This window comes from Pinus tabuliformis, chromosome 3_2 (assembly GCF_031772625.1).
Source record: "Pinus tabuliformis cultivar Carrire ecotype Pingquan chromosome 3_2, CPIR1, whole genome shotgun sequence".
NCBI lineage: Eukaryota > Viridiplantae > Streptophyta > Pinopsida > Pinales > Pinaceae > Pinus > Pinus tabuliformis.
Window position 1 is genome coordinate 709,263,301 of NC_142302.1, and position 144,179 is coordinate 709,407,479.

General features: G+C 36.8%; 1 protein-coding gene, 2 long non-coding RNA genes and 1 pseudogene across 7 annotated transcripts; 1 reads left to right on the top strand and 3 right to left on the bottom strand.

The window, feature by feature from the left end:
• Positions 1–41,853: 41,853 nt before the first annotated feature.
• Positions 41,854–104,545, bottom strand: LOC149182616 (uncharacterized). 5 transcript variants are annotated; one of them, XR_016257147.1, is made up of 3 exons: positions 103,572–104,545; positions 101,490–101,587; positions 59,266–59,673 (listed from the first exon to the last, which is right to left on the bottom strand). It is a non-coding gene; the product is annotated as an uncharacterized LOC149182616 (long non-coding RNA). The 5 variants fall into 5 exon arrangements; XR_016257150.1 differs by lacking the exons at positions 59,266–59,673; positions 101,490–101,587 and adding an exon at positions 41,854–43,925; XR_016257151.1 differs by lacking the exons at positions 59,266–59,673; positions 101,490–101,587 and adding an exon at positions 57,978–58,018.
• Positions 43,936–48,597, bottom strand: LOC149182617 (uncharacterized). The gene is made up of 2 exons (XM_089416897.1): positions 46,649–48,597; positions 43,936–46,552 (listed from the first exon to the last, which is right to left on the bottom strand). Exons 1-2 carry the CDS (start codon positions 46,774–46,776, stop codon positions 46,312–46,314), a joined length of 369 nt encoding a protein of 122 aa, XP_089273023.1. The 5' UTR covers positions 46,777–48,597; the 3' UTR covers positions 43,936–46,311.
• Positions 104,546–125,873: 21,328 nt separating the features above from the next.
• LOC149182618 (xanthohumol 4-O-methyltransferase pseudogene) lies at positions 125,874–126,363 on the bottom strand (annotated as a pseudogene).
• Positions 126,364–138,264: 11,901 nt separating this feature from the next.
• Positions 138,265–140,212, top strand: LOC149182619 (uncharacterized). Its single transcript, XR_016257632.1, has 3 exons — positions 138,265–139,513; positions 139,601–139,687; positions 139,885–140,212. It is a non-coding gene; the product is annotated as an uncharacterized LOC149182619 (long non-coding RNA).
• The last annotated feature ends 3,967 nt before the right edge of the window (positions 140,213–144,179 follow it).

The window sequence follows — 144,179 nt, forward strand, 5'->3', positions numbered from 1 at the left end:
GTATTGTGTCAAAATGAAGGTAAAAATTGGAAACCAGTATGAATTCTGGAAGGTTCTTATGGATACTGGTTCCAGGTTAAATATTGTAAGTGATACAGTGGTTGGTATGCATCACCGAAGGCCAACAACATGTCCAAGGGTAATCACTGCAAGTGGTGATATCCCCACAAAGCATGAAGCAGAAATTGATGTTCTGCTTACAGAAAAAATCGGAGTTCATTTGGTTTGTCCTATTGTTCCAGGATTGGATTGTGCAATGTATCTCGGGACACCATTTTTTCATAATTTTATCATGCATGGAGCAAAATTTGATATGAAGACCCAGAGGTATGGATACTTTGTCAATTTTGATAATAAATAAGTCTTTTTTCTATTTATCAATTCTAATTCTCCAATTAGAATTAAGAGAGTAGAAAGAATGGAAAACCTGCTGACAAAGATGGAAGTAAAGAGAGAAATACTAAAAACAGAAGAACATTTCGATAATGGAAAATTTACTTCTGAGATAGCAAATCTCACTGCTCAATTTAAAGAATGTTGTTTGGATGATCCAAATGCTTTCTGGCATATTAAGAAACAGGGAGTAGAACTTCCTCTCAAAAAAGATTTCAGTGGAAAATTAAGGAGATCCAAAGCAGTGGCAATGAATGAAGAACAGATGAAGCTTTGCAAAGAAGAAATAAAGGATCTTTTAAAGAAAGGGCTTATCAGGAAAAGTAAAAGCCCCATAGCATGTTTTGCATTCTATGTTAATAAGCATGATGAAATTGCCAGAGGAAAACCAAGGTTAGTCGTGAATTATAAACATCTGAATAATATTCTGGATTATGATGCCTATCCTTTGCCAAAGCCATCTTCCATACTTACTCAGATATCAAAGTCCAAGATATTTTCCAAGTTTGATCCCAAATCTGGTTTTTGGCAAGTAAGAATCAAAGAAGAAGATAAATGGAAGACAGCATTCTCTGTACCGGAAGGACATTATGAGTGGAATATCATGCCATTTGGCCTGATCAATGCTCCTTCAGCCTTTCAGAGAATAATGGATGAGACATTTGAAGGAATGGAAGATTTCCTAAAAAAATATATTGATGATTTATTAATTCATTCTGATAATATTGCTGACCACATTAAACATTTGAAAATCTTTGTTCGCAGGGTCAAAGAAATGGGTATAGTATTATCAGAATCCAAGATGAAATTATTTCGGCCAATAATAGACTTCTTGGGTTACAATATTCAGTATGGATCATATACTGTAATTCAAAGAAGCTTGAATTTCATTGATCACTTCCCTGATGAAATCAAGGATAAAACAAAATTACGAAGGTTTTTCGGAAGTTTGAATCACATTTCTAAGTTTCTGAAGCATTGTGCACAAGAAAGGAAATTGTTAAACAAAAGACTTCAGAAGGATCCAATTCCGTGGAATAGTGACTGCACACAAGCAGTCAAGGCAATAAAAGAAAAAGTCAGAAATATTCAGCCACTTTCCTCTATCAGAGAAGAATGGGAAAAAATCATTATGACAGATGCCAGTTATGAGGGTTGGGGAGCAGTCATGTGTCAAAAGAATCCCAGCAGCAAAAATGATATTGAAATATGTCAGTATGCATCAGGACCATGGGCCAAGAACCAATTAAACTGGTCAAGCTTAAAGAAAGAACTTAGAGCAGTCTGTCTGGGGATAGAAAAATTCGGGGATTTTGTTATCTACACCAAATTCACCATTAAAACAGATTGTCAAGCATTAAAATATGCTATTCATAAATGTGATTTTGAAGACGCTGCAATAGTAAGACGGATCATGCACCTCAGCCAATATAATTTTGATATTGAATTCATCAAAGGAGATAAGAACAGTTTTGCAGATATGTTAAGCAGAGAATTTTTATCTGAACATTCAATAATGAGTCTGCAATGTAATTTCATCAGAAGACATGAAAACATGTGGAAATTGAAACCTCATCTGGATGGATTTCATATAATCTAGATACACTCCTTTTAGATCATGATGAAGATTGGCGGCCAATAAAAGAAGTCAGGTACAGAACAGGGATTGATTTTCTTTGGACAGATCCTCATCAAGATGAAGCAAATGACGAGGCCCTTGAAGCCCTGGATTATTTAAGACAAATCGGGAGCATTGCTTATGTGATAGAGAGAGATCATGAAGATGATAACCGAATCACCAGTTGTCATATAACATTTAGAAGATTTGACAATCATCTTCACAGAGAGAATTATGATTCAGACAGGCAGCAAGAAGCTTTCTACTCAGCAATGAATATGCAGAATTTTTCCACTAATATGTTTTCTTCTTTGCAATTTTCTTTTCTGTTTGAGGATACTCCGGTAGAAGACATGGAAGAAGATGATCCTGTGTCAGAATGGTTCATGGATTGGTGGGAGAAATATGGCTTATCTCCATTAATCATGAAACTCTACTCCATGGGCATGATGAAGATACCTAATTTTAGTCCGAATAGCACAATGATGGTTTTAGTACTGGATAAGACAATAAGAGAATTAGTAAATATCAGCAGTACAGACTTTCTGAATGGAGTCAGAAGATGTGGCCATGTGAGGTGGTTTGTAATGAATCACTACAAGTGCAGAAAAATAATCCCAAGTACTAATTACGAAGATTTTCATCAACAAGCAGATCCGGAACTAAATCCTTTCTTGAATCTTAATGAATTAGATCTTCCTGATCCTCAGGACAATTCAACTTGGGAAACTGAAAAGGAAGTGTGGGTACAATATTATTCTAATTATTTGATTGAAAGATGGAATTACCAGTACTACACTTACCCACAGATTGATTACTACACCTTTGATTGATGTCTTTTCAGCCGACTATGGTGCTGGACGAGCTTTCGTGGATTCCCTCGCTCTGGAATCTCCACTTTGTACAATCTTGAGATTTGCAAATCTCATCCTTTATGTCATTTCAGTCTTTCGAGGGTTCACTTATGAATTTCCTCTGTGTAAATTTTTGTTTGTACTAAGATTCGGTCCCCACATGCCTCAGGCTCTCTGATAAAGAGTAGGGACGAGATAACATAGGACGATATTGTCCTATGCCCGAATCTTGCTTTCGGCGATCCGCCCAGATTTGTCTAAGTACTTTTGCTTTTGAGTCATCAGTCTGTACAAAGCCCATTCATGAATGTTTGTTCCCTTCCAGCTTATAAATAAGAGTTAGCTGTGAAGTAAGACTCATTCGGGTTGGGATAGAGTTTGAGAATTAGAGTCATAAACTTTTCCTGCTCTGCATCTACGGACAATTGTGTCTGATCTGCTTGCATCACGAAAGGTTTATTCAAGTCCTAGAGTTTGGTTTGGAAGCCTGCGCATCAGTGTGTTCGGCACTGGTGAGAACCTAAAGTGGCTGAACCATTAGGTAAAGTATGAGAGTTTGTTTATCTGTAATTTCTTAGGCAGAGTCTGTCTATTGCCAAGTAGCCTCCAGTAATACTTGTTCCTTGCGAACGGTATAAAGTCCGGTAAAAGTGTAGACAGTCGATCTCTGTAAGGAAATATCTCATATGTAATTTCTGCATCCATATAATAAAATTCCAGTTCAAATTTCCGCAATCTTGTTGTGTTCATTTGCTTGTTAAAAGGTCTGGTAATTTGAACTGGAAATTTATTATATGGATGCAGAAATTACATATGAGATATTTCCTTACAGAGGTCGACTGTCTACGCTTTTACCGGACTTTATACCGTTCGCAAGGAACAAGTATTACCGGAGGCTACCTGGCAATAGACAGACTCTGCCTTAAGAAATTACAGATAAACAAACTCTCAGACTTTACCTAATGGTTCAGCCACTTTAGGTTCTCACCAGTGCCGAACACACTGATGTGCAGGCTTCCAAACCAAACTCTAGGACTTGAATAAACCTTTCGTGATGCAAGCAGATCAGACACAATTGTCCACAGATGCAGAGCAGGAAAAGTTTATGACTCTGATTCTCAGACTCTATCTCAACCCGAATGAGTCTTACTTCACAGCTAGCTCTTATTTATAAGCTGGAAGGGAACAAGCATTCGTGAATGGACTTTGTATAGACTGATGACTCAAAAGTAAAAGTACTAGACAAATCTGTGCGGATCGCCGAAAGCAAGATTCGGGCATAGAACAATATCGTCCTATGTTATCTCGTCCCTACTCTTTATCAGAGAGCCTGAGGCATGTGGGGACCGAATTTTAGTACAAAATGACTATTTACACAGAGGAAATTCATAAGTGAACCCTCGAAAGACTGAAATGACATAAAGGAAAATATTTGCAAATCTCAAGATTGTACAAAGTGGAGATTCCAGAGCAAGGGAACCCACGAAAGCTCGTCCAACACCATAGTCGGTTGAAAAGACATCAATCAAATGTGCAGTAATCAATTTGCAGGTAAGTATAGTACTGGTAATTCCATCTTTCAATCAAGTAGTTGGAATAGTATAGTACCCATACTTCTTTTTTAGTTTCCCAGGATGAATTATCATGAGGATCTGGAAGATCTAACTCGTTAAGATTTAGGAAAGAGTTTAGTTCCGGATCAGCTTGTTGATGAAAATCTTCATAGCTGGTACTTGGGATTATTCTTCTGCACTTGTAGTGATTCATTACAAACCACCTCACATGGCCACATCTTCTAACACCATTCAGAAAATATGTACTGCTGATATTCACCAAATCTCTTAATTTTTTATCCAGTACCAAAACCATCATCGTGCTATTAGGACTGAAATTTGGTATTTTCATCATGCCCATGGAGTATGGTTTCATGATTAGTGGTGATAAGCCATATTTCTCCCACCAATCCATGAACCATTCTGGTACAGGGTCATCTTCTTCCATATCTTCTACTGGAGTATCTTCAAATAGGAAAGAGAACTGCAAAGAATAAAACATATTAGTGGAAAAATTCTGCATATTCATTGCTGTGTAGAAAGCTTCTTGCTGCATGTCTGAATCATAATTTTCTCTGTGAAGATGATTGTCAAATCTTCTGAATGTTATATGACAACTGGTGATTCTGTTATCATCTTCATGATCTCTTTCAATCACATAAGCAATGCTCCCGATTTGTCTTAAATAATCCAGGGCTTCAAGGGCCTCATTATTTGCTTCATCTTGATGAAGATCTATCCAAAGAAAATCAATCCCTGTTCTGTACCTGACTTCTTTTATTGGCCGTCAATCTTCATCATGATCTAGAAGGAGCGTATCTAGATTATATGAAAACCATCTAGATGAAGTTTCAATTTCCACAGTATTTTCATGTCTTCTGACGAAATTACATTGCAGACTCATTATTGAATGTTCAGATAAAAATTCTCTGCTTAACATATCTGCAAAACTGTTCTTATTTCCTTTGACAAATTCAATATCAAAATTATATTGGCTGAGGTGCATGATCCATCTTATTATAGCAGCATCTTCAAAATCACATTTATGAATAGCATATTTTAATGCTTGACAATCTGTTTTAATGGTGAATTTGGTGTAGATAACAAAATCTTTGAATTTTTCTATTCCCAAACAGACTGCTCTAAGCTCTTTCTTTAGGCTCGACCAATTCAGTTGATTTTTGGCCCATAATCCTGATGCATACTGACATATTTCAACCTCAATTTTGCTGCTGGGATTCTTTTGACATAATACTGCTCCCCATCCTTCATAACTAGCATCTGTCATGATTATCTTCTCCCATTCTTCTCTGATAGGGGAGAGAGGCTGAATTTTCCTGACTTTTTCTTTTATTGTTCTGACTGCCTAGGTGCAGTCATTATTCCATGGTATTGGATCCTTCTGAAGTCTTTTATTCAGCAATTTCCTTTCCTGTGCACAGTGTTTTAGGAACTTGGAAATGTAGTTCAGACTTCCCAAAAATCTCTGCAATTGTGTTTTATCCTTAATTTCATCAGGGAAATGATCAATGAAATTCAAACTTCTTTGAATTACAGTATAGGATCCATATTGTATATTATAACCCAAAAAGTCTATTACTGGCCAAAACAATTTCATCTTAGATTCTGATAATACTATACCCATTTCTTTGACCCTGCGAAGAAAAATTTTCAGATGCTTAATGTGGTCAGCAATATTGTCAAAATGAATCAATAAATCATCAATATACTTTTTCAGGAATTCTTCCATTCCTTCGAAAGTTTCATCCATTATTCTCTGAAATGCTGAAGGAGCATTGATTAAACCAAATGGCATGATATTCCATTCGTAATGCCCTTCAGGTACAGAAAATGTCGTCTTCCATTTGTCTTCTTCTTTGATTCCTACTTGCCAAAACCCAGATTTAAGATCAAATTTGGAAAATATTTTAGACTTAGATATCTGGGCAAGTATGAGGATGGCTTTGACAGAGGATATGCATCATAGTCCAAAATATTATTCAAAGGTTTATAATTCACAACCAACCTAGGTTTTCCTCTGGCAATTTCAGCATGCTTATTTACATAAAATGCAAAACAAGCTATGGGGCCCTTACTTTTCCTGATAAGCCCTTTCTTTAAAAGATCCTTTATTTCTTCTCTACAAAGCTTCATCTGTTCTTCATTCATTGCCACTGCTTTGGATCTCCTTAATTTTCCACTGAAGTCTTTTTTGATAAGAAGCTCTACCTCCTGTTTTTTAATATGCCAAAAGGCATTTGGATCATTTGAACAACATTCTTTGAATTTAGCAGTAAGACTTGCTATTTCAGAAGCATACTTTCCATTATCCAAATGTTCTTCTGTTTTTAATACTTCCCTTTTTACTTCCATTTTTGCCAACAGGTTTTCCATTCTTTTTACTCTCTTAATTCTAATTGGAGAATTAGAATTGATAAATGGAAAAAAGACTTCTTTATTATCAAAATTGACAAAGTATCCATACCTCTGGGTCTTCATATCAAATTTTGCTCCATGCATGTTAAAATTCTGAAAAAATGGTGTCCCGAGATACATTGCACAATCCAATCTTGGAACAACAAGACAAACCAAATGAACTCCGATTATTTCTGTAAGCAGAACATCAATTTCTGCTTCATGCTTTGTGGGGATATCACCACTTGCAGTGATTACCCTTGGACATGTTGTTGGCCTTCAGTGATGCATACTAACCACTGTATCACTTACAATATTTAACCTGGAACCAGTATCCATAAGAACTTTCCAGAGTTCATACTGGTTTCCGATTTTTACCTTCATTTTGACACAATACATGAAATCTCTATTCATGCTATTGCATCCGAAATATGTTCTTGCTTTCTCTTCTTCTTCTCCTTCTTCTTTGCTATACTATTGTTGAACTGGTCATGAATGATAAGTCCAATTTTTTGTCTTTCCTGAAACAGGACCTTGTGATGAAGAGGTAGAAGGTGCTTGTGCATTTAATATCTTTAGACATAGCTCATTGTGTCTTTCAACACACAGTCTTCTATTTTCCTTTATTGTTTTTCTCAACTCCTTAATTGCTTGGTGAACTACAGGCAAAGTCTGTGGCAAATCTTCTCCAAAATCTTCATTTCTAAATTGTCTGGTTAAAGCCTCTACAGAGAAAAGAGTGGCAGGAGGTACATACCCTTTATTTGGAGAGTTCTTTGGATTAGACGGTGATTTCTTCAAATGGTCTGTCAGCAAAGATCTGTCCATTTCTTTCATTTGCGGATCTGTGGAAGCCATCATTTGTGCAAAAATATTTTTACTGATTTCATCATAATCAGTTTTCATCATCCTGACTGCATTACATGTACAAATAGCAGGGTCATCGCAATCACAGTATTTACATTCTGTACAATGGAGATTATTACAGAATTCTTCATCAGATGATTCTTTTGAATCAACAAAATTAAAGTCATTTTCAGATCCTGAATCAGAAGATACCAACTCATCACAGCTACTAGGAAGATCAAAAGAATTTATCTTTCCTTTCTTATTTCTATACTGGACTTTCTTCTTAGAAGAGTCTTTCTTTTTATTTGGACAATTTGGAGCTGTGTGACATTTTTTGTTACAGTTGTAACAAATTATTTCTTTGTCCTTAGAAAACATCTTTGTATGTTTGTAAGGTTTAGCTTTGTAATGTTTTCTTTTTTATTTTTCTTGGGAAATCTGGGAATTCTTTTTGAAATGTCTTTTCTTCCTCTTCTGCCCCTCAGAATTTCCAGCTTTACCAAGATGCCATTGTTTGCAGAGCTGTTGATATCCATGTGGCTTTTTAGGATTGGTAGTTGCTCTTGCAATGTTCATCTGTGAGCATAATTCCACAATGATTGCTTTTACTGCTTGTCTGATTATGCCAAATTTATAGTCACCAACCTTCCCTGGTAATTTATTAACAATAGTTGAAGAAACCCATTGGGGAAGGGATGCAACAAAAATTTCCTTCCATTTTGGCTCAAGAATGAGATCTGGAGTCAATGTATGCAATCTATGAAGGAATTCATTAAAGTATTCATCAAAGTGTTGCATATTAAGCCCTTTCTTTAAAAGATCTTTTATTTCTTCTCTACAAAGCTTCATCTGTTCTTCATTCATTGCCACTGCTTTGGATCTCCTTAATTTTCCACTGAAGTCTTTTTTGATAGGAAGCTCTACCTCTTGTTTTTTAATATGCCAAAAGGCATTTGGATCATCTGAACAACATTCTTTGAATTTAACAGTAAGACTTGCTATTTCATAAGCATACTTTCCATTATCCAGATGTTCTTCTGTTTTTAATACTTCCCTTTTTACTTCCATTTTTGCCAACAGGTTTTCCATTCTTTCTACTCTCTTGATTCTAATTGGAGAATTAGAATTGATAAATGGGAAAAAGAGTTCTTTATTATCAAAATTGACAAAGTATCCATACCTCTGGGTCTTCATATCAAATTTTGCTCCATGTATGTTAAAATTCTGAAAAAATGGTGTCCCGAGGTACATTGCACAATCCAATCCTGGAACAACAGGACAAACCAAATGAACTCCGATTTTTTCTGTAAGCAGGACATCAATTTCTGCTTCATGCTTTGTGGCGATATCACCACTTGCAGTGATTACCCTTGGACATGTTGTTGGCCTTCGGTGATGCATACTAACCACTGTATCACTTACAATATTTAACCTGAAACCAGTATCCATAAGAACCTTCCAGAATTCATACTGGTTTCCAATTTTTACCTTCATTTTTACACAATACATGACATCTCTATTCATGTTATTGCATCTGAAATCTGTTCTGGGTTTCTCTTCTTCTTCTCCTTCTCCTTTGCTATAACGCTGTTGAACTGGTCCTGAATGATAAGTCCAATTTTCTGTCTTTCTTGAAACAGGACCTTGTGATGAAGAGGCAGAAGGTGCTTGTGCATTTAATATCTTTAGACTTAGCTCATTGTGTCTTTCAACACACAGTCTTCTATTTTCTTTGATCGTTTTTCTCAACTCCTTAATTGCTTGGTGAACTGCAGGCAAAGTCTGTGGCAAATCTTCTCCAAAATCTTCATTTATGAATTGTCTGGTTAAAGCCTCTACAGAGAAAAGAGTGGAAGGAGGCACATACCCTTTATTTGGAGAGTTTTTTGGACTAGAGGGTGATTTCTTCAAATGATCTGTCAGCGAGGATCTGTACATTTCTTTCATTTGCGGATCTGTGGAAGCCATCATTTGTGCAAAAATATTTTTACTGATCTCATCATAATCAGTTTTCATCATCCTGACTGCATTACATGTACAAATATCAGGGTCATCACAATCACAGTATTTACATTCTGTACAATGGGGATCATTACAGAATTCTTCATCAAATGATTCTTCTGAATCAACAAAGTTAAAGTCATTTTCGGATCTAGAATCAGAAGATACAAACTCATCACAGCTGCTAGGAAGATCGAAAGAATTTATCTTTCCTTTCTTGTTTCTATATTGGACTTTCTTTTTAGAAGAGTCTTTCTTTCTGTTTGGACAGTTTGGAGCTGTGTGACCTTTTTTGTTACAGTTATAACAGATTATTTCTTTGTCCTTAGAAAACATTTTTGTATGTTTGTAAGGCTTAGCTTTGTAATGTTTTCTTTTTTATTTTTCTTGAGAAATCTGGGAATTCTTCCTGAAATGTCTTTTCTTCTTCTTATGCCCCTCAGAATTTCCAGCTTTACCAAGGTGCCATTGTTTGCAGAGTTGTTGATATCCATGTGGCTTTTTAGGATTGGTCGTTGCTCTTGCATTCTTCATCTGTGAGCATAATTCCACAATGATTGCTTTTACTGCTTGTCTGATTATGCCAAATTTATAGTCACCAACCTTCCCTGGTAATTTATTAACAATAGCTGAAGAAACCCATTGGAGAAGGGATGCAACAAAAATTTCCTTCCATTTTGGCTCAAGAATGAGATCTGGAGTCAAAGTATGCAATCTGTGAAGGAATTCATTAAAGTACTCATCAAAGTGTTGCATATTATGCAATTTCATGGCCAGCAAAGTAATGGTTGTAATATCATTGGTTATCTGGGGGAAACCAATGAAGTTGACAGTAATAGCATAGAGAAGTTTTCCTATCATATTGCTGACAGGCAAATTAGTAACAGGATCTATGTGAGTAGATCCATCTTCATTTAGGACAACAGCTTGTTCCCATCCTGCAAGGAAACTACAAGTGCAGAAGAATAATCCCAAGTACAAGCTATGAAGATTTTCATCAACAATCTGATCCGGAACTAAACCCTTTCCTAAATCTTAACGAGTTAGATCTTCCAGATCCTCATGATAATTCAACCTGGGAAACTGAAAAAGAAGTATGGGTACAATACTATTCCAACTACTTGATTGAAAGATGGAATTACCAGTACTATACTTACCCGCAAATTGATTACTACACATTTGATTGATGTCTTTTCAGCCGACTATGGTGTTGGACGAGCTTTCGTGGGTTCCCTTGCTCTGGAATCTCCACTTTGTACAATCTTGAGATTTGCAAATCCTTTCATTTATGTCATTTCAGTCTTTCGAGGGTTCACTTATGAATTTTCTCTGTGTAAATAGTCATTTTGTACTAAGATTCGGTCCCCACATGCCTCAGGCTCTCTGATAAAGAGTAGGGACGAGATAACATAGGACGATATTGTTCTATGCTCGAATCTTGCTTTCGGCGATCCGCACAGATTTGTCTAGTACTTTTACTTTTGAGTGATCAGTCTGTACAAATCCATTCACGAATGCTTGTTCCCTTCCAGCTTATAAATAAGAGCTAGCTGTGAAGTAAGATTCATTCGGGTTGAGATAGAGTCTGAAAATCAGAGTCATAAACTTTTCCTGCTCTGCATCTGCGGACAATTATGTCTGATCTGCTTGCATCACGAAAGGTTTATTCAAGTCCTAGAGTTTGGTTTGGAAGCCTGCGCATCAGTGTGTTCGGCACTGGTGAGAACCTAAAGTGGCTGAACCATTAGGTAAGGTCTGAGAGTTTGTTTATCTGTAATTTCTTAGGCAGAGTCTGTCTATTGCCAGGTAGCCTCCGGTAATACTTGTTCCTTGCGAACGGTATAAAGTCCGGTAAAAGCGTAGACAGTCGATCTCTGTAAGGAAATATCTCATATGTAATATCTGCATCCATATAATAAAATTCCAGTTCAAATTTCCGCAATCTTGCTGTGTTCATTTGCTTGTTAAAAGGTCCTGTAAGAGATGGTATCAGAGCCAAGTATTGTTTGAGTTGATATTTTGTTGTGAGATATTGTTTGAGTGAAAAAATTCGTTTGAGTCCTGAATAGCGTTTGAGCTCGTTGTTGCCGGTGTTGGCGTTGGAGAGCGTTGAAGACGTTGGACGAGAATTTGCCGCAATTTCTCCTTCAGAAGAAGACCGCAATTCTTCTCATCATTTTCTGCAAGACTTTTGAACGGGTATTTATCTACTCTAAAATGGATGCTTCTAGAAATTCTTCAGCTGAATCTTCTGAATCTATTTTTGGATCTAAGCACTTTAGAACTATGAAGGATGAAGAAAAATTAAAATCTGGATTGGAAGGGTTATGTAGATCTGAATCTACTTCTGGTAACTCAGCTATCATAGAACAAGAAGAAACAGATCCCTCTGTTAATTGGAAACTTCCACCAGTTTCGCCGCATGATGTATATAGAAATTTATCCTCTTTTAATTTCCGTGCCCTTAGTCAAATCAAAATCAAAGAGAAATCCATCAAAGCAGATTTAACTTTGAATGCTATGTTAACCTTATCTCTCCTAGAAGGCAAACATATCAAAGCAGCCATTAAAGCAGGTTATCAGTATGTCCATCTGGGGATGGTGAGGATAGGACTGAATGCACTACATAGAAAAGGACAAAAAGCCTATGTATTCTCAGCCCTATTTGATAATCGATGGACCACATTTACACAAGCTATGATAGGTGGCATTGAAACAAGCCTTGCTGAAGGCCCTGTACAGTATGATGTTTTTCCAGATTTCTCTGTTGCACTTGACGACCCAAATGTCTTGCAATGCCTAACCTTAGGTATCCAGACCGCTGGGTATGAAAATTTCAAAACAAAATCAAAAAATTTGGCCATTTTCTATATTACTTGTGTCCGATTTTATAATACAACAATCCCTGCTGTATTACATACCCCTGATAAAGATGAAGGCCGAGTCACTCTTATCCAGTATGATTCATCTTGTAATCCTGTAGCACCAGTCTATGTTTCCCGAAATGACTTATGTCCTCCTGATGACTGGGTAACCAATTGGGGAAAACCCACAAAGAAACCTGTTGCTGCTGCACAGTCAATAATAACAGAGATAGATGGAAAGGTTACCACAAGATTTCCCAGAGTTAACACAGTTCAGCATGGTGGACCTTCTACTTCTGTCTCTACAGTTCCTACTACAATTAGTCAGTTACATCCTGGTCAGACTCCTGCACCTCCACAATTTGTAATTGACCAAGCAGTGTATGATTCTATCAGAAGATTGTTTTCACAGCCAAGCCCATCTCAGCCTTTCAGCTCAGTCTGTGATCATCCACACTGCTCCAAGACTTTTTGTCAATTTTCTTCAGAACCACCAACTCCACATGGGGAGTCATCAGACCGTCATAGAATAAACATGATCAGATTTACTCCTCCGTCTGATTCCTCTGAAGAAAGATACAAAAAGGTTGTATTTTTCAATCCACAAGAAGAACTACTTGTACATACTGTATCTAGTTCTTCTACTTATGGTCTAGGTTATGTTGATTCTTCACCTATTCCTGAATACAGAGGAAATCATATTGATAAAATTCCAAAGCATGTAGAAATCCCTTCTGATTCAGAGATAGTTGCCTTTTTAAAGATTTTTAAAGGAATAAGTTCATATGATCCTGATGATCAATGGAAAAAGAAAATGTTCAGCTGGGACATGTTTACACATGAAAAGGAACATTTATATTTTGAAGAAGTAATGCTTCTTCCAAGAGATGATCGTCCTGCCTTCAACAGACAGAATGTCGAAAAATGGAAAGAATGGATGAAGGCAGAAAATCAGTGGATATCATTCTATGAATGGTATTATCCTTCTGCAAATATAATAGAACAATCCTTGATGAAACAATTCAGAAACCAGGCTAAGCAGAAAAGAATCAAGGATCCAGAAAGATTTGTAGAAGAAAAGTTGAAGGAAAATCCAGTAGTAATTCCTCCTCCTTTGAAAGCACATGTCTTTCAGCCAAAAATTCAGAGCATGTTAAATAAGCCAAACATTCCCAGATCTCTGATTGTTGTTCAGATCGAAGGAGAAAAACTACTAAGGAAAATTTGTTCTCAGTTCCAAGTAAACATGATGCGGACTGGGACCCCAAATAAACACAAGTGGGAACTCCTTGATGGAAGTCTTTTAGAAACAGACACAGAGTTTCCCCCTTGGAAAAATTTTGTGATAAGAAGCCAAGATGGAAAGCTGTATCAATTACTTCCATCTCATGTTTAGGATCCTAATCTAGTAGCAAGAGACGCCGTCGTTGCTACTAATTGGACAAATTTAGCTTTGTCAAGTCTTGAAAAATTTGTCAGCTGTAAGTTTGAAACTATTGAAACTTCTAATTCTAAAATGAAGACCATGCTTGAAAGTATTCTGAGAAAACAAGATTACAATACAGTCTGTTTGAATAGCAGTGTGACTACTTTGGCAGAAAATGATAAGGCTCTTGCTAAGAGTCTTGATAGGTTATCTTTACAAACAGGACAGATAGATAAAAAGACCCATGAAGCTACTTTGACTCATGGAAAAGAAATTGTAAAGATCAGTAATTCCCTGGATATTGTAAAAAAACAATTCTAGGAAGTATCTCAAGGGATAGAATCCCTGAAAAAGAAGCCTAGGGTTGAAGCATATAAATCTGCAACTATATTTTCAGAACCTAAAACTTCTGTCCCATACTCTATTACTCCTTCTGTGGAAAGTCTTATCAGAACACCCAGTTCTATAACTTTTCCACCTCCTACCTCCTCTCATCCATATTCTCTGTTTGCAAATCCCAATTTCTTTAGCCCACATCCTGCCATAAAGCAATCTAAAGAAATTGAAGAATCAAGCAAACCAGAATCTTCTAATCTCATAGCTGAAAATGAAGAAGAAAGTTATGATACAAGTTTTCACAAGATAGAAACATCATTATCTGACATGACTCTTCACAAAATAGAAGTAGAACCACAAATTGAAGATCTTGAGAACTGTATCAATAACTTTTCTATGACAGACCAAGGTCAATCTGATAATGATCAAGATCAAGTCAATGCTACATCATCCAGGTCAAGATGGGAGACTACTTGGAATCCTGCTCCTGATAGAAGAGATCTTATGAAGTCTGAATACCATAAGGATTGGTCTGCAAATTCTACTTACTCATGGAATATTGATAATTGCACAGAGGCTGAAATTATGTCTGTTTTACATTCCATGCTTGTATGTTATAGGACTTATCTTGCAGATGATATAGGTCCTATTAATGCTACAAGAAGAATAATAGGAGGATTTGAAGGAACACTAGATTCTTGGTTAAAAGCGGAGACATTAAAAGATCCTAGTTTCCTTGCAGGATGGGAACAAGCTGTTGTCCTAAATGAAGATGGATCTACTCACATAGATCCTGTTACTAATTTGCATGTCAGCAATATGATAGGGAAACTTCTCTATGCTATTACTGTCAACTTCATTGGTTTCCCCCAGATAACCAATGATATTACAACCATTACTTTGCTGGCCATGAAATTGCATAATATGCAACACTTTGATGAGTACTTTAATGAATTCCTTCACAGATTGCATACTTTGACTCCAGATCTCATTCTTGAGCCAAAACGGAAGGAAATTTTTGTTGCATCCCTTCCCCAATGGGTTTCTTCAGCTATTGTTAATAAATTACCAGGGAAGGTTGGTGACTATAAATTTGGCATAATCAGACAAGCAGTAAAAGCAATCATTGTGGAATTATGCTCACAGATGAAGATTGCAAGAGCAGCTACCAATCCTAAAAAGCCACATGGATATCAAAAGCTCTGCAAACAATGGCACCTTGCTAAAGCTGGAAATTCTGAGGGGCATAAGAAGAAGAAAAGACATTTCAGGAAGAATTCCCAGATTTCTCAAGAAAAATCGGGAGCATTGCTTATGTGATTGAAAGAGATCATGAAGATGATAACAGAATCACCAGTTGTCATATAACATTCAGAAGATTTGACAATCATCTTCACAGAGAAAATTATGATTCAGACCCAAATGTCTTGCAATGCCTAACCTTAGGTATCCAGACCGTTGGGTATGAAAATTTCAAAACAAAATCAAAAAATTTGGCCATTTTCTATATTACTTGTGTCCGGTTTTATAATACAACAATCCCTGTTGTATTACATGCCCCTGATAAAGATGAAGGCCGAGTCACTCTTATCCAGTATGATTCATCTTGTAATCCTGTAGCACCAGTCTATGTTTCCCGAAATGATTTATGTCCTCCTGATGACTGGGTAACCAATTGGGGAAAACCCACAAAGAAACCTGTTGCTGCTGCACAGTCAATAATAACAGAGATAGATGGAAAGGTTACCACACGATTTCCCAGAGTTAACACAGTTCAGCATGGTGGACCCTCTACTTCTGTCTCTGCAATCCCTACTACAATTAGTCAGTTACATCCTGGTCAGACTTCTGCACCTCCACAATTTGTAATTGACCAAGCAGTGTATGATTCTATCAGAAGATTGTTTTCACAGCCAAGCCCATCTCAGCCTTTCAGCTCAGTCTGTGATCATCCACACTGCTCCAAGACTTTTTGTCAATTTTCTTCAGAACCACCAACTCCACATGGGGAGTCATCAGACCGTCATAGAATAAACATGATCAGATTTACTCCTCCGTCTGATTCGTCTGAAGATAGATACAAAAAGGTTGTATTTTTCAATCCACAAGAAGAACTACTTGTACATACTGTATCTAGTTCTTCTACTTATGGTCTAGGTTATGTTGATTCTTCACCTATTCCTGAATACAAAAGAAATCCTATTGATAAAATTCCAAAGCATGTAGAAATCCCTTCTGATTCAGAGATAGTTGCCTTTTTAAAGATTTTTAAAGGAATCAGTCCATATGATCCTGACGATCAATGGAAAAAGAAAATGTTCAACTGGGACATGTTTACACATGAAAATGAACATTTATATTTTGAAGAAGTAATGCTTCTTCCAAGAGATGATCGTCCTGCCTTCAACAGACAGAATGTCGAAAAATGGAAAGAATGGATGAAGGCAGAAAATCAGTGGATATTATTCTATGAATGGTATTATCCTTCTGGAAATATAATAGAACAATCCTTGTTGAAACAATTCAGAAACCAGGCTAAGCAGAAAAGAATCAAGGATCCAGTAAGATTTGTAGAAGAAAAGTTGAAGGAAAATCCAGTAGTAATTCCTCCTCCTTTGAAAGCACATGTCTTTCAGCCAAAAATTCAGAGCATGTTAAATAAGCCAAACATTCCCAGATCTCTGATTGCTGTTCAGATTTAAGGAGAAAAACTACTAAGGAAAATTTGTTCTCAGTTCCAACTAAACATGATGCGGACTGGGACCCCAAATAAACACAAGTGGGAACTCCTTGATGGAAGTCTTTTAGAAACAGACACAGAGTTTCCCCCTTGGAAAAATTTTGTGATAAGAAGCCAAGATGGAAAGCTGTATAAATTACTTCCATCTCATGTTGATGATCCTAATCTAGTAGCAAGAGATGTTGTGGCTGCTACTAATTGGACAAATTTAGCTCTGTCTAGTCTTGAGAAATTTGTCAGCTCTAAGTTTGAAACTATTGAAACTGCTAATTCTGAAATGAAGACCATGCTTGAAAGTATTCTGAGAAAACAAGATTACAATACAGTTTGTTTGAATAGCAGTGTGACTACTTTCGCAGAAAATGATAAGGCTCTTGCTAAGTGTCTTGACAGGTTATCTTTACAAAAAGGACAGATAGATAAAAAGACCCATGAAGTTACTTTGACTCATGGAAAAGAAATTGTAAAGATCAGTAATTCCCTGGATATTGTAAAAAAACAAGTCTGGGAAGTATCTCAAGGGATAGAATCCCTGAAAAAGAAGCCTAGAGTTGAAGCATATAAATCTGCAACTATTTTTTCAGAACCCAAAACTTCTGTCCCATACTCGATTACTCCCTCTGTGGAAAGTCTTACCAGAACAACCAGTTCCATAACCTTTCCACCTCCTACCTCTCATCCATACTCTCTATTTTCGAATCCCAGTTTCTTTAGCCCACATCCTGCCATAAAGCAATCTAAAGCAACTGAAGAATCAAGCAAATCAGAGTCTTCTAATCTCATAGCTGAAGAAGAAGAAAGTTATGATACAAGTTTTCACAAGATAGAAACATCATTATCTGACATGACTCTTCATAAAATTGAAGCAGAACCACGAATTGAAGATCTTGAGAACTGTATCAATAACTTTTCTATGACAGACCAAGATCAATCTGATAATGATCAAGATCAAGTCAATGCTACATCATCCAGGTCAAGATGGGAGACTACTTGGAATCCTGCTCCTGATATAAGAGATCTTATGAAGTCTGAATACCATAAGGATTGGTCTGCAAATTCTACTTATTCATGGAATATTGATAATTGCACAGAGGCTGAAATTATGTCTGTTTTACATTCCATGCTTGTATGTTATAGGACTTATCTCGCAGATGATATAGGTCCTATTAATGCTACAAGAAGAATAATAGGAGGATTTGAAGGAACACTAGATTCTTGGTTAAAAGCTGAGACATTAAAAGATCCTAGTCTCCTTGCAGGATGGGAACAAGCTGTTGTCCTAAATGAAGATGGATCTACTCACATAGATCCTGTTACTAATTTGCCTGTCAGCAATATGATAGGAAAACTTCTCTATGATATTACTGTCAACTTCATTGATTTCCCCCAAATAACCAATGATATTACAACCATTACTTTGCTGGCCATGAAATTGCATAATATGCAACACTTTGATGAGTACTTTAATGAATTCCTTCGCAGATTGCATACTTTGACTCCAGATCTCATTCTTGAGCCAAAATGGAAGGAAATTTTTGTTGCATCCCTTCCCCAATGGGTTTCTTCAGCTATTGTTAATAAATTACCAGGGAAGGTTGGTGACTATAAATTTGGCATAATCAGACAAGCAATAAAAGCAATCATTGTGGAATTATGCTCACAGATGAAGATTGCAAGAGCAGCTACCAATCCTAAAAAGCCACATGGATATCAACAGCTCTGCAAACAATGGAACCTTGGTAAAGCTGGAAATTCTGAGGGGCATAAGAAGAAGAAAAGACATTTCAGGAAGAATTCCCAGATTTCTCAAACATAAAAAAATGTTTTCTAAGGACAAAGAAATAATCTGTTATAACTGTAACAAAAAAGGTCACACAGCTCCAAACTGTCCAAACAGAAAGAAAGACTCTTCTAAAAAGAAAGTCCAATATAGAAACAAGAAAGGAAAGATAAATTCTTTCGATCTTCCTAGCAGCTGTGATGAGTTTGTATCTTCTGATTCTAGATCCGAAAATGACTTTAACTTTGTTGATTCAGAAGAATCATCTGAAGAATAATTCTGTAATGATCCCCATTGCACGGAATGTAAATACTGTGATTGTGATGACCCTGATATTTGTACATGTAATGCAGTCAGGATGATGAAAACTGATGATGATGAGATCAATAAAAATATTTTTTCACAAATGATGGCTTCCACAGATCCGCAAATGAAAGAAATGTACAAATCATTGCTGACAGATCATTTGAAGAAATCACCGTCTAGTCCAAAAAACTCTCCAAATAAAGGGTATGTGCCTCCTGCCACTCTTTTCTCTATAGAGGCTTTAACCAGACAATTCAGAAATGAAGATTTTGGAGAAGATTTTCCACAGACTTTGCCTGCAGTTCACCAAGCAATTAAGGAGTTGAGAAAAACAATCAAAGAAAATAGAAGACTGTGTGTTGAAAGACACAATGAGCTAAGTCTAAAGATATTAAATGCACAAGCACCTTCTGCCTCTTCATCACAAGGCCCTGTTTCAGGAAGACAGAAAATTGGACTTATCATGCAGGACCAGTTCAACAACAGTATAGCAAAGGAGAAGGAGAAGAAGAAGAGAAAGCCAGAACAGATTTCGGATGCAATAGCATGAATAGAGATGTCATGTATTGTGTAAAAATGAAGGTAAAAATTGGAAACCAGTATGAATTTTGGAAGGTTCTTATGGATACTGGTTCCAGGTTAAATATTGTAAGTGATACAGTGGTTAGTATGCATCACCAAAGGCCAACAACATGTCCAAGGGTAATCACTGCAAGTGGTGATATCCCCACAAAGCATGAAGCAGAAATTGATGTTCTGCTTACAGAAAAAAACGGAGTTCATTTGGTTTGTCCTGTTGTTCCAGGATTGGATTGTGCAATGTACCTCGGGACACCGTTTTTTCAGAATTTTAACATACATGGAGCAAAATTTGATATGAAGACCCAGAGGTATGGATACTTTGTCAATTTTGATAATAAAGAAGTCTTTTTCCCATTTATCAATTCTAATTCTCCAATTAGAATTAAGAGAGTAGAAAGAATGGAAAACTTGTTGGCAAAAATGGAAGTAAAAAGGGAAGTATTAAAAACAGAAAAACATCTGGATAATGGAAAGTATGCTTCTGAAATAGCAAGTCTTACTGCTAAATTCAAAGAATGTTGTTCAGATGATCCAAATGCCTTTTGGCATATTAAAAAACAGGAGGTAGAGCTTCCTATCAAAAAAAACTTCAGTGGAAAATTAAGGAGATCCAAAGCAGTGGCAATGAATGAAGAACAGATGAAGCTTTGTAGAGAAGAAATAAATGATCTTTTAAAGAAAGGGCTTATCAGGAAAAGTAAGAGCCCCATAGCTTGTTTTGCATTTTATGTAAATAAGCATGCTGAAATTGCCAGAGGAAAACCCAGGTTGGTTGTGAATTATAAACCTTTGAATAATATTTTGGACTATGATGCATATCCTCTGCGAAAGCTATCCTCCATACTTGCCCAAATATCTAAGTCTAAAATATTTTCCAAATTTGATCTTAAATCTGGTTTTTGGCAAGTAGGAATCAAAGAAGAAGACAAATGGAAGACGGCATTTTCTGTACCTGAAGGGCATTATGAATGGAATATCATGCCATTTGGTTTAATCAATGATCCTTCAGCATTTCAGAGAATAATGGATGAAACTTTCGAAGGAATGGAAGAATTCCTGAAAAAGTATATTGATGATTTATTGATTCATTCTGATAATATTGCTGACCACATTAAGCATCTGAAAATCTTTCTTCGCAGGGTCAAAGAAATGGGTATAGTATTATCAGAATCCAAGATGAAATTATTTCGGCCAGTAATAGACTTTTTGGGTTATAATATACAGTATGGATCCTATACTGTAATTCAAAGAAGTTTGAATTTCATTGATCATTTCCCTGATGAAATTAGGGATAAAACACAATTGCAAAGAATTTTGGGAAGTCTGAACTACATTTCCAAGTTCTTAAAACACTGTGCACAGGAAAGGAAATTGCTGAATAAAAGACTTCAGAAGGATCCAATACCATGGAATAATGACTGCACCCAGGCAGTCAGAACAATAAAAGAAAAAGTCAGGAAAATTCAGCCCCTCTCCCCTATCAGAGAAGAATGGGAGAAGATAATCATGACAGATGCTAGTTATGAAGGATGGGGAGCAGTATTATGTCAAAAGAATCCCAACAGCAAAATCGAGGTTGAAATATGTCAGTATGCATCAGGATTATGGGCCAAAAATCAACAGAATTGGTCGAGCCTAAAGAAAGAGCTTAGAGCAGTCTGTTTGGGAATAGAAAAATTCAAAGATTTTGTTATCTACACCAAATTCACCATTAAAACAAATTGTCAAGTATTAAAATATGCTATTCATAAATGTGATTTTGAAGATGCTGCTATAATAAGATGGATCATGCACCTCAACCAATATAATTTTGATATTGAATTTGTCAAAGGAAATAAGAACAGTTTTGCAGATATGTTAAGCAGAGAATTTTTATCTGAACATTCAATAATGAGTCTGCAATGTAATTTCATCAGAAGACATGAAAATACTGTGGAAATTGAAACTTCATCTGGATGGTTTTCATATAATCTAGATACACTCCTTCTAGATCATGATGAAGATTGGCGGCCAATAAAAGAAGTCAGGTACAGAACAGGGATTGATTTTCTTTGGACAGATCCTCATCAAGATGAAGCAAATAATGAGGCCCTTGAAGCCCTGGATTATTTAAGACAAATCAGGAGCATTGCTTATGTGATTGAAAGAGATCATGAAGTTGATAACAGAATCACCAATTGTCATATAACATTCAGAAGATTTGACAATCATCTTCACAGAGAAAATTATGATTCAGACACGTAGCAAGAAGCTTTCTACACAGCAATGAATATGCAGAATTTTTCCACTAATATGTTTTATTCTTTGCAGTTCTCTTTCCTATTTGAAGATACTCCAGTAGAAGATATGGAAAAATATGACCATGTACCAGAATGGTTCATGGATTGGTGGAAGAAATATGGCTTATCACCACTAATCATGAAACCATACTCCATGGGCATGATGAAAATACCAAATCTCAGTCCTAATAGCACGACAATGGTTTTGGTACTGGATAAAACATTAAGAGATTTGGTGAATATCAGCAGTACAGATTTTCTGAATGGTGTTAAAAGATGTGGCCATGTGAGGTGGTTTGGAATGAATCACTAGGTGTACAGAAGAATAATCCCAAGTACCAGCTATGAAGATTTTCATCAACAAGCTGATCCAGAACTAAACCCTTTCCTAAATCTTAACGAGTTAGATCTTCCAGATCCTCATGATAATTCAACCTAGGAAACTGAAAAAGAAGTATGGGTACAATACTATTCCAATTACTTGATTGAAAGTTGGAATTACTAGTACTATACTTACCCGCAAATTGATTACTACACATTTGATTGATGTCTTTTCAGCCGACTATGGAGTTGGACGAGCTTTCGTGGGTTCCCTTGCTCTGGAATCTCCACTTTGTACAATCTTAAGATTTGCAAATCTTTTCCTTTGTCATTTCAGTCTTTCGAGGGTTCACTTATAAATTTCCTCTGTGTAAATAGTCATTTTGTACTAAGATTCGGTCCCCACATGCCTCAGGCTCTCTGATAAAGAGTAGGGACGAGATAACATAGGACGATATTGTTCTATGCCCGAATCTTGCTTTCGGCGATCCGCACAGATTTGTCTAGTACTTTTACTTTTGAGTCATCAGTCTGTACAAACTCCATTCACGAATGCTTGTTCCCTTCCAGCTTATAAATAAGAGCTAGCTGTGAAGTAAGATTCATTCGGGGGGAGATAGAGTCTGAGAATCAGAGTCATAAACTTTTCCTGCTCTACATCTGCGGACAATTGTGTCTGATCTGCTTGCATCACGAAAGGTTTATTCAAGTCCTAGAGTTTGGTTTGGAAGCCTGCGCATCAGTGTGTTCGGCACTGGTGAGAACCTAAAGTGGCTGAACCATTAGGTAAAGTCTGAGAGTTTGTTTATCTGTAATTTCTTAGGCAGAGTCTGTCTATTGCCAGGTAGCCTCCTGTAATACTTGTTCCTTGCGAACGGTATAAAGTCCGGTAAATGCGTAGACAGTCGACCTCTGTAAGAAAATATCTCATGTAATTTCTGCATCCATATAATAAAATTCCAGTTCAAATTTCCGCAATCTTGCTGTGTTCATTTGCTTGTTAAAAGGTCCTGTAAGAGACGGTATCAGAGCCAAGTATTGTTTGAGTTGATATTTTGTTGTGAGATATTATTTGAGTGAAAAAATTTGTTTGAGTCCTGAATAGCGTTTGAGCTCGTTGTTGCCGGTGTTGGCGTTGGAGAGCGTTGAAGACGTTGGACGAGAATTTGCCGCAATTTCTCCTTCAGAAGAAGACCGCAATTCTTCTCATCATTTTCTGCAAGACTTTTGAACGGGTATTTATCTACTCTAAAATGGATGCTTCTAGAAATTCTTCAGCTGAATCTTCTGAATCTTTTTTTGGATGTAAGCAATTTAGAACTATGAAGGATGAAGAAAAATTAAAATCTGGATTAGAAGGATTATGTAGATCTGAATCTACTTCTGGTAACTCAGCTACCATAGAACAAGAAGAAACAGATCCCTCTGTTAACTGGAAACTTCCACCAGTTTCTCTGCATGATGTATATAGAAATTTATCCTCTTTTAATTTCCGTGCCCTTAGTCAAATTAAAATCAAAGAGAAATCCATCAAAGCAGATTTAACTTTGAATGCTATGTTAACCTTATCTCTCCTAGAAGGCAAACATATCATTCAAAGTTAACCTGCTTTAATGGCTGCTTTGATATGTTTGCCTTCTAGGAGAGATAAGGTTAACATAGCATTCAAAGTTAAATCTGCTTTGATGGATTTCTCTTTGATTTTGATTTGACTAAGGGCACGGATATCAAAGTAGCCATTAAAGCAGGTTAACTTTGAATGATATGTTTGCCTTCTAGGAGAGATAAGGTTAACATAGCATTCAAAGTTAAATCTGCTTTGATGGATTTCTCTTTGATTTTGATTTGACTAAGGGCACGGAAATTAAAAGAGGATAAATTTTTATATACATCATGCGGAGAAACTGGTGGAAGTTTCCAGTTAACAGAGGGATCTGTTTCTTCTTGTTCTATGATAGCTGAGTTACCAGAAGTAGATTCAGATCTACATAACCCTTCTAATCCAGATTTTAATTTTTCTTCATCCTTCATAGTTCTAAAGTGCTTAGATCCAAAAAAAGATTCAGAAGATTCAGCTGAAGAATTTCTAGAAGCATCCATTTTAGAGTAGATAAATACCCGTTCAAAAGTCTTGTAGAAAATGATGAGAAGAATTGCGGTGTTCTTCTGAAGGAGAAATTGCGGCAAATTCTCGTCCAACGTCTCCAACGCCAACACCGGCAACAACGAGCTCAAACGCTATTCAGGACTCAAACGAATTTTTTCACTCAAACAATATCTTACAACAAAATATCAACTCAAACAATACTTGGCTCTGATACCATCTCTTACAGGACCTTTTAACAAGCAAATGAACACAGCAAGATTGCGGAAATTTGAACTGGAATTTTATTATATGGATGCAGAAATTACATATGAAATATTTTCTTACAAAAGTCGACTGTCTACGCTTTTACCGGACTTTATACCGTTCGCAAGGAACAAGTATTACCGGAGGCTACCTGGCAATAGACAGACTCTGCCTAAGAAATTACAGATAAACAAACTCTCAGACTTTACCTAATGGTTCAGCCACTTTAGGTTCTCACCAGTGCCGAACACACTGATGCGCAGGCTTCCAAACCAAACTCTAGGACTTGAATAAACCTTTCGTGATGCAAGCAGATCAGACACAATTGTCCGCAGATGCAGAGCAGGAAAAGTTTATGACTCTAATTCTCAGACTCTATCTCAACCCGAATGAATCTTACTTCACAGCTAGCTCTTATTTATAAGCTGGAAGGGAACAAGCATTCGTGAATGGACTTTGTACAGACTGATCACTCAAAAGTAAAAGTACTAGACAAAACTGTGCGGATCGCCGAAAGCAAGATTCAGGCATAGAACAATATCGTCCTATGTTATCTCGTCCCTACTCTTTATCAGAGAGCCTGAGGCATGTGGGGACCGAATCTTAGTACAAAATGACTATTTACACAGAGGAAATTCATAAGTGAACCCTCGAAAGACTGAAATGACATAAAGGAAAATATTTGCAAATCTCAAGATTGTACAAAGTGGAGATTCCAGAGCAAGGGAACCCACGAAAGCTCGTCCAGCACCATAGTCGCCTGAAAAGACATCAATCAAATGTGTAGTAATCAATTTGCGGGTAAGTATAGTACTGGTAATTCCATCTTTCAATCAAGTAATTAGAATAATATTGTACCCACACTTCCTTTTCAGTTTCCCAAGTTGAATTATCATGAGGATCTGGAAGATCTAATTCATTAAGATTCAAGAAAGGATTTAGTTCCGGATCAGCTTGTTGATGAAAATCTTCGTAACTGGTACTTGGGATTATTTTTCTGCACTTGTAGTGATTCATTACAAACCATCTCACATGGCCACATCTTCTGACTCCATTCAGAAAATCTGTACTGCTGATATTTACTAAATCTCTTATTGTTTTATCCAGTACTAAAACCATCATTGTGCTATTCGGACTAAAATTAGGTATTTTCATCATGCCCATGGAGTATGGTTTCATGATTAATGGGGATAAGCCATATTTCTCCCACCAATCCATGAACCATTCTGGTACAGGATCATCTTCTTCCATGTCTTCTACTGGAGTGTCTTCAAACAGAAAAGAAAATTGCAAAGAATAAAACATATTAGTGGAAAAATTCTGCATATTCATTGCTGTGTAGAAAGCTTCTTGCTGCCTGTCTGAATCATAATTTTCTCTGTGAAGATGATTGTCAAACCTTCTGAATGTTATATGACAACTGGTGATTCGGTTATCATCTTCATGATCTCTCTCAATCACATAAGCAATGCTCCCGATTTGCCTTAAATAATCCAGGGCTTCAAGGGCCTCATTATTTGCTTCATCTTGATGAGGATCTGTCCAAAGAAAATCAATCCCTGTTCTGTACCTGACTTCTTTTATTGGCCGCCAATCTTCATCATGATCTAAAAGGAGTGTATCTAGATTATATGAAATCCATCCAGATGAGGTCTCAATTTCCACAGTATTTTCATGTCTTCTGATGAAATTACATTGCAGACTCATTATTGAATGTTCAGATAAAAATTCTCTGCTTAACATATCTGCAAAACTGTTCTTATCTCCTTTGATGAATTCAATATCAAAATTATATTGGCTGAGGTGCATGATCCATCTTACTATTGCAGCGTCTTCAAAATCACATTTATGAATAGCATATTTTAATGCTTGACAATCTGTTTTGATAGTGAATTTGGTGTAAATAACAAAATCCCTGAATTTTTCTGTCCCCAGACAGACTGCTCTAAGTTCTTTCTTTAAGCTTGACCAGTTTAATTGGTTCTTGGCCCATAGTCCTAATGCATATTGACATATTTCAATCTCATTTTTGCTGTTGGGATTCTTTTGACACAAGACTGCTCCCCAAACCTCATAACTGGCATCTGTCATAATGATTTTTTCCCATTCTTCTCTGATAGGGGAAAGCGGCTGAATATTTCTGACTTTTTCTTTTATTGCCTTGACTGCTTGTGTGCAGTCACTATTCCACGGAATTGGATCCTTCTGAAGTCTTTTGTTTAACAATTTCCTTTCTTGTGCACAATGCTTCAGAAACTTAGAAATGTCATTCAAACTTCCCAAAAACCTTTGTAATTGTGTTTTATCATTGATTTCATCAGGGAAGTGATCAATGAAATTCAAGCTTCTTTGAATTACAGTATATGATCCATACTGAATATTGTAACCCAAAAAGTCTATTATTGGCCAAAATAATTTCATCTTGGATTCTGATAATACTATACCCATTTCTTTGACCCTGCGAAGAAAGATTTTCAGATGTTTAATGTGGTCAGCAATATTATCAGAATGAATCAATAAATCATCAATATATTTTTTTAGGAAATCTTCCATTCCTTCAAATGTTTCATCCATTATTCTCTGAAAGGCTGAAGGAGCATTGATCAGGCCAAATGGCATGATATTCCACTCATAATGTCCTTCCGGTACAGAGAATGTTGTCTTCCATTTATCTTCTTCTTTGATTCCTACTTGCCAAAAACCAGATTTGAGATCAAACTTGGAAAATATCTTGGACTTTGATATCTGAGCAAGTATGGAAGATGGCTTTGGCAAAGGATATGCATCATAATCCAGAATATTATTCAGAGGTTTATAATTCACGACTAACCTTGGTTTTCCTCTGGCAATTTCAGCATGCTTATTAACATAGAATGCAAAACATGCTATGGGGCTTTTACTTTTCCTGATAAGCCCTTTCTTTAGAAGATCTTTTATTTCTTCTTTGCAAAGCTTCATCTGTTCTTCTTCTAGGACATCCTATTATGTTGAAGAATATCATATTTTCTCGCATCCCACCCATATCATCTTCCATGTGATTGTGTCCACATTCACTTTGGGATTTGCTACATGAGCAATCATATAGGCAGGCATGTTTATATTGATCTAATGATATGTTGGTTGAACTGGATTTATGATTACACTTAGCATTAGCTTTGTATCATATGCATGTTAGGGTAAGATGCATTGCATACTGATTTGCACAGAACTAACATCATATGATATTATCATGTTAGATTAACTGCATTTAGATTAAATTTGAATGGAAAATGATTTTACTTTCTTCTTGTTTTTATGGCCTAATACTAAGCATGGGTGGTCATAAGACACCACGAAAACATGTTGCCATGTGTGCTTGGTATTTGATATGTGCAGGTAACAGGTGTGTGGTGCCAAGAAATTGATGGTGTTCTCATGATATCTCGTTCAAGTAGCTTTGTACACACCATTCTGAGAGCTCATGTTCCAGTTGGAGCCAAATGTTACCCACCACCTGTGGGTAGTATGTATAGAAGAAAAATTTTCTCCTAGATGGTCCTCAGCTGGCAGCCAGTTTGCAGCCCCTTACAGCCACCAGATAGCTTGATGTGCCATTATCTCTGCCACTTGAGCCAGCCATGCGGTCCCTCACCCATCTGTTATGATTGTACATTTGAAGGTGGGCCTCCTGAACTCGAAGGTATGGTTTTTAATTGGTATAGTTGAGTAACTTTCCTTATTTATCATGGACACTTTTGGGCATGGATTGGTAGGGGGTTCAGCAGAAAGAGTTGGCTAGGTCTATACTCTTGTCTCCTCCACTCGATTTGGTGGCTACCCTTGTATCCTAGCCTCGTGGGATCTCCTTTACTAGCCATTAGCTTTGCAATTGGCACTACATGGGAAATCTTGATTTTGGTTGTGTGGTCTCATTTCCCAACACCATATGCATCTCTCTCTCTCTTCTACTCATTCTAGCATCATTCATCATTTTTCTCATCCGGGTCCACATGTGTCCAATGGTTCCACATAGGGCCAGCGTCCCCCTCCCCTTGTCCACACTTTGAACAGAGCCTGGAACGATGCCTCGGAGGTTGATCCAACGAAAAAGAAAAAGAAAAGCATAATTTGGCCACTCTTAACAGGAAATGTACCACAAAAATGCAAAACATGGACGAGACATACAAATTTAGCACGTGGGCAAAAGCCAAGCATGAGCCCCACCCCTTATTTATGGCCATCACCCTAGATCCTATGGGCCCTATATGAGCCCCCACCACATTAAGGAACCCATGGTAGGCAATAAAATGCCCCACCTTAAAAGGGGGTACCTATTGTTATATCTTACACATCATGCTCTCATCCCTTGGAGCCCAGAGCAGTTATAAAGAAAAATCAAACAAAAGGCAAAATGCATATGAAGAAGGGTGGAAAAACAAAGGTCGATGTAATTCATGTACCATGATTTGTTCCCTCCTACACTCATGAACCCAAGTGTGGGCTTCCCTCATTAAAGCTACCCTTGGCCTGGATCCTTCCCCTGATCCCCACTTGGTTCCATCACTATATCACATGCCACCTACAACCTAATGGATGTACCATGGACATGTCACCCCATTTAAAGGTTGAAACCACCCAATAGGGTCGTTGGTTAATGTGAAAATTCCTTAAACCTGGGAATTCCTACTGCAACACTAACGATATTTCTTCTACTTGTTGGATTTACATGAACAAGTTATTTGCAGTTTCCTACGGCAAAGATCGAAATACATACACTGCAGCCAACACCATTTAAATAATATGCCGAAACAAGAAACTGAACAATAGAGAAAGATACACACAAATGACACAGTTGTTTTTGGACAAACATCCCCGAAAAAACCCAATGTGGGAAAACCGGTGCAGCAGATCTAAGGGTTTTATTATTACGCTGAAGTATTTCTTAATACAACTATTGGATGCCTTCTTAGCAATCTAGTTACAGAGAAAATCACTTAGCAAAAGAAACTGGTGAGATTACTTCACTCTACACTACAAGTCCTGGCTAATCCAGCAGCGCAACCAACGAGTTCCCCGACTACTTTTGTGTTGCCCTTGCGTCAGCCTCTAAAGCCCTGAGTCAGCTCAACTGAGAATCAATTTGCTCTCAAAAGCCTTTTCCAGTCCGCCCGGCTCATAAACGTGAGCCTCCTCAGCAAACTCGGACTTCTGCGTTGGAGGCCTCTACGCTGCTCTGCATGAGCCCTTCATGGCTCTGCGTCACCCTCTCTGCCCTCTGCGTTGCCTCCTTTGTGTGTCTCTCTGCTGAGTTTTCTTGGCTCTGGAGAAGATCCTCTAGCCAAAACTCCCTTTTCCCGTCTACGTGATCACTACAAATCACTACGTTGCTTCTAGCTTCAGCAATTCGATCTGACTAATCAACTCTCTCTGTGTCTTCCAAATGACCCTCAAGCCTCCTTAAATAATCTTCTCGTTGACATTCAACGGCCCAAATTAGAAGCTAATCAATGGCTAAGATCATTTTTGCTTGATCCTCGTCTTCTTCTAGAAGTTACACCCACAGTTAGATTAATACCCATTAATTATTTTATTTTCCTAAGTTTAGACTTAGGGTCCCATTAAAAATAATTAATTATTTTAATAAAACTGTTTCTGGGTGGAATTTCCCAAAACGCTTTTCTGGTTTCTTTAGAATACATGTGCCTAAGCCTCCCTGCAAAATTTGAGACTTAGATCACATCTGATGCTACCAGAAATCAACACTCCCTCTTAGCGTGGAATGTGCTCTAGCAATGCCTCTCACTGAAGCATCACCCTGACTTCATAACATCATCCTCTGCGCTACTTACGTTTGACCTGTTGTCCACCAACCACTACACAAATGTTGCATCTGTACTGATGTTGACCCTGCCACTATCAACACTACAACTCCCTCTGAATTTCTACATACGTGTTGTTGTTGGCACTGCCCCTGCACTGTAAACTAATGTTGGTACTGCATCAACAACAGAAAAACATCCCACATTACTGAACAAGTGTTCAACATAGATGCATCTCGATGTTGAAGATCTGACTGTTGCTAGTCCCACATCCCTCTGAAGCCACTACATTGTTGTTGTTGATACTGCATTATGCCTTCTACGCTACTCAGACTTAGCATTCTAGCCACCGCATCTCCTGCTCTATCACTCCTCTGCATCATCTGACACTTTGTTCATCCTGCTACTACTGATGTGTGCTCTCGTAGCAAGGTATTGATCTGAGGCGTGAACTCCTCAAGGATCCTACCCATCTGTAACTCTTTCGAACTATAGCTCCAAATCAGCCCACCTCCCTCCTGGCAGTATCTCATCTGTCATGGCGAACTCCCCCTCTTCGATCTCCGCAGGTGCAGCCTTCAAATTGTGCTTCTCATCTTTGTCCTTCTTCCTAAGAGGAAATTGTGTTGCGTAGTGACCCATTTCACCACACCTGAAACATTTGATCTTCAAGACGTCCTTCTTCCGCCTCCACTGCTCCTACTACCCCTTGGATGCAAGGGTTGCATTCTCATCCTCCTCCTTAGGCTTCGACCCACTTTTGTTGCTTCCCTCAAGTTTACACTTGAACAAGTCTCTCCTTAGCTCCTCTTGCTTGAGAGTTGCCCACATATTATCCCAATTTGGCAAATTTTCCCTACCTAGGACGCTCTGGACAAAGACTTGCCACTCTTCTGAGAAAGAATTTAGGGCTAGTCTAACCATTTCAAAACCTTGAGGTGTAGACCCGACAGTTGCTAATTCGTCTCGAGTCTCCTGAAGCTTCGTGAGGAACGGATTTATGCGCTCCCCCTTCTGCATCTGTGCAAATCTTAGTTTTTTCTCTAAGTATATCTTCCGCTGCTCGAAAGATCCCTGATATAGCGTAGACAACACATCCCACATCTCCTTAGTAGTCCCTCTGCTAGCGATGCGGCAAACTACATCATCCTTCACTCCATCGAGGATCATTCTCTTTGCCTTTGCCATTTCTGCCTTGTATTTCTTCAGCACATCTGGATCTGCAAGCTCAGCCACCATGCTGTCAACATATGTCTTGAGGGAATGCTCATCTATAAGGAATGACATCTTTGCCTTCTAGATGACATAGTTAGATGCTCCATCCAATCTATCATGATCCCTCAAACCACGAAAATTGTCGAACTACTCCTCTCTACTCCTTATTGTCGCTACTCATCCAATAAGAAAATGGACTTCTTGGCGAGAAGTCTACTGAGGAAAAATTCCCTCATTGTGCTTCTCTTCTCCCTTCTGACGTCTATCGGCCCAATAAAACGCCCTGCAGAAAAACTATGCCCCACCAGTTATTCCTTACGCTGAGGCCCTTCCTCTTTGTCAACTCACTCAAAGAGACCACCTCAAAATTCACCCTCTGACATGGACTACGCAAAACCCTCTTGGGATTTGAACTGCTGCCTCCTGCAGCGATTTCGATCTCCTTCTCTGCTCAGCATTGAGTTCTCTGGAACTGTTCTTCTCGCTTCACCTGCAATGCTTTGATACCATGTGAAAATTCCTTAAACGCGACAATTCCTACTGCAGCAATGATGATATTTCTTCTACTTGTTAGATTTACATGAACAAGTTATTTGTAGTTTCCTACGGCAAACACCGAAATACATACACTGCAACCAATGCCATTAAAATAATATGTCGAAACAAGAAACTAAACAATAGAGAAAAACACACAAAAATGACAGAGTTGTTTTTCGACAAACGTCCCTGGAAAAACTCAATGTGGGAAAACCGGTGCAGCAGATCTGAGGGTTTTATTATTAAGCTGAAGTATTTCTGAATACAACTATTAGATGCCTTCCTAGTAATCCAATTACAGAGAAAATCACATAGCAGAAGAAACTGGTGAGATTACCTCACTCTACACTACAAGTCCCAGCTGATTGGGCAGCTGAACCAGCGAGTTCCCTAGCTACTTCTAGGTGGGCCCTGCGTCAGCCTCTAAAGCCTTGAGCTAGCTCAACTGAGAATTGATTTGCCCTCAAAAGCCTTTTCTAGCCCTCCCGGCTCAAAAACGTCAGCCTCCCCAGCAAACTCTGAATTTTGCACTGGAGGCCTATGTGTTGATCTGCGTGGGGCCTGCGCGAACCCTTCCTGGCTCTGTGTCACCCTCTATGTGTCTCTCTACCTCTCTGTTGAGTATTCTTGGCTCCGGAGAAGATCCACCCGCCAAAACTCCCTTTGCCCCTCTCTATGTGATCACTACAAATCATTACGTTGCTTCTAGCTTCAGCAATTCGATCTGACTGATCAACTCTCTCTGTGTCTTCCAAATGACCCTCAAGCCTCCTTAAATAATCCTCTTATTGACATTCAACGGCCCCGATTAGAAGCTAATCAATGGCTGAGATGATTTTTGCTTGATCCTCGTCTTCTTCTAAAAGTTACACCCATAGTTAAATTAACACTCATTAATTATTTTATTTTCCTAAGTTTAGAATGAAGGTCGAATTAAAATTAATTAATTATTTTAAAAAATTGTTTCTGTGTAGAATTTCCCAAAACGCTTTCTAGGTTCTTTAGAATACATGTGCCTAAGCCTCCTTGCAAAATTTGAGACTTAGAGCACATCTGATGCTACCAGAAATCAACAGTTAACCCCTTATTAAGTTTGGAGACACTTATACATGCCAAAGCCCACTATGGAAGGGCATGCCACCATGAAGTGCCCCATTGATTTCATGACGTGTAAGCTCACTTACTTGATTATTCTAATGATTTGTTGTATTGTAGGGCAAGGGGACGCATTGGATCGTATTCAGGATTGCAAGTGGGTCTCCATTTTGGGTTTGGTCTCCCTATACGGGGTCCAAGCCCTCCAGAGTCCAGAGGGCCACATTGGCACTTGTAGAGCAAGCATTGAGAGCCATGGGACTCTACCACAACAGAGATTACTTCATAGATCCACAACACCTTCAGTGATTACTCATGTTCCACCTTTTCGATAAGGATGATGCACCTAGACCACCATGCCTAGTCAGCTTCAACTTGTACCACACACTTGGTAGAGGTTCCAAGATCCAAATGAGAATGTGTCTCACTACAGCAGGCAAAGCAAGGGCTTATGTCATCATCCTAGCCCATACAAATGGTTTATAGGCATTATCGATCCACTTGGAGACCCATAAGGTTGTCCTTGTGCCCCCACACCCACTTGGGAACACCACAGTGACTTGTTTGCAAAACAAGGGCCCAACCCCTTGTCCACTATGTTTGGAGTCCATTCTCTCACCATGACACACTTTTGACTTCATTAGGCCTTCTGAATGGCCCAACGACTCATTATGTTGATCATTTTGCCCTCTTGAGAGACTTATTTTTATGTTATTGAGCTATCTTGGTGGGCTTGTCACCAAGGGATGTTATCATTGCACATTATTTTATTAGTTGGGGCTTAATTCGGCCTAATTAGGAAAATCGAACTCTTTAGAGATCATATAAATTGATGAGAGGTGATTCACTTGTCATCATCACTTGGATTGGATTAGTATCTCTTACGAAATTTTCGCACACTTTTTGTTGGGATGAATTTTTGGAGCTTTTCTTGATGCACTATGATGTCTGGATTTTCGCTATTGTCTTTGGAGCTTCTTTAATGCGAAGTTGATGAATGGATATACTCTCTCTCTCTCTCTCATGTAAGTTGAAAATTTTGACGTTATTCTTGTTATCTTACTTGTCAAATGGATGTCTCGTGTTATCATTGTTCTTGTATGGGTTAATGTAATGCGAAATTCTTCTGGGACCTCGAATGATTGATTAAATACATGTAGTGTTGAAAATATCGGTATCAGCAAAATATCGGCGAGGGTCCAAAAAACATCTTATCGGCAATATCGACGAAAATATCGGCAAAATATCAGCAAATATCAGCAAGCATAAAAAATGCATAATATATTTATTTTTTCACATTTCTAAACAGATAAAGCAATAACAACATGAACGAAACACATTGACACATAAATATGAAGAAAGCACTGATATATATGATGTCAAATAGAAATGATACATCAAACTTCAAAGGCAATACCAAATCCTGTTGATTCCTGATAATTGTCCAATCAAGGACTCAAACAAAATAACATCACATATCCTGCCGATCCCTATTAATTGTCCAATAAAGGACTCAAACAAAATAACATCACATATATAAAACTTTAAAAGTATTTCGTCATCATAAGTCATTAACTTATATGTAGCAAAACAAATAAAACTAGCAGCTATCTATCTGAGACCATTGGCCTCTCCCTAGCAGCTTTCTTTTTGTCTTGTTCAGCGATTGCTTCAAAAGCTTTTTGTATAACCTCTGCACTAGAAACCATACAAGGCATTACATTTGCATCATGTGCAAAGAGTCTAACCAAATGGTATTTCAATCGTGTAACCCCTCCTGACGTCTTGGTCCCACACAATTTGCATGACATATTTGCCCCACCAACATCCTCCCCATACTCCCAAAATGGGTCCAAGGCTTTTGGCATATTTGACATTTGTAGTGAACTAATTCAAACCTAAGGCACAAAAAACAAAAACAAAAAATTGGCATTAAACCCTCCAACACAAAAAAAAAAAAAAAAAAAAAGTAATAACCACCTCATTTAAAAAAAATTACTACATTATTTTCATTTTGCAATGTGAATGAAAAATGGCAATAAGAGGGTGCATAAGAAAGTTGTAAAAAAAAATGAAGCTTGTTGTCCAAATATGGAGAAAACCCTTGCATTGGCTCATGGGCATGAAAATCATAGCAAATGGAAAAAAACAAAGAAACAAAATGTCGGTAGGCAAAGAGGCAAGCAAGCATAACCCTAAATCTATGAAAAAATCATTAACATAGGAGTTTTTAAGAACATACATGTTAATGGAAGAAATGAAGTTTGTCTCACTATTCTTCAATCTTTGATCCACAAAAAAATCTTAGTTGGTGGTGATGATCGTTGTTTGATCCTCAAACCCTCCTTGACAACCACCACGAAACTCTTCCCCTTCTCCAACACTCAGAAACAAAAATGAAAAAAAAAAACGATTTTCCCTTTTTCTAGCTGCGGCAAAACACGCCCTGCGATATTTTACATCGTCTCGCAATATTTTGCCGAGATATCGGCGATATCTCGGAAATATCACGATATTTTTGAGAGCCAAAAATATCGCGATATTTTCTCGGCGATATTTCGGCTCGCTGAAAATATTACGATATTTTCGATATTCGGCGATATATCGTCGATATTATCATCACTAAATACATGCGTTGAGCTTTGGTGGATTGGGTGAATGTTCCTAGAGGCACCTCTTAGGTTGAAGACCTCGAAACTTTGTCTCCCTCTTTGAAGTATAAATCCTTATTAACCTACTTGTTGCCCTTGAATAGGTTAGAGAAGATCAATTAGGGCTCCTTAGCTCACGAAAAATTTCAATCTATGTGTATATTGAATACATTAAGTCCAAGCAATAAGGCATTGATTCTCATTTCCCTTTGGTGGTCAAATTTCCCTCTCTTTTCTTCACTTTACCAAATTTTAAGCCTAACCCTAGCGGGTCAACTAGGGCATCAATCGAATTATTTTCTAGCCATCCAACACCTCGACTTTTGGTCCACTACTATAATGGGTTATCTCTAGAGGTCCTCCAAGTTTCAAGCAAATCTGACAATGGAATCCGAGATATAGCAAGCCCTAGCCACAAGACCAATCCTTGCCGTAGCTTGATTTGGGTTAGTGCCCTGATTAGGATCATTGCATTCAAATCTCGAAAGAAAATTAGTCCTTTGATCCTATTTTTTACCATAATTAGGTAAGCCCCTCGTTGGTTGATCAACTCCATACTCTTGACCTCATTTTGGGTCCACTTAGTTTTGTGTGTTCCTACAGCTTTGTAACTCTATTCCCACAAGGATTGAATAGAAGCCTCTTGTCCATAAGCATCCTTAGGTCTAGGAAGTCCCTTGTTAAGGCATATCCTCAAAACCTAGGCTCAAGAATCCTCTTAGCCCTTCCTAGAGAACCCATCATCTTTCTTTTCAAGTAAACAAGTTATCTAATTGAGCCTCTCTTGTGAATAAACCTTAGGAATCACTCTTTATCCTTTCATTGATCCATCCTTCCTAGTGATTTCCCTTACAGCAGGTCTCCTCCCATCGATGAAAAATTCGTAAAGAACAGGGAGCCTTAGCTAAGGTGATAGTGTGCTATCGCTCCATTGTTGCCCCTTGACCTAGTAGTTTCTCTATAAGATCCCCTCCTAGGACCCCTACTAGTTTGAACGATAACAAGTAGTGTCAAAGATTCTAAGACTCTAACCTAGATTCTCTAATGTAGTGGAAAAAGAACATGGTATCAGAGCTACTTTGAAGGGCCAGTGAATCAAAGTGTGCATTCTCTAATATAGTGGAAAAATAACATGGTATCAGAGCTACTTTGAAGGGCTAGTGAATCAAAGTGTGCATAGCGAAGCAGCTGAGAGGAAGTTGAGATTGTCTCGATCATGGAGCAGAGGATTCAACTGAAGACATGGAGATGTGGTCTTGACTGGCTTGCCAATGAGATAGGATGGGAGTTTTGGTGGATAGGTAATGAACCTAGTGAACAACAATTTGTTGTATGGCAAGTTGTTGATCATGGACTTCCTTTGACTTCTCATGAATCGTTGGGACAACTCGAGGATTGCTTTGGCATGGATGAGATTGGTATGATTGAGATTGCTTCATCTAATGGACAGGATGTTGGCAAGCTAATTTCTTCATTGGATCATGATGTTGCATATTTCAGATTGGAGGGACGTGCACGAGTTGTGTTTGATCGAGAAGGATGTGTGCTTGCATGACTAGGTTGGTGTGATGATGGCCCATGCTCGACTGTCGCTCAGACTGACCCTGTAGGACATGAGATCAGTAGCAGGTTAAGCTAGTGGAGATCGTGTAGACTCAGAGGGAGTCTAGCTTTAGAAGGAGAAACCTTATGGAAGTATTGAGGCTTTCAAGTTCATAAGAGATGAGGCAAAGGCACTACCGAGATAGCATGGTTCATTCTACAGAGTATGTTGCAATGGTGTACACCAAATGTGTTGGTGTCGTCGATGGCGAGTTACTTCTTAGTGTTGGAAGTACCTCCCTCCATAAGAGGGAGTGTTGAGATTTGTAGTTTAGGAGGTACTCCAAACCCTAGGGTACAATGTTGTGGAGGAATTAGCATCACAAAGTCACTTGTGGGTTAAGAACCCAAGAGTGGGGGTTTTGCACCCAAAGGAATGGGCCCAAAACCAAGAAGAGATTTGATGATTTGACCCTTGGAGATGAAAGAGCACCCTTAGAGGAGCAAGAGGCAGCGTCAAGCACCAAGAGAGGAGGTCTACACGTTGAGATGATATTTTTTTAATGTTTTGTGTGGACTTGTGGCACAAAAAGAAATTCATCCTTGACTTAGGACATGCCCTTAAGGTCTAGATATTGCCATAAGAAGATTGATATAAATAGGGGTGAGCAGGAAACTCAATCCTCGTCCAATCAAGTCACTTATCTCTCATTCGAAGCCAAAACAGGGAGGTCGAGTACACCTCAAGGAGCCACAACCCTAGATGACCAAGGGAAGGAGAAAATAGTGTATTATTGAGACTGTTTTGGTATGGTTTTGGGCAGATACATCAGCACAAAAGGGAGGCTAGACCAAGACTGGAAGGACAAAATCTGGGCACAAAATAGGAGTATAACTTCTTCAACAGACCAAGAATCTTGGAGGTGTTGCAAGTGAACAAGATAGAGGTTTTTGGAAGGCCGGGTAGCTTACTAGCCTTCCTATGCTAGGTCGCATTCATCAAGAGCAACAAGAAGTGGATATAGGCATGTTAGAGTGGGTTTGAAGGTGGTTTTAACTTGCTTCATATTGCCCTAAACAGGGTCAAGTTCCTCACAATAGTCCTGCACAGATCTGAGATATTTTGGGAGAGCTGGAAGGACATCTTCTAGGAGAATAAGCGTAGGATTGGGGTCCAAGTATTGGACAATTGTTGGGAAATTCAAAAGAATAGTTTTAGGAAGGCTATAATGACTTGTTCCAAGCCCTAAGTACATTCACTTGAGAAGGAATTGACGACTGTTAGAATGGAAGAATCTGTTTGAAGCTCAAGGTTTGTCTCTCGAAGGAATGAAAACATCTAAGAGGGCTTATGAATCAAGCCCTAGTCTACTATTGAAGAAGGACTTTCTACAGTTAAAGTAGGCAGCCATCCATGCCCTATGTTTGCCTCGTTCGAGCAACACGGGTAGGCAATAGAGGGAAGAAGTCCATAAGAGTTGTGTTCTTGAAGGACTACCGAGCAACTAGTGGGCAAGACGTCCCAAAGAGCTGAGAAGCAGCAATGCGCAGTCTTGGAGTTGTGAAAAACTCACCAAAAGTCCCTATGTGTTGATTCGTTGAAGGACTAATGATTGGCTAGAGGGCAAATTGGAGTCGTGTTCAATGACCTAAAGGAGCAGGATCATTGATAGAGATGGCTTGGTGATGTTGCAGATTAGGAGCAGACGAACCAATAGATGTGTTCAGGATACGATCAATGAAGTTGTGAAGTGCACTAGATCAGCTAGTAGGTCAATTGTATCTTGTTCAGGGCAGATTGGTTTTCATAGTTTCTAACATCAAATCCTAGTTGTATTCCTCGTATCAGTGATTGTACGAGGGCCATGATCCCTAGTACGGGAGCCCTAGATTGTTGTATTATAGATTGATAATATAACAAAGTTGGGTTATTGAAAATTGTAAAAATTTGTATATTTGTGCACATGTTCATTTACTGTTGTTTATATTCCACCGCATTTGTTGTGGCATTTGAGTTGGTGGTGTCGGAGATTCTAAGACCCTAACCTAGATTTTCCAGTACAGTGGAAAAACAACACCAAACCCATTCCACCATGGCATGGCAGGAACAGTAGACGATATATTGGGCTACCCATCAGATCTCTATGCTCTTTAGGGTCAACACCTTGCATGATGAATTTAGAACCTTCAGAAACACTCAATGTTGTTTATATTGAACCTTCTCTTTGCAAAATTCCTGAAAACTAATCCACTAGCCAGGCTAGATCAAGCCCTGCCTATAACTCCATGCACCATTTTTCAGTGCAGACACCTTACAATATCAGTTCTACTCTAACCTCACCTAAACCACACTGCCCGTGTCACATAAATAATTCAAAATACTGACACTGAAAAAATGAGAAAACATTAACTGTTAAAAAAAAAAAAAAAACTTCTTTAGTGCAAATAATATATTGAAAACACCAATTAGGGAGAACTACAATTTGTTCAGTTGTAAGATATACTAGCTTCTCTTTGCAAAATTCATGAACACTAATCCACTAGTCGGGCTAGATCAAGCCCCGCCTATAACTCCATGCACTTTTTTCAGTGCAGACACCTTACAATATCAGTTCTACTCTAACCTCCCCTAACCCACATTGTCCCTGTCGGTGATGATAATATCGGCGATATATCGCCGAATATTGAAAATATTGCGATATTTTCGGCGAGCCAAAATATCGCCAGAAAATATCGCGATATTTTTGGCTCCCGAAAATATCGCGATATTTCCGAGATATCGCCAATATCTCGGCAAAATATCGCGAGACGACGTAAAATATCGTCGGGCGTGTTTTGCCGCAGCTAGAAAAAGGGAAAATCATTTTTTTTTCTTTATTTTTGTCTCTGAGTGTTGAAGAAGGGGAAGAGTTTCGTGGTGGTTGTCAATGAGGGTTTGAGGATCAAACAACGATAATCACCACCAACTAAGATTTTTTTGTGGCTCAAAGATTGAAGAATAGTGAAACAAACTTCATTTCTTCCATTAACAGGTATGTTCTTAAAAACCCCTATGTTAATGATTTTTTCCTAGATTTAGGGTTATGCGTGCTTGCCTCTTTGCCTACCAACATTTTGTTTCTTTGTTTTTTTCCATTTGCTATGATTTTCATGTCCATGAGCCAATGCAAGGGTTTTCTCCATATTTGGACAGCAAGCTTCATTTTTTTTTCAACTTTCTTATGCACCCTCTTATTGCCATTTTTCATTCACATTCCAAAATGCAAATAATATAGTATTTTTTTTTAATGAGGTAGTTATTACTTTTTTTTTGTGTTGGGGTGTTTAATGCCAATTTTTTGTTTTTTTTTGTGCCCTTGGTTTGAATTAGTTCACTACAAATGTCAAATATGCCAAAAGCCTTGGACCCATTTTGGGAGTATGGGGAGGCTATTGGTGGGGCAAATCAGGCATATATATCATGCAAATTGTGTGGGACCAAGATGTCAAGAGGGGTTACACAATTGAAATACCATCTGGCTAGACTCTCTGCACATGATGCGGATGTAATGCCTTGTATGGTTTCTAGTGCAGAGGTTATACAAAAGGCTTTTGAAGCAATTGCTGAACAAGACAGAAAGAAAGCTGCTAGGGAGAGGCCAATGGTCTCAGATAGATAGCTGCTAGTTTTATTTGTTTTGCTACATATAAGTTTATAACTCATGATGATGAAATACTTTTAAAGTTTTATATATGTGATGTTATTTTGTTTGAGTCCTTGATTGGACAATTATCAGGGATCAGCAGGATATGTGATGTTATTTTGTTTGGGTCCTTGATTGGACAATTATCAGGAATCAGCAGGATATGTGATGTTATTTTGTTTGGGTCCTTGATTGGACAATTACCAGGAATCAACAGGATTTGGTATCGCCTTTGAAGTTTGATGTATCATTTCTATTTGACATCATATATATCAGTGCTTTTTTCATATTTATGCCGATATTTTGCCGATACCAATATTTTCAACACTAGTCCCTGTGTCACAGAAATAATTCAAAAGACTGAAACTGATAAAATGAGAATACCTTAGCTATTAAAAAACAAAAACTTCTTTAGTGCAAACAATATATTGAAAACACCCATTAGGGAGAACTGCAATTTGTTTAGTTGTAAGATATTCTAGCATGCAGCTATGTAGCTGATGTCTTGAAACACAAAAAAGTTGTGAACTCAAACTAAATAAGAAAATCTAGCATGACTAACTTAGCAAACACAATGAGAACAAACAGTAGTAAAAAAGGAAAATATTTTAAGCTTTTTATCAATAAATCTGCTGAGAGACAGCCTGGAAAAACAAAAATCATTCAAGGGTGGGTAATTCAGCACCTTGACATCTGCGATTTTGTTATTCAGAAAATTCTCCATTATTCTTAATAATCATTTGAAATGATGTATTTCATGCAATAGAGAAAGGAGTAAGACTGTTAAGCCTTATTTCTCAAGAAGCGAGATACCCATGCTAAATAGCCACCCCTTTGGCAAGCTAACCTTCTAAACCCTGCGTATATTGTCATGTTGAGTCTGATATTCATGATATATCTGTGACTGAAGTTAAAGCAGCATAAGGAAACCTTTGAATGAATGCTAGTTCATCATTAAAAAGCACTGTAATGGAAATCAATTGCACACTGTGGGCTCCACCATAATTGTACACAATACTTGCACATGCCCAAAAGTATTCAAGATACATCACATGATTTATTGTAAAGTAAATATAACATAGCAACATGAAAAACAAAACCCAAATCAAGGACTGTTACTGAACTAACAGCAAACAAGCTTTAGCATGTACACCAGAAGGAGGTTAAGATAGACAAAGAATGAAAATTCACTGCTTGTAAATCACGGTCCCAACATTATGCTCACTAAATATACCATGGGATCAACCCAGATAGTAGCTTTTTTTATAAAGCTAGATACCTTAGCTTGACCTTCCACTGGAAGAGAACAGATGACTTCCTGCATCTATTTAGTTTCTGTTCACAATTTTAAATCAAACATCAACATATCTATTCTATTTTAACAAGACAATAAATAATCCTAAACATTCCTTAGCAATGTATACCTGCTGCCAGAATAGTAGTATGTGACCAGGTGAAAACTTAGAGAATTATGGGGCAGCTGTGAACTCTTTTGAGGCCAACTTTTGCTAAACAGAGCCAAGACATAATTTCTGAAACTGTCCTAGAGCTGTTATGGTCCATCAGTTTAGGATTCTTTGCATTTTTCTGTAAAATCTTTTTCACAAAAATTTTAATACGACAATAATACAGTGTTGGGAACCTAGAGATCATAAACTTTATGTTGTCAAGACAACAAATAAATCTTAAACATTCTTTATAACGTAGAACTACACTATCAATGTTGGTGTGTTGGCGAGGTGAAAACTTAAGAGTTATGACCTATTTAAAGTTGTTCATCACCTTAAGAAACAACTTTGTATCGTTTCAAGGCCAAAATTGGTTTTTACCTATCAGAATTGAGATGGAATTTTTGGGACTGTTCCGGGATTTTTGTCAGTCATAGTACACAACAATGGTTACAGCCAGTTTAGAAAATTTTCTTCAGACTTTGTAGATATGCATGTTTCTACCAAAAATAATTCAAATATATTGCACTAGTAAAGACTACATCTGCAGAAGTTCCCAGTTCCAGCAACTACAATCCCCAATCAGAAACTAAGAAACCTCCACCTAGATTTTCTGGTATGTTCTTCTATTCCTAATAATAAACCCCACTAACCCTCTTTTCTCCCACGTGGGCTTTGAACTGCAAATACCATTATAATTTATATGAAAACAATCAACCACCTCGAACAGACATTAAATACAATCATACGAGTTATCAAATTTTCACCTTAATTTCTATTATACAGCCTATTTTTACAATAGCATTGCTAAGGACCCTGCCTCCCTTACCAACACAACATTCAAGTGAAAGTCCCATTATAGCATGGATAAGGCACCACTACGTCTTGAAACATTTCAGGACAGCAAGCACAGCAGATGTTTCTGCTTTACATCTCAAATTTCATTATAACGCTTATGTTCAAATAAATAATTAAATATAAAAATAATAATAAAAAAATAAAAAAACACACCAACCTTGGACAGTCATTTTTTAGTAAACAGCCTATATTAAAGCTTTAATCCAGCAGTGCAGTTAATGAAAACATTTCACCTTGTATGCAAATATTTACCTGAATCCAGCAGTACAGTTAAAGAAAACATTTCACCTTGTATGCAAATATTTACCTATACATGATGTTGTTGATATTCAATGGCCAAGATTCGCATTTCTTTGAATCCTATAATAGGATCTTTCTTTCCTTCAATGATCTCAACTTTCGGCTGGGAAGTGATCATAAGCTTATTTTTCCTGACACAGTTTATGATTTTGCAGGATATAAGAAGCTATGGTGGGATATGCTAAATGTTGATGGAAAAGACAAAACCCATTACACTAAATTAAAATTTGGGACAACTGGGATCATGTAGAGAAATCAACAGTGTGAATGGTTACAAAAGTGGTGGACAGATTACGGGGTGAATAAAACAGATATTGATCCAATGTACCATGAGGCATACAGCAGGTTGGGTTGCAACACATGTTTTGAACATAATATTCCTGCTTGCTTTCACTCTCCTTATGACACTGTTAAAGATATAATGCCACTCTCTGATAATGAAATCTTGAGAGAATATATGGTCAGGCATTATGAATGGCTTGTCTTGACAAAAATAAAACATCACGTTATTTTAAATAAACCCATGATTGTCAAGAGAATTTTTACTAAAGCATGGGATGAAAATCTACATAAAAGATTTTGGTTCCCCGAAATCACAGTCTTTTGAAGGTTCACATGGGCCTGTCCTTAAAAGGCTCCACTTTGTAATAATGATGTTTAGTCACGAGGACTATTCGTGACCAGCTTTCTTGTGAGCTTTGTTGTACAAAAGCATCCACTATGTAAATACTTTTCAGTACGAAGATTCTTCAGTCACGAGACTCGGAGCACTTCTCCGACTTCTGGTGCGCTTTGAGCCACATGTCAATGACTGACAAAATATTAGGACAAAGTTTATCGGCCTGATGCATGGATGTTTGTCCCCTCTTCCTCCTATATATGGGAAGGGTAAGGCTCATTCAAGGCATTCGAGGTCGGAGAGAGTCTAAGGAGTCTTAGAGTGTCATAGGTGATCTAAGAAGCTTGCGTATCAGTGTGCTCGGCACTAGTAAGAACCTGAAGGGGCCAGATCAAGCCTATGTAGGAGTCTGTAAGTCTGATATATTCTTAGACAGAGTTTGTGCTTTGCCATGAAGCTTTCGGTAGCGCTCTCTCATATCTGAGAAGCCAAAGCCCGATAAATGCAAACACAGTCTATCTCTGGAAAGGATACATTATCAAGTTCTGTAATCTAAATCCATTTTGAAATAATATGAGAAGAGTGTTATTCCGCATCTGAGTACTGCATTACGCATTGAAAATTGTCTGTTGTGTAGTAGTTGTTTTTGTTATCTTTGCCTTGAAGTTCGCCGGAAGTTCGCCAGAGGTTCGCCAAAGGATAGAAGGGATGCCAGACCGTAAAAGGCGAGAGAAGCCGTGTGAAAGGTCGACAGAGGGTGAAATATCCAAGTAGGTTCGTGTATGGGTTCACCTCGGGTTCGTGTAAAGGAAGATAATTAAAAGCATACGAAGATCCAGCAAGGCCAAGGGTCGAGCAAGCTTCTGTCATTTGGAGGCAAGTAATTCGGTGATGAAGAACCTACAATCATAAGTGCGAAGAAGGACTAGAAAAGAGAAGCGAAGGACTAAGGAAGGATAGCGAAGGAAGGGATACTTTTGGGAAATCTGATTTGGGCTCGTATACTCTCCCACGTGCGAAGCTAGTAGATCTGAAGGCATATAGAGAAGGTCGAAGAACTTGTTGTTGGATTGAACTGACATTGTTTTGGGTAAAGGATCTCGCAAGAGTAAGCAGAGTAGAAGTGCTATAGGTCTCTCTCTCTTGATGAGACTAATGAAGGAGCTAAGATTGTGCTAGGGTTTCTGGAATAGGGTTAACCTAAGAGACCGAAAATCTCCAGGAAAGTTGAGAAGAGCAATGTGAAAAAGAAGAGACCGAAATTCTTTAGGAAGCGGAGAGGAGCAGTTCGAGATTCTAGAAGGAAGTCGAGAAAGGGAAGAAGAAAAGCATCAAGAAAGCTAGTGACTTGGTCTTGGAAGGACTCTAGTGCAATGTTGCAGTAATCATTATCGGGATATTATCGGCGCGGAGAAAAAATGGGGAAAAATTGTAACATACAAAAATATTCTTTTTTTTTCACTATTTTTAATATCTAAAGCATTTACAACATAAAATAAATACATTGACATATAAATATGATAAAAGAACTAATATATAAGATGTTTAATATCATTTCTAGTGCTACATCACACATAACAGTGAATCATGTCCTGAATAGTAAGTCCTGACTCATGACTCCCAACTCAGCCTCAAAATATCAACAAAAAATATAATAATGTATCTCGTGAGTCATAATGTCATATACAATGAAATAAGCCGAATAACTAAAGTCTAATACTATTGATTTCCTCTACCCCTCTTCCGAGAAAATGCAATAGCTTTCCCTTTCCCTCTAGATGTAGATGTCGGTGGAGTTGGCAGTGGACTCTGTTGTGCTCTAAAAGCTGAAGAACTAGGAGCTATAGGAGGTAGACCACGTCCTCTATTAGATGCAGGGGTAACCCGGGTAGGTGGTGTCACCTCCTCCTCCTGTTGCTCCGCCTCCTCCTCCTCCTCCCCCCCTCCACTACCTCTTGCACTAACCAATCATCAGCAGACTCCATGAGAGGCCTCTCGGCCTCAACCCTCCATGCAGCAATGGTGTCAATCCCATCCAATGAGATGGCCTCCATATCAGGTGTCCTCTCAAGTTGCCTCACCCACAATCGAAGATTGTAGTAGACATAGACCATGTCATTAAGTCGCTGGGACTCCAACCTATACAAAGATCATGAAATAATAATTATAAAAAAAATATATTGTTTAATGAATTCAAAAACTTATTTGGAAATTTGCAATATTTTCAGTGTTAACCTGTTGTTCTTCTTGTTGTGTATTTTTTCAAATACTCTCCAGTTGCGCTCACATCCTGAGGAGCTACATGTTTGGCTGAGGATTCGAATGGAAAGCTTTTGCAGAAGGCGTACCCTGACACCATACATTCTCCACCATGCATATACAACAAAATTACAAATAAAATTTTAAATAAACATAAGAAAAAAATGAAATTTGAAAGTTGAATCAAAGTAAAGTTATGAACTTGAAGAAACAATGAAATTTGAAACAAACTAAAAAATTCCTGGCAGTTTAGTCGTCCTATTAGTCACAGCCATGTCAAAGCCAAATGTGCCACCTGCCATCTTGTATGTCTCAATTTCTTTGGAGATTTCTATACGTTCTGCTAGAGATCGCACCATCCTCTAAACACAGGTTAAGAATCCATCCATGATCTCAACATCAAATACGAACCCACATGGGTAGGAAAATGCGAGGTTCAAGTAGATCTTTGCAACATGAATGGGACGATGAAGTGTATTGTTCCATCGTTCATTAATCACTTCCCGTAGGAGGAGTTGTCTTTGAAACCCCTATCTCCCTTATCATCATAGTAGGCCCGAATAGATTCTTTCGCCCTGTCCATGGCCTCATACAAATAGCCCATTGCGGGCTTCTCACCATCAACTAATCGAAGAACCTTTACCAAAGGTTCAGTAACGATGCACACCTCCTACACTCCCGCCCAGAAGTCTTCCTGGTATGAAACTAGTATTCACATCCCACATAGAATTCAAGAGGGATAGAAGAGATATGAAACTGGTGGCAAACCGTGTAATGGCGAGGCGCACCAACTCTTTGTTGTTGGTGAATTTTCTCATCAAGCTAAGCACAGATGTATGATTATATATAAATTTTGTAATGTTTTTTTATGACTCAACAATATCTTTGACAAAGGAAATCTTCCCTATGTCCTCCAACATCAAATCAATACAATGTGCAGCACAAGGTGTCCAAAATAAAGTAAGATGCCTCTCCATAAGCATCCTACCAGCAGCAACATAATTTACAGCACTGTCCATTATGACTTGGACAACATGTTCTGCACCCACCTCCAAAATAAACACATCCAGCAAATCACATAAAGTTTTTGCATCTTTGATATGTGCAAATGCATCAACAGATTTCATAAACATAGTCCCCTTCGGACAACTAACCAAGAAGTTTATAAGGGTTCTCCCCTTTTGATCAGTCCAACCATCTGACATCACAGTGCATCCTGTTTGTGCCCATGATTCCCTAAACTCCTCCAATCTTTTGATGCAGTCAACATTTTCATTTTGAAGAAACTGGCCTCTAAAGTCACCATAAGAAGGGATTTTGTACCCTGGGCCAACAGTTGCAATAGCATCAACAGCAGGCTAGAAAAATGGATTATTCCTTACAACGCTAAAAGGAATATCACTCCAAAGGAGAAATTTGGCCAACAACTTGTCAACTTGTTCTTTCTCAGTTTTTTTAAGCATTGAAGTGATTGATGGCTGTGAACCAGGCGTGGTTCTAGGAACAGAAAATGATGAGGCAGCTACCGGGTTGGTTGTTGTTGAAGTAAAACCAGTGCCACTTCCTTGTTCACCTGAGCCTAACACAGACTTTGTTAGTTGCTTCTTCATTTCTGCTTTGGCCTCTCTATTGTGCTCTAAGTTTTCCAATGATCTCATAGCTTTTCATATGATTTCAGGATTTGTATTTGTGCAAGGCCCTACATCAAATCCAAGGATTTGTGCAAGGTGATACTTCAATTTGTAAACCCCCCGACATATGCTGCCCACACAACTTGCAAGACAAGTTTATTCTATCAATCCCTCCATCAAGTTCACCAAATTCCCACAGAGGGTCCAATTTCCTTGGCATGTTTGATTTTGAATTTTGAACTTTGAACTTTGATGTTGAATGGTGATTCGATGAACCTATGGCAAAATAAGGATTACAATTTACAAGTTACAAACTTACAATTTACAAAAACTAAAAAACAAATTACAAACATGAGTAACATAACAAAACACATGGAATTTTTGACAATTTAAGAAATTTTAATTTTTAACAAACAAAATGAAAAAACAAATAACAAAAACCCCATCAAGATTCAAATCAATTCAAAAATATTTGATAACCCATTGAATTTTTTTGATAAACAATGGGTTATCCAAATTCCAAATCCAACCAAAAACATAAAAAAAAACCAAAACAAAATTACAAAACACAAAATTTTGCTGCCCATACCGGTTTGATGGAGAAAATTCGTCCCCTCCTTAGCTCTCACTCCGTTTTTCTCCTCCAATCAGCGGATTCAGCTCCCAAACGACCAAGAGGTCACTCCAAAACCCTATCACTGTCGGCGTGCCGCTGTCTGTGCAAATGAATGTCAAAAAATCATGATTTTTGTTTTATAAACGCGCTGTTGTAATGGCACACGATTTTTTTCTATCGAATCGCAATTTTTTCAAAAAAATCACCGAAAAAAAGTGTATTTATCGGGTGATTTTATCATCAGATTTAAAAAACCGCGATTTTGCAGTAAAATCGTGATTTTATCACGAGTACTGCAACACTGCTCTAGTGTCAAGGGTCTTTGTCATAGTCTTGGTATTTGTCAATTGAAGATCTATAAGAAGAATTTCTGATTGGGTTTTCCTGTCAAAGAGTGAGAGATTTTGGCCCTCGCTGACAAGCCTACATATTGTGTCTCTTGTCTTCTATTGTTTATGTGGTAATTGTCTTGATGAAAAGAACACAATAATAACATAACAAAGAGAAGATCATAATCCAAGAAGTAAAAGTATATCACAAGCAATTATCAAGAAGAGAAATCTCCTAAATAATGATGTTCTAGATTTCTCAACACTTACTCTAGTGTCAAGGGTCTTTGTCATGGTCTTGGTATTTGTCAATTGAAGATCTATAAAAAGAATTTCTGATTGGATTTTCCTATCAACGAGTGAGAGATTTTGGCCCAGGCTAACAAGCCTACATATTGTGTCTCTAGTCTTCTATTGTTTATGTGGCAATTTTCTTGATGAAAAGAACACAATAATAACATAACAAAGAAAAGATTATAATCCAAGAAGTAAAAGTATATCACAAGCAATTATCAAGAAGAGAAATCTCCTAACTGATGATGTCCTAGATTTCTTAACACTTACCACTGGTAACTATGCATATTTTTCCCTAGATTACAGCAGGCCTAGTGCGCAAGGATTTAGGAGGCTTCTACTGTGCAAAGATCAAGGAGAAGAGAGCAGGGTTTACAAAGCAAGTCAAGGAGGCAACAGAGGAATAGTTGCGGGCTAGAGGGTCAAGATCTAACAGTGATCAAGGTAAGCTAAGATCAATTGTATCAATTGATATTTGTGAGAACAAGCAAAACGCTTTCTCAAAAATAGATTGCTTTGTAATAGATCCAATTGCTCAAGAACAATCAATAAAATACCACAACAAAGAAGCAAAATTTCTGTGTTGGGTTTCCTAAGAAAACAAGTGTGTCAATTTGTGTGAAGTGTTTTTATATCTCTGGTGTTTTTATTCCGCTGCTTATGAATTGTTACTTTGTATCTTGGTGAAAGTAAACTAGTTTTCAGATTTCAGTTATTCATCTAAGTAGTTTCAGAGTATCATGGAAATTTAAAACTTCAATGTGACCAAAGCCCATTTCAAATCTATGAGCACTTTAGCTGTTGTTGGAATCATCATGGATCAATCGTTGTTGTATTCATTTCCAATTCTTTGTTAATTGGGTGCTAATATAGGTTCAGTATAGGTGACACTCACATGTCTTTGTCTTCGTTTGCCCCTTCAAAGAAGGATAAGGAAGAAGGCATAGGCAATGAGAATGGGAAACAAATAAATTTCCAAGGAGGTGAGCATTTGATTGTTGATGTTGTTCTTAGTGCAACAAGAGAAGCCTTGGGCAAATCCAACGACAGATTTGTTTACAAGGCCAGGTTAAGTAGTAGTTGTATGTAAACACTACAGCTTTTCTGAGATGGGTGTCGAAGAAGCACAGACCAATTGATGCCTTCCATTCAAGAGTTCGGTACTATCAAGCATAAGCATCTCATTTATCTAAGAGTATTTTATTCAAGTGCAAGAGGTGAGAAATTACATGTGTTAAAATGGCAACTAGGGCCAAACTCCATGTGGGTCACCTCATTTATGGCAGCGGATATTTTTCCTAGATTCCTCTTGTCGAGAGGTGTAGGATTGATCTAAAGATCATCCAATTCCGACAAGTATTTATGGAGATATGAATTTATTAGTAATTACTTGACAAATTGTCAAGGTCGACTAGCAGTTAAGTGTGTGGCACTCTTACCCAGTGTTGCATACAAATAGAGGAGAGGTTGAGTCATTATCTCAACTCATCTTACCTCTCATCTCTTCCATTTTCTCTTGGGTATACGAAGGAGAGAGGACGCAGTTAGGGCAACATGTAAAGAGAAGGACGAAGCTAGGGCGGCGTGGGAAAGAGGACGGTTGACACCTAATCATCAGGATTGGATGAATAAATGTAATTGATGTAAATAAATAATAAGAAATATGAACAGTCATCGGGAGATGAAGTAAACAGTCTCTCCCTCATGTATATAATAAAGACCAACCTGAAGGAATGAGATATGAATTGATTTGGTGGAGTTACTGCCTGGCCTGACATGGTATCAGAGCCAACTCCATTTTTGGCATCTCCTTCTAGTCCTGTAACTCCCTTCTGCCATTTTTTTGCACTCTGTCCACTGCCCCCTCCAAAGTCGCTGCCCATCAAATGTTGTCACTATTTAAACGCTGCAAATCTCTGACATTATTCTCTGCCTTCTGTTGTAACTCCTCTCCCATGACAGGGTCTTTGATTCCCGATGTGCACTGATTTCTTTGTATTTCCTTGCTCGCTCTCCCTCTTCAGATTTTTTGTCATTTTCTACATATCTGGTGCCAATCGTCTTCTTTCCTCATAGCGTCCTTTGAATCAGTGGCACTTAGAAATTCCACAAAGGCTTTGCCTATGGTTCTCCCATTGAAATGAGTTACAATGTGTACATTTTTTCTCTTTCAAATCATATTCCTAAAAAAAACTCAACGATGTCCCTCTTCGACACCAAGAAAGGAAGGCCTTTGAGCTTCAAAAAGCCAATATGCTCCATATGATCCTTCTCTGAAGAGCCCTTCGAGCGGTTGGTTAAAGCCAAAATTCATTGGGTGGCAGTTCCAAGTTCAAACCTCCCACGCGCCCTGGTTCGAGTAGCTACGCGAAGGAGTAGCATCATTTTGGCTTCACCAACTTCAACTGCAACAACATTATAGTAGTCCTACTTTTTACAGCGAAAGACCTCATTGTGGTGTCGCTAATGCAATTAGAATACTCTTGTTAAGTTACAAACTTGGTGCGGAGGTGCTCACTATCTTGCGCAGCGGAAGCATTGGTGGAAGCCATCCCGTTTTGGTGCGGTTCCTCCATTCTTGACATGTTGGCGCCACAGTATTTCTGATATATATAACACTGATATATATTTAAAGTTTTTCTCCAAAAGGCAGTGTTTCATATACATATATGCACACGAGGTATTTGAATAAGTTTGTGGCTTTTGGATGGTTTTAATACACCCTTTTTACATCATTTTAATACATGCGCGCCAGTAACCATACTGTTTTCCCACACCGCCTCACTGGTTGTGTGTGTTTTTTGGAAAATGTTGAATGCTACTGCAATAACCATATGGGTTGAGCTCTTGTAAAAAAATCGATTAATGTGTTGCTTGGGATATAAAAGATTATTTATATTTTGATGATCGTGTGCACAAGAACTTGACCTATGATTTTTTTTTACATTAAAAACACATTTTTCCAGCATAAGTAATTTTTTTTGCCAACAGAAGTTTTTTTTTTACAGTATGCAGTCAATCATATCTATTGTGGGAATAGTTCTTACTAGCAAGAACTATCCTGAGTGGTCCCTCATGATAAAACACACCCTCATTTTCAATGAGTTGTGGAAAGGAGTGTGTATTGGATACGGAGACAAAGAGCCAGAACAGCCTAACTCAGACAAAGAGCTCGCCATTTGGGAAAATAAGAACAGCAAAGCTTATGCATTAATCGCAGCATCTGTAAGTGTAGAGGTGAGTCGCCATATTTCGCCATTTTCTAATGCTTTCGAAGCCTTACAAAAGTTGAAAGAACTCTATGACTCACATTTTGCACTTGAAGTTGTTCAATTGATGATTAAACTCTTCACTCTTGAATTACAAAATAATGATCCTCTTGCTCTTGCATCCGAAGTAAAATCTATAATGCATGATATCAAATCCACTAAGGTTGAATTGGATATTCCTCTTATTGCTTTTCTCAAGGCACTTTATCATACTTACTCCAATTATCTTGAGTCATTGCAAGCAAATGGAAATCTCAAAGATATTACCTTTGACTCTCTTGTGAAAAAATTTGCTGAAAGAGAAAAAGCTTTTGGAAAGAAGACAGCCCCTGAATCTTTTGAAGAAGTTGTGTGCCTTGCTCATAAAGAAAAGAATCTTGCTCAAGATTCTTTGAGAGGAAGAGGTGGTCGAAGAGGAAGAGGAAGATATTTCAGAGGCGGGGAGGCAAACACTCTCAAAGAAAAAAGGCAGATTTGCACTGCATACGCTGCAAAAGAAATGGATCACATGATGCCTCTACATGCAAAATACCTTGGGACAAAATTGAGCAGCAAAGAAATCAACCCAAATGTAAAACTAATGACACAAAGGTAAAGCACCTGAATCTGCACATTATGTGGTGGCACAATGTAATATTGGAGTAAATGAAGATTTATTTAATGTTTCAATTGCTTCTTGGAAAAATGATCGGTTGTTTGATTCAGGAGCAACTTGCCACGACTCATAGAAAATATTTTTTTGAAGAATTTACTGACAATGTTGATGGAGCAATATAGTTTGCAGACGAATCAAAAATCAAGCCATCAAGGCTTGGCACAATCAGGCTTAAATTGCATGGTCTTCTAGACTTTCTTCTGCATCATGTTCTATATCTCCCATAGCTGAAGAGAAACTTGTTGTCCTTGGTCCACATCCGCCAGCAAGGTCACTCCATTCATATGTTTGATGGCAAGCTTGAGGTGAAAAAAGCATCTAACCACTCACTTGTCATGAGGAGAATAGAAGAAGAAAGGCTTCTCAAGCTGCAAGGTACCTCTGCTCGTGCACAACATTTCTCATACAATTCTCATTATGAAAAAGGTACACTTCCATCAAGTTTATTATGGCATGCTAAATTTGGACATTTGAACTATGACAACCTCCACTTGTTGAAAAAAATGGTGTTGCTGGTTTGCCTACAATTCCTAGGAAATTTAAGCAATGTGATGATTGCATTCTAGGAAAGCATAGCAAACAGTGTTTTCATGATTCACATTCAAGAGCACATAGAAAACTTGAACGCATTCATTTAGATTTATGTGGTCCAATGCCTGTTCCTTCTGCAAATGGAAATAAATATATGATGACATTTATTGATGACTACACCAGAATGTGTTGGGCTTATTTATTGAAGAACAAATCTGATGTTTTTCAAACATTCAGGAACTTTCATAAATGGATTGAAAATGATGCACAATCTCATATTGGATCTATTCGCACTGATAATGGAAAAGAATACACATCAAATGAATTTGAAAACTATCTTCACCAACATGGGATCAAACATTAAACGACTGTACCTTATAATCCCCAACAGAATGGTGTAGCTGAAAGAATGAATAGGACAATTTTAAATATGGTACACTCCATGCTCTTCTTCAAAAATGTAAAAATAATGTTTTGGGTTGATGCTGTTCTATGTGCTGCATATATAAAGAATAGATGTCCATCTAATGCTATCAAAAATAAGACTCTTTATGAAATGTGATATGGGCACATTCCTTCGGTAAAGCATTTCAGGGTCTTTGGTTCCACCTATTATGCCTTGATACCAAAGGTACATAGAAATAAACTTGGTGCAAGAAGTCGTAAGCGTATCTTCTTGGGGTATTCAATCCAAAGCATATTGTCTCTATGATGAAGTCAATAAAAAGTTTGTTGTATCTAGAGATGTAATCTTTCTTGAATCATCCAAAACTGACAATGTTGTTGAGCGACAACTTGATCGCTTGGATAGATTCACAAATGCAAAATCATTTCAAGAATTCGATAATAAAATTCCACATCTTGAAGGGGGGATTCCTATTCTAGATCAACATATGGAATCTTCTTCTGAAGAACTCTCTCCCCCGCATGAAACTCCAACAACGGATGATGCTTTAAGTGATGTGATTGATAAAATTGGGAGACTCAATCTTGATTCAGTTCCAACTCAATCAACGGAGCAACCTGGACCATCTGAGAAAGGTTCCCCAAAGTGGCTAACAAATACACTTGAAAGTATTCATCCTGATGAGGTTGGAAAGACAGGAACTAGAAATTCAAACCGGCAAAATGGAAGTGAAGTAGATGACTCTAGTTCCCCTGTTGATATGGATGTTTCTTATGATTGTGAATTGAACTTGTCTACATATTTTGAACCAAATTCCTTTAAGGAAGCTGCTTCTCATGATGAATTGAAAAAAGCGATGCAAAAAATGTATGATGCCCTCATAAAGAATGGCACTTGGAAGCTGGTTGATCCTCCATTAGGAACCAAACCAATTCGCTGCAAGTGGGTCTACAAGAACAAGTATAAAGCTGATGGCTCACTTGACAAGCACAAAGCCAGGCTTGTGGCAAAAAGTTTTGCATAGAAGGAAGGGGTCGACTATGAGGAGACTTTTGCCCCCACAGCAAAATGGGCTACCATCCGGACACTTTTTGCCCTAGCAGCTCAGAACGGTTGGAAAGTCCTTCAAATGGATGTAAAAACTGCTTTCTTGAATGGATATCTAAAAGAGAACGTTTTTATGTCCCAGCCTGAAGGATTTGTTGTAAAAGGACACGAACATAAAATATGAAAACTTGTGAAATCCTTGTATGGCCTCAAACAAGCACCGCAAGCCTGGTATGAGAAACTAACTGAGCATCTTCTGAAACTCAATTTCAAACATTATGATCTTGATGATGCAACTTTATTTGTCAAGGAAGTTGGCAAAACAGTTGTATATCTTGTGGTATATGTAAATGATCTTTTGATGACATGAAACAATGAAAGCTACATTTCATCCATAAAGAAGGAATTGGGGAAAAGTTTTGAAATGACTGATTTGGGCTATGTTCATTACTATCTTGGTATTGAAGTAACTCAACATCCGAAGTCCATATTTCTTTCTCAAAAGAAGTACAATGGAGATCTATTGAACAGGATTGGCATGACAAAATACAATCATCTTACTACTCCAATGAAACAAAACTTAAAGCTCACATCTATTGAAGGATGCAACAAAGTATAGACAGCTTGTAGGAAGTCTCAACTACCTAAGTACTACCAGACCAGACATTTCGTTTGTTGTTGGAATCCTCTCCAGGTTTAAGCAAAAGCCTTGTGAAGGACATTGGTCTGCTGCAAAAAGAGTTCTAAGGTACTTGAAGGGAACTCAAGACTTTGGAATCAAGTATACACAAGCGGACGACTTCAGTTTGATTGGATACTCCGATTCACACTTCGATGGAGACAAAGAAACTAGGGTATCTACTTCAAGATATGCTATGAGTCTTGGATCAAGAGCTGTCTCCTGGAGATCATGCAAACAATCAGTTCCAGCAGATTCCACAACAGAAGCAAAATACATGGTAGCAGCTGAGGCAACAAAAAAAATTGTGTGGCTTAGGAAAATTCTTGAAGATTTGCAACTAAAACAAGTACAATCAACTCCACTCATGATTGACAATACCTCTGCAATAAATTTGGCCAAGAACCCAAAGTTCCATGATCGAACGAAGCACATCAATACTAAATATCATCTGATCCGACATCATGTTGAGGCCAAAACAATCTATTTCCGTCATTGTTCCACTAATGAACAAATTGCAGACATCTTCACCAAAGCGCTTGGAAGAGAAAAGCTTGAACGATTCAGAATAATGCTTGGACTCACCAACATCCCTTCAAATTAAGGGGGGAAATGTTGACACCTAATCATCAGGATTGGGTGAATAAATGTAATTGATATAAATAAATAATAAGAAATATGAACAGTCATTGGGAGATGAAGTGAACAGTCTCTCCCTTATATACATAATAAAGACCAACCTGAAGGAATGAGATATGAATTGATTTGGAGTTACTGCCTAGCCTGACAAGGACGTAGCTAGGGCAACATTGGAGGAGGACGCAGCAAGGACGCAGGGAGGTGCAGCAAATGATTTAGGCCTGCGTTGACCAGCACATTACCTCCATTGACTGCGGCCTTGTGTGGGCAGCCTCTCCTAGGCTGGCCAAAGTGCTGAACAGGTCTGCGTTGACTGTTTAAGGGCATATTTATAATTGCGTTATCTGATTAGGGCTGGCTGTAGTATGTTGTAGCATGCATTGTTGTTTTGACCATCTTACCTTCATTGTTTTGGGTTGCCACTACCTCTGTTGGAGACCGAGTTCTCCTAGGTTGTCTTGAAGACATCTTGGGAGTTGATTGATCACTTTTACTATAGTTGTCCAAAGGTTTTATTACCGCTATTGTAAATCACTGATTAGTGTTATTGTACTATCTCTCTCTCTGCTAAACTATTGAAGATAAAAGAAGATTTGATCAAAGGGTTTCCTCACATTGGGGTTTGTCCCTGGCTAGCTGCCACATCTTGTTTCTTTTGTCTTGGCTTATTTTTTGTCGACAGTTTAATGTTCTATCTGCACTTTACTTTATGTTGTGATTGCTAATCAGTGGCTAATAAGAAGAAAAGAAGTAAATTGCTCTAAGCATAAAACATACCATAATTTAACAACATGCCTATGACTACCTTCCCAAAGGAACCCTGACAAAATTGCTACACAGTGACTTTCAATATTGTCTTGCTTCCTGTTACTTGCCGCCCATCACTCGCACCTAACAGTTAGTGAGAAAAGCCATTAAACCCACAAGGCATTGTTGGTGGAAAAACTAAGAGATAGGTTGTCACCTATTCCCAACTCTCTTTGTTAAAGCTCTCTGTAGTCCCTAAGAGATAAGGTGTAGTCCCTGAATGGAAAACTAAGTTAGAAGATTTCTAGGAGATGTCAAATTTGGACTATTTGAAATTGTGAGCAAATAAAATGAGCAATATGAAATTAAATAAACTTTAATAACCATCAACACGTGAGAGAAAGAATAGCATATATAAAACCAGTGTCTTCAATTTCACTTTAAAAATAAAATGATACTTACTCAAAAGAAATGAAGTGTTTCAAATTGAAACACAAGTAACCCTATAAATCAAACAAAATATGTTAGCAAGATATGACATCAATGCAAAATACAAAATATGCTTTCAAGAAATGCTTTCAAATATATAATCATTCACAAATTTCAAAATATGAAAGAAAGCAAGATAGAAATAACTTACAAAGGAAACAAGTTAGAATTTCACTTGCAAAAGAAACAAACAAGATTATACTTGCTTAAATAAGATATTCAACTCAAAACATATTCATCAATGAGAAGTACATAGATGATTGGAAGTAAAATAGTAAAATGTATTAGCATGAAATGCACTTAAACTAAGAATAAATGCAATTATCTTGGTTACTTTTAATCTAAATGCCTAATCTAGGTGAGAGATCTTCCTCTTGAACTATTTCTAAAGGGTGAAAATTGGGATGACTATAAGAAAGAGGAGTTGAGGACACGATAGTGTTGTTAACAATAACCTTCCCCCAAGTCTCACTCTCTATCATGTGTTTTTGTTCCTACAAGGAGACAAGCCACCTCCATCACTGCAGGGTCACAAGGGCTTTAGCTTACTTCATACCCAATGATATAATTTCCAAGAAGGATTTTTCCCTAAGATTTTTATCAACCAAGCGTATGCTTGTAAGTAAATTGAATTAAAATGCAACTATGCTAGAATACTTAATATGTTATGCAAGTAAGATTATTATTGCTTTGCATAAAAGGAAATACTTCAATTAAATGGAAATATGTTCAACAAAATAACTTGGATAATTGTTCAAGACAGTGCAAAATACAATAACACAAGTGTCACAAATACATAAGATAGTAAGTTGTTCAAAGCAAAATGCTTTGACAAATGATATATCAATAACTAACTAAAGCATTAAAAAAAATGAAGCTTTCAATGTATGATATGCTTGCAAAATGAGCAAATAAATAAGCATGTAACCAATGAGCTTATAGTGAGACAAACATGAAACAAATTGTCAAATTAACTAAATCAAACTTTTCCACATGAATTGAGATGCTTTCATATAATTAAATAAGTTTCTCCAAAGTGAAATCTCAAATAGTACTCAAAAGCGAAATTTAAAATGCAAAGCATAAATTGGAAATTAGTAACAAAATCAAATTTAGAAAATTAGATTATGATGGTGAGATTGTATTAATTCTTAAAGTATAAAAAATGAAAACTAAGAAAACCATGCAAGATCAATCCACCCACATGTTTATCGTTTTAAATAAGGAGAAAAATATGTTTTTGGTGAAACCCAAGCTCCCACGAAAAAAACTAAGTTTTTTTATTAGATTGTTACAAAGATGATAATCATTCCAAAGAATCTTAACTAAAACTTCAAAATGAATCTTTTACAACATATGAGGTTTTTTAAGCACTAGATTTCCTTCTTGAAAATCAAAATTAGAAACTAAAGTAAATACAACAAAAATGTTCTCAAAATTGGAGATTTTAGGTCTCTTAGTATCCCAAATATTAGTCTTCAATGGTAGATGAAATCTTGCACAAGTAAGAGATAGTTTTCTTTGTCCACAGCCTTGCCAAGTGAGAGATCCTCCTCAAATACCCACAACCTCCTAGAAGATGAATTTGAAGGCTTGAGAGGTCCTACAAGAAAATAATTTATTTGAGTGATTTTTCTTCAATGCTCGTCACCAACACTCCAACTATGGACTGCAAAATCAAAAGACAATAAGTGTAGAAAGAACATGTGAAACAAATAAATAACATATAAATAGTATACAAGAAACCAAATCAAATAATGAGAGTGAACCTCATCACTTGCTTAGTTTAGGAAATGCTCTCAAATAACTAATATAAAATCAATTAAGCATTATTTGAAAAAAATTTAAATGAAATATATTTATTTGTATACAAATTATGTTCAAATGAATCCCTACAAGACACTTCTTCGTAAGATAAACTACGAAATGTCCAAATAACAAATGAGAGTTTCTATAAAGGCGCTTCAAGAGCGAGTTGGTCTCCCAAAGACTTCTCCTCACGCTTAATCTAAAAATTATTCCTCCACAATAATCCATGCAGATTTAGATAAGCAAACAATAAATTGAAACTTCTTGAAATTTATTTGAATATAAACTAAAGCTTTCAATATCTAGAGCCTACTTCCAAAATCAAATGTTAATACAAGATAGCTTTGCACTCGCGAGGTTACAAGAGTATATGGAAAATAAAATAACTCAAAACATAAATAGAAGAGATTATATCAATAGCTCACAATACACCATGCTCCAAAAGAAGAACACCCATGAATGAATCCCCAAAGTCTTTTTATTGGAATTCTTAAAAAGTGTATAAAGTGGCAGCATTTCTACAAGCACAGTAGCTAGCAAACAATGGATACAATATAAGAACTCAAGACTCTATTATATAGAGACTCGAGAGATGGAAGCAAATCCCAAGGTAGCAACCAGGTGACAAATGGAAATAAATACATGGCCCACTCAGAGAAATTGAATTTCTTGGCATTAATGCAACAGCTGGTGACTTGGAAAATCGAATTTTTTGGGAGTTAATGCACATGTGAAATATTTGAAAGATATTGGTTGAGATATTCTTGGGAGTTTGACTCCACTTACATTCCCTCTACTTCACACTTGGCATTCAACATGGCACATCGAAATATCCTCAAGAAAGGAGCATGCAATTCCCCGAGGGATCTACACTAAGCTCATTCTAAGCATCTACATGAGGTGGCATAACATGGTTTGTTCTTGGAGTTTAACTTGAGTTAGCTCCTTGATTGGATCACCTTTGGATTTGCTCATTTTCACACTTGAAGGATTCGATTTTGCTTGAGGATTTCATGGTTCCACATATGGAATTCAATTTCATTTCTTGGGATCTTCTCCATGGCCATTTGTCACTTGGTTGCTACATTGAGATTTGCTCTCATCTCTCTATATAATAGAGTCTTGAACTCTCATATTGTATCCATTGTTATTAGCTATTGTACTTGCGAAAATGTTGCTACTTTGTATACTTTCAAGAATTTCAATAAAGACTTTGGGGATTCATTCATAGGTGTTATTTCTTTGAAGCATGGTGCATTGTAAGCTATTGGTATAATATTTTTTATGCTTTGAATTATTTCATTTTTCATATGTTATTGTAAACTTGTTAGTGGAAAGTTATATTGTATTAGCGTTTGATTAGAAAGTAGATTCTAGATATTGAAAATTTTAGTTTATTTTCAAATAAATTTCTAGAAGTTTCAATTAATTGTTTGCTTATCTAAATTTATATCGACTAATGTGTAATTTGAATATTGTAGAAAAATTATTTTTGGATCAAGCATGAGGAGAAGTCTTTGGAAGACCAACCCACTCTTAAAACACCTTCAAAGAAATTCTCATTTGTTATTTGGATTCTCATAACTTATCTTACGAATAAGCGTCTTGTAAGGATTCGTTTGGGCATAGCTTGTATATAAACAATCATTTTAAAATTTAAATCTTTTGAAATAGTGTTTCTTTGATTTTATATTAACTACTTGAGAGTTTTTTCTAAACTAAATCAAGTGATAAGATTCACTACCATCACTTGATTTGGATCTTGTATACTATTTGTATTTTATTTAGTTGTTTACATAATCTCTCTACACTAATTTCTCCTTTGATTTTGCAGCTCATAGATAAAGCATTGATGACAAGAACATTGAAGGAAAAATCACTCAAACTCTAGCCCTTTCCTTGTAGGCTCTCTCAACCCCTTTCGAAGTTGATGTTTTGAGAAGGTTGTGGACAAAGAGAAGGGCTACTATTTGGTTAGCTCATGGACACTTGAGGAGAATCTCTCACCTTTCAAGGTCGTAGATACTTGAAGACTAGTTCCTCTCCTTTGCAAGAATTCACCATCCATTAATGTTGGAAATAATACTGAGAGGGGGGCTGAATCAGTATTATCAAGCAATTTACCAAATCTTTCCTTATTTGATCTTTTGAATTATTCTTGCATATCAGTACCATAAAATAATGAGCATGAATAAAGAAAATAGACAGTCACACCAAAGAACACAAGATGTAAGGTGGAAACCCAATGCGGGAGAAAACCACCTGCTGCAATATGTCTCTATCTTCTTTCAAGAAATTCTTTTTACAATGATTTTGTACTGGTGCAGTCCTTTACCAGCATGCAGGCTGCAACCTGCAGAGAGCTACAACTCTCTCTCGTTTTCCAGTCTCTCCTGGAAGAGAGCTACAACCCCCTACTTCTTTTCATGAAGAATCAAATGATCAACAAGTATACAACAGATACAGTCCACTACAGATATCAGATCAGTGATTACATAAATAACCCAGAACACCTTATGAACAGAAATATACAGTCAACAGATCATCTTAAGACAGGGACGCATATTTTCTTTCTGTGACCTGCGACTGGACGCAGTCTACCTTCCACTGTTCTGCGTGCCGACGCACTGTTCCTGTATGCTTTGCTGCGACCGGCGCACCCAGAAACACTATCGCGCCGCGTCTTTTGCTTCAGAGACGCACCCAATAACACAGTCGCGCCGCGTCCTTTGCCTCAGAGACGCACCTGAGCCTTTACTGTACTGCGTCCCGGCGCACTTGCCCTTCACTGAACCTGCGTCCCTTCAGATATAAAAGATATGAGGACTTCAGAACCAACCCAAACACTCAGATCCACAGATCTGATCATGCGCCATAGAGATCACAGTCCATTAGAAGATTCGCCCTCATAGATCTAGACTAGATCTCACCAAAAGATATTCAACCAAGATGATTCAAAATCCAAATGAACTCCTTTGCTTTATATAGGCAAGCTTCTCCCCAAAACATGGAACAATACCACGAGCCGACACCATAGAAACACAAAAACGTCGGCTAGATACCACACAAGAAACCCCCACGTGCTTTTCTCTGCCTTGAAATGTGTGCACTGGGCGGACGCACCTCCTGAACGGCTGGCCTGCGTCCCTGGACGCGGTTTCTGTATGGTATACCTGCGGGGACGCACTTGCTGAACATATTTCCTGCGTCCTTCTTGATTTATCACCTGAATGGGTTTGCCATCAAGGACAACACCTGAATCATAATGCCAACAATCTCCCCCTTTGGACTTGATGGCAACCACATAATCTTCAGCTTCATTCTCCCCCTTTGACATCAAGGGCAAAGGGTATGCTCCCCCTATGCTCATGCATCTCCAGAAATCCATCATGAAGGAGATAGAGACATATTGCAGCTATTTCCAAGATCTCCTTCTCCATAATGCCAACAATGCATTATGTGCTCCCCCTGAGCCTATACCACCAATAGGAAGATGATCAACAGTAAGATGATGCATCAACAACCCCCAGCTTTTGCCTGAGGTATTCAAAAGTGTCCCTGGGCAACGGTTTGGTGAAAATATCAGCAACTTGTTCCTTTGAAGGAACATACTCCAACTTGACTTTCTGTTCAAGCACTTGTTCCCGGAGAAAATGGTACTTGATTGGTATGTGCTTGGTTTTTGAATGCATAACCGGATTCTTTGAGATGCTGATTGCACTTGTGTTATCACATAAGATGGGTATAGGTGGTGTACAAGTGATTTGAAAATCCTGCAAAGTCTGCATCATCCAAAGAAGTTGAGTGCAACAAGATGCAGCAGCAACATATTCTGCTTCAGCTGTAGACAAGGCAATCGAACTCTGTTTCTTGCTGAACCAAGATACCAGTCTGGAACCCATAAAGAACGCACCACCACTTGTGCTTTTCCTGTCATCCACGCTTCCGGCCCAATCTGCATCTGTATAAGCATGAAGAGTAAGATCTGTATCTCTAGGATACCATAAGCCAAAATTTTGAGTTCCTTGAAGATATTTGAAAATTCTCTTTACTGCCTGAAGATGAGTCTCCTTCGGATTTGCCTGAAATCTTCCAACTATTCCAACTGCATGCATGATGTCTGGTCGGGTACCTGTCAAATATAGTAAACTTCCAATCATAGATCTGTAGGTTGGTTGATGTACTGCTGCAGATTCATCATTTGCACTGAGACTACATCCTGTGACCATGGGTGTACATACTGGTTTTGCATCTTCCATGCCATATTTCTTCAAAATCTGCTTGAGATACTTGGTTTGAGATAAAAAGATTCCTCCTTCCTTTTGTTGGATTTGCAAACCAAGGAAATATGTCAGTTCTCCTAGCAAGGACATTTCAAATTCTTTCTGCATGACCGAGGCAAAGTTTTGACTCATAGCTTCTTCATTGCTGCCAAAAATAATGTCATCTACATACACAACAAGTATTAGTAATTTGTCATTTTCAATTTTTATATACAGATTGCTATCTGCTGAACCTTTTGAGAAGCCTTGTTGATGAAGATATTTGTCCAACCGGTAGTACCAAGCCCTTGGAGCTTGTTTGAGACCATAGAGAGCCTTTTTCAATCGGCATACAAGATTTGGATCATTTCCAAGAATGAACCCATCTGGCTGTTCAATGTACACTTCTTCTTCCAAGTCTCCATTCAGAAAGGCTGATTTCACGTCCATTTGAAATACTTTGAAGTTTTGAAAACTTGAGAGAGCAAGGAACATTCGGATGGCCTCAAGTCTTGCAACAGGAGCAAAAGTTTCTTCAAAATCTATTCCTTCTTGCTGCGCATACCCTTTACAAACAAGTCTGGCTTTGTTTCTGATTACTTCTCCATTTTCATTCAATTTATTTTTGAAGACCCATTTTGTTCCGATAACATTCTTATCCTTTGGTCTAGGAACCAGCTCCCAAGTGTTGTTCTTTTCGATTTGCTTAAGTTCTTCATCCATTGCTTTTACCCAACATTCATCTTTGCATGCTTCTTTCACATTTTGTGGTTCAGTAGAGGAGAGTAATGCCAAATAGCTTGAGGCTTCTGCAACTGTTCTTCTTGTTTGTACACCTGCTTCTTTCTGCCCCACAATCTGAGATTCTGGATGATTCTTCTGAACATATCTAGATGGAGTTTTCTCTTCTATTCTTGTCTGCTCCTCTGGTTCTTCTTGAGGTTCTCCTTGGGGTTCTTCTTCTTCTTCATCATTCTGTCTTTGAGGGTAGCCTTCATCTTCTTCTATATCTTCATGATGTACTTGCCTAGGAATATATCCCTTCTCATCAATCACTACATCAATGCTGTCAACAATTCTGCCAAGTCTTTTATTGTAGCATTTGTATGCTTTGCTATGTGGAGAATAGCCAAGAAGAATGCCTTCATCTGCTCTAGGTTCAAGTTTGCCAAGCTGCTCATCAGTATTCTTGATATAGCATTTGCTCCCAAAGATTTTGAAGTGCTTTACCGAAGGAGTTTTACCACTCCAGAGCTCATGAGGAGTTTGAGTGCTGTTCACCCGGACATTTGTTTTGTTGAGAATAATAACCGCAGCATGTGCAGCTTCACCCCAGAAAGTTGCGGGAGTTCCTGATTCATCAAGCATAGCACGAGCCATTTGTTGGATTGTTCTGTTCATTCTTTCAACAACTCCATTTTGCTGAGGAGTTCTAGCTGTAGAGAATTCTCTCCTTATCCCATGTTCATCACAGAAATCGAAAAATTCATTTGAAGTAAATTCCCCACCTCTGTCGGATCTGAGGCACTTAATTTTGTGACCTGATTCATTTTCAACCAAGGCTTTGAAGGTCTTGAATTTTTCGAATGCTTCATCTTTGTGCTTCATAAGTCCTAACCAGACAAACCTGGAGAAATCGTCAATAAATAATATCAAGTATTCCTCTCCTCTAGGTGTTCTTTTTCTGAATGGGCCACATGTATCTGTATGTACTAGCTCAAGAGGCATGCTAGCTGATCCCTCTTTCTCTGGAAAGTTAGTCCTGGTTTGTTTTCCAAACTGACATGATCTGCATATGGTGTTGTCAGGAATTTTGATATCTGGAAGATCGCGAACTGCCTGATATTTGCATGCTTTCCTTATTTGTGAGAAGCTTAGATGTCCCAACCTTCGATGCCATAACCAGTGCTCTTCATCCTTGCTAAGATAGCATTGTTGTTCTCCTTCTTCAAATATGTACAGATTATTTGGAGTTCTTTTGCCTTTGAGTACTGTTTTACCTGTATCAAGATCACGAACAAGACATCCATTCGATCTGAAAATAACCTCGGTTTTTTGATCACACATCTGGCTGACACTTAGTAGATTATGCTTCAATCCATCAACATACAAAACATTTCCAGCCTTGACCTTTTCTTTCAAAGGAGCAATACCTTTTCCTTTTATAGTTGCAGGAGTATCATTTCCAAAAGAAACTTTCTTTCCCTTTTCTAAAGTAGAATAAGATTCAAGTTTTTCTTTATCACCTGTCATATGTTTCGAACATCCACTGTCAATGTACCATAGATTTTCCTGTCCTTCTGCATAAAATGCTATCCCACATCTTTCAGTTTGAGGTTCCTTTATTCTCCATGTTTTGGTGCTTGTGGCTTGTTCCTTTTTCTCCTGAAACCTGCTCCTGCATTCAGAGTCTTCATGACCAAAATTATTGCAAATAGAACATTCAACTTCATTTTCAAGAGCCGAAAAGCTGTTATAGGTCTTTTTTGTAATCCCTGCCATACTTCTTTGTTTTTGAGCTTCCCTAGTCATGATTGTTTTATACGCAACACATTGAGCTGCTTTGTGACCAAAGTTATGACAAGAAAAGCATTGTCCATTGAAGAAGCTTCTGCGGTTATTGAATCTACCAGCCAACTGATTGTAATTTCTATTTTCATCTATTTTTGAACCAAACTGGGAAGATTTTACCTGTGGCTGGTTGTGGCTTTTGTTCACCCTTAAGCTGGATTGCCCCTGATAGTTTCTGTTTGAAGTTTGTCCATGCTTTACCTGATGATCTTCATTGTGCTTTTGCTCATTTCTTCTTGCTGCATCAAGATAACTTTTTGAAGTGGATGCTTGAGAATTTTCTCCATTATAGCCCAGACCTGTCTTATTTAGTGGAGACCGCTGCACACTGATAATCTCATCCAAAGTTTCAGATCCTTTGACAAACTTGAGATTAATAGCTTTTGTTTTCTCAATTTCTTTTCTAAGACCAACAATTTCACCTTCTAATTTTTCAAGATGTTTTTCCTTTTCATCAATTTGAAATTGTAGAGTATCAATGATCATGTTCTTTTCTTCTATACATCTCTTGAGTCTAGTAATTTCATCATAAAGGTTATCCACATCTATAGCATCCTCATAATCATCATCTTCAAATGCCATTAACAACCTATATTTATTACCTTGTTCATCTTCATCACTGTTTGATAAGCCATCACTATCTTCATGGGTGTAGTAGCTTTTCTTATTTGCACTTTGTTTCTTGTTCCATCTAGCTGGTTCCTTTCCTTTATCCTTATAAGGACATTTTGCAGCATAATGACCTACTCTTCCACAAGCAAAGCATTTGAAAGGTAGCTTACCTCTGAACCTTCCAGAACCCCTTTGAAGATTTCTGACAAAATTTGATTCTTCTTCCTCTTCTTCTGGAACATGGCTTGCTTCATAGTGATCTTCTTTGCCTGATGCCTTAAAAGCAGCCTCCCTTCTGTCTGATGGACCTCCCTTTCTCATTTCATAAGCAGTTAGAATTCCATGTAGCTGAGACATAGTGAGAACACGGAGATTTTCTTTTTCTTCTATTGCAGATACTTTAGATTCAAACTTGGGGGATAATGATCTTAGAATCTTTTGAACTACTATAGACTCTTTTATTTCTTCACCCAAATTTTTCATACAATTAACAATCTCATCTACCCGAAGAAAATAATTAGCCACACTTTCATCATTATACATCTTGAGAGTCTCATATTGAGTCTTGAGAGTTTGAAGTTTAGCTTGTTTTACCTGTTCATCTCCTTCATAGCTCGTGATCATTTTGTCCCATATTTCTTTTGTTGATTTGAAGTGCATTACCTTCATGAATTCTGTTTGGGATATACTTCCTAATAGAGTACTGACTGCTTTTGCATTTGTTTCATACTTCTTTTTCTCAGCTGGATCTGTAGGAGTAGCTGAAGGAAAAGCATAGCCTGTTTCTACAATGTCCCAAACTTCTGTACCAAGAGATTGAAGATATGCAGTAACTCTTACCTTCCAATAATTGAAGTTTGTCCCATCAAAAACCGGTGGCCTGATTGATGCTTCTCTCTCGTAGTTGCTCATGATGAACGATCTACCTTCAAGCGATCAAGCTTTTCTGAAGGACCTGCTCTGATACCAATTGTTGGAAATAATACTGAGAGGGGGGGTGAATCAGTATTATCAAGCAATTTACCAAATCTTTCCTTATTTGATCTTTTGAATTATTCTTGCATATCAGTACCATAAAATAATGAGCATGAATAAAGAAAATAGACAGTCACACCAAAGAACACAAGATGTAAGGTGGAAACCCAATGCGGGAGAAAACCACCTGCTGCAATATGTCTCTATCTTCTTTCAAGAAATTCTTTTTACAATGATTTTGTACTGGTGCAGTTCTTTACCAGCACGCAGGCTGCAACCTGCAGAGAGCTACAACTCTCTCTCGTTTTCCAGTCTCTCCTGGAAGGGAGCTACAACCCCCTACTTCTTTTCATGAAGAATCAAATGATCAACAAGCATACAACAGATACAGTCCACTACAGATATCAGATCAGTAATTACAGAAATAACCTAGAACACCTTATGAACAGAAATATACAGTCAACAGATCATCTTAAGACAGGGACGCATATTTTCTTTCTGTGACCTGCGACTGGACGCAGTCTACCTTCCACTGTTCTGCGTGCCGACGCACTGTTCCTGTATGCTTTGCTGCGACCGGCGCACCCAGAAACACTATCGCGCCGCGTCTTTTGCTTCAGAGACGCACCCAATAACACAGTCGCGCCGCGTCCTTTGCCTCAGAGACGCACCTGAGCCTTTACTGTACTGCGTCCCGGCGCACTTGCCCTTCACTGAACCTGCGTCCCTTCAGATATAAAAGATATGAGGACTTCAGAACCAACCCAAACACTCAGATCCACAGATCTGATCATGCGCCATAGAGATCACAGTCCATTAGAAGATTCGCCCTCATAGATCTGGACTAGATCTCACCAAAAGATATTCAACCAAGATGATTCAAAATCCAAATGAACTCCTTTGCTTTATATAGGCAAGCTTCTCCCCAAAACATGGAACAATACCACGAGCCGACACCATAGAAACACAAAAACGTCGGCTAGATACCACACAAGAAACCCCCACGTGCTTTTCTCTGCCTTGAAATGTGTGCACTGGGCGGACGCACCTCCTGAACGGCTGGCCTGCGTCCCTGGACGCGGTTTCTGTATGGTATACCTGCGGGGACGCACTTGCTGAACATATTTCCTGCGTCCTTCTTGATTTATCACCTGAATGGGTTTGCCATCAAGGACAACACCTGAATCATAATGCCAACAATTAAAGGTTAATCTTTTGGACATCAAGTCTCTTAACATCTTCATATTGAAAGCAGTCTTGTTGTACTTACCTCATTTTCTAATTTTGACCTTTAAGAAGGAAATCTGGTGCTTGGAAAACCTTGCATTGTAAAAATTTATCTTGAATGTTTCTAGGTTTTGTAATCATTTAATAATAAAGCTTAGTTTTGCTTGTGGGAGTCTGGATTTTCACCCAAGACATCATTTGCTCCTTATTTCAAAAACAGAAACTTCTGGTGGATTGATCTTGCATTGTTCTCTTAGTTTTTATTGTGTCTTAAGAATTAACACAATTTCACCGTCACAATATAATTTTCTACATTTAATTTTGCTACTAGTTTTCATTCTTATGTATTTTTGTTTTCAAGTACAATTTAGAATTTTACTTTGGAGCAACTTATTTTATTATATGCAAGCATCTCAATTCATATGGCAAAGTTTGATTTAGTTAATTTAATAATTTGTTTCATGTTTGTCTTACTATAACGTCATTAGTTACTTGCTCATTTATTTTAAAGTTATTTGTTCAATTTGCAAACATATCATACTTTAAAACTTCATTTCATTTCATTTGCTTTTGTTGGTTGATCATTGATATATATCATTTGTTAAAGCACTTAATTTGAACAACTTCCAATCTTCTGTGCTTATGAAGCTTATGTTTTTGTATCTTGTACAATTTTGAGCAATTATCCAAGTTATCTCATTGAGCATATTTCCATTTACTTTGAACATTTCATTTTTTACAGAGCATTAGTAATTTTACTTGCATAACATATTAGGTATTCTAACATTGTTCATTTTAACTCAATTAACCTCCAAGCATAAACTTGGTTGATAAAAATCATAGGAAAAAAAACTTTCTTAGAAAATTATTCAAATTGGTACGAAGTAAAGTAAAAGCATGTGACCTTATAGTTATGGAGGTGACTTGTCCCCTTGTAGAAACGAAAGCACGCGCTGACAAATAAGACTCAGGAGAAGGGTATCGTTAATGACACCACCGTGTCATTTAATCCTAGTTTAAGTGCATTTCATATTAAAACATTTTATTTTCACGCTATTCTATTTGCAAATTATTTTATGTACTTGCCATAATTGAAAATGTTTGAATTTGATTATCTTATTTAGGCAAGTATCATCTTATTTATTTTTTAAAACAAATTTTTAACTTGTTTCAGTGGCAAATCATTCTATATTGTTTCCTTTCATGTTTTAGGATTTGTGAATGATTATATATTTTGAAAGATCTTGAAACAAATTATATATTTTGCATGTGATATCATATTTTGCTAACATCTTTTGTTTGATTCATAGGATTATTTGTGTTTCAATTTAAAACACTTCATTTCTCTTGAGCAAGTATTATTTATTTTAAGCAATATTGAAGGCACTAGTTTTATATATGTTAATATGTAATCCATGTGTTAATGGTAATTGAAGTTTATTTTATTTCATATTGTTGATTATATTTGCTCACAATCTCAGGTAATCCAAATCTGACATCTTCTAGAAACCTCACATCCCTATTTTTTTAGCTTAATTTTTCATTTAGGAATCACCCCCCTCAGCTTACCTAGGAGAAAGGTTAAATGGAGAGAGTTGGGAATACAGGTGGCAAGCCTCATCTCTTAGTTTTGCCACCAACAGCGACTTGCGGAGTTAAGAGCTTTTCTCACTAACTGTAGGTGTGTGTGATAGGCAGCAGCTACACTTCCTTTGGTTGTGTTCATAAACCTTAGTACTATAAGAAACTATGTTTTCCTGTATTTTTTAGCCTATAAGAACTTAGTTTTGGCTTCTCTCTGAGTTTTGTTTTAGTCAGTATTGCACAGTGCACAATTTCTTGTCTTCTTGGCAACTTCAACAGTAAACCCAAACCAAGGTGATGTAATAGCATCTCCGTCCACTTTAGTATTAACATCACTTAAAGGTGCATGTGTGCATTGTAGGTCCTCTTCCTCACGATTTTGCCTTCACAATACCATCCTAAATGCAATCTTGCTAAAAATCAAATTGGCATATCCTTTGTTGTTGACTTCATTATAGGATAATGTTACTATTTTCTTAATAAAGAAATTAAAGTGAAATGACAAAAAAATGCACGTGTGAAAATAAAATCCTATATTGGAAACAATTCCACAATAAGAGTAGTTTACAAGATATTACATACCAAAAAACTAAATCAATCCAGGCTAGTTTTGGCATGCAAGTCCCTAAGTTGATGTGATAGCATCCTCCTCATTTTGGTATTAAGGTCACTTGGAAGGAACTTCATGCTTTATGGGGTCCTCTATGATTGTTGTGCTTATGATGTATTCTTAATTTCAAAATTACTAAAAATCGAAGTGACATCATTTGTTAAGGATTTTGTTTCATGTTAATATGATTGTCTGCTTATGTTTAAAATAATCCAGCAAAAAGACAAAAAAAAGTCTACAAGTTTGTATTCAAATATGTAACTAGGTTTAGTCTTCATAATGACAAGTAATTATGATTTTATGTATTTAATGAAAAGAGAAAAATAAATTTATTATTGCGAGTCTTGAGGCATGGTTTCATGCTCAAGAGAATTTATTTTATAGGTCAAACACCCATTGAGTACTTATTGATTTGTCATAAAGTCAAGAATGTCATTGTCATGTATGAGAGACCTTCTTGGGCATGTTAGATATTGTAAAATAATTTATTTGAGTCAAATTAGAGTCAAAAGACCCTCCAAGACCATGTCAAATGTCCAAGCATCAAGTCGACCTCATGAAGCAACAAGTCGGCCTAAAAGGATGTGTCAAGGAGCCTATATATAGAGCCATCAAACTCATTTGAAAAGGACTAACTCAAGCACAAGAAAGTTCGATCAAGGGAAAAAAAGAAGCCTCATATCCAAGCAAAGAGAAGGACATCAAGATTGAAGGAAAAGCAAAGTAATTTCAGGTCTATTTTTTTGGGCTAATTTTGTTCACACATGCGAGGATATTAGGGCTCTCACTGCTACGGGAAGGCCGAATACTTCAGTCACCAAAGAAGTCCAAACTCAGGTAGAAAAGGGGTCATCTTGAACACTGAATTGCTAAAGAAGAAGTCTCTCACCAAGCGAAGAAGAAAGAAGGGCAATTTCTCCATAATCTTGCTCACACGTGTGGCCTAGGGTTTCTACAGTTAGGTTGAATTGCAGTCAAGAAGTTGCAGGTCCAAAAAAGAAGGTCGAAGGAGAAGTTGTTACTATTGGAAGGCTAGTTTGACTAAGGTTGACTTTGTGGAGGAAAGACTCATCAAGAAAAGGCATTGACTTGGTCTTAGAGAGGTTCTTAGGTCAAGGGTCTTGGCCTTGGAATTCATCAATTGAATATTCTATAAGAACAAGAATTTGGTGGGTTTTCCTCTCAAGATTGGAGAATTTTGGCCCTGGTTGATAGCCTATATCTTGTGTCCTTTGTCTCATTGTTCATTATGTTTTGGTAGTTGTTTGATGAAGAAAACACAATAATAATGATAATAATAATAAGTCTTCACAAGCAGTTATCATAAGCAAGAGAAATCATCTAATATCACTACGCTAGATTTCTCAACATGGTATCAGAGCTAAAATAACAAGTCAAGGAAGGGAAGCTCTATAAAGGACGCTCAAGCATTCAAGTACCAAGGTTCTAGAAGAATATCAAGGGCTTCAAAGCATCAAGAAGATCCTCTCATCTCCAAAGGTATTTCGAAGACAAGGATTTCATCATCATCTTGAAGGAAGTATCGAAACCCTGGTTCGTTTAAGAAAAGAGTCTACACTTAAAACATTCTTGGGAACCTCGCTCAAATTGTCATTTCGAGGAAGAAGACATCAAAAGACCCTAGCTCTACTCAAAAGGAAAATTGAATCATTTTAAAGCCTACTCATCCAAAGGAAGAAAAAGGAGTTATTGGCATCCTCAAGGATTCAAGGTGATCTCCCTCTCTCTGGGGTCAAGAATCACTTTTGAAGGAAGACAACTTCACCTTCAAAGACCTCATCATCATCAAACTCCAGAAGGCAACAGATTGAAGATATTGTCATCAAAGAGTATCTTCACAAGTAAGTATCTTTATGTCCACACCTTAATCAATCAAAATGTTTGTTTGCAAGGAGAGCAACAAAATGGTTAGGTCTTCAAACCTTCTTGCATGGAAGAAGAAGATTGATTTGATTCTCATAGAAAATGACGTAGTGGAACATGTTAAGGGCTCAATCACTAAACCTCCAAAGTAAGAAGCTCAAGCTCTTGCAAAATACATGAAAGGAAAAGTAAGGGCTCAAAGGATTCTCATAAAATCCATCAAGGATCCCCTCATACCCTTTGTATCAATGCTAGAAACATCAAAAGAAATATATGACAAACTGGTAGAATTGTTCTTCGTTCTGTCGAAGAAGTGATATCATTAAGACAAGAACTCTATAAAATGGAGATATCAAAAGAAGAAGGAATAGCCTCATACTTTATAAGGGTGTCAGAAATAAGAGACCAACCCCAAGAGTTGGGAGAAATAATGTCTGACAAGAAAATGACTACAATAGTGCTCAATACACTACCAGAGCAATGGGGCAATTTCACATCAAGCATCTATGGGAAGAAAGAAGCTACTCCATTTAAAGAATTGTGGTTATTATGCAAGACTGAAGAAACCAGGCTGAAGGCAAAAATTGATATAGGATCAAATGAACAAGCACAAGCATTCGCTGCCATAGCTAAGAGAAAAGGGAAATTTGGGAAGTTTGGACATCGGAAAAAGAAGAAAAATAAGTCGAAAGTCCAATGTTATGGTTATAGGCACTATAGGAGAGATTGTCCAAAGTTCAAGAAGGACAACAACAAAAAAGGAAGGGAAGAAGCCCATATCACTGAAGAAGTGGAAGAAAACGAAAAGAAAAAGTCCAAGAAGAAAGACGTAAACGATCTCTACTATGATTGAGATGATCTTCTTCACCTAGTTCTTTACAAGTCTTTAATTCCAGGTTTTTGTAAAGTATAGCTATCATGGTAGGAAACATTAGAAGCATGATAAAATGCATCATTTTAGGAGATGGTATCACAAGAGCATACGATTAAAGCAAGAGCTTGTGACATCATCATAAGAAGCTTGAAAGAGCGCTGAAGTACAAGTCAATGGCAATCTTCAAGAAGAAGGAAGTAGCTCTTGGTAACCTCATTGGAAGCATAAGTAGTACTCATAGATAGATGAAAGTCATCTAGTGTAGAGCTCATCATACATCATTCAAGAGAAGCATTTGTAGGATGAAGATAATCATGATACTCTGCTAGAATCTTCATTAGGAGATTCACCTATTGAAAGAAGCAAGTGTTTCGCCAAGAATTCCAACTTGTAGGGGATTCATGGGATGGTGGTGTGATGACAAAGAAGTGAAGCAGATCAATATGATTGAAGTTCTTTCAATCAAGGAAGCTACCAAAGAAAGTCTAGATGACCAAAAAGAAGAAATGAGATATGTATGCATGTATTTTGATAAAAATGAGTCATGTAATATGGTTGCAAGGATAAATGCTCTACCTCGTGAGCATGATCAAGAGAAAGGGATCTCCTCCTTTGGAAGGATGCATGAAGGCATGATTCACATATTGTCTAGATGAAATCACCATAATAAATCCTCATATGGAATATGACGTGGTTGATAAAAAATGAAGGAACTATGGATGGAAGTTCCTAGGGAGCAAAATGTGAAGAAAGTAAGGAGAGATCATGAAAAGTGCAACTATGGTCACATAGAAAAGGAAATCAACACCTGACGATTAGAATAATTGACCATGACATCTCCATGGAAAAGGTACGAAGACTGATGAAGTCTGAAAAAGGAGACCCTTAATATTTAACATCTTTTTGGAAATGTGTCAATATGTATGCAGGGTGTTGATGATATAAAGCAGATGACATGATGTAAGACCATTACAAAGGTAATGTCATATGATGTTCATTTTTTATTTTTGAACAATATCTGGATGTGCTAATACAGGGCTCCAAAGGAATAGGTGTGGATATCACCTACAATTGATACTCGTGTTGGATGAAAAATCCTGAAGTAAAGATTATGTGAAGAAGGTAACAAGGTATGAAGGAAGGCCAGATATGGACGAATGGATCACTTTACGATGAAAGAAAAGATGACATGACTAACATAATTCATGAATGAAAGTGGTGGATGGTCTATGCCCTACTAAGAAGTCCCAAAAGATGAAGTCCCCATAACAAAGAAGATAAAACTTCATGACATCGATAGAGGAAGCCCTTCAAAGCAGTTGGTTGTCCCATGATCTCCACCTAAAAGAGTTGTTGAAAGCAAGTCCCTAGTTAAAAGGGAGCTTGGGTACATCCCTTTAATAGGAATGGGTACATTCCTCATAGGAATGAGAATTTCCTCCCTGGTTGAGAGGGAGAGATGAACACATTATTCTTAAGTTCACTTTGGGAAGAAAGAATGGAGGATTGGGTAAGCATCTGGCATCCAATACTCTTTAAGGATGTTGTAGGGCATCCAAGATGAGAGTAGTCGTAGAGGACCGATATTTTTGAGCACTGGGAATCCATGATAAGAACAGTCTTGGTGGAACATGATCTGAGAGAACCCGGGTGGGGTATGTTCCGAGAGAGACAATGATGATGGTGTCTATAAACCATTGGTCTCGCCAGCATTGTGATTTGATCTTGTGGAGAGATAGAGTTGTTAGTCAAGGCCTTGCTATGTGACAATGTTGGAGGATATGATGCTATACAAATGGGCTGCCAATCTGACTCTTCTTATGAGAATTCTTTAGATTGAGAATGTCCAAGTACCTTGTATGGATTATGAATACCTCCCTAGTTAAGAGGGAGTATTGAAATATGTAACTAGGTTCAGTCTTTATAATGACATATGTAATTATGATTTTATGTACTTAATGAAAAGAGAAAAATAAATTTATTATTGTGAGCCTTGAGGCATAGGTTTCATTCTCAAGAGAGTTTATTTTATAGGTCAAGCACCCATTGAATGCTTCTAGGTTTGTCATAAAGTCAAGAACACCATTGTCATGTATGAGAGACCCTTCTTAAGCATGTTACATATTGTAAAAAGAATATATTTGAGTTAAATTAGAGTCAAAAGACCCTCCAAGACCATGTCAAATGTGCAAGCATCAAGTCGGCCTCATGAAGCAACAAGTCGTCCTAAGAACACTTCAAGTCCGCCTACAAGGATGTATCAAGTAGCCTATATATAGAGCCATCAAACTCGTTTAAAGAGGATTCATTCGAGCACAAAAAAGTTCGATCAAGGAAAAAAAAGCCTCATATCGTCAAAAGACCCTCCGAGACCATGTCAAATGTGCAAGCATCAATTCGGCCTCATGAAGCAACAACTCGTCCTAAGAACACTTCAAATCGACCTACAAGGATGTGTCAAGTAGCCTATATATAGAGCCATTGAACTCGTTTAAAGAGGATTCACTCGAGCACAAAAAAGTCTATCAAGGAAAAAAAAAAGCCTCATATCCAAGCAAAGAGAAGGAGATCAAAATTGAAGGAAGAGCGAAGTAATTTTAGGTTTGTTTTTGGGCTAATTATATTCACACGTGAGGATATTAAGGCTCTTACTATTGCAGGAAGGTCAAACACTTCAATCACCATAAAAGTCCAAAATCGGGTAAAAGAGGGGTCATCTTGAAGACTGAATTGTCATAGAAGAAGTCTATCACCAAGAGAAGAAGAAATAAGGACAATTTCTCCATAATCTCGCTCACACGTGTGGCCTTGGGTTTCTGCAGTTAGGTCGAATTGCAGTCAAGAAGTTGCAAGGTCGAAAAAGAAGGTGGAAGGAGAAGTTGTTACTAATGGAAGGGTAGTTTGACTGAGGTTGAATTTCTGAGGAAAGACTCATCAAGAAAAGCCATTGACTTAGTCTTGGAGAGGTTCTAAGGTCAAGGGTCTTGGTCTTGGAATTCATCAATTGAAGATTCTATAAGAAGAAGAATTTGGTTGGTTTTCCTCTCAAGATTGGAGAGGTTATGGCCCTGGCTGATAGCCTATATCGTGTGTCCTTTGTCTCATTGTTAATTATGTTTTGGTAGTTGATTGATGAAGAAAACGCAATAGTAATCAAGCTAAATAACAATATATTCAAGAAAAATAAAAATCCTTCACAAGCAATTATCATAAGAAAGAGAAATCATCTAATATCACTACCCTAGATTTCTCAACAGTTTGAGTGTAAAATACCACACAAGCAACTACTTGAAGACAAGAGTGGTTTATAAAGTACTACAGGCACCAAAAGTTTTGTCAATCCAAAGGTGGCTTTGGGTTGTGTTACCCACCACGTTGTGGGTGATATTTGCAGGAGAAAATTTTCTCCAAGATGGTCCTAAACCGGCAGCCAGCAGCCCCTTGCAGCCACCAACTAGCTCATTGTGCCATTTGTCGGCCACCTGAGCCAGCCATGTGGTCCCTCACCCATCTATCATGATCGTATGTTTGAAGATGGGCCTCCTAAACCTAAAGGTATGCCTTATCATTTAGTAATTGAGTATTGTAGTTTTCTTATCATGGACACTTTTGGGCATGGATTAATGGGGGGATTCAACAAAAAGAGTGGGCTAGGCTTGTGCTTTTGTCCCCTAGACCTCTTTTAGATATTACCATTGGATCTTAGTCCCGTGGGATCTCTTTTACTGACCTTTGGGTTTTAGGGTGGTAATACATGGGAAATCCTGATTTTGGTTGTGTGGTCCCGCTCCCTCATCCACATGCATTACGCCCCTTCAATTCATTATAGCCCCATTCATTATTCTTCCCACCTGGGTCCACATAGCGTTGGCCTTCCCCTCCCCTTGCCCACACCTTGGGTCGAGGTTGGAATGATGCCCCAGAGGTTGATGCAATTGAAAAGAAAAGAAAATTAAAAGCATAATTGACCACATTCAACAGGAAGATGTACCACAAAATTCAAAAAATGGTCGGGACAAACACATTTAGCATGTGGGCAAAAGCCCATACATGAGCTCTACCCCATCATCATGGCCATCACCCTGGTTCTTATAGGCCCTAGATGAGCCTACTTTATCATTCAAAACCCATGATTGTCCCAACCCCTGGTAGGCAATGAAGCACCCTACCTTAAAGGGGGTATCCATTGCTATACCTTACACATCATGCTCTTATCCCTTGAGCCCCAAGCAGTTAATAAAAGAAAATCATAAAAGGAAAAAGGCATATAAAGAAGGGTGGAAAAATGGAGATCGGGGCACCTCATGCACCACGATTGCTCCCTCCTATACACTATATACCCAAGTGTGGGCTTCCCTTTTACTAGCTACCCTTGTGCCCCAACATGTGGCTCAGGGCTGCCTCTTTCATCCCTACTCCATTCATCTCTTTATCACATGCCACCACCCTGTGAAGGATGTACCTTAAACATACTATCCCCTTTAAAAGTAGAAACCACCTAATAGGATACTTGGTTAACTCCATTTGGAAGCTTAGAAACATTAGCATATGCCAAAACCCACTATGGAAGGGCATGCCATTATGAAGTGCCTACTCGTTGTCCATAGTTTGTAAGCTCTTTAACTCTATTTCTTTTAATGACTTGTTGTAATGGAAGGCTAGGGGACGCATTGGATCTTATGCACGATTGTCTCCATTTTGGGTTTGGTCTCCCTATACGAGGTCCTAACCCTCCAAAGGGCTACACTGGCACATGTAGGGTGTGTGTTGAGAGCCATGGGCCTCCACAGCAATAGACAGCACTCCATGGATCCCCGGAGATGTTCAGAGATTGTTCGAGATTCACCTATTGGACGAGAAAGATGCACATGGTTCACCATGCCCAGCCGGCCCCAAAATTGTACCATGTACTTGACAGATGACCCAAGACTTGTATGTTGATGTGGCATCACATATACCATCATTTGAGCCCTTTGCAGATGGTCTACAGCCATAATCTATCTATTTAGAGACCCGTGAGGTTACTTGTGTGCCCCCACACCCATTAGGAGCACCACATGTTTATTATTTGTAGTACAAGGGCCCAACAAGGGGCCAACCCCTTATCCACTACTTTTGGGAGTCTTATTCATCATTATGGCACTTATGGATTTCATCAGGCTTCTTAGAAAGCCCAACGACATGTATTATTGATCATTCGACCTCTTGAGAAGTTTATTCTTCTGTTTATGAGCTAGTTTGGTGGGTTTGTCACCAAAATTTAGTTATTTTGCACATTATTTTATTCTAGGGGCTAATGTAAGCCTTATTAGCTAAATCGAACTTATTAGAAGTGTATAAATACAAGTGATGTGAATTCATTTTAGCATCATCACTTGGAGTAGACTTGTATCTCCCTTGAGAATTTCACTATCCTTATCGGAGGAAGAATTTTGGAGCATGGAATGAATTTTGATGTTTGGATTATTTTCTCGTCTTCCAGCTTCTTGATTGGCAAAAATCTTGATGGTTGGATATACTCCTAATACATATAAGTGCAATTTACTGTTATTTTCTTTTCTATTTTGTCACATACATTTTGCTGAGATTTTCGCTATACTGGGGCTAATTTACTGCTGCATCCATTTATGCGAAATTGTGGAAATTTGATTTCTAGATAGTGATGGTTCTTCATTGAAATTCATCTTGATAAGCCATCAATTTTGCAAAACGAAGTATAAAGATCTTGAAGTTGCTTTTGTCGTTGCCCTAATGTTGTGCGAAATTGTCTTTGAGGTCTCCTTGACATAGAAAATTCAATGTCCATAGTCATAATTACCCTTGACTATAAATCTCCCTAAAGGATTAGGCATTGGTCCACCATAAGGTGTTCACCTTAAACCTATTTTCCTGCTCTCCTCCCCTCCTCTCTAGGTCTAGTCCTCTAGGTCACCAAGGGCATCAATTATCTCCAAATTTCATGAGATTCTGATGGTGGGATCTTGAGATATCGCAAGTAGATCGAAGACCAATTCTTGCCTTGGTTTCCCTAGTCTAGTACCTCATAAGGATCATTTTAGCACCTTAAGTGAAGATCCTTTCTTTGATCCCCTTCTCTTCCCTGTTTAAGTCAAGTTCATCATTGGTTGTTAAACTCCCTCCTCTTGACCTAACGTGGGTCCACTTGGTCCCGTGTGGTACTATATCTTATCAAAGTCAACTCTTCAAAAACCAATTGTGAACCAAGTTCCACAAGGATTTTAGGGTTTAGAAAGCTCCTTTGCAAGTCATATTCCCTAAGTCAAGCCCTCAAATCCCTATTCCCCTATCCTAGAGAACCTTGCACCTTGCTTAAGAAGAAAGCAATAAGTATTCTAAATAAAAACAAGATGTCATTTTTTCATAAATTGAGATGTATCTATGTGTTTAATCAAAAGCTAGTTTTTTTTTAACATTATATATTTTGTTACTCGTTGAAAAACCATTTATTCAATTCATATAAACCAGGGTTACAAGCAATTTAATTTTTATTATTTAGATTATTTGAAAGAGTCTTTGAGGTCTCCTTGACATAGAAAATTCAATGTCCATAGTCATAATTACCCTTGACTACAAATCTCCCTAAAAGATTAGGCATTGATCCACCATAAGGAGATCACCTTAAACCTATTTTCCTGCTCTCCTCCCCTCCTCTCTAGGTCTAGTCCTCTAGGTCACCAAGGGCATCAATTATCTCTAAATTTCATGAGATTCTGATGGTGGGATCTTGAGATATCACAAGTAGATCGAAGACCAATTCTTGCCCTTGGTTTCCCTAGTCTAGTACCTCATAGAGATCATTGTAGCACCTTAAGTGAAGATCCTTTCTTTGATCCCCTTCTCTTCCCTGTTTAAGTCAAGTTCATCATTGCTTGTTAAACTCCCTCCTCTTGACCTAACTTGGGTCCACTTGGTCCCGTGTGCTACCATATCTTATCAAAGTCAACTCTTCAAAAACCAATTGGGAACCAAAGTTCCACAATGATTTTAGGGTTTAGAAAGCTCTTTTGCAAGTTATATTCCCTAAGTCAAGCCCTCAAATCCCTATTCCCCTATCCTAGAGAACCTTGCACCTTGCTTAAGAAGAAAGCAATAAGTATTTTAAATAAAAACAAGATGTCATTTTTTCATAAATTGAGATGTATATGTGTTTAATCAAAAGCTAGTTTTTTTTTTAACATTATCTATTTTGTTACTCGTTGAAAAACCATTTATTCGATTCATGTAAACTAGGGTTACAAGCAATTTAATTTTTATTATTTAGATTATTTGAAAGATAAAGAAATTTATTTTGACCATTCACTAATAATTTAAATTTAAAAATTAAAATAAACTAATACTCAATAATATTACATAAATTTACATATACATCTTACTTTAAAAATTCATCATAATTTTAAATTTTAATAATTTCAATAATCACACAATTATACTCTATTAAGAAACATAGACAATGGCATCAATACCATTTATAATAAAATCTATGCATTACACACACACACATATATATATGGAATCAAGTGTTACATAGTAGTTTATCCTTGCCCCTTTGTAAAAACATAGTGAAACTATCTGATTATTGCCATATATTAAAAGAATTAACAACTAAGTTTTGTAAATGTAGTTGTAAAATGTACATTTGGAGCAGGATTGGTTTCAATCTATTTCAAGAGCTTGAAAATTATCATTTAATATACAACTTAACTTAAAAAATTAAAAAAATACTATTCGTTATTTATAAATAGTTACTTATAATATATAGTTTGTTTTGGATGCTCTTTGAAATATTAAATGTTATAACTATATTAAGTAAATATAAAATTGTAAACATATTTAGTCGCGATAAACATATAGATTTAAAAATATCAAGCAGTTATTTACTATGGAGATTTCAAAATTATTAGAGATTTTTCATGTTAATTATAATAGTAAATTTTTTAAATAATATAAAAATTATTTTGCAACATTTTAACAAAAAAATGTATCAATTACCTAATAATGTGATGTCTTACTCACTTAATTATGGAATGCAATAAAACAAAAACAAAATTTGATATAATTCATGTACTTTTGGCTCAAATAATTATGAAATGCAATAAAAACGAAAAACAAAATTTCGTGTGACCAATGTACTGTTGGCTCATTATTTGAGGGATTGGACAATAACATGTCCAAATTGACAACCAATCCCATGAAATAAATCTCAATAAAATAAATTGCAAAAAAATAAATTTTAAAGTTGCAGTTTGTTAAATTGAAAAATATTTTTCATGTTTGATTGAATTAATAGACAATCGACAAATATCCAATGTATAATGAGGTATTGTGCATTGGATATTTGTTGATTGCCTATTAATTCAATCAAACATGAGAAATATTTTTCAATTTAACAAAATGCAACTTTAAAATTTATTTTTTTATTTTTTGCAATTTATTTTATTGGCATTTATCTCTCATAGGATTGGTTGTCAATTTCGAGATATTATTGCTCAATCCCTCAAATAATGAGCTAAGAGTACATGGGCCACATCAAATTTTGTTTTTGTTTTTATTGCATTCCATAATTATTTGAGCCAAGAATACATGGGTCACATCAAATTTTGTTTTTGTTTTATCGCATTCCATAATTAAGTGAGTGGGACATCACATAATTAGACAATTGCTACATTTCTTTGTTAAAAGGTTACAAATAATTTTTATATTATTTAAAAAAATATACTATTACAATTAACATGAAAAATGTCTAATAATTGAGTAATCTCCATAATAGATAATTGTTTTATATTTTTTAATTTAAAAGTTTATTGTGACTAAATATGTTTACCATTTTATATTTACTTAATATAGTTATAAAATTTAATATTTTAATATCATTAATTGGATTAATAGCTATCTTTGTCACTTGCACACACTCAGGGATTTGTTGGAGGATACTTTATATTTAAAATCTCAGTTTGAGTTTTTTGTCTGCCCTCATATATACAGGGAAAGGAATGAAGTCGTTGATGTTCTTTCCAAAGAAGCCACGCAGTTGATTCAAGAGTATAGGGCAGGGGCTTTCTTCTAAATCTACCATCGCCCTTTCATTGAAGGAGAGGGAAAGCCCTCAGAATGATCTATGGGATCATTCCTTTTTTGCTTTTTTACAGTTACTAGTTTTTTGAGTTGGGTCAGTTTTTAGACTTATGGCTTTTGCAGCCATTGTTTTATTGCCTTACAAAGCTGTTACGTAAATATTTATTTATGATCTTGGATTGCCACTGTTTAGTAGTGAAAGCATCTCATACATGCTGATTTGCAACATGTAATTTTCATTAAAAAAATTAATGAAAATTACGCTTTTTCCCTTGGGAAAAAAAAAACATTTAATATTTCAAAGAGAATCCAAAACAAACTATATACTATAAATAGTTATTTATAAATAACACATTGTATTACTTCTTTAACCTTTTAAGTTAAGTTGTATATTAAATGATAATTTTCAAGATCCTAAAATAAATTGAAACCAATCATTGCCCCAAAGATATATTTTACAACTACATTTACAAAATTTAGTTGCTAATTCTTTTAATATATGGCAATAATGAAATAGTTTCACTGTGTTTTTACAAAGGAGCAAAGATAAGCTACTATATAGCACTTGTCTGATATAGCAACAAAAAAATACACATAAAAGTACAATTTTCATTGAACATCCCATTAATAACAAGTAGTCTTTCTCTAGTAAAATAATATAGCGACAAAAGCAAACTTGAATTACATTTAATAGCCCAAGAGAGCGATTAATCCCTTCCGGACGCAGTATACAACAGCGAAACCTGGAAAAGTTACCCAAGGCAACCCAAACGCTGAAAAAGTCGGACAACTCTTAAATCTGTTAATTTGCTTCAATGGCAGCACTCTTTACTAACAATTTTTAACAACCAAATATACACCAGTATAAAATCGATTTGGGGATTGTGCCTTTCTTGAAACCTTTTCCTACAAAAACCAAAAAGGTTCAAGAAAATGGTACAGGAAAACGTTTCCGCATTTCGACACTCCAACATGGGATAGATGCCTCCCCTGAATAAAAATTCAATATTTATTTTCTTGTTTAAATTAATCACCTAATTCTTTATTTTTTTCTTCTAATCAAGTAATGTATCAAGAAACAGTTATATGATTCCAACACGAAAATTAGTTGACTCCATTTAAGCAGACTTTCAAGAAAAGGGGAGGGAATTGTGGGTAAACAGATTTATTCATGTATTTGGTTGTGACGTAGCTAAATAACCTCAGGAACTTTGAAGTAGAAGTATTTTAAGGTGATTAATCACACTTAATTTTGATTAGTATTTTAATCTGAAATTGAGAAGGATTAAGATACCAATATCTATTTACTTTGAATGTCCCGTTCAATATCTATCTCTATTATCACCGTTGTTTCAATCTCTAGCTTAAGAGTGTTGCAATATGATTAGTATCCATAGTGGCAATACATAGTAACAAAAACACCTTGAGGTGGATCATCAGCACAAAGAAACTTAAAAAACAAAATGTTGTAAAACATATAAAAAAACAAAAAATAACAGTCCCCTATCATGTTAACCACAGATGATTATCATGCATGATAGTAATACCCCATTTTATCACCATGTGAGAGGGATGTTCGTCTCTTCCACGAGCTCGTCCCCATCAAACTTGTGTATGATCAAGATATCTGCGATCGCCCAGAGTCTCCTTTTGACATATAGAATCAACAATTGTGTTTTGTTCCCTGGGAATGTGGGAGAAAGTGATATGTTGAAAAGAGTCTTTGAGGATCCACTGATGTTCAAACCAGCCCACCAGGTGTTGTAGAGATATGGAGTTGTTACCATTCATATCAATCAGTACTTTTGAGTCTCTCATAATCCAAAGAGTTTGAATATTTAATTGTTTTGCATACCACACAGTCCCCCACATTGCCAGAGTTTTCCCTGCATATTCAATCTGTTCCCACCATTCCAATGTATTTTGTAGTGCCTTTCCTGTGTGATTCTAGCCAGCCTCCACATCCACATAGTCTTGTTTGTGCAGCTATGTCAAAATATCCAGCGAGGAAACCAATCTATATTCTGTATCTATATTGGATGCTTGTGATATATTAAAATTTGGAACTTTAGTTATGTTTGGGGACCTAAATTTGACTATTTTTGTTGAAGAATGTTGGGACTTGCACTGTAGATTCGATGCTATGGAAAATTATTTTAAGGATTTGTTTAATGACAACCCCTTTATGGATGTAAAATTGGTGCCCCTTTCTCCTACTTGGTCAAATGGACGTCTAGAGGTGGAATATATTAGAAAACATCTGGACCGTTTCTTAATGCATGAAAATCCCCTAGAAACATTGGGGCATGTTCGCTAGTGGGTGTCCCAGGAGAAAATTTATGATCATTCACCTATTAAATTACAATGGTTGGGGGACAAACCGTGGAAAGCCCTCCCTTTCAAATTTAACAGGACTTGGTTAGATGGCCCAAATTTTGTAAGTTGGTTTGAGATTCCTAAGAAATGTATGGGCATATGAGAGAGGAATTTGCGATGTCATTGTTTTCAAAAAAATTGCACTCTTAAAAAGGAAGTCTAAATTTGGGAGCGAAGGAAAAATGATAAGGGAGTTGGTTCATATTGAAAAGACTATGGAAGGTATTAAATCACAGATGGATTCGAATTTCCCGAATCAGGCTCGTTCATCTCTGTTTATGGAACTAGACAAAAAAAAGGAAGATTCTCAAAATTCAAGAAGAGACTTGTCGACTTAAAAGTTGTGCCATCTAGATCTCTAGCGAAGATAAAAACACTAAGTTCTTTTAGCAGTTTGCATCCCAAAGACATGTTACGAACACAATCTGGAGAAGAAGTTAATTTTTTTGAAAACCTGTATATGGACAAATCGACTATGGATATTGATAAACAACTCTCATTCATTGATACCTACCCTACCATGTTTTTGGACGCATATAATGAGGCCATAAAAGCACCTATCTCACTGGATGAAATTTCGAGGGTCCTTCGCACTTTTTCTCTAAAGGATAAATGCTCGGGCCGTAATGGGTGGACAATAGAATTTTTATTGCATTTCTTGGAAATTTTGGGACTAGACTTATCATCTATGGTAGAAAAATCTTGAACCAATAGAAATATTTATGGTGCTATAAATTCGACATTTATAGCACTCATCCCAAAGGCCTCTTGTCCAAAAAAAAATGGAATTTTCCCTCTATTTCTCTTTGTAACATTTCCTATAAATTGATCTCCAAAATAATTGCCAGCAAGTCGAAGGAAAAGTTACCGGATCATTATCACATCTTGGATTTGCCTCTTCATGAGGAAATTAATTTGTTCCTTTGATATATAATGCATCCACTCAATTAAGTCTCAGCAGAAGGAGGCCTTAATGCTAAAATTGGATTTACATCGAGCCTATGACTGTGTTAATTGGTCTTTCCTCCGAATGATACTTTTCAAGATCGCACTAAACATCAATGTGGTGGATTGGATAATGGAGTGCATCTCTTCGATAAACTTTGCAGTGCTAGAAAATGGTGTGCCCTTGACCTTCTTCAGGACCCATAGAGGGCTTCGTCATGGATGTTCTTTATCTCTTATGTTTTTCCTTATGGTGATTAACGGTTTTGGCAAGAAGATTCAGGAAGCTCATCAAGCTAGTCTTTATTGTGGCTTGAAGGTCACTAGGAACACTCGCGTCACCCATCTCATGTTTGTGGACGATGCTTTGATTTTTGGGGAGGTATCTTTGAATCAATGGAGCTAATTATATTTCATTATCTCTTGTTTTGGTGAGGCCTCCGAGCCATATGCAAACATGCATAAGTCTATGTTAATCAAAGAAGTTGCAGAGAATAATGTGACCTCTGATATTGCAAATTTGTTCAATATAAATACCACTTTGTTGGACAATGGTTTTTCATAACTGGGTGTCACGCTGAAACCAAATAAATATGGGGCCCGTGACTGGTATTGGTTGATTGAGAAGTCTGAACACCATCTCACGCTATGGACTCACAAGTGGCTCTCACTCAGTGGCAGGTACATCCTTATACAATATGTATTGCAAAACATTTCAACCTATTGTATGCATTTGTTTTTATTACCAAGTAGTATCACAAACACAATAAAAGCGATTTTTGCAAAGTTTTTATGGCAGGGTTCCAGGGATTGCAAGAAGATTCATCTTGTTTGTATAAATGATATATCTCGTGGAAAAGAATACGAGGGTTGGGGGCTACTGGATATGAAACTTTTCAGTTGGGCTCTTCTCATAAAAAGCCTATGGCGGGCCTTCAACGGTGATGGCATATGGCATGACATAATTATAAGAAAATATCTAAAAAACATGTTGCTTACTGAATGGTTCAGAGTTGGTTTGTTGAAGGCTAGAAAGGAATCCTATATCTGGAGAAGTTTCCAGAAAATCAGTGGACGACTTTTTGAGAATTTGAAGTGGAAATTTGGAAATGGATATAAGATTTTCATTGGCTCTAACCCAATTTTGGGTATGTTACTTGTTAATCGAGAGGTGGAGGTATTAGAAGCTTTACATTCTAGAGGTTATTTTTTCTTAGCTCAGATTATAGAGGAGGTTGAGTCAATTAGCTATCAGTCTATCTGGAAATCGACTACTTCTATGGGGCTGAGAGGTTCGCATGTTGATTCATGGGCCAAGTACATATACACCCTCAGCATGTCGGGGATTGCATAAGGGATAGATTATGATGCTCTTAGCTGGTGTGAATCTAGGAAGGAAATTTGGTTGTATTAGAGATATATGATTTCCTATCGTAGAGGCTTAGTCACAGTTCAAGAAGTTGTTGGTTCATGCAGCATTGGAGATGCAATTTGCCCACAAAGATTGTACTATTCGAATCACTGGTTTGAAAAAATTGCATTTTAACCTGGGACATTTTGTGTAGGAGGGGTTTATGTGGTCTTGGAGTTTGTCTTCTGTGCAAGGAGACAAATGAAACTGCATTACACTTATTTTTACAATGTCCATTTACTGTTGTTATTTGGCTACAGGTTTTGCAGTCACACAATCTATCCTTGGGGTGGTGCTTTCCTACTTTAGAATCATGTTTCATATGGTGGTTGAGTAGGCTTAAGAGTCACAGAATATTACTCGGTTGACTATTTGGGGCATTTGGCAGGTTAGAAATGCCCTGATATTTGAAAATAAGCAGTTTGAAGTGGGGTGGATTTCTTTAAAGATATGTGCATGATACGAAGAAATTGGACTGAGGGAAACAAAGCAGAATCCACAAAGGCCACTTAGAGGCCCTCCAATGTTGGAGTACCCGAGCAGATTTTTTTATGGAGCTGCAAAATAGGGTCATTGTGGGTGTGGCGCAGTGATCATTAAAAATTCAAATGAATAGTTCCACCTTTTTTGGTGTGGTGATGAGGGCACCAATACTAGGGCAAAAATTATTGCATTACGGGGCATGTTGTTCTTTTCCAGGTACAGCAATTTGGAGCATACATGTTTGTGGTGATGCAAAGATAATAATTGTTAAAATTGGCAACTAGGGCCAAACTCCATGTGGGTCATCTTATTCATGGCTAATAATATTTTTATTAGATTCCTCTCGTCGAGAGGTATAGGATTGATCTAAAGATCATCCGATTCCGATAAGTATTTATGGAGATATGAATTTATTTTGATTGTAGAATAATTATCAAGCCGACCTGCACTCATGTAGGGTCAGAAGCCCAACAGTCGCATCTATTCAATTATCATAAGATGTGTATAAATACAGGAGGACTTTTCCTCATTTGGACTCACTCTCAACTCATCACATATCTCTCTCTCCAGCGCAAAAAAGAGTCTCTTCTCTCCTACGCAGTAGGTGACTCTCTCTCACACAGGTGGAAGGAAGGACGCATAATCTAGTTCTACAACTGCAGAAACAAAGTTTGACCAATGTTGACCTTAAGACTCCCTCCTTAGAACTGTGTTGTAGGTTCATTTGGACCTCCTCTGAAGGCCGCATTTTTTGGTGGTGGAATCAAGTCGATCCGACGGTCGGTTTGCGAGATATCGACTGCCCTAGTTTTGATGATGAAGCCGCTAATGTTGATGCTGCTGATATAGGGTTTGCTACCGCTAATATAAATCAGATTCTCTTTGTACTATTTCTATCTGCTGAATTATTGAAGATAAAATAAGATTTGATCAAAGGGTTTCCCCACATTGTGGGGTTTGTCCCTGGCTAGCCGCCACATCTTGTGTCTCTTGTCTTGGCTTGTTTTATGTCGATTGTTTAATGTTCTATCTGCACTTTACTTTATGTACATGTGATTGATAATCTGTGGATAATAATAAAAAAGATAAGTACACTGTTATAAGCATAAAACATACCATAAATTAACATGGTATCAGAGCTGAGGTGAAGACAAAGCGCGAGCAAGAGCAAGAGCAATAACCGAAGAGAAGATTGGCAAGGCTAGCCTAAAAGAACTATGGGGTCCTCGTCACTCTTTCCTGCCGAAGACAAGCTCCGTGAGAAAGCTGACTATCACGGATGGAAGATGTCTATCAATCTAACCTTAGAAGATCAAGGAGTATTTGACCATGTGAGAGGCAATATTGTTGAGCCTCCATCAAATGCAACCGTTGTTGCCAAGAACAAATGGAAAACCGATGAAGTCAAAACAAAGACAAAGAAGATCATTCAGGACTCTATCGACAAGCGCTTGGTGGCCTACATCTCCAATCTGAACACCTCCAAGGAAATCTACGATAGACTGGTGAGTTTATTTAAAGTTAATGATGCAAATCAAGTTCTATTTCTTAGAAATAAGCTGAAGGAAATTAAGAAGGGCAAAGATGAGAGTATGCAAGCATACTTCTTAAGAATCACCAAGATCAGGAACGATCTCCTATCTATTGGGGAGACTATTACTGATAGGGAAATGGCACTCACGACTCTTGGAGGATTACCATCCGAATGGTACGTGTTCAGGACTACTCTTCTGAACAATAATGTAATTCCTGGTTTCGAGGAATTAATGGCTAGATGCATTCAAGAAGAAACAAGGGTTGAAGAGCAAGAAATGCCCATGCCTAAAGGTCCTCCTGATAGGGAAATGGCACACCGAGACGATGATCAAAGTCCATCTCATGGCAATAAAAGGAATGGCAAATTCAATAACAAAGGTAAAAGGAGTGCTGGTAATCAAGGAAAAGGACAACCATTCAAGAAGGCTAAAAATTCTAGGTATGAATCCAACATTGTTGAAAATAAGCAAGATGAATATTATTTACCAGTTGCTCTATCTACCTCTGCTCCTTCGGACTCAATGAGAATTTGGCTCATTGATAGTGGTGCATCAAGGCACTTCACTGGTTACAAAGAAGTTCTCCATAATCTAATAGAGATGGAAACTAACCTGGAAATTGTCCTTGGAGATAATATGAAATATCCCGTGAAAGGTGTAGGCAATGTCTCTCTTAAATTGAATCAAGGAAATACGATCCACTTACAGGATGTGTTATATGTACCTGACCTCAAGAAGAACCTGTGTCCATCTCGGAAATGGAAGACAAAGGCTACAAGGTGAACTTCAGCGATGGCAAGGTACGTATATGGAAAAACAATGTTAAAGATGCTTTCACTCTTGGGTTTCGAGTTGATTCATTATATCAGGTCGGTGGAAGTCCGCTATGTCTTGTGACACATCTCTTCAGTCCGAACTTTGGCATCAGAGGTTTACCCACCCTCATTATAAAGCTCACCCCAATGTAAGACAAATGGTAACAGGGATGCCTGAATTTTGAGTAGAGAAAGAAGGTGTATGTCCGGGATGTGCCAAAGGAAAGCTCAAAAGGGGACCATTCCCCTCAAGCCAAAACAAGACCTCCGATATATTACAACTGGTTCACTCAGACATATCTGGTATGATTCCTGTGAACTCCTTGGGAGGATATTCATATTACCTTACATTTACAAATGACTATTCTCAAAATACTTGGATATACTTCTTGAAAAAGAAGGACGAAGTGTTCTCTTGGTTTCGAAACTTCAAAGCCTTGATCGAGAATCAAACAGAAAAGAAGATCAAGATCTTAAGGACTGATAATCGGACTGAATATGAATCTAACGAGTTTCATGACTTTTGTAAAGAGGCTGGCATCAAGAGGGAGACTACTACACCATATACTCCTGAACAGAATGGTGTGGCGGAAAGGAAGAACCGTACGATTGTGGAAGTTGTCCATGCCATGCTCCATGATCAAAGACTTCCGAAGTTTCTATGGGCCGAAGTTGCAATCACCACCGTATATGTACAAAACCGATGCCCTCATCAAGCACTAGGTTCCAAGACTCCTGAAGAAATGTTCACCGATAAGAAACCTGACGTATCTCATTTTAGAATTTTTGGAAGCCCTTTATATTTTCATGTGCAGAAAGAGAAAAGGAATAAATTGGGTGCATCTGGAAAGAGAGAAATCTTCGTGGGCTATGGTGAAAATACTAAGGGCTATAGAATCTATGTAGCCAGTCAAAGGGAAGTCGTGATTAGTCATGATGTCACCTTTGACGAAAATATGGCTCTCAGCAAGGTGGACAATCTTCCGACTTTGAGGAGCTCTCAAGAAGCCGTCACCAAGTAACCAAAAGAAAAGGATGATGAAACAATGCCTAATGTGGAAGAACCCATGGATCCTATTGATCCACCTGAGCCTTCCTCTTCTAGGAAGAGGCCCTCTTGGCTTAGGGGGCTACTCGATGATGCTGAAAGACACACTGCACCCCGATGAACCTTCCGTGAAAGTAAGAAACCCAACAGGTATCAAGGATACCTGACCATCATGAGCATGATCATACAAAATGAGCCTTCATCATTCTCAGATGTCGTCAAGCATCAAGTATGGAAGGATGCTATGACCGAAGAATATGAGTCTATTATGAAGAATGATGTCTGGGAAGTAGTTCCCAGACCCCAGGACAAGACAGTTGTCACTTCTAAATGGATTTACAAGATAAAGCATGCAGTGGATGGAAGTACAGAAAAATATAAGGCTCATTTTGTCGCTCGTGGCTTCTCCCAAAAGGAAGGTATAGACTATGACGAGATATTTGCACCTGTTGCCAGATATACCACCATCCGCTCGATCATAGCCCTTGCGGCTTCACAAGGATGGAACCTACATCAGATGGATGTCAAGACCGTGTTCTTACATGTTTCGATCAAAGAAGAGGTCTACGTGGAGCAACCCGAAGGATTTGAGATTCATGATCGAAAATCTCATGTATGCAAGTCGAAGAAAGCCCTCTATGGGCTGAAGCAAGCACCCCGAGCATCGTATAAGAGGATCGATAGCTACTTGATGAAGCTGGGATTCACTAGGAGTGACGTCGATCCTAACTTTCACTTTAAGGTTGAAGATGACAAACCTCTCATACTAGTGTTGTATGTGGATGACCTCTTCCTAACAGGTGCAGACCCTTTCATTCACAAATGTAAGAGGGAGTTGGCTTTTGAATTTGAAATGAAAGACCTAGGACTGATGCACTATTTCCTATGACTTGAAGTTTGGCAGAAGCCAGGGGAAATTTTCCTATCTCAAGGAAAATATGTGGTGAAGATTTTAGAAAGATTCTGTATGGTGGACTGCAAACCCGTAACTACCCCGATGGAGCTTGACTTCAAAAAGTTAAGCGGTAGCGCTGCTAGACCTGTTTTACGAAATGCCACCGAGTATCGTCAACTCGTCGGAGCATTAATGTTCTTAGTGAACTCCCGTCCAGACGTATGTTTTGCAATCAACACATTGAGTCAACATATGGTTGAACCTCACCACATACATTGGATTGGTGCCAAGAATCTGTTGAGATATCTTCGTGGCACAACCACTTTTGGGTTAAGATACACTGCCAGAGATGTGAGACTACTTGGATATACTGAGGTTGATTGGGCAAGCAGTGTGGTGGACAGTAAGAGCACTTTTGGGTGTTGTTTCACCCTGGGATCTGCTTCGATATCCTGGATGAACAGGAAGCAGAAGTCGTTGGCTTTGAGCACCGCTGAGGCAGAGTATATTGCTGCTAGCATGGCTCCCTATGAGGCAATCTGGTTGAGGAAGCTCTTCAGTGAGCTGTTTGGATTTACACTAGATACCACCGTGATCCTATGTGACAACCAAAGTGGGATTCATTTGTCAGAGAATCTAGTATTTCATGATCACTCCAAGCATATCGATATCAGGTACCACTATATTCGAGATATGGCGTAGCGAGGAGCTATAAGGCTCCAGCATATCGGTACAAATGAACAAGGCGCCGACATTCTGACAAAGCCCCTAGGGAAAGTCAAATTCTTGACTTTCCGAAAACAACTAGGTGTTGTTCAAAGATCCTTTGATGAGGGTCCTGTATGATGCATTGAGCTCTGGGAGCCCCGGGGGGTGCAGGGTACTTCTTGGAGCGACATATGACCACAAGGTGATTCACTATCCCCTAGTGGTGTGCATGTATACCCCGTGGCGACTATGTAGGATGATGATTGGTTCTCCTGTGAGGTCTAGATGATGTGTTCTCCATGACAATTATGTAGCAAGATGATTAGTTCTCCTGTGAGGCCTGGATGATGTATTCTCCATGGCGATTGTTAGCAGGATGATTAGTTCTCCTGTGAGGACGGGATTGATTAAGTTCTCATGTTGAGGCTTCCTACCCATGCAATCTGGGACTCATGGGAAGTACTCTCATCTGATAAATGAGCAGGGAAATGAAGTTAGGGACCATAGTAGTACCGATGGACGCATCATTGTATCTACTAGACTCCCTATGCTAGGATGACCTTCATTGATCTAGGATCAATGATACTGGTCTGGGACCAGTGGTAAGAGTAGTACCTACTATGACGCTGACTTCGGGTCGGTTGAGACTAGTCTAGGACCAGTGGTACGCACTCTGAGACTGACTTCAAGTCAGTGGAGGATGATATTGGTCTGGGACTAGTGGTAGGAGTTGTACTCACTATGACGTTGACTTCGAGTTGGTTGATACTGGTTTGGGACCAGTCGTACATACTCTGAGACTGACTCTAAGTCAGTATGATGCATCCTCGATCATTTCTTCTTCTTCATAATTCGGACAAGAGCAGAGCAGAACATAACAAAGCAAAGCAGAGCAGTACAGATCAGTACAGGGCAGAACAAGACAAGGCAGAATAGAGCAGAGCAGGGCAAGGGTCAAGCTGTACAAGGCAGTACATTTGATGGATGAGTAGTAGCAACCGACAGACAGATTGCAAATGGAGTTCTCCCTAGTTGAGAGGGAGTGTTAAAATTGGAAACTAGGGCCAAACTCCATGTAGGTCATCTTATTCATGGTTGATAATATTTTTATTAGATTCCTCTCGTCGAGAGGTGTAGGATTGATCTAAAGATCATCCGATTCCGATAAGTATTTATGGATATATGAATTTATTTTGATTATGGAATAATTATCAAGCCGACCTGCACTCATGTATGGTCAGAAGCCCAACAGTCGCATCTATTCAATTATCATAAGATGTGTATAAATACAAGAGGACTTTACCTCATTTGGACTCACTCTCAACTCATCACATCTCTCTCTCTCCAACGCAGAAAAGAGTCTCTTCTCTCCTACACAGTAGGTGACTCTCTCTCACACAGGTGGAAGGAAGGACGCAGAATCTAGTTCTACAACTGCAGAAACAAAGTTTGACCAGCGTTGACCTGAAGACTCCCTCCTCAGAACTGCGTTGTAGGTCCATCTGGACCTCCTCTGAAGGCCGCATTTTTTGGTGGTGGAATCAAGCCGATCCAACGATCGGTTTGCGAGATATCGACTGCCCTAGTTTTGATGATGAAGCCGCTCGCTGATGTTGCTGATCTAGGGTTTGCTACTGCTAATATAAATCAGATTCTCTTTGTACTATTTCTCTCTGCTGAATTATTGAAGATAAAAGAAGATTTGATCAAAGGGTTTCCCCACATTGTGGGGTTTGTCCCTAGCTAGCCGCCACATCTTGTGTCTCTTGTCTTGGCTTGTTTTCTGTCGATCGTTTAATGTTCTATCTGCACTTTACTTTATGTACGTGTGATTGCTAATCTGTGGATAATAATAAGAAAAATAAGTAAACTATTATAAGCATAGAACATACCATAAATTAACAGTAATCGAATGGATAAATAGTACAGCCAAACTCAATGCTCTGATGCTGTCAGGTTGGATGGATCACATCCAGAATCTAAAAAACTTATTTGGTTGCATCTCCTTCACTCATATATATCATGAACAAAATGTTACTGCAAACTCTTTATTAAAGAGAGGTCTTTCTGCCACACTTGGCCTCATACATTTCCAAGTCCTTTGGAATGGTGACAGGATGGAGGATGGTTCCATTCCATTTGGTTAAGTATCAGCTAATAATTTTTTACAAACTCATTTTTTATCTTTACTGTTTCAGTTGTTGTATGATTGAAGAGTGGCATCATTTTTTAGTGCTCATGCACTTGTATAGGAGACAAGTATTATATCAGTGGATATTAGGATATAGCTATGTTATATATTAGTTGTGGTAGTTTTTTGAACTGCCCAAAAATCTCAGTCTGCTGCCCAAAATATTTTGTCAGCCAGTCAAACCCTGCAACCTACACGTGCAAGGTCAACGTTGGTCAAAATAATGACCCTTACCCATTAATCTAGCATACGGGGTAATTATTCATTAACTCTAGTATTTTGAAAGATCTTTCTAAAATGAGGTAATTAGCAAGAGAAGCAACGAGATAAATTACTCAGTTACCTCATTCTTTAAAGACGAATGGTCGAAGTCATGATTTGAAATCGATTTCTAATATATTCCCTGAGAGAAGTTGAAGTATTGAAATCGATTTCTAATAGACCATCCAGCACTGGAATCTCTGGAGTTACTTGATCAAAGTGAACGGAATTTTACACTTGTATTTTGTTCTAATAGCTAGCCTATAGGGTCCAATGATAGGTTCATTGGAGTTTATCATATACCAAGCCAAAATGTCGATTTATTCTAGAAGGATTCCAAATAAAGGAGCAAAGAAAGCTCTACATGAAAAAAAATTATTCCCTTTGGTAGCTTTTCTCCAAACACAATATTTCAATATGATCTAGATGCTCAGCTTGAGGACGAAATTAAGTTGATTAAAGGGTTCTTCCACTTATACATCCTCTTTCAATATGCCTTGACAATTGGTCCTCACTAGAGCAAATCCAACCTGATTATCCACAAATCACTAGATTTGTCTTCAAAACATCTCATCCATACAATGTCAGATCAACACACCCTTTTATTTTTCAAACTTTGCAGACTTAAGTACAGAGATGAGTAAGAATTTCCACGTTACGATGTCATATATTATTCTGCATCCTTGAATAAATGTAGTAGAATGAATACCTCAGGATCATTTTCAGCCTATAAGCAATCAATTCCAATGGCCATGAGAATGATTTGTTTGCTTTCCAAGACTTTTGTCACTCAAATTTATTGTGTTTGTTATACCTTTGTTCAGGGTTAGCGCTCCCTTCAATTAAGCAATTATATATACTTATTGCCAATTGGGGGTGTCTTGTTGGATTAAGAGGAATGATCAAGCCTCTATGATGACATACTTCTTGAATTGTGAGCTAACAGAGCATGCTAATGAAGACTGTTGAAGCCAGTTTTGAGGGTCCACCGCTCGTGGAAGGTTTTATTCATAATTTATGGGATTTTTTAACCCTAGATTTTCCATCTAGTCACTGAGTCATTTTCTTTTAATCTTTATGACCATCGGTCATAGACCTTATCTCTAACAGTGAGTATCGATTGAAAAATTATCCCATGGATGTTTACTATGAAGAGGAAAAGTTTAAAATTATGTGAACGGATGGTTAATGTAAATAATGCTACTTATATTGTGGGGAAACAATCTAATCATCACACATCAACAGTTTGTAGATGATTTGATGTTGTTTGGAGAAGCGTCGCTTAGAGAGGTAAGAAGTTTCAAACATGTCTTAGAAGTTTTCATGAACGCTTCAGGTATGGCGGTTAATAATGATAAATCTTGTACTTTTATATTTAATTCACCTGAAGCTGTCAAGGTTCATTTAACCAGAGTTCTAGGCTTTAGACAGGGAGAGTTAGCTACAAAATATTTGGGCATTCAGCTGGATATAAACTCAAACCGCATAAAGAATTGGCAAAGCTTATTGGAAAAGATCAGGAAAAGATTAGCTAGTTGGTCGTTCAGATTGCTGAATATAGCAAGCCGAGTTATTCTTTTAAAATCGGTATTATTATCTATCCCCATATACCCTCTGTCCATTATGGCTGCTCCCAAAGGCGTTTTCTCTAAATTGAGAGAAATATTGGGTAAATTTCTTTGGGGGGGACCTAAGCAACAGAAAAAATGGACTTTGGTTTCATGGAAGAATGTAATCAAGCGGAAAGAGGAAGGAGGCCTTGGAGTAAGAGATCTGGAAATCGTAAATAAGGTTTTAGGGGCGAAATTATGGTGGAGATGGGTACAGGGGGGAACTGATGTGTGGAAAAGAATATGGAACCAAAAATATGATATGCCAGGTACAACTGAAGGGCGTCTACGAATAGCAGAAACTCCACGAGGATCACAAATATGGGAGTTAGCAAGAAATAATAAGGATCTAGTTAGGGACCTAGCCTTTTGGGAAATCCTCGAAGGAAGTTCAGCAAGGTTTTGGGAGGAAGGTTGGCAACAGCGTGATAAGCTGGATAGAAACCAACCTCTGCATGAAATCCAAGCAACAACGCAAAGAGCAGGACTGGAATATGTAAGGGATTATTGGAGAAGAGCAGAATTAAATGATATTTGGAGAGTCTGGAAAAGACCGCAGGAATGGGATGATAGTATAAGTCTGGAGACTGCGCAAGTGTATGTCAGAGAATTAGAATCGAGGAAAATTAAGATCCAAGCAGGTAAAGATATCCTTAGATGGGGTAAAGCAATGAAGGGGATGTTTACAGTCAAAGAAGCATATTACTGGGCTACGAAAGAGGAAAGGGAGGATGAACCAACGGATTGGAAAAAGATTTGGGAAGGAAAATGGTGGCCAAAAGTAACATATTTTGCATGGTTGGTGTGCAGAGGACGGATCCTGACTTGGGACAATATGCAAAAACGAGGAATGATTGGACCATCAAGGTGTTACCTGTGTAGTAAAGAGATAGAGAATCAGGAACACCTACTGAATCGATGTATATATACTCAAAGTCTATGGGAGGAATTACGGGTACTCTTTGGTAAGTCAAACAGGGATCCAGATAGCCTTAGGAATACCATACTTCAATGGGGAAAGGGGAATTTTCAAAGTAAAGTTGTAAGGAGTATATGGAATTTAGCGGTTGGTTTTGTAATATGGGAGGTGTGGAAAGAGCGAAATCGAAGACTCTTTAGAGACAAAAGATGCCAAGAATCAAGAATTTGGGATGAAGTATGTAGGTCGATCAAAGAAACGGTTTTGTCGGAAGTCTGGAGTGAAGACGATTGGAAATTAAACTCAGAAGAACAGCGAATAGTCTCCAAATTGAGTATTGACTTTAAGATGTTATATCCCAATACAGACAGGAGAAATAGTTATCGCATGCAAAGCCCAAACCATTTTAGATTTCCAGGAGATAGTCGGATCAAATTGAACTTCGATGGGGCATCGAAGGGTAACCCTAGGCAAGCAGGATGGGGAGGTATCTTTAGAGATAGTAGAGGGATTTCGCGGTGGGCATATGCTGAATGGGGAGGGGAAATGACGAACAACGAAGCGGAGTTATGGGCAATTTATAATGGACTTCGAATTGCAGCACGAAATGGATATAGGAACCTTGAAATTGAAGGCGATTCCCAGCTCACGATAGATATGTTAAGGAAATTGAGGGGTGGCAAAAGCTGGGATCATGTGGCGAAGAGTTGGCGGACAGCAGGGATTATACAGGACATAGAAGGGTTGATGAGGACGATTGAATATATAACGATAAATCATGTTTTGAGGCATGGTAATAGAGCAGCCGATTTCTTAGCCAATTGGGGAAGTGGAGAGCCGAATAGGGTAATGGATGGCAGCTGGTTATCATTTCAGGAGGATCCACGGTGGAATGATTTAAAATCTATATTAAGGCAGGATAATGATGAAGCGATTGCGCATGAAAGGATTGATTAGCTGCCTCCTCATTATGGATAAGAGGGGAAAAGACAGGATAATTAATGTTCGCTCAGGGTGTATGAAGACGACAGTAGATAACATTAAAATCATGAATGGTGAGTATAATCGAACAATGGGAGGAATGATCATCCCAAGAAGGAACGGGGGTAAGGTACCGAGGAGGAGAGGTGGAAGCATCAGACGGACAGTGTACGTCTCACATCATGATCCAGGAAATGAGACGTGTATTAATGAGGTGGATAGGCAGCAACGAAGTATCAAGGAGGAAAGGTGGCCGAGCAGGGTTATATTACTGTCTGCATGCAGTCGACCGGAGACAAGGACGAATTTGGGAGTGAATAGCAGCCAAGTGAGGGGGAGAGTTACGAATTTACTGTTTGCATGCAGTCGACTGGAGACAAGGACGAATTTGGGAGCGAATAGCAGCAAAGCGAGGGGGAGAGTTACGAATTTGCCGATAAGCAATATGGCAGCGAACCCAGAAAGGGGAGAAGGCAGGCGGACGCGAAGCCAGGGGGCGAATTTAGATAAGAAAGGGAAGAGTGCGGTTGAGGAAACATCGCAGAGGATTTACCTTGAAATACCGGAGGAATCGGAGGAAGAATTCGATATACGAGATTATATTGCAGAGGAGGAGCAACGTCCGACATCGGGGGGAAAAGTTGGTAAATGGAAGCAGTGCAGTACTGAAATGGGAGACAGGGGAGATACGGATGAGGGGTCGGAAGAAGACGAAGAGGAAGCGGATGGCAGACGCGGAAGGAGCAGAGGACTGAGGGGACGTGGTAACCAGAGGGGTAGAGGGAGACCTAAAGCATGTGGAGGTCGAGGGAGCAGAGCTCAAAGATCTGAATATGAGGAAGGATCAGCCAGTGAGGTTAGAGGCAGGAAAAGAGGGAAAAAAGATATGAGGAAAAAATTGCAGGAGGCAGAGGAAGCTTATCTTCATGAAACCAACCCGAACATCCGCAGAATTATTGACCATTTAGAGGAAGATGCTATGCAGGAAATCTCAGATCCTGAAATGGAAGATTGGGAGAGGTTTCTTCCTGACCCGGGGCACACAAGAGGAAGAATGTCCTTATACAAGCAGTCATTACATGTCTATTGGGGCATGAAGAGATTATTAGCCAAGGCCATGGAGCAAGTGGCCATGGAAATGGTGGAGCTGGCTCAAGGAATTCCCACCCTCAAAAGGGAGCTGAAGAATATCCAAGTAACTCTTCTTATGCAGGACAGAAAGATGGACAAGCTGCTGCAGATGTTTAAAGCGAGTGGAATGGAGGTCAAGGTAGAAAGTGAGGCCAAGCCAGATACAATGAATCAGTAGAATATGCAGTTGCTGCAAGGAGGTTTTTCTATACTTCTTTTTGTCTTTTGAAATATTAGATGGTAATGCTTCCAGTCAAGAACAGTTTGTTTGTAGTAAGAATAGAGGGGTTTTTTGCATGGTTAGATCGACTGGTCATATACTTTTTCTGGATGGCTGTTAAAAACTTTCGATGGTCACCTGGTTTCCCTTCTGGGCGGGTGGAGACCTGCCTATGTATGTAATCTCTCTTTTTTTAGTAATAGAATACCGCCTCAGTTTACAAAAAAAATAATGCTACTTGTATTAAATTAATTTAGACTCATTAATCACCACCCATAATAATTAATAATTAAATAAACAAATATCCACATATCAAATTATATTCAAATTTTAAACAATTTCATCATTGTTCTACTTATCCATTATTTTAAAACTGTTGTTATAGGTATAACGTTCACTCATTTCTCCACAGCCTATAATGTATTGACAGATTCCTTACAGAGATGTATACTTACATTCACTAATTTATTTCCTCCGTGAACAACTCCAACTGTTTTCTTCAATCAACATAAATAGAGTCACCTCGTCTACGACCGCTTATGTTCTGTTCTTCCTGCAGTAGAGTGGTGTATGGCAGTGTTAAAAATATCGGTATCGGTAAAATATCGGCGAGGGTTCTGAAAATATTTTATCGGCAATATCGGCGAAAATATCGGCATACATAAAAAAATCGAATCTTTTAGATTTTTAAACATAGCTGATATTTTCAAAATATGGCGATATTTAGCCGATATTTTCAAAATATCGTGATATTTTACCGATATTTTGAAAATATCAGCGATATTATCAACACTCACAAAAGTATTCTATTCATTGCGTTCATGTTGCCACTACAAGTGACAGGAAGTACATGTTGTGTTTAATATTTAATTGGTGTTGAAATATCGGCAATATTTTCAAAATATCGGTTAAATATCGTCATATTTTGAAAGTATAAGCTATGTTTAAAAATCTGAAAAAAATGAGTTTTTATGTTTACCAATATTTTCACCAATATCACCGATAAGATGTTTTCAGGACCCTTGCCGATATTTTGCCGAATATTTTCGACATTGGTTTAATGTGACTGTTGTGTTTAATATTAGGTGTTACTGGTGGGATCTGTTGTGGGAATGATTCTAGGAATTCACATTGATGCAAATGATAATACTGCTAACAATGATACAACATATTCAATAATGAAAATGTGGTGATGTTCATAATGATGGAGGTATTGGTTACGAGCATAATAGCAGTCTAAGAAAAAGGTCATATGCGGCATTTTTGTTATTGATGAATACAAGCCTAAAACCATCAGATCATGCAGGAAAAGGGCTCTACTGTACGTTTGGTAGAGATTGACTTAAGTGATGCATAGTCGCAGGAGCGTAACAGTGACTATCCTTTTTATTTTTCTGTCATGGTTGGGAAAATGATTAGCCATTAAGCCCATGTAGGCATATACAGTATAACCCAGAAAGGTTTTAAAAATTTATCATCTGATACGAAACTCCATTAGAACTCTAATGGATTGTTGGAAGGCCCTCTAAGCACTTGGTTTGCACAATCTATTTGACAAAGAGAGAAACATGGGTTGTCGGAAAGCTGTGAAATATCTGCGAGCCCACAGGACACATCTTCCTTTCTGATGCATCTCAGACTGTTAGGTGTTTTGCTGATGCTTCATTGCGTTGATGGGTTGATCATAAATCCCTAAGTTTCTACTCTTCTTAGACTCAGACCAACGTTGTCTGGAACAGGAACTAACGTTGTACTGGCCTCGTGGAGTGCTTCTCACTCAGACCAACGTTGTCTGGAACAGGGACTAACGTTGTACTGGCCTCGTGGAGTGCTTCTCGCCTTCTGCGAGGATGGAAAGGAGTTATGTGGGTATACAATGGTATTACTGTTAATTGTTCTGATACCAAATTTAGGCACAGTGTGGATTTGGCTTAGAGTCGCAAGGTCTCAGTGCTGGGTATTGATTTGGAAGGAATAGTTTCGAAGGATACAGTCCCAAAGGAGTTGGGGTATTTTCTATATCTACAACAGCTGAATCTGAATAACAAGGGTCTTACAGGAGAGATGCCTCCAGAGTTGGGAAATGTGCCTAATCTGAGCAGTTTGCAACTCAAGAACAATGGGCTGAATGGAGGAATTCCTACTGCTATTTGAAATCTGTGTGATAACATAGTTGAGCTGGTACTGGGATTCAGTGAGCTATCAGAGAGCATTCCTGAATCCAGAAACAGGTCTAATATAGCTTGCCTCAGCTCCAGAGATTTGAGGTGAATAATAGAATGCAATAGTCATTGTGAATTGCAGTATCTTCACCATCAAAAAATAATTAAACAAACCCAATTGTTTCAACAAAACAAGCCAAGCCAAGTTTCAGATATAAAATCCCATCAAGTCCTATCTGAAGAAGAGGCAGGCCCTACGTATACGTGATTAATGAATATACCAGTAAGAGAAGCTATCTATCAAAAATGAACGCTCAGATTTACAATAATTACACAAAAGAAGGGTAGAAAAAAAAAACCAAAAATAAAACTCACTGATGACAGAGAAGCTAACATCTCAAAGGCTGAAAGGTCGAAGTGTCCTTGTTTTTATGCTTGGATGCAAACTTTATCAAACTCCTCGTCCCACTCCCAAATGCCATCTTCCCCGATATACAGCTCAACCTTGAAATTCCTCTTGAGAGGCTGACGCTTGAAGGGCGAGTTGGGCTTGCGCTTGACACCCTGGCACTTGATCACCACTGTAAATCTCAGATTCTCTTCTTCGTCATCAACGGCCAACGAGAAGCCCTTCAAGCTATGCACAAGCATACTACCATGGAACTTCGTCATCGTCACGGGCAGCCATTTCTTCATTTTCACTGCCATCTAACAGACCCGGGATCGATTCCCCTAGCAATGAAAATAGAGAAACCGCAAAAGCCATATGTATTCCCACCTGCAATCTTGCTGATGAATTTAGCGCACACGAAGATCAAATACCCTTGGTCTGTGAGCAGTGCCAGCGCCCTTGGACTGGAGGGGATGGAGCCGTTCCCTGCCACCTGAAATATGTGTATGGGATTTTTCCATTCATGATTTTAATCAGAAGAACACCGAAAGTAGAGGGTCGAAGGGTCGAGTCACGAGACTGCAGGGGAAAATTGTCAATGTTGCAGAGGGAAATAAGTCAGGTACGCAAGATTCGGGAGGATTGCTCGAACGCAAACTCTGTAGTTTTGTACTTTTAAAAATCCTTGAATGATTTTTTTCTCTATTGCACAATGGGAGGGTCATTGTGGGGATGAAGCCGTTCCATGCCACCTGAAATCTGCATATGCGAGTCATTCCATTCATTAATTTAATCAGACTAACACCGAAAGTAGAGGGTCAAAGGGTGAGTCTCGAGACTACGGGAGCAAAATTGTCAATGTTGCAGAGGGGAATAAGTGGGTACGGAAGATTCGGAAGGATTGCTTGAACGCAAGCTCTGTACTTTTAACAATCCTTTAAATGATTTTGCCATCTCTATTGCAACTTTTGGATTTTTTAATTAAAATTTAATAAAGTGATTTTTTAATGAAATAGTAATATTTAATTATTTAATTACATTTTTAGATACAAAATAAATTTCAGGTATATATCATTTCTATTTTATTATATCTAACATGCAACTTTTTAATTTTTTATTAAAGTTCAATAAAGCGATTTTTAATGAAATAGTAATATTTTATTATTTAATTACATCTTTAGATACAAGATAAATTTCAGGTATAGATCATTTCTATTTTATTATATCTAACGTGCAACTTTTTAATCTTTTTATTAAAATTCAGTATAGTGATTTTTAATGAAATAGTAATATTTTATTATTTAATTACATTTTTAGATACAAAATATATTTAATGGAATAGTAATATTTTATTATTTAATTACATTTTTAGATACAAAATATATTTAAGGTACGGGTCATTTTCATTTTGGTGATTTTTAATCGGATTTAAAAATAAAAAATACTAATTTATTATAGTATTTGAAATTGATTTAGTTTTACTAATTTAGTGATGTGATTTTTTGTAAAATTATGAAATGTTATAGTTTTAAGAGTTAGTTTAGTTGTTCGAGTCTCTGTTATTAAGTACTTTGTTGTTGGGAGGTCATGGGTCAAATCTCCTTTATGCCCTTTGTTGTTGGGAGGTCATGGGTCAAATCTCCTTCATGCCCTTTGTTGTTGGGAGGTCATGGGTCAAATCTCCTTCATGCCCTTGGGGTTAAGCTCCGACTGCTTGGATTTTCCATGGATGTAGGGGTCACCTAGTGTCTATGAACCACCCTTTAAAAAAATAATATTGAGGTGTCAAAAATGTAATGGATAGTTAACCAAATGAGTTTTTAGTTAGTTTTTTGGATGTAGCGGTCACTCCGTGGATGTAGGGGTCACCTAGTGTCTATGAACCACCCTTTAAAAGAATAATATTGAGGTGTCAAAATTGTAATGGATAGTTAACCAAATGAGTTTTTAGTTAGTTTTTTGGATGTAGCGGTCACTCAGTGTCCGTGAACCACCCTTTAAAACAAACCAATATTAAGGTGTCAAAATTGTAATGGATAGTTAGCGAAATAAGTTTTTAGTTAGTTTTTTTGGCCTAGTCTAACTTGTAGACGAAATAGTCTTTTTCACCCGAAGTCACCAGAGTTCACCAAAATCAAATAATACAATTTCAATGCAGTTGAATCCCAAAAAAATTATATCTAAAAAAAATGTTGTTTAAAATGCATTTTTGAATGCATAAAAGGATTCAGTACCATGAAAAACCCCTCGGGACATTAGAATTATGCAGATTAAACAATTTAAAATCAAGTTTTTAAAAATCTTTCTCTAATTTTAATTAAAATTAACCAGGAAAAATGTGGTTAAAAAATCATTTTATTTATAAACTAGCCTACACTAGCTTTTTTTTAATTTGATATTTGTGATACTAGTTATTTTTAAGAATAATACTCTAATAAAAATAAGATATTAATGTAAGTGACTTAATTTCCAGAAATACAAAACACAATACACCAAATTACCATCTATCTAAAAACCTTAGAATTTGTTTAAATTAAAATTATTAGAATCAATTTTAGAGTTAATTAAATGATACATTAAATATTCTAAAGTATTTTTCGATGTAATTAATATTGAGATGTTTCTCATGATTCTTGAGTTTGTGTAAGTTTACAAAATTTTCTGTACAAGTTTTAGTAAAGGGTACGAAGAAAGCGAGGTGTTCATAGTAGTAATAAATTAATCAACGAACTATTTAAATCTTGATTGACATTTATTTTTTTTTGTTTGAAATTGATAATAATTGATATAAGTTTTTTATTTATATATTTAAAAATATATTTTAAATAATTAAAAAATATATTTTCACTAAATTATATTATAAATTCTATTTTATTTTTAATTATATAATATTTATAGTATTTTATCTATAAAAATTGTATTCAATTTTTTTGGGTTAATTTTATAGGTATATCTTAAATTTTTATGTTTTTGGCTTTTTTTTAACATATTTTTGGACTCACAATGATTAGAGTCAAAAATTGAATTGTAAAATTTATACCATATTTTTTTATATTCAAAATTTTTTTTATGTTAATTTGTTTCTTAAGGAATTTAGACTTCTGTGATCCATAACATTGTTTAGATAATCTTCGGCAAAATCACATAATCAATCATTTGTCGACGCGTTTCGAACCAACCAGTGTGGTTCATCGTCAGGACAAGTTGAAGAACTAATCTGGTTTAGCTTGATTAAATAGGGTGTGCAGAGACTCCAACGGCTATAATGCAACGGCTAATTTTGACTTGATGATCATAGTCAAACCCTTAATTTTATTATTAATAGAAGTATATAATTTATTATTATTCGTTAATTGAATAATACAATAATTCTTATTGATTAAATATAATGGTCATTATATCTTCATATTTATTAAGTAATCTATATTTATTATTATTCCCCAATTTATTTAAATATAAATAAATAGTATTAAATTATTATTATTGTTAGAAATTAGTTACAATAGGTAACTTGTGTATTTATTTATTTATAATTGTTTAAATCTAAGGGTCCAAAGGTAATACTAGATATAATGGTCATTATGGTAAACTAAATACCAAGGTCATTAATAAATTATATCTTCATCTAACCTATATTTATTATTATTCCCAAATTATATTTAAATATAAATAAATAGTATTAAACTATTATTATTCATAGAATTTTATTACACTAGGTAACTTGTGTATTTATTTAAAAATAATTGTTTAAATCTAAGGGTCCAATGGTAAACTAATAAATCATTTTTATTAATTATTTAACTGTAATAGCCCAATCGAAATTAAATTAATAAGTTCTATACGATAATTAGGTCCATTAAATAATCTATATTTACTTAATAATATATAATTTCAATATTATTAAAAATAATAAATAGAATTCTAGTAAAATCATTATTATGAAATTACCATAATTATAGTGCATGTATAACCATTAACTCAATGTTATTGGTATATCATAAAATTCTAATAATTTCTTGTTTATCAATTAAACCTAAGGGTCATTTGGTAAAACTAGATCACCTTTTATAATTAATTTAATAATTTATAATCCTTGAAACATCAATATTTATTCACTAAATTTTTTTATTAAATTAACTATGTTATTACTCATAAGGTTTAAAAAGGGGGGGGAAAGAAGAATTAAATATCAATGCAACAAATCTAATCTAATTTTAAATGACCCCTGGGATTACATAATAACAGAAAACTCATGCATTCCATGACAAACTCGCCAAAAACAGAACCTGAGGAGAGGGAAGACAGAAACCCTAAGACCTAACAAAAGGGGAAAAAGGAGGCTAGGAAGATAAGGCTGGGACCCAACAACTGCTAATCTTCCAGCCATCATCTCTATTAAGATTGTTCGGCCTTTTCTCAATCTCCAGGGCCTCTCTAAATTTGCGATGGTGAAAATGCGCAACTTTGGCAATGACTTGAGCATCTTCTATACAAACATGATGCATAGTCTTCCCCGCATGCTCAGCCAGGGCTGAGGACTTGGTCCTACCATGTCTTAAGTCAGCCGAATGCTCACTAATCCGTTGATTAATAGAGCGACCCGTCTCACCAATATAAGGGGTCCCACAGGAACAGGGAATGACATAGACGCCCTTCATGTCCTTAGGGTCAATAGGGTCTTTCACAGACCTGAGGGAGCTACGGATAGTGAGGAGAGGTCTAAAAGAAGTGGGCACATCATACTTCCTCAGAACCCTCGCAATCCTATCTGTGGTCCCTTGGATGTAAGGAAGGTTCACACCCATGATACGGTCTTTGGGAACTCTTCGGATTGAAGGCTCCTTCTTGGCCCTGAGGAAGGCTTTTTGACCAAGGTGCCTATTGTAACCATTCTTCTCAAAGACATCAAGGAGATGAGCCTTCTCGGCTTCCAGGCTCTCCTCATCCGAAATCCTAACAGCACGTGTGGCAAGCGTGCTAAGAACCCCTAACTTCTGAGCTGGGAAGTGATGAGAAGACGCATGCAAGTATTGTTCAGTATGCGTCTTCTTTCTAAACACCTGATGAGAAAAGGAACCATCCACCTTCTTAGAGATGAGAACATCCAAGAACGGAAGACAACCATTATCTTCTTTTTCCATCGTGAATTTAATGGCGTCGGACTGGTTATTGAGGTGACTGAAGAAACGATCCAGCTCGTCAGGACCATGAGACCAGACAACACCGGTGTCATCAACGAATCTTTTCCAAAGCTTCGGCAAAAGACGAGAGGAGGCCAAAGCCTTAGACTCAAATTCCTCCATGAAGAGATTAGCGACGACAGGGGACAAGGGGGAGCCCATGGCAACCCCGCAAGTCTGCTCATAGAATTCTCCCTCGAAGCTGAAAAAGGTGGAGGTAAGGCAAAGCTCAACTAACTTAGCCGTATCCGGGTCAGTTAGCTTATTAATTACCTTCACAGCCTCATTGATAGGAATACAAGTATAAAGAGAGACCACGTCGAAACTTACCAGAATGTCCTCGGGCTCAAGTTTAATTCTCTTAAGATCCTCAATAAAAGAAGCTGAGTCTTTGACAAAGGACTCAGTCTGCCCAACCAAGGGTCTCAACTTTGCAGCTAGGAACTTGGCCAAGAGGTAAGTCGGACCACCAATGGTATTGACAATGGGTCTCAGGGGGACCCCATCCTTATGGATTTTTGGAAGACCGTAAATCCTAGGAGTGATGGGGTTACCCTCAATAAGTTTCTGGGCTAGAGGAATCGTGGAATTGCACGATTTGATCGCAAGAGCGACCGCTCTGGAAACCTTTTTGAGGGGATTCTTCGAAAGCTTCTTATAACTCCCACTATTACAGAGATGGTCAAGCATCTTCATTCTGTAATCCTTTCTATCCAGGATAACGGCAGCCCCACCTTTATCTGCTTTTAAAACCACAACGTCCCGATTTTCGTTCAAGCTCTTCAGAGCCTCGAACTCAGCCTTGCTAATATTGCTACGAGGAGGTTTGGCCCTCCTCAGGGCAACGGCGCAATCCTGCCTAATCGTGTCTTTAATCTTATCAGGAAGGTTCTTAATGCCATATTCTACATCACAAATGATGTCTTCAACCGGGATTTTCCTGGGAGCTAAGGCAAAATTAAGACCTTTCCTTAAAAGACTAAAAACCGCGGGCGAAAAGGAAAAACTAGACAGATTCACCACCTTATTGTCCTGAGGGAAGGAACTCGAACTACCCATCGACCTACCCTTAATAACAGCTTTATGATTAAGGCTAACAAACCCATCTAACACTTTAATATCACGACCCTTATTATTATAAGCTTTATTAAAATCACAATTCGGATCCTCGACTTTATTAATTATATTATTACATTTATCCATTGCAGTTTTATTATCATGACCGCCATCGTTAATAATATCATAATGCCTATTATTGATATTTAAATTAACGCTAACACCCAAACCATTAACCAGATTGGGGTCTTCATTACAAATCAGGTTATTATTTATAATATTACAATTATACACTACAGCTTTATTATCGAAATCGCCATCGTTACCAAAACCATAGGGCTTATTATCGATATTCAGATTTACGCTAAAACCAAAATCGTTAACGGGAAGGGGGTCTCCATTATTAATCCAGTAACTATCGAACTCATTATTCACCGAATCGATAATCTGGGAAGACATACCTTTAATCCTCGAATCCAGCGCAGACACGACCGAGCAGCATCCAACAGAACTTGCGCGCAAATGCGGATCCGCTGACCTAACAGCTGCAATGTCACGCCGTTCTTTAATCCCTGGTGAGTCAGCCGAAGGACCAGCCATTGACTGCTGCGAATCGCCCAGAGAGCAATCACCCGGACCCGCTGCTTGGCTGACCAGACTCACCAGCCCACGATCAACGCATACTGACTCACTGATCGACGCCCTGTCACTGCTCATAACGCCCCTTCCTTCCATCAAACCAGAGCCAGAGGGTGGCGGATCAACGGAAGAAGAGCCGCTTAAAACCCAAGCCCTCAGGGAGGAGACCTGGTTAGAGGAGACCCGACTGCCTGAACCCCGATCATAGAAAAGACCAGACTCCAGATTCGAACAGCCCGATAGTTTATTATACTTCGCGGACTGTCTGATCTTAAGGGCCTCTTCCAATCTCAGGGACTTCAACGCCGAACAGGCATCAATCCTGGACCAGAGAGAAGCAGGGAAATTATTCGCCAGCTCCAAATGAGCCGCCAGAAGAAGTCTGGAACGATGATCCAGATCCCTCCTAACTCTGCCAATCTCAGATCTGACCAACCCTAAGCTAGCCTTCAGAAAAACACCACGATTTTTTGGAACATTGAGGTTATGCTTAATCCTAACAAAGTTAGGAATAACCGAGGAATCTCTGCAACGTTTAAGAAATGATTGATTATGTGATTTTGCCGAAGATTATCTAAACAATTTGTTTCTTATTAAAAATACATTTTAAATAACAAAAATTTACAAATTCGCTTACAAAAATTATTACCAAATTAAATAAAACAAAAAATATGACCATATTTTTATATTTTTGAATGCCCTCAGAGCACTTGAAATGGTTCAATTTAGATCACTAGAGGTTTGGAATTTTAAGTTTATGATTTGTGAGTGTGGAATTTGATTGTGTAATATTTTTATATTTTTTTGGTTAGTATAAAATGTATTATAATTTAATTATATAATATTAAAAAATTATTTATACATGTGTTTTGAATTTTGTTTTCCATTTAATTTACTAAAAATTTAAAAATGATGTCAACAAATAAGTGTCTTAACTAATGAGATGAATCAAAATTTAAACAGAATTTAAGAAAAATATCTTAAATACTTACCAGTGAAATTTAGGGTTTCACTTTTTTCTCATCACAGTTTGGAAGTTTTAAAATGTCCATTCACGATCAAATACACTTAAAAAAAAAAAACAAAAAAACAGAGAGGTTTTTGAATCTGGTCGTATCACCCTGCAGCCGCGTCTCCTCTTGACAGACAAAAAAATTGAGTTACGTGTTAAAACAGTATGTTTAAACTTCACTCAAACCTTAAAAGCGGGCAGATCTGCATCGTTCATCTCTTCCTGATCAATGGTCCCGCTTATATGGAAATTTTCACTATTATTCACTACTCTATTTCTCGACTTCCGGCCGAATTTGGATTCCTCTTTTAGGTTTTGGATTTCTATATTAATGTTGAATTCCTCTTACTTAGGTGACTTATTTTTTGGTTGTGGATTTTATATTAATGTTTAAAATTTTAAGGAAAATGTTAAGATTGAAAAAATATTTAATTTCTTTGTAATTAATAAATCTAGAGTTAAAATAAATTTAGGGTATGAGTAAAAAGTAACGCCAACACAGCATAAAATGGATTGAAAGTTGTCTTAAGGCATTGAACCATCCATATTGTTTTGTGGCACGAGGAGAGAAAATGGGTTATTGAGAGATCATGGGGTAATATAGATTGCTAAGAGTTATGTGAAATAGATATTTAGATAATAGTTTTTAAAATTGATTAGTTAAAAGTAAAGTTTAATAGAATATTCAGAATAAGTAATATAACCATATAACATGGGTCGTTAACTATTCTAGTTGTTTTTTATAGAAAAGCTATATACCTCGATATTCAATCTACTTCACTCAGACTAAGCTTATATTTTTCATAGTTTGTTTTATCCTGGCATGTTATCTCATTTTCGCAATGGCTGCAAATAAAGATTGAAAAACAATTCGTCTCTACAACTACTCTGATGATATAAAAAGTTATAAACCATACAAATTTATTTATGGAAAAGGAAATTAAGTACATTTTATTGAAAAAATAACGTCTCATTTGCAAAAGTACATAAATTAATAGTTTTTAAACTCAGTTTGCAGCATAAAAACATAGACAAATATATCATACACAGCAACACAAGACAACAAAATGATAAAGGAGTTCATCCCTCTTGGGCTACATCTCTTGATCTAGCTTCCAATGTTGGGTCTCTTTCATTAAGTGCTCAAATATTTGATTTCATGGATTTACAATTCTCAAAATGTAAAGATAATATCACCAATGGCTCTAGAACACCCAAAATCCCCAATTTGGGCTCTTGTTGGGCTTAATTTGACCAAAAACTGAGAAAGTTACACTCTAGAGAAGTTTTGTTGCTAACTGCTCTACAAACTAGCTCTTTTGTCTAACTGTTCTATGAATTTTTCCCTTCAGGAGGCCAACGAGCACCAATTTTTCCTGGTCTCGGACGGATTCCCACCGATTCAGGTGCAAAATATCGTCTGTTTTAAATGCCCAATGACCCTTGAGCGCAAAAATATCGCCACATCGGGTCATGCAACCGAGCCCTGTTGCTAACTGCTCGCCCCCACCGGCTTAGCCCCCAAAACCATGCGCCTTCTCCTTAGCATCTTCCCGCTCGCGCCACGATCTTGTGCATCTCCATATGCCCCGGGGTCGGGCCATACCCAAGCCCCCTTTGCATTAGCGTCAATTCCTCTACTGCCTCCGGTCATGTGACATGTGGTGTGACCTTGGGCTAGGGCTAAGCCTCGAGCCCTCAATTGCTCCGTCTCTGGTTCTATGGGCGTGTAATGACGAGGGGCCAGGAGCTTAGCCCTGACCCCAACCCCCAAACATGATTTTCGGAACATTCAAATAGCATTTCGCCACTATGTTTAATAAGAACCACTAGCAGCGCAATAGTAGAGCGTTGCACTGTTTGCCATGAGGTCACTAGTTTGAATCTGGTTGAGGCTAATCCATCCTGACAAATTTTATTCACCACTGGGGTGCCATGTGGCAGCCCATGATTGGGCCACGTGGCACCCATCCATTGGACCACTTAATAAAACCATCAACCAATCAAATTTCACCCATGTGCTAAATTTGGAGACTGTCACTTGCCAGTCTATCATTGGCCTGAGGGTGCACAGTTAACATGTTGAGCCATCATACAGACTGCCCAATCAACAGTCTTGTACTTCAACTTGCAAATTTTTTGTTATTTAGGAAAACGATCAGAACGCGATATTTGGAGCATACGATAATGGTTTTGAGCGATTCAAGTTGCGTTGGATTCAAGATAGCGAGATATATGTTTTGGCACTAGTTTCGATCACTTTTGAACACTTTCATTTTTCAACGCTTCACTAATCCATCAAATTAACAAAGTCATAGAGGAAATTCGAAGCTCCCTGCATAGTTGTCATCATAGAGGAGTAAATAAGTCGTTGTCAATTGATGCTAAAGTGAACTCTGTCAATTTGAACATACGTCGGTTGTGTGGAGCCTAAGCGGAGCAGCCATCGTAGAGAGTTGAGAACCTTGAAATTTAGGTTTCTGGAAAGACAAAGCAAGGCAGGAGTCGCCAGTTAATTGAGGGAATAAAGCCGCTAGAATAAATTGTGAAACTGTGAATTGAACAACTACAAATTGAAGAGAGTCAGGAGCATTCGAGATTGATGTTGAGCCCACCTACTTGTCGAGTAATTTTTTTGTTGACAAAAAAAAATAATAAATAAATAAATTGTTTTTTGAAAGTGTTGTTATTAGGTTTTTTCTAAAAGAAGAGTAGGATTCAAAAAACTCTCTGAAAATTATTAAATTTCTTGGAAGAGCATTGGAGTAGGGTTTGAAGTTGTTTTTTAAGAAACCCTAGTTAAAACCAGAAGAAGTTCATAAATTTAGAAAAACTCGAGTTGAAAACCCTAATTAAAGGCAAAATTAAGAAAGGGAAAACCCTAGTTGGAGGACTCGGGAATTTTTTTTATCATTAATAAAGTAGGAAGAAAAATGGCAAAAATGACATGTTAAGTTTGAGGTGGAGAAATTCACCTGCAAGAATAGTTTTGCATTGTGGACACTGGGTAATAGACTTGCTGGTGCAACATGGTTTGCAAAAAGCATTAAATGGGGTTAAAAAGAAACATGTTGGCATGAAAAATTTGGATTGGGAGGACTTGGATCCACGAGCTCTCAATACCATCAGGTTGTGCCTGACAGATGAATTTCTCTTCAATATTGTTGAAGAAACCTTAGTATCAGGTTTGTGGGTAAAATTGGAGACATTGTATATGACCAAATCTTTAACCAACAGAATTTATTTGAAGAGGCAACTGTATAGCCTTCCAATGAAAGAGGGTACTAAAGTTACATAACACTTAAATGTTTTTAATACACTCATTTTCCAATTATTAGACATGGAAGTTAAATTTCAGGAAGAAGGCAAAGTTATTACCTTGTGGTGTTCCTTGCCCAAGTCTTGGGATCACTTTGTGACTTTTATCAATTTGAGCACAACTGAATCTTTGGAATTTTATTTTCGTGGTGGGAGCTTTGTTATCCGAATAAGTACGAAGTAAATCTAACATTGAAATTTTCGCATCGTAACCCATGGTAGCCAAAGGACGATCTAAGGAAAGAGGGGAGATAGCAAGAAGGTCTTCTAGATCAAAATCAAAGGAAAAGAAGTGTTAAGCTAAATGTTGGTACTGCAACAAAATAGGGCATATCGAGAAAGACTGTTAGAAAAAAAGGAGTTAGTGGAAAACCCAAAGAAGGAAGCAAATCAAGTTGAGTCGGGTATGATTGATGAAGTTTTATTTGCTGAATTAGGTATGGTAGATGAAGCTTTACCTGTTTGCAATGTTTCCCAGAATTATGAAAATTAGTTGTTAGATTTTGGTGCTTCTTATCACATGAGTCTGCACAAAAATTGTTTCACTTCATATGAAGCTGTGAATGGTAGTTTTGTGTTTATGGGAAATAATGTATCTTGACAAACTGTTGGCATGAGAAATGTCAAAATTAAATGTATGATGATACAATTAGAACATTGATTGATGTTAGACATGTACCTAAGTTGAGAAAGAATTTGATTTCTTTGGGAGTATTGGATTCGAAAGGTTACAATTTTACAAGTTAAAATGGAGTGCTGAAAGTTTCAAAGGGTGCTTTGGTTGTTATGAAGGCAGAGAAGATCAGAAGCCTTTACAAACTCAAAGGAAGCACTCAAGTCAGTGAAGCAACGAATGTATCTGAGAAAGAAGAAGAAGATACTCACTTATGGCATCAACTGTTGGGTCACATGAGCGAGAAGGGTCTTCAAGTACTGACGAATTGAAAATTGCTTCCTAGTTTGAAATCCTTCATATTGGATTTGTGTAAACATTGTGTATATGGAAAACAAACAAAAATTTAAAACTAGAAGTCATAATAGTAAAGAAATTTTGGACTATATTCATTCTGATCTTTGGGGACCATCTCCTACTGTACCTTATGGAGGTGCAATATACTTCGTAGCATTTGTTGATGATTTGTCCAAGAAAATCTAGGTCAATATGTTGAAAAGAAAAGTTGATGTATTTAATGCCTTTAAACAATTTAGAGCTATGGTGGAAAAGAAAACATGCAAATCAATTAAACGTTTAAGAACTGACAATGGCGTTGAATTTACTTCCTTAGAATTTGAACAATATTGTAAGGATGAAGGAATTGTTAAACATAAAATTGTTGTCTATACTCCTCAGCAAAATGGCGTTATTGAACGTATGAATTAGACTCTTATGGAAAAAGGCAGAAAAATGATCAACAATGCTAACCTGCAGAAGGAGTTATGGGAAAAAGCAGTGTCTATTGCTTGTTATTTGGTAAATAGATCACCTTTAGTTGCCATTAATTGTAAAATTCCTGAGGAAGTTTGGTCAGGTCAATCTTGTGATTATTTGTATTTAATAATTTTTGGTTGTGATGCTTATGCTCTCATTCCAAAGAATCAACATTCAAAGTTAGACCCAAAGGCAAATTGTTATGTCTTTGTTGGGTATGACTATGTGGTGAAAGGATACAGGTTGTAGGATCCTTCTACGCGGAAGATAGTCATTAGTAGAGATGTAACATTTGATGAATGATTCTCTTTTAAAATCAGATATTGTAAAAGTTGAACACGAACAGGTATCACTGAATCAACAAATTCAGTTGGAGGCTAAACATTTTTCGGAAAGTCAAAAGGAAGGAGAGACTTCTGAAGAAAAAGGTGAAGAAGATGCAAAGGAAATTGTAGAAGTTCAGGAACCAATTCAACAAATAGTCACTCTAAGGAGGTCTACACTCTAAGGAGGTCTACAAGGAGAGAAGAACACCCAAAAGGTATGAATATTTTGCTTCATCTATTGCATTAATTACTGAAGATGGGGAACTATCTTGTTATCATGAAGCGGTGGATGATGCAGATAGCGAAAAGTGGAAAAGGCTATGGACAAAGAAATGGATTCCTTGGCCAAGAACAAAACTTGGGATCTTGTAGAACTTTATGAAGGGAGAAGTGTTGTCGGATGCAAATGGGTCTTCAAATTAAAGTGAAATGTTGATGGAAGTATCAAAAGGTATAAGGCGAGGTTGGTAGCAAAAGAGTATTCTCAGGTTGAAGGTATTGACTTTCATGAGATTTTTTCACCAGTTGTAAAACTTGTTTTTATTCGTATTGTGTTAGCATTAACTACATTACTTGATCTTGAGTTAGAATAGTTAGATGTTAAAACAAATTTTCTTCATGGAGATTTGGATGAAGAAATTTATATAGAACAACTAGAAGGTTTTGTACAAGGTCGCAACAAAAGATTAGTTTGCAAGTTCGGGAAATCATTGTATGGCTTGAGGTAGTCTACCAAACAATAGTACAAAAAGTTTGATTCCTTCATGGTGAGCCAGAACATTACTAGAAGTGAGTATGATCATTTTGTGTACTTTAAAAGTTTCAATGGCATATTCATTATCTTGGTCTTGTATATTGGTGATATGCTTACTGTAAGCAAAAGCATGGAAGAAATCAACAAGTTAAAGGCTCAACTCTCTAGGATGTTTGATATGAAGGATCTTGGAGCAACAAAACATATATCGGGCATAGAGATGCACAAAGACAGAAAAAATGGAAAGCTCTGGTTATCACAACAGAAGTATGTGGAGAAAATATTTAAAAAGTTTTGTATGAAGAATGTGAAACCTGTTATAATGTCCATTAGCTTCCCATTTTAATATTTCTTCGGTTTTGAGTCCTAGAACTAATGAAGAAAAGAAGTATATGTCTCATGCACCATATGCAAATGTGGTAGGCAACTTAATGCATGTGATGGTATTTACAAGACCTGACATTTCACATGCAGTAGGAGTTGTCAGTAGGTTCATGGAAAATCCAGGAGAAGAACATTGTCGAGCAGTGAAATGGGTGTTTCGGTATTTGAGAGACACAAGTGACAATTGTATCAACTTTAATGGTAGTGAAGGTTCAGTCTGCAGATATGTGGAGGTTGATTATGCAGGTGATTCAGACAAGAGGATATCTAATACAAGATATGAATTTACTCTTACAGGTGGAGCAATTAGTTGGATGTCAAAGCTTCAAGAAACTATTGCTTTATCCACTATTGAAGTAGAGTATATAGCCACTTCAGACGCCTGTAAAGAGGAAATCTGGTTGAAAGGTCTGCTTGATGAGACTGGAAGGATGTAAGAGAAAATGAATGTATTATGTGACAGTTAAAGTATTATTCATTTGGATACAAATCCAACTTCTCACAACAAGACTAAGCACATTGATGTGATCAATGGCGGTAAAGTAGCTCTCAAGAAGGTCCATAGACAAGAGAATCGTGCAGACATATTCATGAAGCCAGTTTTAGTATAAAAGTTACAATGGTGTTTGGCTTCTCGTGGCTTGAAGAAGAGATGATGAATGGGCATGAGAAAAGGATTAGGAAAATCGTTGTCAAGGTGGAGATTGTTAAAAAGATGACAATAACTAATGTAAATAATAATTATATGGGAAAATCTAGTTTACCATTCAGTTAGTTTATAACGAAAAAAAGTTATGTAACGAAATAGCTCATATTTATTGGTGATTGCGCAAGAGGCTCATGGTAACTTGGAGAAACATTTTGAGCAATAAGGTTTCCAATCCCTTGCCCCGTGAAGGTTTCCTTGACACATTGTGAGGGTTTTACCACGTAATTCCTTGTGTTAATGTGTGTGATTGCAGTTTCTTAGTTTTATGTATTTCTTGCTTGTTTAATGGTTAATGACTCGAAATACTGATGTAAATTACAATTATCTAGGAAATTCTAGTTTAACATTCAATCAGTTTTATAACAAAAGGAGGATTTGTAACGAAATAACTCATATTTATTGGTCATTGCCGAAGAGGCTCATGGTAAATTGGAAAAACATTTTGAGCAATAAGATTTCCAATCCCTTGCCCCCTGGAGGTTTCCTTGACACATTGTCAGGGTTTTACCACATAATTTCTTGCGTTAATGTGTGTGATTTCAATTTCATTGTTTTATGCATTTCTTGCTTGTTTAATGGTTAATGACTCCAAATACCAACATTTGAATGTATAAAATGAATCAAATTTACTTATGCATAAAATTAAAATAGTGAGACTCTTCAAAATGTTTTAACTATTAAAAAATGTTTTTTTTTTTTTTTTATCAGTTGCCTTATATAACATATATATAGGCCCTTTTTAATTTTTTAACTACTTTATTTTTTCTATAAAGTTGATATAAGATTATGTTGTTTCATATGGCAATTGAAATATTTTATTTATGGTTGAGAGTGTGAGTGAAATATTTTTACCACTTCTCCTTAGTATGGACATTGAGAGTGAGATTATTGATGTTTTAATATACTTTGAATTAAACAAATCAAACATGTATATTTATGAATGTTGAGAGATCTTTTGGTAAAAATCACATAACGAAACTATAAGTCAATGTGTTTCAAACCATCTAGTGTGATTCATCTTCATGATAGATGAAGAACGAGATCATGACATTAGATTAAATAGATGAAGATAGATGTTTTCTAGCCGTTAGAATATAATTAATAAACAATTTTTTTAATTAAAATAAATTAATAGATGGAAATTAGCTATAAATAAAGAATTAAATTATTATTATTATTATTATTATTCCCTGCCACAGTAGGGTAATAATGCATTCAAAATGCGTTTGATTGTGATATTAATGTTTAATTCGCTAAAAATTAAAAAGACATTTATAAAGTTAACTTTGTAAGTGAAATAAAAATAAATTTATTTTATTTTTTTTAAATTTGATTGGTTCAAGCAGCTTGACTCTTATTTCGCCATCATTGTTTTAGCCATCATTTCAATTCATCCTGCAGCTGTTGCAGGCTCTGCAGAGGGTTGTACGTCGTCATCATTTCAATGACGCTGACTCTATAGAGCTGACTATACAAAGTGTTGTACGTCATCGTCATTTCAATTCATGGTGCAGCTCCTGCAGACTCCGCAGAGTGTTGTATGTCGTCATTGTGATAGCTAGGCGTACAGATTTGGGCTTTCACGGTGAAGAGTCTTCAGATTTGGGCTTAAACCCACATTCCATGCATGCCCACGACTAAAACCCGGGCACCATTCACAAGAGCCACATATTTTCAACCGAGTTTTCAAGATTTCAGACTTGTGCACGATTCATAAGAGCCACATATTTTCAACCGAGTTTTCAAAATTTCAGCAGGGTTTCAAGATTTTGACCACTGAAGAAATAAAAGAACCTAAAAATATTATACCATGGAGTCAGATATTAAGCCTACGATTCTGATATAATGAATGCCAACATCCACGCAGAAAATAGAAGCCAACTTTATTACGTGTGTGAGTGAGGACAAGAGAAGCAAACAAATCCATCCGGTAGAATGAACAGAGTCCTTCCGTCTCCAATTGCTTAATCATTCTTCTTCTTATGAAAATTTGCCCACTCAGGAAGTTTGGATCAACATAATAACAATGATGCCCCGAGTAAGCTCTATAAATCATCCCTGTAAAATAGCAGAAGCCGAAAAGATAGTTGAACAGAGACCCAAAGGCTGCCCGAAGAAAAAGCTAAGAAGCACAATAGCTTTAGGCTTGCTGATATAAGGACAACCCAAAAATAAAAGATGAATCCACAAAAATTTTAACAGAACTTGCACTGAAATAATATTATTGTTACAAAATTTGGCAGCATACCATGAATCGTTGGTGAGTGTATACATTATCCAAAGTAGATATTTTCATGCCTAGTTTGTTGATTATAAATATGGGGCACAAGAAGTGAATCATCTCTTTCCCTTATCTATGTTTGCCATGTTATTTTCCACCTCTACATTAAAATTCGTGTCAAATGCTAGATGTAAGGATGAGGGTGCCTAAAGGCTGGATTCAATTGTAGGAAGACACGTGTATAATTGTATATATTGTAGAAATTCCTACCTGTAGATCACCTGATAATGCAATATACTAAAGCAAAATACTTGATCTACTTCTACAAACAATTATGCGGAAGCTTAATCAAATATGAGCAAGATCAATAGAACACATATAACTCATAAGGAGAAATCAATCACACGTAACACAAAAGAAATAACCTGGGGAAAGCACTAGCCTAAAACCCCATCTCTATATTATCATACATAGGATTTGTACAAAGCCTTAGCTCTCACACAACTAGCCAGCTCTCAATACAATCCTCACAGATGAAGGTTGAAATACATCAGGATTACACAAAGCCTTAGCTCTCACAGCTAGCCAGCTCTCAATACAATCCTCCTGGATGCTCACAGGCAATCAAGACTTTTCCTAAGCCTTCTCCTCTGCCCTCCAAGCCTCCTATTTCCTTGCACAGTTTTTCCTAGGTGATCCTCCTGTTACCAAGTGTAACACTGATCTCACACCCTGTAAAATTGCACAATCCTCAAGGAACCTTAATCCTTCTGCTTGGATGATTTTCCTTTATAGGAAAAATCCATCCAACTGATAGTACACTATCCCTCCTCTGATCTCAACTGGGTCTTTCTCTGAACTGACATGCATGAGTTATTTATGAGAGAATATTCAGTTATCTGAAGTGCAACAGTTACATGCATGCAAGCATTAACTAACTGAACTCACATTAATTTAAACAAACTGTTTAAATCAATCTAACTGGACTTGACTCAGTTAATTGAGCCAACTAATTACATCTCAAATTAGAACTCATCCTTATCTCTTTAACTGATGGATAAATTCCTCAATTAATAGATAAACTGTTGCATGTCCCCACATAGAGTTCAAGTTTGATTTTCCTTAACTAATTAACTCAAGATGAATTAATTAATTAATTTTCAAACTGTTGTTGATATCAAATTCGAATTTTACTTCCTATTTTAGTCTAGGGACTGACTAAAAATAAGAATCCATCCTGAACTGCTAAAAATAGAAATTCTATTTTTAGCACTTCCATTTTTCATTCCTTGTTGCCCAATCCAGCACTGGTACCCAAACTGCTATTTTTAGCACTTCTATTTTTAGCATTTCTTGTTGCCATTTTTCAACACTCCCTCTCAACAAGAAAGGCTTCAACTCGAACCCGATCCTGTAACTCTGGAATGTTCTGCATGCAACACTTCTACCAAGTGTGGTTGCTCCAGTAACTCTCGAAACAAAAAAAAAAAAAACTCACACTGACCTCTCTGTTGGGCTAGAAACATACTTTGATGCTGAAGCTCTACCTGTTGCTGACAAGTGCTCCCTCTCTGACCTCTGAGCTGCTGTAACACTCCATGCATCCCACACTGTTGCACACCTCTCTGTGCCTTCCTGCACTAGTGCAACACTCCTGTGCCTCTCGCATCACTGCAGCCTGCTAGCTCTACACAGTCTTGGGACTCCTGCACTGTAGCTCTACCTGCCGCTCCATCCGCATCTGTCTCTACCCAATCAGTCATTATTGCTACTCCTCATCAGAGCTCCTGTAGCAAAGTCGAATCAAAGAGGTTGGGTACCTCAAGGATCCAACCCTCATATTTCAGCCTTTGTGGGACGATCACTCCACATCGCCCCACCTCCTACCTGGAGGTAGGGCTGCATGTGATCCCTCTGGCCACCTGGCTCGAAGTTTCCCCTACTAGAGGTCTCTGCATGAGTGGATGCCTCCACTATGTCTCCTCTCAGCTTCCCTAGTTGTGGCTACTCCACAACTTCCTGAAGCTACTTCACCAATTGTGGCTCCTCCACAACCGTCTGAGACTTCTTCTGGTGTTGCATGTTGAGAGGTAATTTATTGTCCCTCTCAATCACCGAGTATCTAACCTTTGCCTTGCTCCTCAAGGCTTTGCATGCATCTTGTACCTCAAGTGCATATAGGTTCTTGGCTAGCACACCAATCTATTTCATATTTCCCGCTGTCATGAAATTTTCTAGAAAAAGAGTTGATTTTAAATCAGCGATATCTCCCTCCTTCGAACTCCGATTCAGCCGATTTTTTTTTTTTGATTTTGGGTATTTTCCGCAAGGAATCCAAATCTGCTATTTAATTCTGAAAATTTTATACATAAATTTTTAGATTTGCTCGCAAACTCTCGGCCCAAAACTCAAAACTTTGAAATCTCCTCTCAGTATACTATTGTCTCCTTTGATCACCTTTACTCTGATACCATGTAGAATTTTTCTACATATCAGCTAGCTCCGATACCATGTAGAAATTCCCACCTGTAGATCACCTGATAATGCAATACACTAAAGCAAAATACTTGATCTACTTCTACAAACAATTATGCGGAAGCTTAATCAAATATGAGCAAGATCAATAGAACACATATAACTGATAAGGAGAAATTAATCAGACATAACACATAAGAAATAACCTGGGGAAAGCACCAGCCTAAAACCCCATCTCTATATTATCATCCATAACATTTATACAAAGCCTTAGCTCTCACACAACTAGCCAATTCTCAGTACAATCCTCACAGATGAAGGTGGAAATACATCAGGATTACACAAAGCCTTAGCTCTCACAGCTAGCCAGCACTCAGTGCAATCCTCCTGGATGCTCATAGGCAAACAAGACTTCTCCTAAGCCTTCTCCTCTACCCTCCAAGTCTCCTATTTCCTTGCACAGGTTTTCCTGGGTGATCTTCCTGTTACCAAGTGTAACACTGATCTCTCACACTGATCTCACATCCTGTAAAACTGCACAATCCTCAAGGAACCTTAATCCTTATGCTTTGATGATTTTCCTTTATAGGAAAAATCCATCCAACTGATAGTACATTGTCCCTCCTCTGATCTCAATTGGGTCTTTCTCTGAACTGACATGCATGAGTTATTTATGAGAGAATATTCAGTTATCTGAAGTGCAACAGTTACATGCATGCAAGCATTAACTAACTGAACTCACATTAATTTAAACAAATTGTTTAAATCAATCTAACTAGACTTGACTCAGTTAACTGAGCCAACTAATTACATCTCAAATTAGAACTCATCCTTATCTCTTTAACTGATGGATAAATTCCTCAATTAATAGATAAATTGTTGCATGTCCCCACATAGACTTCAAGTTTGATTTTCCTTAACTAATTAACTCAAGATGAATTAATTAATTAATTTTCAAACTGTTGTTAATATCAAATTCGAATTTTACTTCCTATTTTAGTCTAGGGACTGACTAAAAATAGGAATCCATCCTGAACTGCTAAAAATAGAAATTCTATTTTTAGCACTTCCATTTTTCATTCCCTTTTGCCCAATCCAGCACTGATACCCAAACTGCTATTTTTAGCACTTCTATTTTTAACATTTCTTGTTGCCATTTTTCAACATATACATATGTCACATAGCTGCGAGGAGAAATGAATAATGTATGTGGGTAAGTGGAATTCGGTCAGAAAACCTTTTTCAGGTGTAATTTCTGCCAGTTTCCTTCAATATAATGTTGTGGTTCAGCGGCTCCTCTGAGAAAAGCGTTTGTGAATTGATCTCTAAATCCACAAGTTATGTTTTCTATTGAATTAATGGAAAAAGAGAATTTTTTTTGCCAGTTTCTATCAAACTAATCTAAAATGTGCATTTTGTTCTAAACAATTCATAAGATTGTATATGCCTTCGTGAAAGAGTTGAATTTGAGTGGAATGTAGATTCAAAAAATATTTCAAATTCTGAATTGTGAACTCCTAGAAAACGAACTTAATTGTTTTATCTAATTCTTATATTTTTATTGGAGTTCAAAATATTTCACATCTAATTTTTATTTCCATTCTATTTCAAAATATTTAAATTTTATAACAAATATTATTATCAATATATACATACTCTATCCTTTCAAATTCTGAATTGTGAACTTCTAGAAAGCTAATTTAATTGTTTTATCTAATTATTTGTTGTGAGTAGTCTTGAATGTTATGATCTAATTGTCTTTTTTGGGTCGAAGCTTATATTTTGATTTATTATTACATAGTAAATTGCTTGTTCACACATGAATGTTCAGATTATTTGTGAATTTTATAATTTCATAAGAAATAATTTGCATTATTCGAAATATTTCAGGTCAGAATATTTGGATGAATACGTACATCGTTGGATAACTTTTCAGTTATTATCACACAACAGAGAATATGGATTATGGATTGTGGTTTTGTCTAATCGTAATCAATCTCTTCGCATTAATATTTGTATAAAAATTTGGTAAAGAGTAATTCACATATGTTAATTTTCAAAATATGAGGTTTAATATGAGATATATTCAATGTTGAAATTTATTTTGTTTTTTTGATTTATTATAGGGTAAGATAATCAATTTTTTTATATACATTTTTGAAATTAAAACAAGTTTAAAATATTTAAATTTTTATAATATATGATAAGTTTAAAGTTATAATGAATATATATTGATTAAGATGATTTGATTATTAATACAGAAAAAGTATAGATTATTATAATTGAATTTAAAAATATAGTATAGATTATTATAATTGAATTTAAAAATATTATATGTGATACTTATTATATCATAATAATAATTTAGATTAATTTTCTTCTTATAAATATATTATAACCCATATCAACTAGCAATTGTCCCAAAAGGTACAAAGAGAGGCCGATAGGATTATTAAATTGGAATTGTTGAATTTTTCTAGAAGAGTTAATTGGTTTGTGGAAAACCTTGTTTTTTTGGACTGGATCACTTAGAGAGAAGTAAGAGGAAAGGACAGCACTGTCTACAGATCCTCCATGTCTCCGAAGGAGATGAGTAGTGTCCCGTGACCCATTAATGCATTGTCTTCTCGGGAGTGCGAGGTAAGACTAAAGAAAATCACTAGCTATGGATGTTTCATGTCTCCATAAGGCCTTGATAAATCTTCATTTATTTTGTAAATAGAATAATTTGATTGCATTTTAACAATGTAAATACTAAAAATGAACCCATAAAGAGCAGATAATCAAGAAGGAAACGCTTCAATCACAGACTGGAAATCAGGAATGGTGATTATTTTATAACGACCGAATCCACCTTCTAATAAAATCTTCTTCCATTCTTTCTTTGTTCCTTCCTTCCCACCAGAGGAGTGCGCCACCATTACCAGATCAAATACTAGAACTAAATTAGGATCCAGAACCGGCTTCTCTTTCTGGCCACCATTATTATTATCACCGCCTCTGTGATTAGAGTCCAGCGCCACTACGTCAACAATAATGAGCTTCCCCGTCGTCTCTGGGATCGCCTTCCTACAACTCTTCAATATCTTGATATAGTCCTCATCGCCCCAGTCATGCATGATCCACTGATGAAATCACACAAACAAATTGTATAGTCAAAACGCGCTCTCAGCTCATTCTAATTGAATTACATGATAGCTCAGCAAGTTCAAGACTTACCTTCATGAATATGGTGTCCGCAGAGGGCACGGTTTCAAACATGTCTCCGCTCATGTGCTCCACACCTATTTACGTACATTTATATGTATAAGATTGTTATGCGTATATACCATTGATGAAGCAAAGGTGTTGTTAGTAACCTGGGAGATGGGGAGCAGTGGCCATGACATGAGGGAGGTTGAAATAATAAACAAAAATGGTTTAACCTTCCCTGCTATATCAAGAATATGGCAAAACAGCCACGGCTCCCTGCAACAAAATAAGTTAAAAATGCCATGGTGCATATATAGAGGGCAATACTGAACAAATTAATCAATTAATGTTAACCTTCATCTTCTACCAGCTTAACTGTTTACTTGGGCATTCTCATCTACCTATTTGCATGGGTCATCTTCATAAATATAGGTTCTGGACATTCAACTAATGGTATTGAGCAAAATGACAAGTAATTAAACAAGAAATGATCAAGTTGATAGAATTTGCAGAGAGTGAACCGAAAATGACCGAATGATTTCTCTCTTTGAGAAAAGAAGAATCGCTACTCACCTTACCTAATAAAATGAATGCCACAAAGTGGTGTACGAACATCCTTTTGCACGGGTATTATTGTCCTGCGTGTTGTTTCACCTGTCCTGCGTGTTTTTTCACTTGTCTAGATTCATGGCAGGCCATTCAAATAACGTGTTAGAAAGATTTGAGAGACAAAATCTGCATCTGCGGCAGATTTTGACAGATAAAGAAATAAGAAACAAGTGAGAGAAAAGAAAATAGATTCAGAAATCGAAGCTTCTCATCTTATATTATCCCTCCATGGTGAACTCTTCTCTTCCCCTGTTGCAAAATTAATAGGTAGGGCAAAACCATCCAGCATAAACTGCCAAATAAAATAAAAGCACTATCTCTACGGTTAAAGCCCTTGCGATTTTTCCACGGCTTCACCGTAATAAAGAAATAATGGATTGAAACTGTTGAAAAAATTGGGTTCCATGCATAGCCATTATCTACCACGTTACTTTTCCTTGTACAAATTTATTAGTAAAACTCATAGATATTGAAAACCAAAAGCATACCTGCTTCTATCCATATTTTCTAGGTGTTAATTCATTTCAAACCATCCAAGGTTAAACATACACCATGTACACCAGATTTCATGAAACACCCAAAATATATGGTAAACAATTTTAGAGTAATCCATATGGAGTAATCCCATTTTCACCTAGTTATTTAGCCTAATTGATTCAATCTTAATAGAACATTGATATGAAACATTTAATAATAATAATAACATGGACTATAAATAAAGTATTTGACTAAGTAAAATAAAATAATATTGATATTTATTTAAAAATGTATTAATAACCAATAATCATTTTAATACGAGCAATGTCATATATATATATATATATATATATATATATATATATATATATATATAAGTAATTTCACTATTTTTAGCTAATTAGTTTTTTAGTAAATTTTTTTAATATTTAAAAAATAGTTTTTAGAATTGCAAATTTTAGTGGTGTACTAGTCTATATGATCTATATGATCTAATTGTATCTATCTCATCTAATTGTATCTATCTCAGTATTCAAAAAACCATAAAAATTCCAAACCAATATACCTCATTTCTAGAATTATAAACTATTTTTCTAATTCTGCCATCTTAAAAAAGTTTGATTATCCCAAGTTCTAAAAAAATATATGAAAAAGTTTATAGCGTAAAATGAAAAAACTTGAATTAAATTATTACAAGTTTTTAAAAATAACAAGAGAAAAGAATAAGACATTTTCTATTTCTTTTTCTTTTTGAGTAGTTTGAATACCATATAACTTGCACGACCTGTCATTCAACACCAACACACTAGCGCATAGTGATACACAAAAATATTTAAAAACTTCTATATGATCAAAATTTTGGCACGTTTTTCCCACAGTGAAGATCAACTTATGAACATCTTTATGAGCTCTTTTAAGCATCTAGTTTCTCGCACTTCAAACAAAGTCAAGGTCATACATTTCTTTCCTGATATATGTTTAATGTTTTGCTATCCTAAACTAAGGGGCCTCATTGAAAATTTTGAGTCATGCCATGCATTGGCCGCTCTCACGCTGCCAAGCTCCCATTACCATCCACCGTTTCATCTTCTTGCCTGTTTTATTTTCCTGTAAAAACCTCAGACAATCAATCACGGAGGTTATCAGGGGATAGGAACATCATGTTATTAAAATGAAAAAAGACCACTATTAATATAATTGAATCAGCAGGTGTAAGCGGAAATTTATTAGCATACCTAGTATGTTGTACCTAGTTGCGTTTCAACCATTCCTCTGCGGTCTTTTGTGTGTAAGGCATTCATAAACATACATAATAAAATGCTGAAGACAGCTGTGCATACAACCTCTTCTGGGAATCTTATGGCTGTGCCTTTTCTTCATCCTCTCATCCTCAAACGGTTGATTTTGCTGGGCACTCTGAGATGATATGGTGGGTGTAACAATCAGCTCCCCAACACCAGCAGACATGGATCTGATGGAACACACATCTATCATGTCAAGGCCGGCATCCACAGCCGATTCCTGTCGTGGACTCTGTTCATCAAAGCTAAAGATCTCATCTGCTGTTTTGGAATGGTGGTCAGAAGCATTGCTAAAGCATCCCTGGGACTTTCATAATTTCAGAGTCTGTAGATGTCGACAACTGTGAGCAGAAAATAAACTTGAACAAGAAACAAGGCAAGCCAATGCAAAAGAAAAGGGAAAAGCCAGGGAAAAGCTAGGGAAGAAGAACGGAAAGAACAACTGGAAGGGAAAAAGCAGTAAAAATATCTTCAAGAGTGAATGGGAAAAAGCAGTAAGGCAACTCAACTAATATTTAGAAAAAGCAGTGACACTTCAAATCAACGGTTGAAAGTGTGTCACCTGATCCAACGGAGCAAAGTAAAAGTGTTGACGATTGTTGATGCATAGGAAGGCCTATCGGCCTAAATATCTTCAAGAGTGAATGGGAAAAAACAGTAAGGCAACTCAACTAATATTTAGAAAAAGCAGTGACACTTCAAATCAACGGTTGAAAGTGTGTCACCTGATCCAACGGAGCAAAGTAAAAGTGTTGACGATTGTTGATGCATAGGAAGGCCTATCGGCCTAATTAGAAACTCACTTCAAATTATAGTATTGAGGAAAGTATAAATAGAAGGAGGAAATATTCTTTCCATTATTTTAAAATATTCAAATTTTGTAATAAATATTTTTATTTCATTTCTATTTCAAAATATTCAAATTTTATAACAAATATTATTACCAAAATATTTCTAGTTTTGATCCTGTAACTTTTTAAGAAGAAACACGTGCTCTGAACCATTGAACCATTAAACTCATTCAAACTCTTAACCATTAAGCCCATTCAAACTCTTAACCCTTTCAAGAAAAAACACATGCTCTGAACTATTGAACCATTAAACTCATTCAAACTCTTAACCATTAAACCCATTCAAATTCTTAATATAAATGTGATTATAAATATAAATAATAATATTCAATCGTATATTGTAAAACATAACAACATGAAAATGAAACTGAATTTTAAAATATAACTCAAAAGAATAATATTAATTGATTGTGGTTTTTTTAACTATACTTTTATTTTGGTAAAGTGATCATATTTAAAATAATTAATTAACTAAATATTAAACTCATGCATTTTTTTATTATTCCATGCCGAAACACTGTAATAACAACGCATTCACAATGTATTGATGTTAACATTAAATCTAAATTTACCAAAAAAAATTAAAAAACATTATCTATTATCTAATATCTAGATTTGAAAATTATTTATTTTTATACGTTCTCATTGGTTAAATAATTTGGGGCCACCAAAAAATTAAAAAACATTATCTATTATCTAATATCTACATTTGAGAATTACTTATTTTTATACGTTCTCATTGGTTAAATTATTTGGGACCTTATTGTGTAATAAGTACGTTGACGAATTAAATCTTCTAAGCATCCTTGGTGCGTTGAGGATTAACTCGTTTCTCTATATTCTTCTTCCTTACTTAGAGTGCGTTCGTTCTTTTGTGTGCTTTTGTGACTGATGGATGCACATGGGAGGGTGGTTTGAAAACAATTTAAACAAGTATGTCTAATTAAATGGGGTGCAAAGTCATGTTAGCCAATTTGATTTGATGGTAACATATAGACTTCACAATAGAGATTTCATGATAGAGGTAGAATCATAAAAGGTTCACAAATTAATTGTGAGAGTCTTTGATATAAATAGATTTAACATTATCAATTTTTTTTTTAAATATTTTAAATATTAAAATTATGATTTTGTCAATTTTTTTTGTTGAAATTTCAAATATTTTTCAAACCAACTAAGCCACATAAGTGGTTGTTTCAATAATATTAAATACGGCATTGCCAATATAAATTAACATGGCCAGAAGTGTGTACCGGAGTACAATTAACATTATCAAATTTAACATTATCAATTTTTTTAAATATTGAAATTAGGATTTAAAAAAAAATTGCCAAATTTTCCACTGAAATTTTAAATATTTTTCAAACCAACTAACCCACATAAGTCTTTTAATAATATTAAACACGACATTGCCAATATAAATTAACATGGCCAGAAGCGTGTGTACTAGGGTACAATTAATATTATCAAATTTACATTGTATCTTTCCCAATGCCACCCATGAAAAGCACTAAAGTGCTTGAAACAATTGGCTCTGTAAATGATACATTAAAAGAAAAAGAAAAATTGTTATATAACATCTTGGAAAAAAACAATATGACAACAACATTACTTTTGACCAAATTTTAAACCAATTACATTTAACCACAACTAATTACATCATAGCAATACAAAATCAATTAATAGCTAAATTAAACTAAGCCGCAGGGAATGCAACCTTGTTTTAATCAAAACGAGTGCAATAATAATAAGACCAAATTTAATTATTCTAAAGAATAAAATTGAAAAATAGTAATAAGAAAATGGAAAAAATAAATAGTAATAAAAAAATGAAAAAATAAAATATAAATCAAAATAAAAAAATTAACTCGATTTTATTATTTAAATCCAAATAATAATAACAATATGCTAAAACAAAACAAAAAAATGAATAGTAAATAAATATGAAATAAAGGAATACAATTCTCATTAAAATAAATAAATAATTAAATATTATAAAAATTTAGGAATACAATGTAGGGATCCAACACAACACTTGCTCATATATTCAGATTGATAGGCCTTTTTTCAATTTTCAAGGTTCCCTAAACTTACACTAATGAAAATTATCAATCCTTGCAATGACCCTAGCCTCTTCAATGTAATGTTTTGTCTTTTTCTTTTTTCCCTGTTTTGCGAAAGCAAAGGAGGGAGACCTTCTATGTTTGATGTCAATTGTGTGCTCAAGAATCCTCTGATTAATTGAGTGGCCACTTTCACCAATGTATAGAGTCTCACAGGAGCAAAGGATGACATAAACACCTTTCCCATCTTTAGGGTTCACACTGATATCTTAGCGAGGTTGGATGAGAGTGAGAATATTGGAATTGGGCTGGAGGAATTTCCAATTTTTAAATCATGGATGAGAGTGAGAATCAGGCATTTGTGATCCATAATGAATTAAGACAACTCTTTGGTGTCCTCCTAATATTTTAAGATTCGTTTTTAGAATTATCTGGCTAATTTATATATCTGTATAGGTATTTGTGTCCTATTTGTATTGTTTGTTGTCTCTTTTTTCATCATTAAAGTTTTTTCATCTTGATCTTTCTTGGCTTTTTAAAAGTATTTTTATATCTTGTTCATTCTTAACTCTTTAAGTATTTTAGGTTATATTTTGTTTATTTTATTGATTTTTCTTGACTCTTTATATTGATTAGCGGGCCTCATCCATATTTTATGGTTGACTGTGATTCATGTGTCCCTCTTATTTTGATTAATTTTGTTTGAATTTAATTATTTCGAATATTTTTATTTTATTTGATTTTTTAGTGATTATTTTTATTTATTACAAGATTTTCACTCAATTATTTATTAATAGGGTCTTGACTCTCTTTTATAGATTTTTTTTGACTTCCCTACTTGTTTGAAATTTGAGTTTAATTATTTAATTCTTGTTATTATTTATATATTTTGATTATTACATATTACTAGAATTTATTTAATATTATTTGATCTTAATAATTAAATAATATTATTCATGAACTAGTCATTTAATATAGCAATTATATGAAATGAAAGTCTCTATATTGCTCTCTATTTAAGCCTGTGTCATGGTATGCCTCTTCATCTTGTCTTCATGATAAACCACACTAAATGATTAGAAAAAGCAAAAATTCTTGTTTATTATTTCTACTAAGTTATTTTTTTAATGAATTATATTACTTAATATTGATAATATTTAATAAATAATATTAATATTATTAATACGATTAACATTTTTAATATAAATAATATTAATATTAAACTATATTGATGAAAATGATATAAAATAATATCTTCATTAGCCACATTTATTATTACTTTAATTAACATATATTTATTTTTGTTTTTATTATATGATTTTTTTGTTTAATTATTATCCTAATTTTATATTTTTGAACGTTCTCAAAACACTTGAACAGTTCAATTTGAATCACTGGATCACTGATCCGTCACAAATTGTTAATCCATCCATCGCTCGCAGCCGCGAAGATGGATGGGAAGTTTTGCACTTGGTCCGGTGGCATTAAAGGAGGTTGCACAGCTGGGATTAAGTTTGGAATTTTAAATTTATTTAATTTAAATAACAATAAAAAATTAAAGGAGGAATTTATGATTTGTACGTGTCGAATTTATTTAATTTAAATAAAAAAATTTATGGAGGAGGAGGAGGATGATTTAATTATTCTTAAAAGAAAATATATTTTGAGTTTTGTTTTCCACTTAATTGGAGGAGGTTGTTTTAATTATTCTTAAAAGAAAAAAGATAAGAGTTTTTTTTTCCGGAGAAAAAAAGCGAACTTTTTATATATAAAATAGATAAAAAGTTACAAGCAGATGCATAGCATTCAGTTGCAGTGAGGATTCTCCCTCAACTGACCCAGAGAAAAGAGACTCTTCTCTGAAACTAACCAAAGACATCAAAAATCCAGATCCCCTGTTGTTGAAAACAGGTTTATCCCTTTTGCAAACAAAAATCAAAACGAAGTCTCAGTCTTTTAGGGAAGAACCAAGACTCTGTTCCAACTGTTTTTGATCCCGTGGGCCTCCATGGGAGGAAAACAGCCCACTAAACCATAAATACGCCCGAAATACTTGGGCAGTGATAAAAGTATTTGTATCAGCATATAAACGACAACGTCCAAATGAAAAAAGATAAGAGTTATAAGAGTTTTGTTTTCCATTTAATTGATTAAAAAATGATTTTAAAAAATAAGTGTGGCAACTAACTGAGCAGATTTTCTCATTTTTCTTTTGGAGTAGTCTATCTAGGCGGAAGAATGGCCCGTTTTCCGTCACCGGCCGGAAAATCGTCCGGCTCCGGCCACCGACAATCCCTCCTTCCTCCGCCACCCTCTTTCTCCGCCACCCTCCCCTGGCATATTTCTGATTTTATCCTGACATTTTCTAACAAAATCACCGATCGCATCTGGAGGCCTGACATTCCCTGACAGATCGGGGACGCGCTGGAATTGCAGCCGCGGAAATTTTGATGCCGGTTTCAATTCGAATTGAGAAAATTGTCACCCGCGGGCTGCTCTCCAATTCGACTCGGCACCGCTCTGCAATTCCGCGCTGCGCTCCAAACTCAGGTACTCTTCGGCGAACCTTTTAGCATCCTCTGCTAAAACAATGGCCTGCTGAGCTGAATTTTGCAATGGACTTACCTGAAGAGCCGAACCTCCAGAGACGGAAAACGTTGAATGAAGTGAAATGTCGTAGTTTGTTATTTTACCCAATTTGGAAAAAGTCATATTTTCTGAGCCGCTTCTGTCAAACGATTTTAATCGATCCAGCTGTAAAGAAAACATAAGATGCTTTCAGTGAAATAAGGTTTCAAACCCGTGTTTTGTCCAATTATGGAAAACGTTCTAGTTTATGAGATGAGACACATCCAATGAAATAAAATTCCAAACATCTGTTTTGTCAATTCTGGAAAGGGTTAATGGAGTGCAAAAAGAATAATAATTTCTGAGCCTTCAGTGTCTTAAGAATTTTCATCGATCTAGCTGTGAAAAACATAAAACCGCATTCACGGAAGTGAAATTTCAAACCTCTGTTTTTGTCAAATTCTAAAAAATGTTAATGAAGTGAAAAAAATCATAATTTCTGAGCTTTTAATGTCCGAAGATTCTTCATCTATCTAGCTGTAAAAACACATAAAACACATTCCATTCAGAGAGAAATGACAATGCCAAAGAAGCAAGCACATATTACACATTTGATCCCAACCCAACATTGGAGCAGGTTAGAGTACCATTCAATGTCCTATCACAATCTTCTCAAAAAGCAATTGTTAGATTTGGCTACAACTCAACTTATTTTATGTGTTCCTCAAAAATAAATTAAGTGGAAAGCTCAGCATTTTGGCCTTCCTGATATACTGGAGAGTTGGTCACCAACTTGTTTTGATGGATATTATTATTTTTGGACCAGAAAATTATGCAATCCTGTGCTGGAACTTGGAAGTAGCTCATTGACCGTCAACAAATGCCTGCATTTCTTCCCTGTTTTCTAACACCAAGTAGACCTTCATAGGTATTCTTTGCAACTTTAATGATGTTTGTAGATCAGACCCAATTGATCATGTGAAACTAGACTCTGATCACTCATCAGGGATGGTTTACCTGAATTCAGTATTTGGATCCTCTATTGTTCACACCTAGCAGTTCTTTGAAATAATCTGTTAAGCCCACTGTTCAATACCTTCATGACTGATAAATCACCTGACCATCGTAACAAGATCATGTAGAGCTTTCATACTTGCCATAGCCCATTCTTGGTCTGTGTGAATTCTAGTCAATAATGCAGTCCAGGGCAAAAATACAGGGGCCGTGGGAAAGAATAGGGTGCTAGATGGATTTATCATAAAATGATAGGGTGATGATATTTGTGTAACGAAATCTCAATCATGGGTTATGCCAATGTAGTGGGGCAAAACATTATCCAACATGCACTCTCCTAATGATTTCTTGCTTGGAAATGGGCGGAAGTTTGGAACCATGAACAAGCAGTCTCCATGGTGCCTGCTTGCCCTGTACTGGTAAGACATACTGCTATAGGCAACCTCCCTGTTCATGGTTCCATCCATTTTGAGGTAGGATATTATGATGTGTCTCCATGGTGCTTAAGGTCTGCCTTACAGTGGTACTGGTAACACTTGCTATTATTATGGGCATCACCAAGATAACAATAAACTAAAAAGGGTCCAAACATTAATTTAGGTAATTGCACCCCAAAACTTGTGTCCAGATTGACAAAGGTTTTGATGTGAGAAATGCCATATAAACCCGTCTTCAACAATCCTTATTCTTCATCAACAAATTTCCAGAAGTTAAAACGTAAACATTGGGGGAACTCAAGGTTTCCTTATTTTGGTTTGTTACCAAACACAAGGGGAAATTTCTTATGATTTATGAGTTGATTGTATAGTCCCATTGGCTCTTTGCTTATACTTGGCATTAAATCTTCCTGCCATTAAATTAGGTATTAGGAATAAGCTTGATGTTTGCAAGCATTAGGTTTCATTTATGCTACATTCCTTGTGGCATCCTGCCTTGTGCCTTATCTTCAGAGGCTCTTGAGAATGAGAAGCTAGATATGAGGTTTCTTATGTATTTTGGTAATAAATTTGAATTGGATTTTGTACTTGGGGTGACAGGAAATGTGAATGATTGGACCCATCATGAATGAGAAGCTAGATATGAGGTTTCTTATGTATTTTGGTAATAAATTTGAATTGGATTTTGTACTTGGGGTGACAGGAAATGTGAATGATTGGACCCATCATGTCACCTATTCTAGCCTTTTTCCTTTGTAGGTGCATCATGCATATCAACGACCATTAGAGATTCTGGAGTTTTCTTGCACCCTATGAGAGTGTACAGTCCCCATACGAAGCCTAGTTGTTATCACCTGAAAATGAATGTTTCATTATGCATTTTCAGAGTCATCCTTTTCTCAGTAATTCAATTATAAGAATGTGAATCCATTGGCATGAGCATTGTCTCGAAGGCCATTTACCTTGTCTCTCTTTGCCCGAGGACTACCTTGTTCATCTAGCTTGACTAGATGAAGGTACAAATCATGGATATGAGAGCTATGGTTCTTTGGGGAAGTTCTAGTTTATTTTTTTGATATCACCTGTTAGGAGGATATTCTGCATATTTTGGTGTATAAATCACTATTGGAGGTATATGTGGAGGTATTTCCCACCACCAAGGTATCTTCTCACATTGTCTGAGGCATATTCTACATATTTTGAGGGACAGTTTGGACCTTGGTTTACAAGCTGTAGAGACAGGTCAGTGTTCTGGATTAGTTTTCCAGAGGGGTTTCATCATTTTCTTAGTGCTTCCTTGCTGTAAGATTTTTTCACAGAATTGCTTTCGTTCAATGATTATGGGCTATCTATATGTAAGCAGTTTCTCTTATAAATATTGGTAGTTAAGATATGTTAAAATATCAATTTTGCACTTGATTCTGTTAATGCTGGTCTTTTAGATTAAAGTCAAGCGAGTTTAACTGAAAAAATTGCTCAATTCAACTCTCTTCAAGTAGTTCCTGTGGTGTTTTAAGAAACTTATTTGCCCAATTCCTGTGGTGCTTAAGAAACTTATTTGCCCTTGCTCTGATTTTTTTTGCTTTGTGGAGTAAAAGTTTTCTTTTAGATAAGGCCACCAGTATGGTGTCTGTAGTTGCATACATCAAAATTGTAGATTTACTTCTGTCCCATTAGGTCCAATTGCTTTTTCATAACGCAATTTATTCCTGGATTATCTCTACAATTTAAGCTATATTGTTCCTGGTATGACTTCTGGGTCACAAGCATTTATACTTCTTCATAAAAGCTTCCAAAAATTAACTAGTATTTCCAGTTATTGAAGCAAAAGTAACAGAAACTTTTGCTCCTAAGCAATACTCTCTTTAAGGAACTTTCTCTTTGACAAGTGAGTGGGTGAACAACTTTTGCAAACCCTTCCACGTGAGTTCATTGACCGTCAACAGATGCCTGCATTTCTTCCCTGTTTTCTAACACCAAGTAGACATTCATAAGTATTCTTTGCAACTTTAATGATGTTTGTAGATCAGACCCAATTGATCATGTGAAACTAGACTGTGATCACTCATCAGGGATGGTTTACCTAAATTCAGTATTTGGATCCTCTACTGTTCACACCTAGCAGTTCTTTGAAATAATCTGTTTAGCCCACTGTTCAATACCTTCATGACTGATAAATCACCTGACCATCGTAACAAGATCATGTAGAGCTTTCATACTTGCCATAGCCCATTCTTGGTCTGTGTGAATTCTAATCAATAATGCAGTCCAGGGCAAAAGAACCGGAGCTGTGGGAAAGAATAGGGTGCTAGATGGATTTATCATAAAATGATAGGGTGATGATATTTGTGTAACGAAATCTCAATCATGGGTTATGCCAATGTAGTGGGGCAAACCATTATCCAACATGCACTCTCCTAATGATTTCTTGCTTGGAAATGGGTGGAAGTTTGGAACCATGAACAAGCAGTCTCCATGGTGCCTGCTTGCCCTGTACTGGTAAGACATACTACTATATGCAACCTCCCTATTCATGGTTCCATCCATTTTGAGGTAGGATATTATGATGTGTCTCCATGGTGCTTAAGGTCTGCCTTACAGTGGTACTGGTAACACTTGCTATTATTATGGGCATCACCAAGATAACAATAAACTAAAAAGGGTCCAAACATTAATTTAGGTAATTGCACCCCAAAACTTGTGTCCAGATTGACAAAGGTTTTGATGTGAGAAATGCCATATAAACCTGTCTCACAATTACTATGCATGTGCAAGTTATGAATATCAAGCAACATCAGAAATCTCAGGCCCATATAATGAGAGCACAAAAATTTATGCATCACTCAATAAATACATTATGTTGTAAAAAATTCTAGTTTACTTTGCAAAGACATGCTTGATCAATTACTGCTTTATCTGTCTATCCTTTAGTGGGAGGAGTACGATTTCCTGATTGTTGGACCTTCCAAGCCTTCAGAAATCTCAATTCTTGAGATGTTTGGCTGCCCTAGTCTTCTTTCTATTTGGGATTTGATATCTTCTTTGATTGTTTGTAAGTCCATGCCCAATTATTTCCAGCATTGATTAGCTCTTGATAAAAAAATGGTTTCATGCTTTCCAAAGATCCCAAGTGATGAATCCTGGACTTGCATTCCATATTCTCTTAATGATACTTGAGGTCCATTTCGTTTCTGCTACTGATATTTCCAGGGAAGGAAGTGGTGGGTTATTGAATTGCATAAGCCATGATGTTCATACTTCCTTGGCAGCTGGACAGTTGATTTAATATAACACAACATATTTTTGTAGCATTGGGTGTATGTATATACACAATATGCATGCACACACATACACAACCCTTTCCTGGTTTCCTGAAACTTTGAAAGTGGCATTTCCAATACACATTTTCAAAAACCGTAACCATTTTTCTGTTTCAGGTAACTTATCACTATAGCCTATGAATTTTAAATGCTCTTCTAAAGAGTTATCAAGCACCTGTTCTTGGCTACCTACTTTGGGTGATGCCTAATACTAAATCTGGTAGTAATGTTTTGAATTTTTCTCAGCTATTTCATATTCTCGCCACATAGTTTTCATGGGGTATCCATGCCATGGAATGATTTCCTTCAACTGATGCAGGTTTTCTATAGGACAATGATACGGGATGTGATTGATTATCATCAACAGTGACATAAATGGAGTCCTTTTTATTATATCAGTAATATGTCCTCCCATGATTGCCTCTGGTATAGGTAAGGAACGCAGTAGGCCAGAGGTTATCAAGTCTCTCTCTTTTTTGTTTTTTGTTTTTTGGTATGTTTATTTTTACAGCAATGCAACAATCCCCAACCAGGCGATAACCCAAGACCAAAGGGAGATGCAAGACTATCCAACCTTACCTGCCATGCCAGGTACATTTGACACTCTTTCATTATGTATGCACATATACCTTGATGCTCTAGAAAATTTCTTTGCGATAACGTTTGACATTTTTCTAGGTAACTATAGAATAAGTGGAGAAGCATCATCTTCTACCATGACTGATCATCTATGGAAGGACTTCAACTCTAGTGGGAATCAATGAGGTATGCACAAAGAATATATAAGCTAGGTTATTATGGCGTTGTCGGGTGGCCCTTTATCATATGATAAGTATATTTATGTTTTCCCATTGTTATGTTGTTATAAAAATACCTTTTTCATAATCTGTTCATGGACATAATTTGTTCTCTTAAAGTTCATGAAACTTTGTGCTCTGACATGGAATGTTGGGTTGTTTCAGAAGGCTCTAGGTACATTGATAACATGGGTGCCTGCAAAATTTGAGGAAAGTTTGAGCCTTCATCAGTGCAATATTACAAATATGGGTGCCTGATGAGCACCGAGGAATGTTTGAGCCCTCATCAATGCAAAAGTAAAAGTTCAATTGGATGCCACTACTCTCCTGAAGTTTCATGAAATTTTGAACTTTGACATGGAATGTCGAGTTAATTCACATGGCTCTGTAATTGTTCAACAAATTGAATTGTTGGTTCTTTTTACTGCAATGTTTCTGTATTTTCTCACGTAATTGGTCTAATACCGCAAACTAAGCTGTAACAATGTTGTATACACACCACAATTTGGGAATGAATTAGTGTTTTGGACATCAATCTAAATTGTTCTTCAAATATATTCTCAAATGTTAGATCTGTTATATGATCAAAACAAATCTAATTTTATTTACGGTGTTCATATTTAAGAAAGAAGCTCTTGGGTTCATAGCATCTTGACGTGTAGTTTTCTGAACCTGTTGCTTTTGAACCAAGTCAACCTGAAACATGCATTCTTAGTTATTCTAATGCTCAATTATGAACTCTGTTACCAACTGCACAACCAACTTTTCCATGAGTTCTAAAAACATGAAGCAAACAAGACACAAATCAAACCCCTTATTTGGAATTGAAGCCTGATTTGGTATTTTTGAAGAAAGAGTGTTTAATTTAAACTGTCCTAGAATCGTTCTCATCACCAATGTTGGATTGTGAGTTGCTGGCAAGTTTGGAAGTGAGGAATAGGGCATGTGTCTTTGTTGCAGAACCTGGTGGTGCATTTATATATCAGACACCCATATAGCAGTTGTACCTACTGTCAATAAGTTTGTTTTCAAGGAGTTGAACAGCAATTGTGATTAATGCCTGCTTTCACCCTCTAAGAGAAAGCATTTCAAGATTTAGCTTCTGGTTGTATTACATATGAGATTTCTCACAACTTGGTAGTTCTTATTTACCAAATAGAAATCACTGTGTTGATGAATTTTCCTGGCAGAGATTAATGAAAGCTTTGTACCATTTTTCTGGGCTATCTATATGTAAGCCGTTTCTCTTATAAATATTGGTAGTTAAGATATGTTAGAATATCAATTTTGCACTTGATTCTGTTAATGCTGGTCTTTTAGATTAAAGTCAAGTGAGTTTAATTGAAAAAATTGCTCAATTCAACTCTCTTCAAGTAGTTCCTGTGGTGTTTTAAGAAACTTATTTGCCCAATTCTCGTGATGCTTAAGAAACTTATTTGCCCTTGCTCTGATTTTTTTTTGCTCTGTAGTAAATGTACTGTAATTTAATTTTCTGCAATAAATGTATTGTAACTTAATCTAACATATCACTCTCTGCCTTATGTGGGTAGTTGGAGATTTGATTTTGATTTTTCCATCTTTTGTTTAAAAACATGTCCATAGGTAAGAGGTTCATACCATACTTCATATATGTTTGATTGCTTGTGTTAGGAAGTTTGCTATCCTGGATCTACTTCCCATGTTTTATGTTTAATTCACAAGACTCTCAAGTTTCTATTAAAACTGGCTTACAACTTTTTCAAGTTTTTACTAAAATTGCCTCTTTGTTTCTAAACCAAGGCCTGTTTGCAGTAAAGCTAAGTAAAGGCTTATAGGCTTATGGGGATTTTGACTTTTGATGCTATTGGATTACTTATTTTCATCTAAGGGTAACAAAATGGAGCAATTGATCCTATTGAGACAGACACTGGTTTCTGTTTTTAGAAGGTTCTATTAAAATTGGCTCACGTCTCTTTCATGTATCTACTAAAATTGGTTCGTTGCTTTTAATGCAAGATCTCTTTGCAGTAAAGCTAAGTAAAGGCTTATGGAGAATTTGACTTAAGGTCCTATTGGGTTACTTATTTTCATCTAAGAAGGACAAGAGAAAGGAGCAATTTTTTCTTTTCATTCCCATCAATTACCATAGCATCATTTAAATTCAGTGATCCTGGCATCAATGCAATGCATATTCAGCATGTTAATCCGGATAAAGAAGCACATTATCTTTTGAAATGGATGAAATTTGTTATTAATTTATTAATATTAATGTATATTTATTTTGATTTTTAATTTATTAAACATGGAGAAGATTAAAACCATGGAAGCTTTAGATTTGAGCAGAATTAAAAAAAATGGAAATTTCAGAGTTGAGTAGAATTAGGGAAAATGTAAAGTTTAGAATTAAGTTGAATTTATGTTCATTTTTTAAGCTACACTTACAGGATTTTGAACCAGCGATCTTCACATAAAAAGGATTTGGAATCAACAATCTTCACATAAGAAGTGCCTTAAAACAATGAGCTTTATCATGGACTCTTCTAAGCCCATGGATTAAATTAAATTAATGTTCATTTATTTTATATTTTATATTATTTTTTAAATATTAAATAATATAACCAGTTTCAGGCTACCTCTAGAATTTGGCTTACCTGAAATTGTTGATACCACAATTTTTTTTCTTTAAACTGTGATTTCAGCAATTTAGGTTGATTGAGAGAGTCTGTTACACTCTAATATTGCAACTTCGGGTACTTGAGATTCTGAGATTTGATTTGTGGACAATAGATATAAACAAGAAAGATTGTATGAGTGCCCTTTATGAACAAGTATGTCACTTGTTTATGTACAATATCTCATCACATGCATTGTAAAAGCAGTTAATTTCATTTTATAAATAATAAAACTGAGAAATAAGATTTTGCAAGTAATCACGAGGGTCAATTGAGTTTATTTCTAGTGTTTAAAAAAAATGATTGCTATCTTTGCTACTCAAATTTAATTGTCATTATATAATGACTTTAAATCTTGTTATACAGTCTTGAACCCAAAAAAAATCCAAGAAATGCTTGATTTACATTAAAAAAAACAAATACTCATATAGATTGAACAGATAAATTGGCAAAATGCAACTTTACTTTCGAACTATCTCTCAAAGTCTTCCAAAAACAGGTACTATCCAGCTAGTTATGTAAACTGGAAGAGAAATAAATTGAAACTAGTTTCAAGAGAAATATGTGTTATTAAGAATAAATTGCTTATAAACATAGTAAAGTAACATTTCATCACTTTTCAACGACCAACGAACAAATCACATAGCATATCAATATCTCTCCAGAAAAAAGATCTGAGAAGGTGTTTGGAAGGATCAGACAACATCATAATGTATTGATGATAATCACAAAACCATGAACCAGTTTCTTTTCTCAAAATACATTTGTCCATGTACATGGAATATATTACATTTGTCCATAAATTTGTCTCACATACAAAAAACCGTAATCATTGCATGTTGTCGAAAAATAAAACATTAATAGGTTCTTCTTTAGTGAAAGAACCATGCTATGATAGACCCCAGAAAAATGATAACAACAACCCATTCGCACAATGGGGATTTATATTGATGGTGATCAATGATTTCTGTTGTAGTGGATGGTGATCCTATGTCATATTTGGCATCTACATATGTGCTTAAAAATGCTCTGGACATTATATCAGTGGACATCTTTTCAATATCTGCAGAGTGATTGATGGTAAAATGTTGAAATCGACAACTCCAATTTATTGCTTCCTTATGAAGAGGTTTTAAATTGTCCTTCCAAACCCGATAGATGCCTTTCATCTGACTACATATCAAATTCGACTTGGTGAAGACTTCAATATCATTGACATCATGTTGTTTTGCCTCTTTTAACCCTTCAACAAGGGCAATGTAATATGCCTCATTGTTTGTCGTCATTCCAGGAACTTCTCTCTTTCCATGAAATAAATGATTTGTTGCCATATTGTAAAGGACAAATTTAATAACTGCTTGACCTGGATTTGGAAAGCAATACACTTCAATGCATAAACGCCACTTTTGCACCATTTTTTACACTTCAAAAATCTGAAAAATAAATAACAATAAATTCATGTTAAACAAGTAGACAATTATCTATTTCCTAATACTCAACATGTTTTTCAATCATATATAATTAAAAAAAGTAGATAATTTGTGTTCATTTACACTGCAACACTTTCAATACTGGCAACTATTCTGCAAAAAACACATTTAGCAATCACCACTTTATATAGATGAAATGCTCATTATAGGACCCAAATACATCTATGAGTTTTAAAATAAATGATACTCAAGGAAGTGAATATTGTATGCAGTTCCCTTATTTTTGGATGTGTGAATAGGACTAATTCTGATCATAGACTAATTCACATCATTCTTTGGTGTGTTTGTTGATAGTAAGTACAGATTCCCTTATTTTTGG

Coding starts and splice junctions, on each gene's coding strand:
- LOC149182617 (XM_089416897.1), bottom strand. CDS start 46,776: ATGTATGGTGTCAGGGTACGCCTTCTGCAAAAGCTTTCCATTCGAATC. Junction 46,553..46,648: donor CACAACAAGAAGAACAACAG/GTTAACACTGAA, acceptor ATCTTTGTATAG/GTTGGAGTCCCAGCGACTTA.